A 144,179-nucleotide genomic window follows, 5' to 3' on the forward strand; every position below is an offset into this window, starting at 1 on the left:
ATCCTTGCCTCAATAACTGCTGCCCATGTAAATTCTTGCCACTTGATTTTTGCCTCTTTCATTTTATCAAAAAAATGCTTTGTAAGATCTAATTGCTGACTGAAAACTTGTGACATGAATTTTTCATCTCATTTTTAAGCAAAAAAAATGTATTTTGACAAATCGGTTTACTAAAGTTGCAAAACGGCAGAGTTACCAGTATCTTATGATTGCACTTATATTTTTGCACACATAGAGGTAGAATTAAGCAATTCTAGTGCACTGATTGTGCACTAGAATTTTCTCAAGTTGCTTCCATTAATACAAAAACACCAACAAAAGGACATTAGGCTACAGAAGTTGCTACAGTTGCAGCTGCTGCTACATTAGCAGCTTTCACGATAATCTTATGTCTTTAAGCCTTTATTGTGCATTTGATATGCAATACAACACTTATGAAAAGACAGATCCTCACATCATTAATGTAGAACAAAAAACTTAAGGATTTCTGAATTCATGGTAAACATTTTTCCCCTAACTGCTCAAAATGTACATATATGACCTACAGAAAAAAAATTATTCCAAGGGCATGAAGTCTGTTGCATCTATACTTGTGTGCTTCCAAATATTGTGAGTTTTCTTTGTATCCTTTAATTTACTACAAAAATTCAATAAAATTGGCAAAACATTTTTAAATAATATCAGTTAGGCTTAAATGAATCATGGCTTAGGAACTCACAAGGTAAGCTAAATAATATCTTGCAAATAGGGCACTAGCTTTTGGCCCTGAGCAAGCAAGAAATATGTCATCGCACATCTAACATTCACTAATATTTAATAAATTAATGTTTACAGCATGCGATTTTTCCACAGGCAGAGTACAAAAAGAAATATCATGGGATGGCATATGTTAGGTGTAATGTTCTGTGCACTGCTAAAGGTATTCAACAAATTTTAATGCAAACTGAAATTTTCTTTTATAAGCCTCTACAAAGCAAAGAAAGAAAGAAAGAAATGGTAGAAATATAATGCTTCAAGCATTGCAGGTGTCTAATGGCAAAAAAATATTTTTCCCTTTTTCTTGTGGGAATGAAATAACTATAATAGTTATAATTCTGTGGAACTAAGGAGATCTTATTCTTCATGGATTAAAAAAAAAAAAAAAAAAAAAAAAAAAAAAAAAAAAAAATTCAAGAAAGCATAAATCCAGAAAACATAATCCAAGGGAGTCAGAAAGGACATGTGGATTAATATGGAGAAAGATTAATTGGAGCATTAAATGTTAAAGAAACCATGAAATGGATAAACAAGAGGTCTCTAACTTGACATGTTTTTAGGGATTTATGTACAGCTCTGCTTAGCTACAGGCCAATTCATGGGCTCAGGCTCAGTTTGTCTTGAATTTAGGGTGAAGCTTATTTAAGTACCCCTACTAGGGGACAGAGATGGTGCAGTGACAGCCATTGCCATGATATTGTGCTGTATTTGAAACTGTCTCATGGAAACTGAACTGGCCATGACAACCTCATTTATACAGGTTTGTGACTGAGCTAATTAATAATCTGGGGTTATCACTAAAAATAACTGGGAAAAGAGTGAGAAAGAGTTGCTGTTAGTCTGTAAACTATATTCACACGCACAAATTGGAATCTTGGGAATGTGTTTACTAATAACCTAGTTAGTATAAACCCCCAACTATTGTTCCCTTGCATCTCAAGGAGGAATGTAGCCTCCTGTTCACAATCTCCTAGTACATAATATACTAAGCCTTCCTGCTTTTTGCATGAATTTGTGAGTGGATAGAGGACTGAGAGAAGCCATTTCTTCTAAATGAATTTAAAATGACTGGAGCTAACTTCATAGGGAAATGAAATGCAGAAAAGAATTTTGACACCAAAAAAAATGGTAAGTATGCCTAAACGGATTTTTCTTTAATGTCCAAACACAGCTGAACTATACCAGGGTGAGTGATTAACTATTATTAAGAGGTGATGTCACTAATTTTTAGCATGTAGGAAAAACTACATTTATTCAATGAGAAGGTATTCATAACTGGCTGTTACAGTCTTGCCTGTCCTTTGCTACACAAAAAGCATCAAAATAACTCCAAAAGAGTAAGAATAATGATTAAAGCTTCACCGTGAAAGAGATTTCACACCAGTTTCCCTTGACAAACTTATCCTTATAACAAAACTTGCCTCTCTTCCAGGAAAAACAATGAAAGTCATTAGTTTAATTCCCCTTCTGTGACATATTGAAGAAGCATGGCACTAACCCCAGAGGGCATGGGGGGGGCCAACCCTAGTGGCACAAGAAGAGACAGCCACACGACCTTATGGATCAGCTAAGGGTGGTTAAATCTGCTTCTTGTCCTAAGTATTGACATCTAGGTGATATTACACAGAGCTTTATGAAATAAAATCACCTCACTAGCTGTTCTCCATATTGTTTTTCTTAAATAATGTGTTCCAGTGACAGGAATTTGTCCAAATCTCTTCACAGAGTGGTGCCTAGTAGGTGGCTTTGCCACAAGCACTGACAAAGCAAGTAGCAATGTTTTCTTCATAGCAAATCCAGATACATATACATGGACATTTTCTGGTCCACAGCTACTCCTCTCCTCCTTCAGAGATGGTGTACCTAGCCCTGTCTGATGAGTGGTGAGGGCAGGTAGGGAATCCAGGGGATTCTTAGTGATAATAAGTGTCTCACATTTTTCAGTGGGCTCTGAACTTCTTCATAGCGCACACAACAAAGTCCCACTTCAGTCTTCAGTACATCAGTATTGTTTAATGTCACTTTAAGAAAAGCAAAAGTCATAGCAATGTATATTCTAATCCATGTCTATTTCTATTTATAGTTATTCTGCTCATCTCATTCCTTTTATAGTACTCCAAACAGCAGGATGTAGCCTGTTCTTTTTAAGTTAAAAGAGTCTCACAAGACTATCAAAGACATGAGCAAAGCCTGTCTGACTTTGCAATCATGGATCCAACATTTCTATCTTAGGCACAACTCCAATTTATTTGACTGGAGCTAGCAGTGAGGCATTCATGACTATGATATGACTGCTCAGGGCATCAAAATACAGTTGAATTTGAGAAATTTTCATAGAACCTTTCTTCTTTCCTGGGCACACATTTTCCTGAAGGTTTATAGAGGCCTGAGATTTTATTTCTACTCTTCCAACAAATAAAACTGCTATGTTTATTCTACAATATTTAGAGTAGAACTTTCTTTTTTAATTAATGCATACTACAAATTAACTTAGTCCACTGACTGACATAAAACATTTTATAAGAAATCCCTTATTTACAGTGCTTCATCTGCTAACAACAAACAGTGGTTTCATTGATTCATCCAGCTCTTTAGGACTGTTTTGTTACATAAGTACTCACCAAACTGAAAATTAATATGCAATGTTGCATCATGCTCATCTTTTCTAAATTAACATTCTTCAGTATGCCTCTTTGCTTAATGCAAAGTAGGCACTGATCTCAGTCTTTTCCATTGGGTATAACAAGGGGGATACTCTGTCATAAGATACCAGTTTGGAATATATTTGGCAGATTTATGGCAGTGACTTTGGAAAATGCTGGGTTAGAGAAGTAATTTCAAGCATTCTTTTCAATTCAAGCAGCTTGGCTGCTCTGGGGAATTTCCTCTTGTTGGTACCAATACTGACTGTATAAACTACAGGGAACTTGGAGTAAATACTTGGATGTAAAAAAAATGAGCTTTCACAAAGGCCATACAAAATAAGCCCCTGTCACTTTATAAGTAACAGCATCAGATCTGCTATTTATTAAATATGCTAGATCCAGGGGAACTCTACTTAAAACATCCTTGTCAAAGGATTAGAGCTGCAGCATGGCTCAGCTCTGTCACAACCCTGAGGCTGATTTACAGGCTCTGTCCCTGCCACAATTTATTCTAACTTGATGGCCAAGAAGAACAGTACTCACACAAAAACAATATAGCTATCATTACTAAATGCTTTTTCCCTTGGGCATTCCAGCCTGAATAGTTGAGGAAACTTGAAGTGAAAAGCTGAGTTCACAACTTTCCAATTTCTTTGATCCAGGTCATGAAGGGTATCAGAGTAGGAACAAGAAGAGTATATCAGACCGTGATCCTCTTAAACAGAAATAGCCATTTAAGCCCACCCTGAGGCTGGACTGCAGAACCAAAAGAAGCTAAACACGCTGGAATACTTAAGAAATGGACTCAGTTTTAAAATGTGTGATTGATACCTGAAATTGTTGCTGAATTATGCAAAGAAAACTATTTTATGGCCCTAACTCTACTGGAAACGAAAGCCTTCCTCTGTTGGGAATTATCTAAATTAACCTTGTTGTTTCTTTAAATACTTTTATATCATTTATACAGATTTGACTGTCATAATAGATCACTCTAAGTTTTGTAGACAATATACAGACGCTTACCACTGTAGTTCTGTCTGAGGTTAAGAGGACTCTGCATGGTTAAATATCACTCATTGCCTTGACAGTACATAATACCCTTAATTCTTTACACACAGATCAAATGTTAGTAGTGAAGAACATCTGTTTCTGCTCATATATTATAGAAAAACAAAACCCAAAGATTAAAAATTGGCAGCAGAGTTGCAAAATTTTCTCTCAGAACTTGAGTAATCAAAATGCTAGCAATCCCTTCTTTCCCGGGTTGCCTGGGCTTTATATTTTTTTAGTATTTCTTTACTGATTTATTACATAATTCTCACTTTAAAATAAGCAGCAACAGATATTCTTGTTAATACTGAATAAATATATTTTGCAGTTTGAAACTTGAACAGGAAAATAAGATATTTGAAAGTCCATCCATTCCGTTCGATTTAGGCGTGTCAGCTTATTTCATTGTCATGGGGCATTAAGAAAACAGCAGCAGCAGGAACAGAACCACATCACTCAGTGGCACAAAATCTCCAATCTGTCTACTAAGCAAAATGGCAATAGCAGGTATAGGGTGATTTCTGTTCTAAGACTCCTGTTCCACGACACACTCTGCAGACGCACAACTGCCAAGGGCTTGCACCACAACTCAAGGGAATACAGTGCTCCAACAACCAACACATCCACCTCCACCCAGACTTACTTTCAGCTCAAGAACATCCTAATCTGCATTGAAAGAAGATCACAAAACTGAGGACTGTTTTAGTACAGATGAATGCCTTAACAAAAAAAACATTTACTAGCAGAAGTGATGCTTTTTATTTCAGAGGAATTTTCCCATATTCATTCTGCTTAGAAAGTTCATGAAATTCACACTAGGATGTGGAAATCAGTAAACCCCCACCATATGATATCCTGATAACTGAGATGCAGCAGTGTATGGCAGCTCTCCTTCGTGAGAAGATAGGAGAAACATCATTTCTACGGGGTTGCAGTTGACACTTTCAGTGTTGAAAGCTGTGCCTCTATGAAGAAAACTGATTCTACATGGATATCAGAGCATGCTTAACCTTGGATGGTTACCCGGGAACAGGGCCCACAAAAGGAGCAGCTAAGTAACCCTACCTCCACTATTTCTCTAACACAAGATGATAAAAATGATTAAGCAAAGGTTTGTCATGCAAACAAGCTTTAAGCCAAGGATGGCTGTAGAAGATCTGAGCATGAGTCAAAAAGTGAAAGAGCAAACTTGTGTAATACGGAAAAAAGGACAAACGGCATCACTAGCTGTTGGCTGAAGGTTGGATTCAGTACCCACAATAATTAAGGCATGTTAACAAATAATTTATGGCACCCTATGTCTCTCAGATCCTATGATATTTTCATTCTAAATTTCTGAAATTTCATACTTAAACTATGTCAGATAATTTGGAGTGCTCTCCAGTGTACCTTGGCTCCTGAAAATAAAAACCTTTAGGAGACAAAAACTGGAACATGAAACTCACAAGAAAAGCACACATGAAAATATTACACATCTGGCATTTTTGGATTAATACCGTCACCAAAGAATGTTTTATTGTACACACAGCTAGAGTTGCACATGTTGTAAGGAGTACATTCTTGACTTGCTACGCATGGCTTATTTGCAATATAGAAATGAATGGCTGAAAACGAGAATTGAAACCTTGTTGTCTTTTCCCTTCTAGCAGAATTAGACGAACATTCAAAATTAACACCATTTACATGCAATTTTTCCTGTTAGAACTGAACCACAAACCAGAAACATTTTACAAAATTTTCTTGTTATTCATCACTGCTCACTGACACTTATCCAAAAAAATTATTGCCTATGGATTATCTGAAATGTAAGGCTATTATTTACACATAATTATATGTGATAGATCACTCAAGTCACATGTTATTTAGCTGTTAATTAGTTGATCTCTGTTCCATAAAAGTGAGCATACCTGAAAATCATTTACTTTTAGAATCCCTAAGCCATTAGACAAAGATCCAATTCCTGGTTTTGGGGGTTGGAGAATTTATTGTTATTGTTGTTATTATTATTGTTATTATTATTATTAATAATAATTTATTTACTTAGTGTGTGTGTGTGTGCTGAAGGTATGATCTGACTAACTAGAGACATCTTTCCTAGTAATATACGGAGACGTCAGATTTCACAGCTCATTCTGTTTTGAGTAAGCTGCCTAACAAATGTTTCATTTCCTTTTCCTTGACATACGGCTCTCAAGTAATAGGAGAGACGTGCCTGATGCCACTCATATACACTGTTCACAGATCCTGCTCTCACTTTTACCTGTATGTGCATGCTGGTCTCACTCTATCCCTCCTCAATGGCACACCATTTCAGGCACCTGTTTCCTGCTTGGCTTGAAACTTCTGCCCTTTGTATTACCTGGAAGAGTCATACCTAATATTGCTCTTACTTTGTTCATTTTAGTACTCATTACACCTGAGTAATTCAAAAACCAATATGTAGTGATTACCGGTCCAGTGGGTGTAGCCCAGTGCTTGTTCCTATACTGGTGGTTACCAGTTCCAAAGGCTATAGCCCAGAGTCCTGCTGGAACCCCAAACAACACCCCTACTCCTCTCCTCCTGCCAATGAAAACTTGGACAGAAGACAGAAAACCTAGACAAATGTTATCTTCATGATTGTCTCTGCAACAAAGATCCCCAAACAGAATTTTACTGAGTGGTTGCAACCTTTAGTACCTAATTTGTTTTCTTTTAAGAACTTAATTATTTCTTCTTTTCAGCAATTACCTTGAGGATGAGTTTTAGCTTCAGATTTACTGCATGGATCTGAAAGAGTTACACATAATTTGTACTTGCAGTTCCTCACAGTTGTTGGACGTTATATTTATGTAAAAGTTACTATAAGCAGTCTGTTTCATCTGGCATTTCATCCTGGTCTCTGACTTTCTATTCAGGCAAAACATTCTCTTCAGTCAATGATACTTTTGTGTAAGAACCAAAAGTGTGAGCCCAAGACTTCCTTCTACTATGTTACAATGGTGTATCTATATTTCAGGAACTAAACACAGTTTTCTTTCTTTTTGATATGAAGAAAATAGAAGAAATTTTGTAGATTCCTTAACATGAAATTATGCAGGAAAAATACTGGTAATAGTTTAAGAAAATAAGTGATTTATATCTTTTATGTGGAGGGTCAATACGATATTCAAAGTATTTCTAATATGATTTAAGTTAAAACTGTCCCAACATAAAGATTTCAATATATTTCCTTAAGTAAGGACTTTAAGGGTTTTTTTGGTTTTTTTTTCGTATTCTCTGTCTTCAATAGAGAATACTTCGACTCTTTGTCAAAGAAAAGATTCAGTAGCTACATGCTGTGGGCATTTTCTCTGACTTTCTGAGTAATTTCCAATGCTTTATAATTATTACATTTGTATGGGACAGTGATTATAGCATGAGGGATTACTGAAATACAATTATTTTTAGACATCAGGGAGTTGTACATTGTTCCTGACTGCATCTGTTAAGATCCTGTAAAAACCGAGCCAGATGCTGCGTGGTATGCAAACACTCCGAGTTGCAGAGATCATATGTGCAAAGACTATGAAAATACTCTCTAAAAAGTAACTGTGAATATGATCAACATGACAGGCAGCTAAGATTGAATTCTGTCCATTTAAATTGCATAATCCACTCCAGTTTATGGGAAAACTTCAGCTGTCACTGAAACTGGTCCTACTTGTGGCAAAATTGCTCTCAAATATTAATGTCAGCAAGGACTCCTAACAGAGGCAAGGGGAGGAAAATATTTTAAGAAAGATAAAAATAAATACCTACTGCTCAAGGAGTGATTGGAAATAATTCACCATACCAGATTCTCAGCAGGTGTAAAGCAGTTTAACTCCAGTGACCTCTCATCCCCAACCCTCTCTCGGGCACACACCATTTAGCTTTGAGACATGGAATAAAAGCCTGCAGTCTGCCTAACAAACTGTACTGCTGCGTGTTACAGTTTTTAATATATGATCTGTATGATTTACTGTGACGCATTTCTCTACAAGTCACGGCTCACTGTAAGCTCAGCTGGCTGTTACAGCCTTAGATGGCAAACACTTACTCCTACACACGCATCTATTGGAGTCAGACCCTGTGCTCAACTGATTGGATCCAGAGCTGCAATTCTGATCTAAATACCAGAACTATACATGACACTTCCTTGTGCTTATGAATCTGCTACAGATATCACCCCAAACTTAAACAAACATTTCCCAACTTGTAAGCAGCATGGGGCTAGTTGCATTCTCCCTTGATGAAATACGGTTTGCCATGTTTAAAATGTAATCTTAAACGATGCATAGGCACCAGTTTTAAGCCTTTTAAAAGAGAGTTATTTTCCCTTTCATGGGTGTATGTGTGTGTATACAACTGTATCTATAGCTACATCTGCATCTACGTTCTATGTCTTCCTGTATTTAAAGTGCAGCCCCCTAAGGATGAATATTGAGGATATTATTCTTTAATATTTTCATAAATTATCTGGATGATGTGATCAAGTGTACCAAACTGATGAAAATTTCTGATGATACCAAACTGATGTGGGAACTGGACATTTCAGAAGGGAGAGTCACACTGCAGGAAGACCAGAACAGGCTGGAAGAGCAGGCTAACAGGAACCATAAAGGCCTTGCACCTGGGAAAACATAATGGGAAGCAGAGCACAGGCTGGGATCTCCCTGGGGAGCAGCTCTGTGAAAGGGACCTGAGGATCCTGGTGGACAAGCAGCTCAGTGTGAGAGAACAGCAAAGAAAGGCAGCAGGAAGGACACTGGGCTGCACCAAGGACATCACCAGCACAGAGACAGAAGTCATTATCCCACTCAGTATCCCACCATTATCTTTCACCTGGAAGGTGCCACGTCCTGGTCACACCTGGAATATTGTGCTCAGTTTTGGTCCCTGATACAAAAAAAAAAAAAAAAAAATTCCATAAACAGTCTGAAGAGGATCCAGAGAAAGACCACAAAGATGATCCAAGGACCGGGAAGCCTGCCATATGAGGAAATGCTGTGAGAACTGGGTTTGTTCAGCCTTGGAGAAAGGCTTAGGGGAGACCTTATCACCATGTTAATAAGAAAATTCCCCTTTCACAAGGACTCATATGGAAAAGACAAGTGGTAATGGTTACAAGTCGATCCTGGAGAGATTCCAGTTGGACACAAGGAAAGTTTTTCACAATGAGAACAATCAGCCATTGGAGCAGTCTCGCCAGTGAAGTGATGGATTCCCCAAACTGCACAGTTTTAAGATTCAGCTGCACAGGGTGCTGAGCCATCTTGTCTAGACTGTGCTTTTGCCAAGAAAGGTTGGACCAGATGATCCTTGAAGTCCCTTCAAATCTGGTATTCTAAGATTCTATGATTCTTTGACTCATTACAGTATTAGACTCCAAACAATTCATGATTGTAAGTGAAACATTTTTGTTTCTTTTTTCTCTGAAATGTTAATGCCAATACTTCTTTTTGGTTTATCTTTTCTATAAATTAATATGCAAAGGAAGGAAATGTAAAATCCCTCATGAAAAAATTACCTATTGCTTATACTTAACAGCACACATGAACTGTGATTAATGGAAGAAAATTACAATAAAACAAACTTCAGGGAACACTAACATCTGCACAGAGATTTCCATCAGTCAATTTGTTCCATTTAAATATGAAGACATTTGAAAAACTACAATTCTCTTCTCTTGTGGAAAGTAGGCCCCTACTACCATTAAATTTTGGGGTTGCTCTACCCTTCTCTGAAGAATAAACATGAAATCCAACAGTCATTGCAGCCTCTTATAATTTAAGAAGCACTTTAATGCCCTTTTAATAGAAGCTTTAAAAAATATTTAACATTTTATGGCTACATCAAACTGAGTGACTGTGAACACTGGACCTTAGTATCTGGTTTGGGGCAGAATTGTATTACTGGACTGACACATGTGACCAAACAGAGCTATTTGATTTCACAGTCTTCACAAACTGTGTCTAATAGCATTTTCAAGAGCTAAACCATGAAAGGAGAAGAAACAGCCAACACAAGATGAATATTCAAAAAGCATCTGAAAACTGAGATGACACAAATCTAAGTCTAATTTCAAAAAAAGTAGACATTTCTGGCCTTGAAAACCAGAGATAAATAAAAGAATGGATCTTTTCCATTCTAGATAAGAAGAAAGATAGAAAAGTAATGCAGGTATTATGCACATTACTCAGTTGGGTTCAGAAGGCTTTTACTGTATCCATAAAGAGATATACCCAACCCAAGCTTTCTAATATATGAAAGTCTGGTTGATTTTCAGGTTTGCTCGTGTCTTATTTACCGTCTCAGACACGCAATAACTTTGAAAATGACGAAGTGGTCAAAATTATCTGGAATAGATTTCTTTTTTAAACGGATGGCGGCCTTTTTAACTCTATTTTTATAAATGTTATGTTTGTGAAGACCTTTAAACTCAACTTTGAAAGATTTACAATCACTGGGACATGAGGAAGGCTGTTTACTGACTTGTCCCTCATAGTTACTGCAACAGATTTATAGCAGAAACAAAATTTGTTCAGGAAGAGATGTACAATACTACACTTTTCACAATACTAGAATACTAGCCACCTTCTCACAAAACAGGTTAATAACACTGATACCATGTAGTAAAGACATTATAACACACTGTATCATTTCAAAATAGAAATATCTTGGGAAAACTCCTCTTACTAGAGAACCTATTTTTCATGCACTTTGCCAAGTATTTATGTAATCATATTTTAAATAAATATGTCAGAATTTTTGTGAGGGTTTTAATTAGAAGATCAATTTTCATTAGCCAGAAAACCTAAAAACCAACAAGAACAAAAAAATCACACTGCAAAGCACATTAATCTGATTTCATCTCATGATCATGATGAGATCTCACACAGTCCCAGACGAATACACAGATTGTGGCCTGGTTGAAAACAATGGGAAAACTCCATCAGCTATTAAAAGAGCTAGGATTTCAAACCCAGTCTAAGCCTGAATAGTGAATAATATGGGCAAATCTCTGCTTCATTAAGTGAAATGCCAAACAGCTGCAATGGCTACTGAAGGTCACAGAGACATGGCCCATTGCTGAAGATGTTCAGCCTGTGGTAGCTCTAGATCTGAGTTTGTTTCGCTGTGAAACACACAATGCTGTCTTAGCTACACAAAATCCATATTTAACATCTTATTTTTATCCATCTGTGATGACTTAAATTCTGGTTTACTTTTCTCCAAACTCCCTTCTGTGATCTCAGTAAGCAGATTTCTTTTTTTTTAGATCAGTAACACTCATTTCTCAAAACAGATATTATGTCTTACTACCCCACAGGCAAGTCTGTGGTGCAAACTGTATGCTCATTTATGGTCAGTTTTGTACATGAAATAATCCTGACTGCGAGAATAAAGAGAGAACTGTGATTCAGATATGTCACAAAAAAGAAGAAAGCTAAGTTATTTTTGCTGTTTTCTTGTGTGGTAGGTTAAAACCAACATAATTTTTCCTATAAAATGAAAAGTGCTATCACATAGGATTTATAATGATGTTTAAATATAGGCATGAGGTTTTTATTAGTAATCTTTTCACTTGCTCTAAAATCACAACCATAAAAAGTTAACTGTACTCTGTTTAAAAGAAGAAAATATTTTGTTCTTAAAATGATGATCCATTTTCATATCTCTAAGCATTATGTCATAAATACTATGCTGTAGATTCTCCACTCACCTTATCTCAAACTGATAAAATTTACATATAGTGGACAAGATCCTCAATTGTTTTTAAATTCTGCAACCCTCTGTGCAGCCCCAGGAGGGATTGTGATGGGGAACACATAGCTGGGAAGCGCTACCAGAGGTGAGATAACAAGATACAATACCAGCTGTAAACCCCAGTGAGATATTTGTACAACCAAGAGCTGGAACCTTTGCTTATACATCATCTGAGAAATTTAATATCACTTTAAAGTCTGTAAAAATCAAAAATGTGTGGTTTCTTACTGTTTAGTTATGAAGAATTAGCTTGATTCTTCTGCAGGTACTAGATCTTGATTAAGCCTTCATTTATCATGATTCTCATGGAACACTGCACAAAAAACCTTTTTAAAAAAAAAAAAAAAAAATTAGCTATGTTTTAAGTAAGAGAGTTAAATAGTGAACAGTTGTGAAATAAGTTAATTTACATATACCTTGAAAATTGTCCTGAATATTGGTTATCCCTCAAATTTTATAGCCCTAGTCTATTTACACTGAAAGCAGTATTGTGGAATTGGAACAGACCTGTAACTTCATGTTGGGTTGACTTTGGCTGCCAGAGAGCCACTTAACTTCCCTCTCACTGTCTCACCCAAAGAGGATAAGGGTGAGAAAGTATGATGAAAAAGCTTTTGGGTCAAGGTAAAGCCAGGGAAATCACTTACAAGTCACTGGCATCAGGAAAAGATTGATCAAGCTGTGGGAAAATAATTTCATGCCAGTTAAAATAGATTTTGAGGCAAATTAAAACACCACCTTCCCCAATACCAACACTTTTGTCCCCCACTCAATTTCACTCTTTCATTTTCAGGTCCCCTATATCCCCCAGCCATGTCAAAGAGGTGCAGAGGGGATGGGGAGCGTGAGGTTACTATGAGTTCATGACAGCCCATTCCTCCCTCTCCCTCCTTCTCACATTTCTCCTCAGCTCCAGTGTGGGTCCTGTCCATGGGCTGCAGGTTACTGTCCATGGGCTGAATTTCCTCTCCAAGAGTCTCAGTCCTTGTCAGAAGAAACTGCTCCAGTGTAGCATCCTCAGGGCCACAGTGGCCATCACAAGAACCTGCTCCAGCATGGATGCAATTCCTGTCACTTGCTACAATGTGTGCTCTACGGGGCCATGGTTCTTGTCAGCGGAACCTGCTCCAGCATGGGCCGTCCATGGCCACGGTTCTTGTCAGGAAAGCTCTGCACCAGTGTGAGCTCTCCAGGGACAAAGCTGCTTTCAGGAAAGCTTGCTACAGAATGGGCTCTCCACAGTCAGTAGCTCCTCCAGGCCATATCCACTGGTTTCAGGTCAGCGGGGGTACTGAAGAAAAATGGCGTTTTTTCTTCCCAAGCCACAGGCGAGTCTCTGCTCTGGCACCTGAGGCGCCTTTCCCACTCCTGCCCTGCCCCTGGTGCTCACAGCGTTGTCCCTCACTCTTTTCCTGTCACACCTCACCAGCTGAGCAGCACCCTGCCCTCTGTCAGGACTGTCAGAGGTGTCCTCAGCATGGCTGCCTGGCACAGCCCTCAGGAGCTACCAAGGGAGCTGGCTGCAACTGGCTGTAACCGGCTGTAACCGGCTGTAACTGGCTGTAACTGGCTGTAACTGGCTGTAACCGGCTGCAGCTGGCTGTAACCGGCTGTAACTGGCTGTAACCGGCTGTAACCGGCTGTAACCGGCTGTAACTGGCTGTAACCGGCTGTAACCGGCTGTAACCGGCTGTAACTGGCTGTAACCGGCTGCAGCTGGCTGTAACCGGCTGTAACTGGCTGTAACTGGCTGTAACCGGCTGTAACCGGCTGTAACTGGCTGTAACCGGCTGTAACCGGCTGTAACCGGCTGTAACCGGCTGCGTGCAGCGCAGGGTGGCCATCGGCCTCTCCCTCAGGGCAGCTGCAGCCTTCCCAGTGCCTGTGCCCTGCCAGGGACACCCTAAACAACCTGCTGGCCGTCCCTCAAGGCTCAAGGCACAACACCTTCCCTGCCAGGCGCCATGGATTCAGCCAAGCCTCTTTGGCCTCAGGACAAGACGGGGGAGAACACAGGGAACATGCGGAGGACATGGCCAAGCCCTGAGCACCCCGGCACAGCAGCTGGGGGAAAACAAATACGGCTGGGGAGCAAATTCAGTCAGGGTCCCTAACGAGGAACTCAAGTATGAGCTGAACTTTCAGTTCACTAAAATTCAGAGCCGTGCATGGTCCTCCAGGACGTGAGCGATTTTCTCACTGGAGTCATTAAACAGTCAGTTTCACTGTGCTTTCCACTCCTTTACAAACGTATATGCAGAAAGTAACTGCTCTACATGTCTGTACAGATCTCCCCACAAAGACACAGAGCAGCAAACATAGTTGGACGCAAGCTACTACTTATGTAGTAGCCTTTGGAAGCCTTTCCTTGACCTTTGGAATTACTGCTTCATTAAAAGGAAAGAAAATGATAGATCTTTTTCCTTCCTAAGGAAATCACTGGCATCTTTGAATTATATATAATACATCAGTTTTATGGAAAGACTCCTTTGCCAAAGTTTGTTAAGGCATCGTATTTATTGTGTTGCTGTAACACAAAATTGTTTTGGGAGTGATGTATTTTGGCCAAAGAAGCTGAATATCAATATTCATTGAAGAAACAATGCACTCAGGGTATTCTTTTCTCAGAACAGATATACTGTGGTGCACCTGCTCAAGTATAATAAGCACTCACTGAAAAGGGGGAATAACATTTTTCCGACCTGATCCCAATGTATCTAGAATGTGTAAATTTTTTAGAATAAGTAAATAGAAAACCATGAGTATGCTATGAATGCTCAGGTCCATTTTGCAGCAGAAGACATAATCTGTAGAATATGAGATTAAAATACATATGTACATAGTTTATACATGCATATTGGTCAATAAGTCTATAGATTTTACAAGTGCACAAAAGGCCACATATGTTTCAAATACATCCAGGTCTTGTTCCTGCAAGTTAACAAGAATTCTTAATGTTTAAATTGTTGGGGTCTAAACTTTTATGGGACCTAATAACTATGAAATCACAGGTATACAGCTGACAAATAACTACTTACAAATGTAACTACTAAGGGCATTTTAAGTTGACATTTTAACAATTAGAACTCCAATAGCTTGCCAGAAATTTTTTGTTTTCCCTATTTTTTTTTTTTTTTTTTTAAGAGGTTAATAAATCCAAGAAAGACACATTATGGGGAATGGATGGGGTTTGAATCATACTAAGAGTATCCATGAAAGGAGTACTAGAAAAATATTAATATACACACATAAGAAACACAGCAATCTAGAAAAATATTTTATTTTCATCTCTTTTGAAGAATTTGAGAAGTGCCACTGTTTATATGGCTATACAAAGTCATCCAATTTTCACTCCCTTCTACCATAATTCCTTCTTATCGTATTGTTGTTCTGGATTTAGCTTGTTTTAGACTTTTCTCTGCAACTCTCTTGAACTCTCAAGGCTGGCTCCTGTTTTGAGATGCCTGCTCCCATCCTCACATAGACTAGGAGTTTGTGCAGCAATCATTTTGTGCAAATCTAGGATTTCATGCTAGCATCAAAGAAATGACCAATTGATGAGAAATATTTTTAATATACTCTCTCAGGAAGCAGAATCAGACATAATGATTACCATCCTTCACAAAGGTGACCTGGAGTCCATATTCAGAGGTATGATCTCATTGTGATGTTGTCTGATGAAACACAGTATCACATCTTGGAAAATGTATGTTATGGTATACTGAAGACAAGACTGAAATTGGAATGGTATTTCCTCCAGATGTTTCCTTTCAACAGTTCTCTTCCAACAACTGTTTCAGTTTGAGTTTTTGGTGGATTGTTTTACAAGGAATAAGGGGGTCTTGTGAGGTATTTTTCCTATCTGAAATATAGCTGTTGTCACTGCTGAAAGAACATGTTCCAAATACATCCCCCCTTTCTAATTTGGGGGCAGTTCTCATAGTGATTATTTTTCTGTGGAGCCAAAGGATTTAAGCCTCAGCGTCATTTGACTCAGTCTCTAAATTATTAATTGTCCAACTTGCACCAATCATTGACCATGAATATTTTTCTGTTAGAAATTAAAAAAAACAAACAAAAAAAAAACCGCCAAAAAAAACAAAACACAAAACAAAACAAAACAAAACAAAAACCACCAAAAAAACCCCAAAACAAAACCCACCAAAACTTAAAAAGAAATGAGAGAGACAACAAAGAACCTTACATTCCTCTCAAAATATTCAGTCATTTAAGTGTTCTTGTATGGAAACCTTTGGAAAATAACAATTCAGGCAGTCCTGTAAAGCATAACACTGTCATTGTACTGACATATGCACATACTCAAACACTGATACAAATTGAAACTAACATTGATGGTAAGTGCTACATAAATTCATACCTGAGTACAAAACGGATCCTTCTTTTCAGCAAAACCAATATCTACTTGTTTAAATAACCAAAGCTTGTGTTTTTACCTTGTCCTTTAGTTTATCTTGCTTAGTAGATGCAACAGACCAATGTCTAACTTAAAATTGCTTTGCAGCTAAGAAATAATTCTAGGCAAAGTTTTTTCAGATTCTGTTCCATTCCTATTGCATCCAATCTCATCAGCAGACATAGAACCTATAGAAGAATAGAAGTATGAAAAAAATAGAATCACAATATCAAGAAATGGCCAGATTTTTTTTCTGTGTAGACATGAATATATTGAAACATGAATTAATTATGGGAAAGTGTTGATTTAAATAAATTAGTAATTTGAAAAAAGAAAACTACGTTTTTATGTTGAAATTCTCTGAGCATACATATTTCCTTTTTATCTCAAAGAAACTATATCTAACTTAAATATTTGTTTTAAAAAGTGATAATAATGAAAAAATGCTACAACTGTGCTGAGCCAGATTTTTACAAGGGAAGACACAGAAATGGTGCATGAAAACACGCTTTGTTTGAATTTCAGATGGGAAAGTTTCAAAAGCTCAGCAATTCCTTTGGGAGGGGAAAAGAGGTTACTGCCCAAATCTGCTCAGAACCAGTTATTTAGTTGTGTCTGATCTTGCAACTCAAGAATCTTAGACAAAATTTTAAGAAACAAAAAAAGATATCCAATACATCAATCACACACATATATATAATGATTAATTTCCAGCCCTACCTATCTGTAAATCAAAATGCAGTTATTAGTTAAGCTGTTGTTAACTATAATTATCTTTTGTTTGCTTCGTCTAGTCAGGTTGCCATAGTCATTTTCTGTATGACACTGATATATGTTTAAATACTGGAAAACTCTTTTGGCAGATCAGCCTTTACTTCAGCAGCCCAATTGTTCAAGGAAAGAAAAAACTTCTTTAACGTATTTCCTAAAAGGGCATCATATGAGTGTAAATATATTATAAGCTGATTAAATTAAAAGATTGTTTTCCTTTAACTGATCCTAAATTAATTCAGATCTCTAAAGAGAATATAAGCAAAATGATAAAATTAGGATCCTTGCTAACATTCGCTTCTTTTTGGTGCCTCAGACATCTGTGCTCAATTATACTTGTCAGCAGACAATACAACCTCTTCATGCCAGCTCACATGTATCTTACAGCAGAGGGAAGATGAAGTTTCTTGAAGAGAGTCTTAGAGGTAAGTGTAAGAGTGTATTTTGCCTTCTACAATTTCTCAGATGAAAGCATATGAATAATAGACTTTGTGGCCCACTGCCATTGTTGGGGGGTGGCAGAGGAGAAACACGAAAACAAGACAATGGTCTTACGGTCTGACAAAAAACCCTAGATTTTCCATGTTTCAGTAAATCAGAAAGGTTTAGAAATTTCAAATTTGAAAGAGCACTACTTAGGTATTTAAACAATTTAAAAATTACACTTTCAAGTATTTCTAATTAGGAACAGGAACTCAGCCACTGATTGTTTTTATTTCTAATTCAGAGTAGATTTGGAGAAACTCTTCCATAAGCAGTGGTAAGATTCCACGATGCACAGGAGACCAGGGACAGACACAGCTCAAAGCAGCCATATCCACAAGGACTTTTAGCAACATGTGCTTTCATGTATTTGCAACACAGCAAAAGCAGTCATGTGATCAGTTACCCAACACCAGCCCACACACAGGACTTAATTTAATACAAATGCCTTCCAACTCAGGAAATCAAAAGGTATATGATCCAAAGAAGAAAGCTGACAGACACTCAGAATCAGTATGTTCTTCCTTCAGTAATTTTCTTTCTGTTCTTCTCACCAGCACTGGGATGTATTAGAGGTAAACAATGTTGACAGAGTGAATAAAGACTCAAACCACTGTTTTTCCTAAATTGAACAGCTCTGGGTGGGGAAGGCAAACCTTTTGTGTGTTTGTTCATTTTCCAGTGACTTTCTTTCATACTGCTCCCAAATGCAAAAACTAACAAATGAAAATCTCAGCAGTAGCTACTACTTCATAATTGTATTTGAAATATTACATTACATTTGAAGGACCATAAATGAACTTTTATAAACTTGCTCGCATGATGTTGTTTGACATTTACCACCAGTAATTCTGGTTTACTCTAATACAGCTCTTTTTTAGCTGGACCCATGCAGAAGAGTATTTGGACCAATATTCTTGAGCTCCAGCAGGAGATCAATACTGGGGGAGTGGATTTCTGCCTCATTTTAAGTTAGATGTGTAGGCTTCAACTTTGTAGACTTGCTACTTCTGGAAAGTTAAGGCCGTTGCCTGAGAAAGTTCCTAAAGCTGCAGCATCAGTTTAAACCATCCAATAAATACATCCAATACAATTGCCAATACAACCAGCCACACAATATACAAACTACAAATCTGATCTTGGTTTGGGGGTTTTTGCTGAGTTATTTTTTGAACTCAGATCACTTCTCTGATGTGTTTCACTGCTCAGACGCTGAACAGTATCAGTGCAACAGGGGCAGCAGTATGATTCAAGAATAAACAGCAAGAAATGAGGACAGTCGGATGAAATGCACACATCTGCTGTAAAAAATGCTGCCAAACTGTGGACTAATATAATTAACAAATCATCCCACTGGCTCCTCTGAAATTGCCTTAGATGGTGAACCAAATTCAAGCACAGGAGCAAGTCACTGTGATGTTTTGCTTCTAGCGTTATTAACCCACAGAGGGTCGTGGGAGATGTGCTGTTATGATTGTATAGCAGCAAGATGTTTTGGGGAGAATTTTTTTTTATTATTATTTCAGGATAACTTATATATAAACTGATACATAACTGATATTTGATATGTAAATACAGGTACTTGGCTTCCAGTGTTGGTTCCATCTCTTCTGCAAATTCCCTTAATCCCTAATAAAACTCGAGTTCTCTCTTCATTACTTCGTATTGTCAGTTGCATTTATTATGCTCTCTGGTCCTACACCTAAATGCTACTGAAACCTGCAAATATTTCTCAAAATACGGATTTCTGTCTCTCCGGTAATTTATATTCCTCTGATTTCATTGATGCCTGGTGGATCATGATCACTTCCACTCTAGCAGAGTCTAGAAGACAATACACAAATCTCCTGATAGGTGAGGTACAGGTCTCAATTTCATATCATAGCTGATAAGCGGCTATTTATGTGCCAATAATTGAATCCCACCACTTTACAATCTACCTTTTCCTGTCAGCCAGAAACCTTGCCACCATCTCAACATGGTTCCTGCATCATGGTGGTGCTATCCTGTTACAATTTTTCACCAACTAAACCACAATTTAGCATTTTGGTTTTGAATCATGCTTGTTTTGCTGCTTTGAAAATGAGGGTGAAAACTTCTTGAGTAGTAGAAATGCAGATTCACAGCTGCTGTTGATTGTTTTAACTCTTTTGATGTCAGTAATTGGAAGGAAGATGAATAGCAACTGAGGAGATGTTTGACTCCTTTACACGAAACAGCCACTGCTCCACATCAGTGTCATCTGGAGAAGCCCTCTGATGGCTCTGGAGATGAGGACTTAAAAAAAGATACACTGCTGACTGGCTGACTGTCAGATCTTCCACTGTGCTGATCTCATTCCAGAAATTACACATCTGCATGTGGTCAGGGTGACAAGATGTTTCACTCTGCGTTGCCTCAGTGCCCTGCTCTGGAAGTTGCTCGGCATTTCGCAGAAGTGTAAAACTTTCCACATTTCCACTAACTTAATGGAAATGAAAGGGGGGTATCTTCCCAAGAAGCTTAAATGCCATGTTCTGAATTTCCATTAGGGGATGACAGTCTGCCATCTCACTGTTATTTCTAATATGTATAATATTAGATAGTTGCAGTAATACTGGATTTCATTCCAGATACAGTAAGTAATCTTTGTAACTAAAATTTTCATTTAGAAGTTCTTTTGTTCTTGTTCTTCAGATTCAAAATACCGTTATACATAGGTTATCCATATACAGGGGTTATTATAGCAACAGGGAAGCCCTGGTATTCAGAGGACATCAATGAGGCAAGGTTTGCAGACAGAAGCAAAAGCCTTGCTTTCAGGATGAACACAACTCAGTACGAGCTAAATCAAGACTCAGCGACTGATTGCTGAAAACATGCACAGAAAAGTTCCTCACTAAGATCAAGGGAGCCCTTTCAAGGTCTGCCAAAACCCAGATCTCTTGCACAAGGCTCATTCTGCTTTGTTCCTTCGCTGTCTGGAGGCACGGCTGCTAACTTTGTCAGCAACACAAGAACGGAAAAGCACCGTGAAAAAGTTACTCTAAAATGTAAGAGGAGCGATGGGGGGTTGTTTTGACTACATCACACGTGAAAGGAAGGAGCCATCATCAGTGAGCCGTGTTGCGCAACATGGGTAGGCCAGGCTCGCTGCGCTCTGCTTCTGCGGCACTGGTTTCAGGAATCAAATACCCCCCACGGGGGGACAACAGGAAAGACCCCCTCAGCACAGCGACGGTGGGGAAGGCTTTCAACACCGGGGTACTGAGATTTCTTCCTAAATCTAAAAGGAAAGCTCAATCTTCTCCACACTTCCTTTCTCAGAACACGGCGCTGCGCTCGGGTGGAGCTGCCCGCCCGCTGCTCGGCGGGAGGTTTTAGGACAAGTTTGCAGTATCTCTTTCCCCCCCTTGCCGGCCCGGCCGGGCAAGTGTGTCAAGGTGAAGCGAGGGGCCGCGGCCCTCTCTGCTCCGCCGGCGTCGGGATGGCCGCGTCCCAGTGCACTGCCCGAGGACACGGGGGCCTGTGGAGACCGCGTCCCTTCCGCAGCGGACGGGGCGGAGAGAAACCCGACCCCTGCCGCCCGGGAAGGGAGAGGGGCTGCGGCCGGCCGGGAGGAAGTGGCGGCGTGCCCGTGCGACTGCCCAGCTCGCGGTGACACCCCCGGCCCGGGCCGCGGGAGGGCGACCCAGGGCGGGGCAGGGCGGGGCGGGGCGGGGCGCTGCCCTCTCGCCGAGCGGAGAGGCGGGAAGCCGGCGTGGGTGCGCTGCCGGTCGGCCGGAGCCATGCGGAGCTGCGGGAGGGCGCGGGGCGCTGCGGGCTGGGCCGCCCCGCTGCTCCTGCTGTGGCAGTGCCTGCCGACGGCGCGGCCCTACAACCTGGACGCGCAGCACGCGCTGCTCTTCCGCGGGAGCAACGGGACCCTCTTCGGGTACTCGGTTCTGCTGCACCGCCACGGCGAGGAGCGATGGTGAGTCCCCGGCCCGGCCGCCCCCGCGGGTCCCGTCGCGCCTCGTCTCGGCCGCGGCTCCTCACGCTGCCGTCTCTGCCCCACAGGCTGGTGGTGGGCGCGCCCCGGGCCAGCTGGCCCGCCAACGAGTCGGTGGTCAACCCCGGGGCCATATTCCGGTGCCGGATCGGGGGGAACTCCAGCGGAGGGTGCGAGCAGCTCCAGCTGGGTGAGTCCAGCGGGGCGTGGGCGGGGGGACCCCGGCGCGGCTCTGCCTCGCTGCCCTGCGGGCTGTGCCGGGCCCTTCCGGCTCAAACGGCGGAGCGCTGCGCCCCTTGCTAGAGGGCGAGGTTAGCGCTACTGCCCGGGCACTGTAGCGGCGGCGCCGGGAGAGAAAATAAGCAGCAAAACTTAATTTGGGGAAGTTAGGTGTGACAGATGTTCCCACAGCCGTTTCGCACCTTTCAGTCTCCGGGTCATAAGCCCCATGAGAGTTTCGGTCTGACACTGCTCTGGGGGAGCCTGGGGCAGCTTTCAGGGCAGTGGGTGAAATGCAGGAAGCTCAGGGATGAGAGGATGGAAGTATGTGCCTAAATCATGTTTTCTTTTGCAAAGCCTTCTCTTCGTAGAAGCCACCCTAAAGTAACTCTGAACCACAGTTGTCTTGATGTGTTCTCCCTGCTTGCAGATTTATTGGAGTTTCAGGCGAACAAAGCTATTTTTGACTGAATCAGGTTTTTTGGCTCCTGTATTTAACTTGTCCCTATCTCCACAGTCTCCATACTTAGGAGATGTAACTGGCTGAACTTACTTAGCTTTCAAGTTTTCAACTTTTTAACAAGTTTGATACTTGTTAAAAAGCGGAAGGCTTTGCAGTGGGCTGCCCTTGAGCATGTGTGAATTGCTTTGGGCTCTCTTCCTGTCCCACTTGCATACAGTGCTGTTCGTGCTACTCATATGCTCTGGAGAGAATCTTCCTCAACCCTCTGACCAAGAGTATCCCATCCGTTAGGAGCTCACCGCCCAGTAAGGAGAAGCGCGGGAAGGGGCTATCAAAATATTTGAAAGCGATAGCGCGCCATGAGCTGGTGGCTGTCACGGCAGAGCTCAGCATTCTGTGACCAAAAAAAAAATGGTGAAACAATTACTTCTCTACATGTCTGTGCATAAAACTTAGAACTGGTGGGTTCTGTCCATTTTTTTTTTTTCCTACCAATGGATATAAGAGTTATATTTTGTAACTGGGCTTCAAAAAACTAAGGTACTTCAGTGGTGTTTTACGTGTAGCTGCATGAGAAAAAGACAACCAGTTGCTACTAGAAAGAATGGAAATTAATTTTTTACCAGCCCAAGTAGTTTTTTCTGATTTTGTTGAGTAATTTTATTCCAATACTATATATATTAAAAAGTTACGCATAACTAAGATATTTTCTTTTTCTGACTGCCTGTTTATACAAGGAGGTTTGCAAAAAGTCAGGTCAACTAAAGCGGTGAAATAGCATCTGCTTAGAGGCAATAAACCCCTGTTCCTGGACTGGTGGTAAAAATAGTCCTTTACTATGTAGGGGAAGAAAAGGAAGGGTTGAAAGTTTCAGGTTCTTTGAAAACTACATACATCTGCAGGGCCTCTCAGTTTACTCATTTAGCCAACGGAGAAATAAAATCTCTGAAGAAATAATATGACGGGTTTTTCTTCAGGAGCTATGGGGATTCTAAGTGAAATGAGGTAACAGGTATATATGAAAATGTTTATGTGGTTCCAAAGGCTTAGGTTAACATGGCCTCTTTTCCCAGGTCTAGAGGTTGCATGACATACTTTTTAAAAAAATAGTTATACCACATGAGATTTTTGTAAACTGTGCGTTTCCATTACTACTAGGTGACATCTTTTCATCACTAAGGTTCATCTGTAGTATTTCTGAAAAGCGGTACTGTATTGTAAAAGAGGTCATTGAGGTCAATAAAGAAGCCAAAGGCAGCTGTGGTGCATGGGATGCGAATGAAGTGGGGTAGTATCTGAGGTCAGAGAAATATGCAGAGGAACTTGCAATTACAGAGCTGAACTTAATTATCACTCATCTAACACATTCAAGTTTGGGTTCTGATCTCATAGAATAGGGAATTTCCTTAGAAAAATGTGTGTTGATATATTACACTGCTGAACAGGCACAAAGAGAAATAAGTGATTCTATCTTGCTCTTAAATAGCTGAATTTGCATTTTGTTCTGGTAAAAACATCTTTGAGGTGGTAAGTTTCTAATTATAAGTCACAAAAAAAGTAGAGGTGATAACAGGCAATAGATGTGGCTTTCTAAATGTTGAGCTTCTGTAATAAATATATGTGAGTTACTTAGTGACATAAATACGTTAAAATGCTTTGTTGCTCCTTTTCTCTAAAGTAGCCTTGAAACTGCCATAACTATTGAACAGTTAGGAAGCCTCTGATCACACAAAACTGCTGTTGTATTTTTATATGTCACACGTTCCTATCTGCTTCCTCAGTAGCAAAAAAGCTGCTGAGAATAATCTTATGCTACAGTCATCACAGTATCTGGGATAACTCATCCAGACATACTTTAAAGAATTTTAATGTTCTTCAAGATGTTGCAGGCCCTGGGCTGGTTTAAGAACTGAAAAGAGCCATGAGATACACTAGCAAGTCTTTGTGTTCCTAGCCACTCATTGGCGATTAAAAATGAATAGAAGAGATTTCAGTCTCTTTCTGAGTTCTAGTACTTCTGTTTGTGGTGCAAGTATTCTAGACTGCAGATTTATTTATATTTGCAGTACTTTTAAATAATGGCTTATGTTGGATGCAGAGGCGTGTAATCAAACTTTAGGCTAAAGTACAAAATACAGTGCTTCAGGTTGAAGCACTAAGTGTCCATCTTCTAGTCTTCAGTTTCAAATCCTGGCCCACATTGGTTTGGGGTAGTCACGGATTACTTCAGAGGAACTTACGCAAAGTTCTTTAGATGTTTTCACCTGTTGAATTTCAGACTTACAAAATGTTGCAGAAATTCCTCAATAGCACTGCTCTCAGATTTGAAACAGTGATTGACTGGCTAAAGTGTATGGGAAATAATTTGTGCAATTTGCCATCCAGTCTAAAGAAAAAATTAGTTTTCACTACAAATGAGTGCGGTAAATTCAATGCATACTGTTTAACAGGAGGCCAGAAAGCTCTGCCTGCAGTTTCAGTCTTGCTGCCTTCCTTTAAGTTTCTGCTACAATTAACCTGTGAACAAATTGCCCTCTAGCTCCCCCAGCTGAATCATTACAATGGAAAAGTGAACAGTTAATAGTTTTCCCCAAAAGGCAGAGCTGTGTTTATTCAACTTTGATTTCAGTAGGTTTGGGTTTGGTAGTGTGGCTTTTTTATGTCGCTTGCGCTGCTCATACCTTGCAAGTCACCTCTTTCAAATAGCCGTACCATTCCAAGGAACATGGGATCTTCTGGAACCTAGGCTGTTACAGCAGGTGTCATTTAAAAAGTTTTGGGTAGAAGTCATTTGAGGAATGTAAGAGGAATAACACCTATCAGATCTATGAAAACAGAAAATACTGCCTGGGTGAGTAAAAATAGACTCTGAGGCCCTGACATCTAGGAGCAGGATACCAGAAGGCTTATTGCCTTTGTAGTCAACTTCATAGTTTTCATCAGTTAGCAATAGGACATGGGGAGCTATGGGAGGATAGAATGGGTCGTGAGAGGCTGTTGGGCATGGAAAACACTGGAGCAAGTTGTATAAAACTGGTTTATCAGATGACATTGCAAACATCTGTATTATGATCCTTGAGGCCAAATCCAGAAGTGGCTTTATAAGTTATGACCTTACTTATCTGCAGCTGCATTGTTTCTGTGGATGTGTTCAGGGGAGATTACAGCAGAAGTGTATCTTCCAGCTGTGTAATGTACACAGGCATGGGCAATTACTTATTTCTCAGTGACTTTATGACAGCACGTGCTCCTTTTCCCTGAGGCAACCAAGCTGCCATGTCCTCTTGAGCTTATGCAGTGCTGCTCTGTTGCTTGTGCAGAATACTGCATTTTCTCATCTGATAGAGCTTTTATAATGTCATAGCCTGAGCAGGGACTCATCAGGGTGTCTGGGATGTCAGGTTCTCTCACTTCTGTCTCCCACAAAGGTCTGTAATTTCCAGGTGGCTGACTACTTGCGAGCCAGAGAAAGAGAGGAAACATAAGGCAGCAAGTCAGCAAAGGGCCAAAATAGTGCTGAATCATCATATACTGGAGCAGAGGAAAAGGGGAATGCAATCCAATGAGTGTTGAGGAATGGTGGTGCTTTTTCTTGTTACAAACCTCTGAAACAGGCATGGGAATGAAGCACTGAGGCTGAATTTACTCATCTCTCACATCATCATTGTCTGGTTTTATTTGATTTACTGATAAAAAGTCTCAGTCTCTTGGGTCTAAATTTATTGCCCTGGTCTTCTCTACTTCTTCCATTTCCTGCAAATCCACATAAAAGCAAGTCCCAGGTAAGTCATTGTTATAAGAGGATGGAACACATTGCTAGAAGGGAGTTACCAGAAGTAAATTGTCTGCTGCAGTTTAAAGGAGGACTAGTTCTTACACATGGGAGTGTAATGGAGTTTTCTTTTCTGAGGAGATTTCAATCAGATTAAAGTGCTCTATCATTCATGCAAACGATGGAAATGTCTTCCTTAGGAAGTGAGAAGTTTTCCATTATATAGCTCTAAAAATCCAAAACTAAATTCCACACTTGTTTCTGAAAAGCAGTATATATTCAGTACACGTAAGTTCACATCTTTCACGTTAGCCAATAGGATAATCTGTGTATTCATTAAACCTCTCTAATACATTGGACAGTAATAAATGCCAGTTCTGCTCTCAGCACAGGTGTTTGGTTTGTTGGTTTAATTTTTGCAGGTTTTTTGGTGGAGCGAGGGATGAAAAGGTGTGGGGTGTGATTTATGGGGCTTTTTTCCATGCAAATATCAGCATTAGTACTCTGTGGTCTGTACTGACATCCTGTTCAGGGTAACTAAACTGAACCTTAAACCTCAAACGGTTTGGGTTCACCTGTAGCTGTGTTCAATCGGAGACAGTCTTAAAAATTATGCAGAAGAGTTTTTTTAAATGGACATAATGTGTTTCCATTTTTTTTTTTTCCTAAACTATTGTGCTGATGCATAGAAAATACTATTTCAATAATTTTGTTGATGCTTATTCATACAAACATCTTAAAAATTAAAAGCTTGCTTTATGTAACTTAGAATAAATGTGTAGCTTCTCCTTACCCTGGGGACCGCTACTGCTTTTAAGAAAGTAAATGTTTGCTAACTTGGCAATACTGTAGCCTTTTGGGCTGTGGGGGCGGAATTAGAAGACATTTCAATGTGTTCTCTCAAGGTTTTAAAAAATAACTGTACTTTAGAACAAACACTAAGAGCTGCTGGTGAATAATTGCAACAGTGAAAGAAGCATTCAGGACATGCACAGGTAATGATCTGCCATCCCCAGTAGAGATGGCTGTCATACAACCTTTATTTGATAGCCATTTGCAGTAGAGATTGCTTTAAGGTCTGCCACCAACAGACACGTAGTTGGAGAGATGTTTGCTTTAGGCTAGAGTTTAGGTGGCACTCAGAGATATTGCTTATATTTCTTATGAACTTTTAGTCTGAAGACAACTTACTCACCGAAACTGAGTGTAATGTCACTTCCCATCTGAGTAATGATGGAGAAGCCCGTCCTCACAGCCAGCCTATCACATTCAGAGCCAGGATGTTCCCTTTGGCTACCCACAACCATACCTTTGCTCAAGAAGAAAGTAGAAAGTCTACATGACCTGTGTAAGACAGAGACAGAGCTCAGATCCACCAAACCCGGAGTTCTTGGGTGCTCCTCTTACCCACTGCATTGTTCTTCACCTTGTCCCTCTGTTCCGAGCGTTGGTGTTTGTCTCCTAGGCCATCCCAGTGGAGAGCGCTGCGGGAAGACTTGTGTGGAGGAGCGGGATCATCAGTGGCTGGGTGTCAGCTTGTCGAGGCAGCCAAAGGAGAGCGGATCTATCGTTGTATGTGTTAACCGCTGGCTCTGCGTGTCAGTTTGTCAGACTGCAGTCAGCTTTTGTAGGCTTCCACGTCAAATGCTGTATTTGTTTTATATCCATAGGCTTGTGGACATAGATGGAAAAACGTGTTTTATGTGAAAAATGAGCACAAACTGCCACATGGTATTTGTTTTGCCATTCCTCCTGATTTTCGCACTGAGCTGAGCAGAAGAATATGCCCATGCTATATAGGTAAGCAGAGTGCTCGAGCCCTTTTGTAGAGAAGGGTGAGACACGACTGAGTGGTGCTGAGTTTGTGAAAAGCCTTTGTTGCTCTGAGCAGGTGTTCTGCAGCCAAAGGTTTGGAGGCTGAGTGCTGATGATATAAGCCCAGTTTATGATGTAAAGATGTTTTTCACTTCAAGGAAAAACTTTCAAAAGGCAAAACCTAATTGAAACAGCACATCAGAATAGGTTTTTTTTTCCTGGACTGCATAGCTGAAGGATGTGTGCTTCTCAAAAACAGGCCAGTAGAGGACATCCTTCCTTCCTTTACTCTTGTCATTGCTCTGGAAAGTCTCACAGCAGAGCAGCAGAAATACCTGCAAGAGATTGTTGCCATCTGCTCCTTAGCCTTTGATGCAAAGGTGCTGCAGTGACTGTCACAGCGTGCGTCCTTGTCCCTTACTTGCCTTCTGCCAAGGCTGCTGCTGTGGCATGAGACTTTCGTGGGTTTTTCCTCAGGGAACTTCAGCAGCAGAATAAGAGTCAAGACCTGAATCTGTCAAATGATTCCATCCATGCTTTCCCATTCTTACCTACCACTCACCCAGGAGAACCATCTTGTGCCCCTGTGCCTTGCCAATGCAAGGATCAGCTGACAGTCTGACCTTTCTGTGCCTCAAATGTCCCACTGCTGGCTTTGGAGACTGTTACGAGGGCTGCTGAAATCATGATTTCTCTTTGGAGACTTTAAGTGTACAAATCCATGTATGGACTGAAGGGAACCCTGATGGCAGGCAGTCAGCCAAGAATTGCTGGAAAACAGAGCGGGACAGTGTTGGATTGCCAGGATGAAAGCGTGTCTAAAGACTGCCATAACACAAACCCTTCACGGCAGCAGTGGAGCACTGGGCGAGTTCTATCAAGATAACATGAGCCTGTCACAGTGTGCCTGAAGTACAGAGTGGAAGAGTTTCCAGATGTGGTGCTCAAACTGTTCGGCTGTTTTGTTCATGGAACAATTTTGAAAGACAAGTGTAGCCTTTAAAGTGACAATATTTCAAAAGCAGGTGTGATCGAAGACATAGTGTTTTGAGTTCATTACAATACTATATTGCTCCTAAAGGCTATATAGTGGAAACCAATGGTTTTAGTTGTATTACAGAACTGAAAGCCAACTTTTGGGGGAGGTGTTGTTTGGGTTTTTTTCCCTAAATTGTCTCAACTTCAGTTGAAGTAACAAAACTCTGGAACTATATGGTTCTCATTCTTTTTAATATTTCTCACCCATTCCCAGATCATGCACGAAAGTTTGGCGAAAACCATGGGTCATGTCAGGCTGGAATGTCTAGTTTTTACATTGAGGTGTGTATTAAAGATACCAAATGTCTCTCTGTTTATATACTTACTTTTATGTGTAATAAATATAAAAGTGGATATGTAAACTCAAACACCAGTTTTGTATTTTATTGTGGAAGGGAAAAAAATCACTTTTCTAATTTCTTTTTAATTGAATCTTAATATGACTTGCAGAATAATTCCCAAGTAAGACTTTAATTTTTAGTCCCAAGAATACTTTTACACCTTACGAAATCCAGTTATTTTTCATCTGGAAAAAGGGCATGGTTGTAGCAGAGGATGAAATTTTATTATTCTCTTTAATCTGTTTGATGTAACATTTATAATGCTTACCGTCTTGCTTTACAGTGTAATATTCTATATTATTTCATTTCCATTCCACCCTAAGATTGTAATTTCTAAAAATCTCTTTTGAGAAGAGAATATCCTGATTGTTGCTCTATTTTGTTGTTACAGTTCAAAGGTTTTAATAATGGTATTTTTATGAAATCTGGAAAATATTATCTGTAATTTAGTAGCAAACCCCAGTGCTGAGCCAGAGGCATCTCCAGTAGCTTTTCATAGAATTCACAGGAGATCTAAAGAAGAGCATTTTACTTGTTTGGTGTATTTTCGTGAATAACATGGCTTTGTTTTACTTTTCTTTTAGGACCTAATTATCATGGGAGCCCCTGGATCATTTTATTGGACTGGTTCTGTTTTTGTATACAACACAACTGCCAATACAATCCACGCTTACACAGATTCAAATAACCAAGTGAAATTTGGCAGTTATCTAGGTACTTAAAATATTTAATACTTTACTAAAATATAAGCTAAATAGCTGGTCTTGGGGTGAGTGCACAGCGTTTTTCAGTGTTTTCACTATTAATCCCAGAAGCAACAGTTCTAAAGATGTGTTCTGATTTTGTTAAACATTATTTAATTTTAAGACTTCCTCTCTGTTTTTTTTGAGGAAACATCTCAAACAGTGGATTTCTATTCTTATCATCTCACCACTGACTTTTAACTATTTTTTGATTTACAAGGTAGGGATGCTTCTGATTAGCAATGGTTTTCCTTTCACTCAAGTATGAAATGCTGCCAAGAGCTTTCATGGAAAAAGACAGTGGCTTCACATATAACAGAAATATGAAAAGATTTTTACAGTGAAAGCTGCAGGCTTTCACTGTCAGTAAGGCAAAGTATGCTATGAATTTTAGAGACAAACTTTTCTCCAATGGTTGTTTTATTTCTTTTTTATTCCAAACATATCTTAGTCTGGATATGTGAGAAGGCAAATCTCATTTATGAATGTCTGTAACCAAGGCCGTGAAGCTCTACTCCTGTACCTGTATCCAAGTAACTAGTTGAATTTAGTGCTACAGGTTGGAAATGTTTATGCCAAAAAAAAACCCAACAGCAGCTTCAGTCCTCACTACACACTGAGAAAAGCTCATCTGTACTTCCTGAACTCCTGAGCAAGAATATTTTTGCTTGTGACCATTGGTTTTTGCATTTTCCCATTCAAAGTTCCGGTTCGTGTGGATAAACATTTCCTGTTTCTGATTCCAGTCCTCTGACAATAGGAAGTTGGCATATGTTATGAAATAGCTATTGTGAAACACAGTGAACTAAGACTTCAAAATTCTGTTCTGAGCCTGCAAAGGCCACCGTGACTTGGTGGGAAAGTCCAGCAGAAGAGAGACTGGGTGGTAAAAGGGCATCAGGCACGCCGATCCCTAGGGTTAGCCAGTAGAACTTCTAACCTTTCACAGGACAGAAGAAAAGCTTCAGAGAATGAAAAAGCTCAAGCTTTCCAGTAATAATCAGCAGGAAAAATACTGCACCTGTCTAAGGAAAAAAAGTTCATTCCAGATTTCTGCTTCTACAAGTATAAGAATGAGAATTACTGTAATGAATGAGTCCAGTCATTGACAGCCAGAAGCCAGATACAGGCAAATGGGTAAAAACGTGCATAAGGACTGTTGGGGAGAGGTTAGGGAAGGCCTATCCATGCATATGTGGTCTTTCTTTAGTTACCTTGGCCATCCAGGACCTGAATTCAGCTGGAGTTTGTTTCACCTAGTGATCTGGTGCAAGTTGGCTGAGCAGAGCCATGTCTTCTAAACTTGCCTTTCTATAGGAAAGCGAAGATGGGCACCATTAACTCATCTGTGTGTCTTTGCAGTAACAGCTGTGATAAAACGGGAATTTTGCAGTTTATTATTGTGGATAATAACCCATAGTGTGGTTGAAGGAATTTAAAGGTTCCTACTTTCCCCTCCCTCAGCTTCTGTCCCGTGTTTGTAATTATTGAAGACAAAAATCTGTTCAGGGTTAATTCTGTTACCAAATCATTATTTTTAGAAGTCTGAGCTTGTTGTTCCCTTAAGTAATAAATAAAATTATCCCTTCAAAGTGGTGGAAGTATATTGTGAGCAGAGTGTAATTCAGGCATGTGAGTAGATACAATTATCTACTTACTCTGTCCTTCCTCTGGTAGGGACCAAGACCTTGGCATCTTTTTTTATGTTTTTCATTAAACTGTTAAAGAATTATAATTAAGAAACTAGAGACTACAGGAAGGGCAGTAGTATTGTGGCATTTTCCATAAGCCGGCAGAAACAAAGCTGTTCATGTACCAGACAGCTGAAACAAAGAAGGAAATTAGAAAGACATTTATAATACAGGATACTAGGTAATATTTTCTTGACTACTTCAGAGTCTCTTGGGGAGTAGTAGCCAACTTCTATAAAAGGAATTTTCAGTTATTCAGTGTGTCGAATCAGCTGGCCCTGATGAAAAAGTAACCTTAGGCACTTAACAAACTGCCTCACAGAAATCATAAAGTAGAACACAGTTCCTGCTAGGAATCTGAGAAGGGCAAATAACATTTCAGAAAACTGAAAAACTCTAGGGATGGTAAAAAGGAGAAAACTATGGAGTTGCAAATAAATTTCTCTATGCCTTTAAGTTTAAAGGGTCAGTTACACGATTTCCGCTTCCCCTGCCAAACATTTTAATACTATTAAAGAAAAATGAGGATTATGTGATTATTCTAATTTTTGTGTGTGATTGGCTTTTTTTAAAAAAAGCTCTTTAGAATTAGTAATGTTTACACTTTAGCAAAACAAAAATAACCAGAAAATAAATGTCAGAGGACATAAATTAAGGTTCATCCTTAATTCTTTGTTGAGTAAATAAATACAAGGTGTTGACCTTCAAGTGATAAATTGCTCATCTCTTTTAGCTTAAAATATGAAAAGAAAAAGGTGGCTTAATGAGAGCTTGAATTCTAGGCAGTTATCTTCACAGATGGAAGATTCAGGGCTTGTTCCCATCTATCCAAGATGATTTTTCCATTTTCTCTGAATGCTGTGAACATCGGCAGCCATTCAGGAAATGCAAGAATAGCAGAATATGTTGTCTTCCCTGTTTCAACTGAGCCAGTGTATTCTGGAAAGAGTAAGGATGACTTGTACAGCTACAGGTTAAGGTGTTAGCCTTTGTTTTGCAGTTCTGTGTCTGGATGTCTGCAGCAAAATATGGTCCTGTTTATGGTCTCTCCATATACAGAAGTGCTTTGTAATGTAGATTTATTTACAAAAGCTGATGTAATATTTTCTTATTGCATAATCAGGCTTTTTCATTTTGTTCCTGTCATTTTCATGTGTGTGTCCATGGTGCTCTGTGTGTGTATGTGCACATGGAGGTAGCACTACATTTACTTTTTCTTCAATCCATTTATAATAGTCAGAGTAACAATTGAATCAAGTATTTCCACATTGCAGTGCATGTACTTTTGATCATTTTTATTTGTATTAATAGTATGGACTCACTGTACAATTGCAGAATATGCTTTAACAAGTGTTTGCAATTTATTTTATTGCCTTTTGAAGTATGGCAGATAATTGAGTCCTTGGGAAAAAGTGAGTGTTTCTGACACTTCTTCCTACTTGATGGAACTTACTGTCTGTAGTGACCTTTTACTTCAAAAACTTTCTATTCTACTTTCATTGCTGTCTTGCATGAGGTCTTAATGTCAGACTCACAATAATTTATGGTGTTGACAGCTTTTATAAGGAGTGCTCCCATTCTTTCTTTGTTATATAGAATTCCAGTACTGAATAGTGCATTTCTGATTGCAGGATATTCTGTTGGAGCTGGACATTTTCTGACGCCATCCAGTACAGAAGTAATTGGAGGGGCTCCCCAACAGGAGCAGACTGGTAAAGTAAGGGATTGTCTATAACATTGGCTTGAAGAGTATAACCTCGTGAAAACACCCATGATCTTCCAATTTAGATTAATTTATTGAACACACACACAAGTATCAGATATGACTTCTCATGGGGGGAAAACTTGAAGGAATTAGGGTGGTCAGTCTGGATAACATTGATGTGAACTATGGTGTTAAAGAAAGCTGCAGATAGGAAATAGGAGAGAGCAGTACTTTGTGATATTATGCATTGTTTTGCTAATTCTCTAGCACATGCTGTAGAGAGAGCACTGGAAAGGATTTCAGATTACAGTTTGCTGAATTCCACTTGTATTTTCTTTTCATTTTAGGCATATATTTTTAGCAATGAGAAGCAACTAAATATTCTATTTGAACTAAAGGGTAAAAAGGTAAATCTTTCATATTACTTTTCTGCACCTTCTAGTGCATCTTCATCAAAATTCAAAAATAATAACCATTTCTTGTCTGCACACAGCTTGGTTCTTACTTTGGAGCTGCAGTTTGTGCTGTGGACCTGAATTCAGATGGCTTCTCAGACTTACTAGTTGGTGCTCCAATGCACAGTGCCATCCGAGAAGAGGGAAGAGTTTATGTCTATATTAATTCAGGTTCTGTAAGTATTTTCTCTTGAAAACACACGGCAACACAACCATTCTGGTTTAACAGGCTAAGAGGAGGAGTTTTCCTCTATTCTCATCCCATACTTCCAGATCTGGAAAAAGCAGCAGTAGAGCTGTGATGACCACCCCAGCAGGAGTGCTTAGCGCACCCCCAGAGGCTGCGGTGTCAGCTGTAGCACAGTTACTGGCACTAGTGCTGGAACTGAAGACAGACTGGGTTCGTTTCCTAGGAGCTGTGGGTGGTGACAGCCTGCCACTGCAGCCCCTTTCCGAGCCCTCCTACACTACTGTGCTTCCCACTGAACTGCTATCTGAAGATCAACTTATTAAGCACTCCAGAGGCAAGCAAGGAATGAAACGTTTGCATGCAGTTACTGGTACCAGTCAGGAAAGAGACTCGCACTCCTGAGTTTTGCAAATAACCTGACTGGATTCATGCATTAGAATAGGCTTCTTTTTATTCTTTCTAAGGTTCAGAAGGGGAAGTGTAATCACTTCACTATTTTTACACTAAATACCATAAAATAATGTTTGAAAATGCTTGCTTCTGCACCAAGGAGTTTGGTAGGGTTATACACTGGTATCCAAGGCAGTTTTAACATTTTGAGTAATAAGCCAGGTCACCTGGGAGGGGCTGTGTTAATGTGCCATTGACTCTGTTTTCCTTCAGAAAGCAAAGATGGTAGAACTGAACTTAGAGCTCACTGGGAGTGACTCATATGCAGCGAGGTTTGGAGAGTCCATAGCCAATCTAGGAGACATAGATAATGATGGCTTTGAAGGTAAGAATGCAAAGAAAACCTGTTGGGTTTTCTGTATGAACCTGGGAGGGTTAGAGAATTCTTTTGGTTTGGGACTTGGCTTTTCTGTCTTGAAATACAGCTGCTTCACAGATGTTGATGTGTAAGGGACTAGGTTCTGTCTAATAAAGAGCATGAGCATAAAGTGATAACATAATCTGCAACTTTTGGTGCTGTACCTCAGATGGAATCACTAATCCTGTGCTAAATAGCCGAGATAAAGGTTGGGGAACAATTTGGCAATTTTGTAATAATCACGAACAAAAAATTGAATCAAAATCTGCTTCTGTGTCACCAGTAAGTACCAAATACATGGGGATATTGCAAACAGCCTTCATGCTGGGAGACTGCTGTGGAAATATTGAAATAAAAAGCATGTGTAATATGGAGAGTGGCAGTAGGAAAAAAAATTGTAATAAAAAGGCTGGAAGCAAAATATAAAGAGAAATTGGGTAATATAAAGCATTTTTCTGTAGTAATTGAAAAGCAGAGCAAAGCCAACTTCTTCAATGATCTCAACCATCAGTATCAGCACTGTAAAGACAATGGTGCGCGTGTGTTGGTGTAGAATCTGACCTCAAGAATGTGTGTGTAATTTTAGCAGGCACAACTTGACTGTCCCATTTCCATCTCACCAGTAGAGAAATGTATAATGTGCTTTATGTGGTTTAGTCACCACAGTGTGGGTTCAGTCAGAGAATTGCTCTATAAAACCAAACAGTCTGAGGCTTTGCATTTCTTGTGATTCAGGTTTGGTGCAGCATAAAGTATTTCTGATTCGCAGATAGTTCAGTTTTTGTTTATTTGTAAATGTAAGTTCACAGTTATTAAAAGTGACTTTCAAGATGGTGTCAATATCTCCCCGTCCCTCCCTCCACTGTTTAGTTAACAGCCTCTCTCTGTTTGAACCATGGGAGTTTTTGGTAAGGGCTGTTGAGGGTGGGTTGGTGAGTAGGTTCGTTCATTCAATCTGAGTTGCTGCACCCCTCTGGGATTAGGTCATCTAGGCATAAAACATATCCCTTTGTACCAAACAGCTACCTTAATTTCCTTGTTAAATGCCTTTTCAAGCTTATTATTGACCATTACAGACATTTCATAGAAAAATAAATGGTTCATTTTGGGCATTGTAGTAAGAGTACTTGTGTTTCAGTGACTTAATCCATGCGGGAAGAACAGGGAAATCATCACTGTTCTGTAAATATAAGGCTTTTTTATTCCTCCTGTTTTAAAGATCATGATTGTTTTGCCTTCTTTCATGGCAACCTCCTAACCTCTTAAGGGTCGAAATTAGTATTGCTAGGAATAGACTTCATCTTGAATAAAATGACAGTATTTGATTGCTGCTTTTCACACATAGTAATTAAAGTAGTATCAGATTACTGAGCTGGTCTGTATTGTTTCTGTTTGCTTTATATCTCTGTTCAACACTGCCTTTGAATTCAGGCAAGTAAATCTGGTCTGGCATTGCATGCATCGTGAATCATGATTTGCATTTCTTCAACTGCTCCATGGTCGTATTTCCTAGTCAACAGATCATTGCTCAATTGTTTTTACACAGATGTGGCAATTGGGGCTCCACAAGAAGATAATCTAAGAGGAGCTATTTATATATACAATGGCAGGAAAGATGGAATAACACCATCATTTTCACAGGTACGCTTTTTCAATGCAAAATGCCCAATCCAGAAAAACCCCAAGTTCAAATCTGTGAGGGTTTTCCCTTCATTTGACAGTCTGACCATCTGACGTACATTAAAAGACTTCAGAAAATGTTTACGTGGTCTGTGATTTCCAGTCATTATTTAACCTGTAAGAGAGAAAAAAAATTGTTTTGGGGGCTTTAGAAAAGGTTTATGATCAAAAGCAGGATTGTTCTGCTAACATTTTTCTTTGGAAATTGTAACTCAGACATTAGCTTTTCAAGAATAATTTTCTCTTACATGTTTTTCTCCTCAGAGAATACAAGGACAAGAAGTTGGTAATTCTTTAAGCATGTTTGGACAATCCATATCAAGTGGCATTGATGTAGATAACAATGGTTATCAAGGTAAATTAAACAATTTTGTTTCTTTTTCATTTTTAAAAGAATAGAAATTCATAGGGAACAACCCTACTGTGCTACTTGATACTTTTAACGGAAGCAGAATCTGTTATTGAGATGACATGTCACATCTCATATTTTGGGAAGAAAAAAGAAGAGGTAAACCTGAGGCCAGGCAGTCAGTTTTCACGGTCATCTAACTATTATTTAAGGACTGAGAACAATGTAATAGTGAGATCATAGTGCACAAGGGGAAGAGAAATGTGAATGTTTTTAAAGCAAACATCTCATCTACAATGAGCTGGTTTGGGCACTGGAAGCATGTTTGCTGTCCAGACTAGAGTGCCTACCCAAATATATTGCTGGCCTTCCCAGAGTGGGTTTTGACAGAGCGGTAGGCTCCTTGACTCTCAGTCTGAATGAACAATACTTTAACCTCACTTAGGGCTCGTGGCATTGAGCTGAGACCATTGTGGAGTTCTTGTGGCCATGACAAAGTAGTACTAATTTGGTGTAAAGCAGCTTAGCTGCCAAGGATATGTTAATTGCTTTATACATAGCATCAGAACATTGACATTTTGCAGATTAGTCTTAGGTCAGGTCAGGTATGTCTGTCCTGCTCTTGGGGATGTAAAAGCACAAAGTTACCTTGAACTGCGTGTTGTATGTTCTGGCTCTGTCCATAGAAATGTTATCCAGGTTAATTTGTAGTGCTGGCCTAAAAGGGAGGTTACAAATAGTCTGCTCTCAGGTCAGCTGTTGGTCACATCCTCAGGCCCTTATACCATTTAGTCATCTAACAATTCTCTTTTGCTACCTCATTTGAGAGTGGTATATATACTGTCTATATTTCTTTCCTTCTTGCATGGATAGGTTTCAGTTAGTTTAGAATAAAGTAAATACTTCTCTCTCTCTCTCTCTCTCTCTGTATAATTTCATACATATAATAGACTTAAGCAAATCAATAATATATTTATAAATATATTGTTCATATTATATATGTATATTATATATATATATGTAAAACAATGTGTACATGCTTGTATAGCAATAGTAAATATCTGGATGGAGAAGAAGGCAATATGTCCTGTTTAGCTGAGTTGTCCTTCAGTATCAACCACTCGAATGTGGAATAGAAATCCCATCATCACATTATCAGTATCTGTAACTCCAGCAAATTAGCATGCAGCATTTATGGACAGTGGACAAGGAACTGTCTTTGAATGCTAGCATATCCCTTGTAATATTTGGTCTAAATGCTGGCCAAAAGGTGAATATCCTATAAAATGCTTGTACCTAAGAAGTTAATTCCTGTTGACAATTTATGCTTATTGATACATTCTTTTTTGCAGATGTAGCAGTTGGTGCATTTTTCTCTGATTCTGCTGTGGTGCTGAGGTGAGCTTGCTACGTTTCAGTACTTTTGAAGACCATACAATTTAACTCTGGTTTTTTAGTGGAATTTATTAAAACTCAGTAGTTCAATTTAACCTCATTATATTCTTGAAGTCTTGAGCTTCAGTCATTAGGCTCTATAAGGCTCTGCAAGTGAAACATTTAAGTAAACATGTTGGAAAAAAGAAAATATCATTCTGTAACTTTTTGAAGTAACAAATAACGTGCATACTATCTGAAAAATGCAGACAACTTGAAGATTATAATTCTAAAATATAAAAAGGGATTGTCAGGTATGGTTATTTTTTGCAGGGATTCTGTAAGCTCTATCTGAACGTTATGTGTGAATACTTACTCTTTTCTATTCTTAGAACAAAACCAGTGATAATTGTTGAAGCTTCTTTAAAACATTCTAATTCAGTAAATCGGACTAATTTAGACTGCATGGAAAATGAGCAGCCTGCCACCTGTATGAATTTGAAGCTGTGCTTTACCTACAGAGGACGAGAGGTACCTGGATATATTGGTAAGCTACTGGAAAAGTAATCCACTATATGTATTCATTTTAAATGCACCTGTTTACAGAACAATGCTACTGGTATTTAATAGACCATTAATCTGACTTCTGCATAAAATGAAAAGCTGAAAACATGGATACCTTTTTTATATCATGGTTACCCCATAGCATCAAGCTGTTACACTTCTGTTCAATTTGGAATGACAGCACCTCCCTGCTAGGACTGCCGGAGTTACGTGGCCTTGGAGACACAGCAGCATTGGAAGGGTGATGTTTAGATGTCCTCTAACAGCAATCCTCTCAGGCATGCACCAAACCAGATGGGACTGCTAGAGGATGCTGCCTTCCACTTAGCAACAGAGAGAAAACATTCCTTCACAAACCAGCTTGAGCAGCTGATCACACCATTGTGGGGCATTATGTGAAAGAGAGGGAGTCCCACCGAAATTACTGAAAAATAACTCTTGTGTTATATTTTATATAAAGCATATTTTGCTTTAGGCAAAAAAAACTGGTATTGCTAGAAGCGGTATCTATCAGGGGGAATATTCATGGTGAATTAATTTAAAATAATTTACTGTCTAAATTTGACTCTACTGCCCGAGTGCTTTTAACCTACTTGTCATGTGCTATTTGTAAACTGCAAACAGCCCTGCAAGTACATGGTATATAAAATTAAATTGCTCAACTCTGCTGTGAAAACAGACAATAACCTTTGAGAGCATGTTAGAGAGAACACACGCAGTGATGAACTGTAAAGTTACATGTCTTCTTTATCTTTATCAGATCTCTTGAAACTCATAATTATTTTGAAAGATGAGCAGTCAGACTGGGTCACCCTTGCTGGACTTGTACATAAGACTTTTTAACTTAAAAAAAGGACTGGTACAAATTGTAGATAGCCTAACTTGGGGAAAATTTAGAAGTAATAGATCTCCAATGCTCTGAAACTTGCTTGCAACTTGTTATCATAGCAATTCGTGCTAACTTATATAGGAAAAAACTGTGAAACGGTATTTGTCAGTGTTTGTTGACCTAACTGCTTGTTGTCATTTACTGTCAGCCCTGTAACTAACTGAAGTGGGTTTTCTATAAATAGATGTTGATAGAAAACTATAAATACAACCTGATAAACTATCCCTGATATAAAAGCATGTATCAGGGAACAGCCATGAAGCAATCAATTTTCAGGGTACTAGAAGTTTTTATTAGGTATGGATTTATGTCAGAGTGTTTTTAAGCAGAGCATTTGAAAATGGATGTTACAGAACATACTTACGGAAGTGAGTCAGACATTGTAATTTCTACCATAAATTCATTATGATTGCAACACCTAAAGATTTTATAACTTTTCTTTTCCCCGGGTTTTATTTTGCAGTATTGCTTTATAATCTGAGTGTTGACGTGAACCGAAAAGAGGATATGCAAGCAAGATTTTATTTTTCCTCCAATGGTACTTATGATACAATCTCAGGAAAAGTAAAGATTTACAGCAATATTACTGCCTGCAAAGATCATCCGGCATTTATGAGGGTAATGTAGTTTTCAGTATGTATTGTGTTGTAAATCCTTTGTCCTCCTTTGAAAAGCAGACCTGCTGCAAAAGAACCTATTCTGTTTACAATTGCATCACACTTTGGAACTAAAATATTTGTATTCAGAACTTCCACAGTTAATATTTTTTAATTCTGATGCTTTCTCTGGGGAAGTCAGTGTATCTACCATCTCTTATATTGCTGAGAAGATGCGTAATAATAATAATAGTAACCACAGTGATTAAGTTGGACCATGATTATTCTTGAATTTTTTTCATCATTTTTATGGATGACAGATCATACATGATTGAGGTTGATTTGGAGCAACCATGAAGATATAATATTTATATTCTGCTGAACATTTCTGATGGAACTTTATTATGTACTCCTTAATGCAAAATCCTAAAACTTGTCATTTTTATGGTTTGTCATTTGTAACTATTACAAAGAACACGTGTATGGTCTTGCTCTTGTTTTTATTGTGAGTAGATAAGGTAGACTCTGCTAAAAAGGAAAGAACCCATTCCTGATCCATAGGAAGTGAAATGAAGACAATTGCTAGAAAAGCCTGTAGCTCAAGGTTTATAGTGTGGTGTGCTTTGTGAATTTGCTGCAAGGAGCCAAAGGCTAGTGGAATGGGAGGAAGAGCGTTGCTTGGGCTTGCTGATTTTTTCCTTCAATGAATGCAACTTTCACCCATAATCTGAAGGTTGAAATGGGGCAGGAAGAGCACTCATCAGAGTTCCACAAATTAATTTAGAGCTGAGAATGTGCACTGTCCTGGAAAAGGGATCTCTCTGCTTGTAAACGTCTTTCTCCTGGACCAGATTAGTAGTGAATGTGGTTCTCCCTCTGTGATGGTGTAGAGGCAACTTTGCTGCAGAAAAATCTGCTGACAGAAGTGCTTCAGAGGAGAAGGCACTGAGACAGAGGTTCTGCCAGAGCAATGGGTGCAGCAGGAGGCTGTTGGAGACCTGCAGGGAGGCCTGAACCGACACTAGGAATAGATGGCACCAGCTGCTGGTTGGCTGCTGGTTTCTGCACAAACAGGGTTTGATCTAACAAACCTTTGAAACTGAGCATGGTACTGACCCAGAAGTAAGTTAGGAAGAATTCATCAGTAAGATCTTAACTACAAAAGTAGTCTCAAAGTGGCTGTTGCCCTGGAGGGAATGATTTGTTGTGTTCATGCTTGATATATCCCTCTGAAAGATGAATGAGTGACTTGTCTCTAAAGTGGAAATAACCTGTAATCAGGGCACGGATATAATATTTTTTAAGGCCCTTCAATTAAAAAGAAAAAAAAATTAATCACTTCTATTCTAGCAAACATCTTAGAAGCTTGTCTTCCAATACAAAAAATTTGGAAAAACTTGGAAGTCCTAAACCAGAACAAACAATAAAAATCAGTGAACACAAAGGAACCATATTTTATTAAAATCAGAAAAAATAGACTTCTCTCCTGTCAGACCTAGGGGGTAAGGGAGGGAGTATTTAGATGTAAAGGGAAATAAGGGCAAAAAAAAAATAATGGACTAGTTTGCCAAGCCTTTTCTTTAAAATCCTCAAGGTAGCAATTCTGTGGCCTTTTGAAACAAACATCTATCAAGGTGACTGATGCAGTTGATCCTGCACAAAGGCTGAAAAATATTTTTTTTCTACAGCTACAAAAAAAACCTGCAGGGAAATATTCTTCCATGTATTTTTCTTCTTCCTAGGTTTCCCTTACTTTTTGTTTGTGACATGATCAGAAGCCAATTCTTCATGGTAAAGCTTCAGGGTAGAAAGGAAAGCTTATGTTTCCTACTGGAAAATTGCCCAGGTGCATCTCAACTGATAGTTACACCTAAGTGAATGTCATTTGCAGGAGCAATGGCAAATTGCCACTTACTTTATAAGAGTTTTGTAAACTAACAGAGATATGATTGACAGCTGACCTTGTACGGATTGCTGCCCCAGCATTAGCAGGGGTTTGTGTAGGAGGAAGGAATTGATTTGCCTCATCACTTCCTATAGTCCATCATTAGGGTTTTTTTCCCTCCATAGAGTTCAGTTTTCTTTTCAATTCTTAATTAATAGCATTATAAGCATCTCCTCCCACCCAGAAGGTTTCTGTACTTGTATGAAGCTCCTAAAGTTAAGTAAGTGTGAATGTCTGTCAAGTACAGTCCTTGCAAGAGACAATATAAGTTTTATGTTTTTTGAGTAAAGGCTAATTAATAGCTAATTAGTATAATGGAAGTAGTATAAAGCAGATGCAGAGAAGACCTTGTGGAAAATTGTTATGAATTAGACAATACGTGATTTGGCCAACACAGGCTTGCAGATAAGAATTTAAATAGTGGCCATGTGGAAGGACAATCAGTGTCTGTCTATCCCCTACACTTAGGGAATAATTTAATCAGGTTTGTTACTGTTGGTGCTTCAAGCTGTTCAGTTTTCACAAGTGGGTAGTTTGGGCTCTGATCTGAACATTCCTACACAGGCAAGGCTTCGTGTACAAAACAGTCATTTATTCAGGAGTTCAATCTTCATAGTACAGAATGAAGGGGCAGAAAAATAAAATGCAGTCACGACTTGATTTAGTTGTACCGTGGGAGACCTCCTTTTGATTTTGCACATAAATACCCATTGGGTTTGTCTGGCCTCATTCCACAGGTTAACTTTCTCCAAAGACAACTTTGCCTGTTTTTCTACTTGGGCACTGCAGCCTTTCATAGGTGTGTGAGGCAGGGTTATTGACAGAAGTAGGCTTGCTGTTCAGTAAGATTTCTCCTCGTAGGAGAATCATCCGTTCTGAAATGGCTGACGCTGTCATTGAACATATTATGCTTTTACACATTTCTGGTTGCCTCCTTCAGCAACAAAGATGTCTGGAAGAGTATATTAGCCATATGGAATTATTCTACTTGTGAAAAATAAGTTTTGCTGTTGTAGTGAGTTCTGGGCAACCCTGTAACTTTAAAACATAAGCATACATATTTTGTCTTATATGATTAACTCATTAGGTTTCCAATTTTCATAGAAAGATGTAAGGGATATCTTGACTCCTGTACATGTTGAAGCAAGTTATCATCTGGGGCATCATATTATACAGAAAAGAAACGTTCAAGAATTCTCTCCACTTCAACCTGTTCTCCAACGCAGGAAAGAAAAAGATGTCATAAAAAGCAAGGTTAGTGTATGACTACTCTTGTTTCCAATGCAGTGAGTAAATGTTCATGTTTGAATCTCCAGTTAAAAAAGCTTCACTGAGTGACAGCATGCGAAGGAATGCCTTTTCTAGACCAGCATCTAGGGATAGTGTCTTGATATTAATTAATTAACCAGAATGCTAAAAAAATGCCTACCTTTTTGCTTAAAAAGAATTCTTTGCAGAAATTGTATGCAATCTGTATTATGATTTTAAAATAAAAAAGGTATGTGCAGAGACCTTGCCAGCATATATAGTACTATATACCTCAATATACATGTATGAAATTCACTCTTTGAGGTATCCATTCTTTTTCAACTACACAGCATGGGTCACTCTCCAATATAAAATTGTACTTTAAAATTATTTCTGTGTTAAATATGCAATATCGTGTTGGTATTAATCTTGAAGTGTTGATGTTGCTGAAATATTAGTTCTGTAAAGGTACTGCAGGTTTTCAAATTCAAAGTCTGAGGGAAAAGAAAGAGTATATTCTTTATCCTTTAGTAACTGTGAAATTAACCTTCTCTCCCAAAAAATCCCAGCTTATTAAGAGACTTGAACTTTAGTGAAATGCACTGAATTTTTAACTTTTCACAACAGTAAGCTCCCCAGAAAAGCGGTGAGAACACCAAGCCTGTCTGTGTTCCAGAAGTGTTTGGACAAAGCTGTCAGGCACAGGCTGTGACTCTTGGGGATGTCCTGTGCACGGCCGGGAGCTGGACTCAGTGATCCTGGTGGGTCCCTTCCAGCTCGGCTTTCCCTGGGATTCGTGTAACTGAGATTAACTAAAGATTCCTTTAAATGGCATGCTTTGACTTGTCATTTTCATTCCAAATTTTGTTTTAGAAACCTCAGAGTTAGAAAGAAAGAAAGAGGATGATGTTGAATACAATGACATAAATGTGCTCTATAACGTATTGATAACCAAGGCACAGACACCTGCAACTTGTGATGTCTCTGCTCTTATCAAACCTTACGTAACAGTAGGATAAGTAAGGGTTGTGTAATTAAACTCCTGCAAAAATTAACGTGCTGTATTATAGGAGAGACCGCACAGACATTACTTCTGGATCTTGTAAAACATTCTGCCCTCCTTATGTACTGCTGTACAGATTGTCTGAACAGACACCCACAGGTTTAACTGTGACAGCCTGAGTCTGGAAAGCCTCTTCAGTGTTACTCTGGATGCACAGAATGTGTTTGAGAAATGGAAAAGCACAGCCTGATTGAGTTGTATGTTAGCAGTAAGAGCTATTAGACACTTCCTGATGCGTAGTTACTAGGTGATGGGTTTCTTTCTCTGGAAATACTGTTACTCACTGTAGGAAGATAAGACACTGAAGTGCCTTTTTTTTTAATTTGGCTTTTACAGTTTACTTTTGCAAGATTTTGCTCCCAAGAAAATTGTTCAGCTGACTTGAGAGTTTCTGGAAAAGTTGTTTTTCCAAAGTAAGTAAAATGTAGCTTTCTCTTTTTTTGGACAAGATTTACTAAGGCTTTATTTAAATTATTCCTTAATCTTTTGTATATAAAGAACAGTAATTTGCAAATTCTCAAGACTCCCTGAGAAAAAACAAGAAGTAAATCTGTGCTTAATTGAAGACCATTTTTAAATCATAAATCTTCCAGGAAATGTAACAGAAATCTATATGACTGAAGAACTGTTATTACATAATTAGAAGATTTTATAGCTCATAAAATACATCTTCACAAAAACATAAATTTGTGTTCTACACTTCATATATAACTTGGCTAAGATAACACTGCACAATGCATATTCAATATGCACACACCATAACAACTGTAAAATTCACAAGCTGTTGGTTATTTCTGCTGCTCTTTCTGGATATACTGTACTTACAGTGTATAAGTCCCCATCAGCAGTACAAAACTGAAGATATATTCTTAAATAAAAAGTCACTTAATTGTTTTAAGTTGTATTTTATCACCACAACCTTTTTCATTATTGACTGTTACATTTCAAAGTAAGAAATGCAGGTGGTCGGTGAGCAAAAAGAGAAATTGTACCTGTTGTGAGTCTCAGCTGTTTAGATATTTCACATGTAACTTGGATTTTCTTGTGTCATACACCACTTCTGAAGTTGATTCTACTTAAATCAAAATGCTAGGTTGAACAACCTAAAATGACATCAGAAGATGCTGACAGTCCCATAATGCAGATTAATCACACCTGTGTGATCCTGAGCACAAACTTTGTCATCTTCATACATCGTAGAGGAATATCTTTCTGCCCACTTTAACATGTGGCCTGTAGCATGAGCCTTAAGCCCTTATATTTTCTTAGGCTGGATGGTTATTTTATTTAAACACTCCTAAACTTTTCAGAAAGAGTGGTTGTGCAGCATTTTCATTTGTGACAGAAATGCGGTTTTGAAAGTACTTCCAAGCTCTAAGAAAGGAGAACAGATTACAACATATCTGTTTGCCATGAGGTACCAGTAGCAGATTTGCAGTGTAAATAAACAGTCTAAATATCTTCATAAGTGTGAAGCATCGACCTAAATTACCTTGTGCCCCTAGAATCTCGATTAAGAGCTAGTTAGCTGTGAAGTGATAATTTATTTTGTCTTGACAAAAAGCATTCATTATCCTTGAAGAGCAAAGTAAACACCTTTGGTATTAAAAGAATGAAATCAAATAGGGATGGCAATGTAATGCTTTATTTCCTGAGTAACAAGTCTTCATGTACACACTATCGTGTTTTGTTTAAATTGCTTAGATTTTGGCCTGCTCTGTACATTTCTAGTCTGCATTGTGCATTTTTTAATGAAGAATGAAATATGATTACCCGGGAAAAGCTTTAGTCCAGCTTTGTTGTCGCCCCAGATGTGCACCTGGTGCTTTTGTGTACTTGTGTGTTAAGCTGGGAGGCATCTTTGTGACAGCATATTGTTAATGAGCTTGGCTTTAACGTGGGTAAGAGGAGTCAGTGGTGGGTATAAAAGTACTAAAGCAACGTTCGAATTTAACCTAAATTTGACAAGCTACCGAAATGTTAACACTGTGTTTTTCTTTAATTTGCTTTTGTCTTGGAACCTATCTGCTTATGCAGTGCTTTTGCCTTCTGTTGCTTTTATAAGTGCCAGCTTCTTTCCCAGAGGTGTTCAGTGACTAATTCTTTGGTTTCAAGCCAGAATATCTGATAAATGTCTATTTCTAGGCACCCTCTCCACAAGTCTTAATTAAACTTTAATGTCAAGCTGAAGTTTACTTTTAGCCCCCACTAGGGTGTTTGTACTTGTAACATGATTATAGAACATCACATGGATCATAAGGGAGGCATGTTCACTGTGCCCCTCTTGATATTAACTCAACCCCAGATCTTGAGTGCGAAGAGTGAATGTTGAAATGATGTCTGAAAATACTGTGGCAGTGATACATTGCTATCTGGACTGCTCTTGTAAAGGCCAGAAGCACAGCTGCACAGTTTCCTCGCTCTCTCATTAACCACTTAAGGGGTGACCATCATATAACTGGTCTCATACCTTAGTTACGGAATTGAGTAAAACCTTCCCTTACTTCTCCAGCTGAGCTTTGTCAGAACCAACTGAAATCGCCTAAAGGAGCAGCTTTGCCTATAGCCTTTCTAGAATTCCTTTCCATTTACATTATGATGATTATTTTTATAGGCCTTATGATAAGAAAACGTACCTTGGTGTTGGAAGCATGAAGACATTGTTGTTGAACATTTCTCTCCTTAATGTTGGAGATGATGCATATGAAACCCTCCTCCATGTTCAGATCCCTAAAGGTCTTTTTTACATTCGAGTTTTAGAATTGGTAAGAAAAAAAAAAATCTCTCAACCAGTAATCCTTTGACATTTTTCTTTTTCAGCCTGGTGTTTTGCAAATTACGTTTATGATTTGTTGAGTTTCTTTAGCTACTGAACCTCTGTCCCTTCATCAAAAGCTGCCAAAATATCAATTTTTAAATTCTTAGACTTCTAGCTACCTAAATCAAATGCAATTTAGTCAATACAGATGACTGACTTAATTTTGGTAACAACTAAAATAAAAAGTTAAAAAAAAAAGTTTAAAACTATTTCAGGATGTTACAGGATGTTACTGTTTTTTGGCTGATGATCATGTTGTCAGTGATAACAAAGATCTCATTGAATCTGCATTTTCCCAAATACACAGGCTCATAAAAAGTCATAAATCTAATTGTGCTCTCGTTCTGCCTTTTAAAAATGACTGTTCTCCAGGCAGAATCCCCCAGATCCACCTTTGGGAGTTGGCCTTTAACGTGGGTGGGTCTGGGTCTGGTGCATGTGCCTTAGCTTCAGTAAAAGCAAGAAGCAGATGAAGTAACTGATGTAATAATCAATATAGTCTGTGTTGAAGTGCTCCTGGGTGTCCTGGATATTGACACCAGTGTAATAACAAACACCTGATCCAGGAAAATATAAAGCACCCAGTTTTAGTGTGTGCATGTAATTTGAAGTGTCTGGGGAAAAAAAAACACCACTTTTTAATTTTATTCATTAGTAATTTGTTCTTTATTTTAGGAGGAAAAACAGATACATTGTGCAGTATTAGATAAAGAAATGAATGCAGTGACACTTGAGTGCAGTGTTGGCTATTTCTATGTGGATCACAACTCAAAGGTAAGCTGTAAATGAAGTTCCTGGCTTTAAAACACCTGTTATAAGGATTTTCATGGGGGGGGTGGAAAAAGGAATTTCTGAATCTTTTCCTCATTCCCAACTAACATCTCTTGTCATGTTGATATCTGTATCTCTCCTGCTACTTTTAAATGAATTGCTTAAACACTTCCTGGAACAATTCATTAAGAGACAACAGTGTTTGTCTTCTTCATCGACTGATAGTGCTTGGCTTCTAGACAAGTGAGCTGACTAATGCCATGGGCATATGTGCTAGGTCAGTAGAAAAGGAGTAGAAGATACAAAAAGCAAGCATTTCGTTAGCTCTGAATTTTTTAGGGCAGGAAATTCTAAATGAGCTTAATAAAATATTTGCATTGAAACTGTGTCAAGATACACCATCATTTAATATAAGGAAAATTTTATTTTTTCTACAGCTGGATTATAGTTTCCTCTTGGATGCAAGCTCATTAACCAGAGCAGAAGAGGACCTCAACATCATCATTAATGCTACCTGGTAAAGCCTAATAAAAATTGCTCAATGGAAAATACTGCTAGGTTTGGAAAACAGATAACTGAAAAGGCTTAGCAAAGCAGGATTGCAAGGAAGTAAATTGGTTGCAAATCAAATAGAGAAACTACCAAAAAATAGGTGATAGATATTTAAATAATGAGTAGGTTTCTGCCTGTAAAAAATGTGGGGGGCATTATGTTACCAATTAAATATTTTTATTTTAATAAGCTGAAAGTCTGTCTAGTATTTTTTTTAATAAGTCTGTCTAGTATTTTTTTTTTTTTTTCAGAAATAGTGTACAGCTTATGATGCCTTCAATACAGATTTTTCTCTCTTTGTATTTTTGTAGCAAAAATGAAGATGGGAACATGTTGCTGGATAACATACTAACTTTACCTATACCTCTAAAATATGAGATCGAGTTAAATACCCATGGGTAAGTCACCTATTGGTATTACCTGCACATCCACAGAACACTCTTGTTACCGTTCTAAATTGGCAAAGTTTTTAAGCAGAAGTGTGCCGTAGGTAAAAAGTCCTGGGACTGAGTTGGCACAGCTATCCTGGGCTCTAAGTAGGAGTTTTTTTCCACTTTTGTGAGATGAGACCAGTGGTGTCTGTAGTGCTTCAAACTTGTCTCTGAACGGACTGACATGTTTTAAAAAGTGGAATATTTTTTACAGAAAGGTGTGTTTAATAAGAGCATAGCAGATCCTCAGACTCTTTGCTTAACATGAACCATACTCTGGGTTTGTTGTGGGGCATTCATGGGGTGTTGCTTTGGGTGAGGAGTTATGACTTCTTATGATTCATATGCCTTTTTCAGAGAAAAGAGTACAAATGGGTTTCTATTCCAAAAGCAGATGATTTGTCTCTGTGTTCCTAGACTTATTTAAAAGCAAATGTGGGTGTTTTCTTACAACCAGTCTGACTGGAGATAGCATGGGGCAGAAAGTTATGCTAATGTTATATAGAAATTCTGTTTATTAACAATTTCTAAACCATTGAAGGTTTGTGTCACCAACCTCATTTGTTTATGGAGCAGAAGAGAACTCACCAGTGACATGTATGAAGGAAAATATCAACTTCACTTTCCATGTAAGAGTTTTCCTTTGTAAACCCTGTCATCCTTGTTTTGAAGGTTAATATTTAGTGCATCTAGTGGCAGTTTAGACTATCAGTAAGGAAACTTCCAAGAGTACAAAGGCACCATGAGTAATTTTTGTGCATTAGTGATGGGAAGTTGCTGTTAATTCCTCTTAGAACACTATTTTTGGCCTGGCAAATCTTCCACTGAATGATCAGAAAAAAATTCCCTAACACAAGCAGGATTGGAAGTGGTAGAGCAGTTCTGACGTGCCACTTTTTCCTTTCAGAAACACTTTAAAGGGCATTATGGTAAGAAAAAGGAATTAGGAGCTTACTATAAGAGTATCTATAGCATCAAATTTGTCTGCAGTGGATTAAAAGCAGAGGTTTGGACCTAAATCTCTCCTAGTTCCTTTTGCATACCCTCCTGGCAGGCAGTGTGCATGACCTCAGGTACTCACCACAGATTAGCACTACTTACTCATCGGCTTTGGAGGAGGGAAGGGTTCCGTAAGCCCACAGAATGAATGAACAAAATGTTAACGCTCCTAGCACAATCCCCTTCCCTGACAGCGTAACAGAGCAGCTGCTAGCCCATGCTGTGCACTTCTGTGTATTTATATATGTGTGGGTTTGTTCCTTGGATAGCTGCCCTTGGGGCTTTAACTGTTGAACTCTTCACCTTCCCCACAAGGTTATCAGTGCAGGACCGAGCATGTCTCCAAACACCAGCCTAGAGATAATGATACCGAATGCCTTTCCACCCAGGGACTCCAAATTATTCAACCTACTGGATGTCAAGGTAAGCAAAGGTTACTTAATATATTAGTAGCTGTATGAATTCTGTGAAAAAGAGAAGCAGAACAAAGTCAGCTAGGTACTGGGTCTGTGTTTGATTTGCTAGCCATGGTGAAACAGAGTGAACTAGAATAGGATCATCTTCAGCCCCACGTGTTTCAGAATTCTGGAAATCAAATTCACATTTTCAATAATGGTGTTATATTCATTTTCAGACAACAGCTGGACACTGCTCCTATAATAAATATCCCAGAAACTGTACTGCAGCAGAAAAAAATGAAAACATATTAAAGGATGTCATCACTTTCTTTTCAAAGCCTACTAAGAGGCACATGGTAAGGTCTGTCTTTTGGCATCAGTGGGAAATGGCTGTATGAATAAGCCTTAAGAAAAGAGTGTATCTTTTATAATGGAACCACAGAGCCATCTTCCAAGGATGTGTGGTGGGACCTGTGATAAGTTCAGGATAATTATAAGTGACTTTAGTGAAAAGGGTGAGAACTGAGCAGAGAGCGTTGACTAATGACACATTGCTGAAGTCAGGGTGGATGGCAGGCACCTACAAAAAACTGCCCAAGGAGTTTGGAACTGAATGAGTGAGCAAGCAGAATGGCTGAGGAAATTCAGTCACAAACAGAAAATGATGCATCAGGGAAAAACAGTTTTATTTTAATTGCATGAAGTATGCAGATCAAATATTCATTGTCTTTTCCTCATCAAAACAGTGCCATCAAACATAACTAACAGGATCTAGGTAAAAAAACCCCCAAATGTTAAAAATAAATTAATTCCAAGGAAGACTAATACAAGTTAATGGGACTGAAAGTCAATAAGAATTACAGAATATATGGAAATCATCTTTTGGCTGGGAAGCTATTAAAAATACTTGGGTGGCTAGGAGAGTGCCATGCATGTGTGGCCTGTTCCAGCTTTTCCCTCTGTTCCTGCTCACATACCCTGCAGGAGATCAGACACTCCACTCCACAGTCCAAACCTGAACTGCTATTTCAGCATTGCTGAGGCTTTGTCCTCATAGAAATCTCTTTTCCTGCACCTTGTCTTTGATAAAGTACAACAGTGTTTAACCTGTCACCTTAAAATAACAAAAACAACAAAAAACCCCTACCCATTTTTGAGAAATGTTAATTTGGGACTTTTAAGTAAGCACATTACAGGAAATATCAGGCAATGATTGAGATACTGGGCCTGCACTAGAATATCCAATCAGTATTCAGCATGGTGGTCTTGGATAAAGAATAATATTAAAGATATAATAATCACGTACAGCCTTGTGTTTTTGTCTTCTCCAAAGCTGTGTGAAGTGGTGCTAGTTATCAGTGTACAAATGTGAGGATCTACCAATTACACTGTTTGCACTGAATAGCATAGAGTTATTGTCATTTATGATTATTGATAAAAGGTAATCTGAAACAACAGTGTAAAAATAAACCCTAAACATATAAACAAATCATGACATTTGTTCTCTTTAAGTGTTAAAAAAATTTAATTTTTATTAAAAATGACACGTGCTTTGCATAACACTTAGGTTGGTCTCTTGCTACTGTACCTTTAACACCTCTGGAGTTACAATGATGGACAACAACCTCAAGTTACAACCTGAGTTTTCAAGAATAAACATGAATCCTTTTGTTTTAGTCAGTTCCTGTTGTCTTTAATGCTAAGATTATATAGTTGATCAAGTTTTAATCTTTCCCTCCCTTGTACAGTACTGCATGAAAAATGACAGCCTTTGCTTACAAATACATTGCAAGCTGGGGAACATGGAAAGTGGAAAAGAAGCAACTGTTCACTTGCAGCTGGAGGCCACTCCTTTACTTCTACAAATGGTAACAAGTGAACTTCTCATTCTTGAGGGGAACATTTCAAGGCATATTTGCAGCATTCCCTGCATATAAATTCTAGGTGTTAGTATTTGTTTTTTAACAGTGAAACATGGTTCAAACGTGATTAAATCTAAATCTTTTAACTTGTTTTATGTTGCCAGTGCTAAGGCTCAAGGTGATGTATGAAAAACAAAAATATTTATTTTAATTTGTTGCTTTATATTTATGGCATGTATTGCTTTGCCCATTCTGGCTGGGTTATGTAGGATGGGGATTTAATTTCAACTCATAATAGTAGTTTTCTGAGAAAAGCAGTGTCGATGTGGACTTAAGTAAAATCCAACTTGGCTTCATTCCAGCTTCTGGTACTAATTTGTTTTGTGCTCAGAAAAAGGCACCATTGTGGGTTTGTGTGAGATTCTCGTTATGTCAGCAGTGCTGTTATCATTTTTGCTGGGCAGGAATCAATGTTTTAAAGTTATTTTTTATAAGATAGATTTTTTTTTTTTTTTTTAAATCAGGATGATGCATCATTATTGAAGTTTGAAGTAAGAGCAATGGCCTGGCCAGAAAAAAGTGCAAAAGTTATTGAACTACATAAGGACAAGCAAGTTGCATATGTAAGAATTCTCTTATGAGTTTGTGATGAACGTGTTAAAGTAGAAAAGCTAACAGCAATTAATATTGTAGAATTCTATACATACCTATACACCATCAATGAATATAGTGTTAATTACTTTAAAAATTAATTAAATTTCCTAGGGGTTTTTTTAGTATCTGTTAGGGAAAAAAACCCCAACATTTAAGCACTAAGCTTCTTTTCTCTTTTTCAGGTCTATTTGGAAGGAATGCACCACCAAAAGCCAAAGCACCATGTTACCGTGCTAATTATTTCCCTAGGCTTGATAGTTGGTGTTGCCTTGCTATTGGGCCTTTCGTTTATATTATGGAAGGTAGGTTTTTAGTATTCCTTAGTTGCTTCAAGTCAGGAATTCATACTGTTGAAGGATTTTTGGATCTGGGTTAAAGAATAAATAACATGTTATTATGATCTGTCCTTTCTAAAGAAAGATAATTCCTCCTGTAACTTGGGGTTCTTCAAAAGTATTTTTTTATTTCATTTAATCTTCTGCCTGTTCTACATTCTCTGTGACCCAACACCACAAATCCCTGTAAAATGTTTTATATGGCACCTCATGTTTGCAAGTGATTTATGTATTTTAATGATATCAAATGGATCATTTTTGTGGGATGGTGCTCCACATTTAGTATCACTTGCACACGATGACCGATAGCTTAAAACACGGTTTCATATCAGTGTAAAATGTTTAAGATTTCAAACTGCAACATAAATACTAAAAAAAAATCTGTGCCTAAGAGTAAACTAATAAGGATGTCAATCTTCTGACAAGTAATTAAGAGATTGTTAACTTCTTTGAGACTTTCTCCATCCATCATTTTAACATGGACATATAGAAATGAAACAAATTTAATGGGAACATTTTATAACCATATTTTTAAAAATACTGGATTCTGTGGACTGTTAGAGTTCACAAGCCCAAGTCCTTACTCTGTACAGGAGAGCATTAGCCTCCCAAAAAGTAAAAGAAGAAAAATCAAACTTACTTTTTTGATTCATGAGTAACACTTGATTACTTGGTATGATGAAGCACTGGCAAATCCCATACTTCATAAATGCCATACATATGCATTTTTATTTTAATTAATCTTTTAGAGGTTAGATTTGGTGACAAAGATTTGCTGACAACAGATTCCAATTTATGTATTTCAGATTGGCTTTTTCAAAAGGAAATACAAACCGGTCCCTCAAGACATGAACAGAAGAGACAGCTGGAGTTTTAAAAGTGGGAACAAAAATGACTAAGAAGGCAAATAAACATTTGATTTTAAAATGAAGAAATTAAAATTCAGATCAATTCACAGGAGAAACATCAGCAACAAGAAACCTAGGCCTTGAGCTAACTTGCTCTTACAAAACATGCTTTATTTCCTTGAACTGTATGGAGGATACACCTTACAGTACTGTTATAATATGAAAATGATAAACCAGTTTGTTCTGAACTCTCCCAGAAATATTTGAAATGCCATATATATATATATATATATATATGGTTTCAAACAGACAGAAGAGCACTAAAGATAGAGAGAAGAATTACTTACCAAAAGGAAGTAAAAAGTAATAATTTGTAAAAAGTAATAATTTTTGGCCAATCTTGGAAAGTAAGATCTCAAAAACATTAGCTTGAGTTATTCTATTATTTTTTAAGTTTAAATGATATTTTGATTAGGCATTCAAGAAGAAATCCTCTCATCTTGTTCTGACCTTTTACCAAGGGTAAATTAGCTCAATCCCCTGGGACTGTAAGTAGAACACACAGACACAGAAATGGCTCTCAGAAGCTCTGGGCTTCTGCAGGTAACCTCGTAAGCTTTGGCTTCACAGGCACAGCCACGTCACTGAAGGTACTTAGACACCCAGGCAAGCCAGAACCAGGAAGGCCAAAGGTGAATTCAGAGCAGGGAATGGTGTGGGGTAGCCTGGAGATGCAGCTGTAGAAAGATTGAAGTACTGGAGATCATAATTTGTAGCCATCTGTAACATGGTACTTGCAAGCAGGATAGAATTACTTGTTTCATCCTTTCCTCAGACAGTGCTGCCATAAGGTTTTGGACTTCTCCAATGAATTATTTCTATGTGGGTTGTTTTTGTTTTTTTTTAAAGCAAGTATTTATTTTTATTTATTTGAAGATTTTTCTATATTCTAATAGGATTTAGTGCTAGCATTCTTCCAGAACCTGAAAAAAAAGACAGGCTTCAGCTGACAAAAGAGAGACACATACCCAACGCCTCCAACTGCCAACCGTAATGGGCCAAATTTTATCTTTAAATCAAGTACTTTAGAAAGTACTTAATAAGGAAGTCACTTGGAGAGCCAGCATGGGTTCTTGGAAGGGGTCAGACAAGTCCATCCAAATGGGCACCCTCAGCAGCCACTCGGCGGAAAGGCAAACGACTGAACAGAAACAGGGGTCAAGCCACTGCTCTGCTACTCCAGGAGGTTCCTTCAGCTAGCTAAGTTTGCACTGCCACCTAGCTTTGGTGAATCAGCACAAGCCACAAGGGAAAAAACCCTTCCTTTGCTCCCCAGAACAGCTGGAGAATGTCCAACTTCTTCAGTAACTGAGTTTATCGCACCAGAAGGCCAGAGTGTGGCCTTGGATGTCTTTTTGGACTGTACCGAGAAAGGAATGTCATCTGTGCAAATGCCTTGAAGCTGCACCCTCATATGGGAATTAGCCTGAAAATCAAACCCACGGCAAGTGCCTTCAGCGAGCACTTTGCTACCAGAGTGCTTGGTGCCATAAGAGCCATGTTGCCCACAGATTCCAAAGGTATTTGGGACCATTTTGTAACTTCCTTCCACTCCATTTGATGCCAAAGATGTGGATCGCTCCAAAGTATGTTTTCCTCTAATGTCTACAGTGCAAGGACAAATGAATGTGCGCGTATTTTTTTAAAAAGTCAAAATGAAGTATGTCAAGAATGAAATACTTTCTTGCAAATCTGTGTGAAAGCTGTACCAAAAAAATGCTTACCTTCCACATGGCTTTAGTGAATTTTTGCACTTTAACCAAAAAATCCTTTGAACAGAAATTAGTTTGACATTGCAGCATACTGTGAAAAATATACCTCAAATACTGGAAGAAGCATTCATGTTCTTATGAGTACAAACAATGCAAGGAAGTAAAACCAAAGCATTTTATTTATCTTTGAAATAGTTTACATAAGTCAGTACATGTGATAATAATGCCTTGGAAATTGGACACTTTCTATTCAGAGTTATTTGTTAACATGTAAATGTTAGCTGCCTTTTCTTAGGATATGAAGCAAAATTATGAAGTTTTTATTACCAGGTTGACAAAAAATGAATGTACAAGGTCCTGATGGTAGCAAGATTATAAAGTATTACTCAATTGCATTTTATTAAAAAAAAAAAAAAAAAAAAAAAAACAAAAAACAAAAAACCAAACAAGTTAAACACATGAATGCTGTTTGTTCTGCAAGTTCAATTCTTTTGTTAAATTTCATTTAATAAATAACAGTTAAATCTACTAAATGTTGCTGGAATGCCTTTTTGGACAACTTAAAGATGCTTAGTTTGAATTGCCTTACCATATTAAAAATATTTGATGGGATAGAGTATGAATTTTAAGTGGAGACTGCTCCCTGACTTGGACATCAGGTAACAGTTTAGGAGCCAGATCCTCATCTGCAGTACTTAGTCCTCTGTATTTAGCACAGGTAAGAATTTCTACAACTATTGGAAATAATAGTAGCTATAGATCCCTTGTAAAGGCTTAAGCCCTTTAGCCACATCGTACAAGGACTGGATTTCACGTTGCACTGGATGCTTCCTGAAGAAAGCACCTAAAACTTACTGACAACTGACACAGTGAAGCTCTCGCACCACTATTTGTGCACTGCTTCTGAACCGCTCCTAGAGGAGTGACCAGGAAAACATTTGTTATGCATGGTCTGCTACTTTTCATCTCAAAGGAAGGCAGTTACCAGAAAAAATACAGTCCTAATTCCCTGTCCTGTGAAATAATTTTCTTCAATATTAAGTAAATTACCAAAAATTATATTTATGCCCTACAAGGAAATTATAAAAAATTAACTCTTAAGTGATTTATCACAACTTTAGTCTCAGCAACAACAAAACAATGCCGAATAATATTTCAGTTCTAAGACAGAGAAAATACTAATTTTATACAAAGAGTGTTTTTAAAATACGTTTTAACAAAGTAATGCCACATAGGACATAAGCATATTCTTTTATATTATTTGACTAGAACCATTTTGAGAGTAAATATATTAAGGCAACATTAAAAATCATAACAAAAATAGAAGTACTTGATTGAAAAATAAATGCATCCATTTTTATTTTGCCACCACTCTTCAGATAGAGCTGGTGAATAGAGGTATTGTTCTTCCCTGTGCTGAACTGAGTTACTGACAACATGGATAGCAGCAGCAGACTAAGAAGTATCTCATCCTAAAAAATCTAGACTAATGAAAAAAAAAAAATTCTTCTATTCTGATGGACACTTCTCAAACCCCAGATTTTTAAGAGACCAATATAATCAATTTTCACATTTTCTCATTAAAGCCTAACAGCTTTGATACCGTTAGATAGAACCTGATAAAAATATATAATTTAGTAAGAATTTAAACCCAGAAATAGAATGAACACCCCAGTTAAGCTTCTGCTACAGCTGACACCAGTACAAGTCCAGACCTTGGAAAATTGTGCATAGGGGTGAGAACAGGATTCTTTATTACAGAATTTCCAGTGTGTACCTTCTATATGCAGTTGCACGTCGCTGGGGAACTCTCCAAGTCATCAGTGTTCACTCCATAGAGATCAATAAGTTGAGGATGCACCCTGTGAAGCAAGGAAGTGAAACTTTATCAGTCAAATGTCATCAACTCTCACAATGGGTGTGCTGCTTTTTGAGGTTGGCAAGAATGAATATGTACAAGCTCTCATGGAAATAAATCAGGGTAAATTACATTTTGACAATTCCTATAGGATCATCTTTAACATATATATATCCTACAATGTGATCTGCCTTTTATTTTACATACCAGACTTACTCTGAGCTGTGCGCCTTCAACTAATCCTGTTGAAGTGGCAGAAAAATGAGCCACTGCCCACTTAATTCCATTGATAATCCTCCCATTTCCTATGTATTTGTAGAATCATTCTTAGATGCTGGATATGGAGACTATTCTCAAGCAGCATTAAGTTTTCCACAATTGAAGAACTACATGTTTTTCTTAACCTTACATGTGCTGCTTTTCAAGTAGGAATCCTTGCCCCAAAAGGAGCTCCTCATGGAGACACATTATATACCTCTGTTCTCCAAGAAATGGAAGGGTAAAGTAACAGGAAAAAAGAAACAAGAAGTAGTGAAGTAACAAGAAAGTGCTGGAGTGGAAGCTGATGAAGCACCAGGATGGAAAGGCCATGTGAGTTACAACAAACCTTTCCAAAGAGGAACGCAAGGCACCCAAGGCAGAGGCCCATGCGATGGTGGAGGGGCCAGACCCTCCCGTGCACAGCAGTTGTACTGCAGGAGCACTTAGAACACCTGACTCTGTACCGTCTGTGCTCTACAGAGATGTGACACATCTCAGACTGCAGCACTAATCTCCTATGGGTACGTGGTCCCTAAATGGGATGTTTAACCTTACCGAACGTGCACTTCTGATGCTCCCTTCATTAAGTCTCCATCTATATTCCAAGGGTGGTTTCCTTCTGCATTCAGACACACGTTTTCCCTGGCATCAGGTCCACTTTTAAGCCTTGGCTGTACTTTTACTTCTCGAACCGTGTAGGTCTCAACAAAGGGAAAATTGAACTAAACCAAGCACAGATAGCAAATGAAAGATACAGGTGGCAGCTTAGAACAAAATGGGTTACTTGAAATTAAAAAGCTGGCTTTTTTTTTTGCCCTGAGTGGGGACATTTAACTCAAGCTTTGACCACATGGGCCATTATATAATCCAGCTAGCATTTATATATTACTGTGGTGTTTTTATCCTAAATAATGCTTCAGGAAAAATGTTAGTGTTCCATTTGTATTCCCATATTGGACTCAACCAACCTGCAGGTAAGGGGGTATATTTTGTGCATGAAAAATACTTCCAGAACATGTGAAAGTCCAAGCAGATTGTCTCCTGTGCTCTGTTCATCACTACCAGTAATCTTGTCCTAAACCAGGCTAGCTAGAATTCTAGTAAATGGCTGTCTTAATCTTAAAGGAGGGCCCACATCTCCTTGTCCGATTTATAGCTACAAAGACAGAGAGAAAAGCAAGGCCTTCCTCCAAAAGCATAACTGGAAATCTTAAGCTATTTCTTCAATTCAGCCATTAGTGCTGTCCCCTGGAATTGTCACGCATCTCTCCCCCAGACTCCCCGGCTGTAGATGAATTCAAACCCAAACCTTCCTGTTAAAGTGATTTCACATAATCCCAGAACATCCGAATTAGTACCAGTGTGCTTGGGCCATGCAGTGAGGCTTTAGACAGCAGAGAGATCTGTGTTTGAATGCTTTGTTTTTCTCTTACAAGACAGAATTATGACTACAATTTCAAAACACAGTTCTGCAAGCATCATAACTAGATGGGATGCACACCCGCTAAAAATCAATGCTCACAACCCACTGCTACCAGCACAGCATGCTGTGACCTGCTGAAATTACCAGCTTTACCAATTTTTGACAGAGTTGCGTGATGCCCCCACGGTTCTGCATTCTTCATCTCTGTACTAAACAAAATTCAGACACAGCATGCATTTCCTTATTGTGGTGAAAGGGCTTTACACCCATAAAACTATGGTACAACACAAACACAATTTAAACCACAACAGATGGACTGAAATAGGCTAATCTGTATTAGTCTAGTGATTTAAAAAAAGAAGAAAAAATCAGATAAAAAGGGGCTAATGTATTCTGACAGGAAGCTAAGTCTCCTTATGAGGATGCTAACATTAATTCTTGCAGCTTGTCTACTTTCACGATTAACTGTTCTTTTTATAATCACCAGAAACAAATTTAACGGTACCTGGTTTTTTGCACTGGTGTATCTTTTCAGATGCTTTATAAACTCTGTTCGAGAAGTATTTTGTACAACAATAAGAGCCATGCTTCCATTATTCAACCTGAAAAGCAGACCAAAAAGATATTTCATTCATTTGGAAGCATAGCAGGCTCTTCAATAGCCTAGATAAAAAAGAAAAATTTTAAAAGCCTATAAAAGTAAATTAATAGGATAGTCTCAAAGATTTTTCAAATCCTTTTGCTGATCCCCACCCCAAAGATCAATATAAATTCTGCACTGAAGCTATTCAGCATTGATCTATTTATAAAATACATTGTAATAATAACTCATAGACCTTTATCAATAGCCATAATTTCTTGTACACAATACATATTACCTAAGAAAAGCTTGCTTTTCTACTTAACAGATGGTTTTTAAACATCTCTTTTTCCTTTTTAAAACTTCTCTTTTTACTTTTCTCTCCAGCAACATCCAACAGTTACCCTAAGTGCTGTGAGGCAGAGCTGTACCCAGAAAATAGCGCCATGGTGCATGGAAGCCCCCCAGCACAGACCCAGTGCAGATGGGTGCCCCCACCCCCTCCACCAACATCCATGCTGCCCTAACAAAGGCTGCCATCTCCAACTCACTCTCCTAGCGGTTCTTAGTACAGTTCTATTTATACGTTTCACAAAAGAAAATAAAAGTTAAGGACTAAGAATTTTGTACGAGATAAAACAGTTGTGTACTACAGATTAAACAAGAAGAGCCCGACGGTGCAGATGCTCAGTGGCTCTCAGTTTCCGGTCACCATGGGTGTTTTAGCATCTTGGAGAACTGGGGTCAGACATGAGCCAGTGTCAGTTCCCCCATTCCTTAATGGAACATACCTGGACACAGAAGGTAACAACTGGAATATGCACATACCCGTGCCTAAGTCCCATCTGAGTTACAGAGACAGATCAGTGTTCAACAAGAGTATCTGATAAACATGGCAACCGCTGATGAGACTGCCTTCTGGAGAGAGATGGTTTATTTCCTATCTCCTGCACATCATACATGCACACATCGATTTATTTATACAGCATCTATGTTTGGAAAATACCTTAAGAGTGTTTAAAAAAATTACTTTTAGTCTACCAGCACTGAGAGTGATAGTTCAGATAGTTACTGAACAGCTGCATCAGGAATGTTCTCAGACTATGGTAACAGCACTATTTGGGAGGGTAATTGTTATATAAATATTAAGCAAGTCACCTGGCACAGCAGTACTTTGCTGATTTAGGGAGGAGTGATGATGGCATTTAAAAAGTTGCCTCCTTATCATATTTGTTTCAATAAAAGGGCACAGCACGCTACTGGGCATTCAGCAAGAGGGTCTTTCATCTTTAGAAATTACTAAGAATTCTCATTAATGCTCTAGAAAGCCCATCTGCAGTGAAGCACAACACCTATGCTGTGAAAAGCACATCCCACAGGGCTCACATGCAGAGACACCTAAATGTATCGGACATATTTCTGCAAATTTAGACCAGCGTAACTGGTGTTACAGGCAGCAGCCAAAGCTTGCATCCCACTTCAAATGTCTTCACATGGCAGAAACCTCTTGGGAAAAAAGAAGAGAGAGAAGAAATCTAGACGTGCTCCTTCCATAGTGGGTCTCGAGTCTTTAACAATCAGTGCCACGTTTTTGTTCCCCATATTGAAAAGACTTACAGTCAACACTATAACAAAGGAAGCTCCTGTTTGAGTTTACCCTTCCTACTCTACTAGCTGACTACACTTTAAGATTATTTTTAAGAAGAGATGAAAGAACAAGGGGTATTCTTACATACAAAAAAATAGGGAGCTCCACTGAGCAGCTATATTGGGAGAGAAACTGGCTTATTCAAGCCTGCAATAATTGCATGGAGTTGTCACAAAATTCCCTGTCACTGAGAAATGGGGAAGAACAGATAGAGAAGCAAAGCTAAAATTCTCATTAGAATTCTCCAACTGACTGGAATATAAAAACACTTAATGCAGAACAAAGTTCCTAAGATGAGACAGCATCAGAGCACTATCTGGAGGACTATGAAATTAGCAGGACCCTAGTAGCAAAGACAACTTCTCACTAAGAGTTTAATAATAAATAATTTGGTTGTACATTGTTTCCAAGAAGTCAAATTCTACTAGATAAGCCAGTAATTTTGAAGAAAAACACCTCATCAATTCTTCTCTAATTTCACCCAGTGACAATCTAATGAAACAAAAGAGATTCATTCCATAAACTTCCCTGAGTGTTGGGGTTTTTTGGTACACATTCATGCACACGTACGAGTCCCTGCATTCTTTTTTGAGGGAGCATTTTGTACTTTGCACACAACTATGAGGTTTTTACTTGCCATTCTGCTCAATTGCCGACTGGATACAACAGGTACAAATATTTACCACCTAAGAACTGCTTTGGTCACCACAAAGCAGGCTCTCAACAAGGAGCTAAAGGCAAAATGAGTCAGCATCAACAACCAGGTTACATACTCCTTTCTTTCCTCAAACCCTGCATGCTTCATTTCTCAAATTCTGAAGGAAACCAAACAAAAAATGTTAAGAAGAACAAGACAAGTGTGAACTTTAGTCCTTAATAACATGAGAAAGATGCATATTTTGGTTTTGCTGGCTGTAGAGCAGAAGACAAGGGCCACTTTTATATTTGAAAAAATAAAATAAAATCTAAGGGTGAAGTTTCCCCATAAAGCCAAATCCTATGACAGATGACTGCTCGATGACTACTACTTAAGTCAGACTTGCCAACTAATTTAATCACAGCAATTATCCACTCATAATTCTAGTTAGACTGCTTGACCTTATTTGCCTGATCCAAAAACTGATTACAATTCCTGGGATTATCGAGTCTGCTGCAGTCTATGCTCCCTCCCCCAGTCCAGAGGGACTAGACTACCTAAACATAGGCTCATATTCTCGGAAAAGCCAAGGTCTTAAGGTAAGATGTCAGAATTTATAGACATGACTAATTCTCTAAACCCATACTGACCTCGTATTAGGTGCCAAGCCTCTTGGTGCCATTGAACACAGACAAGGGATTGCCATAATGCTCACATTCAGGAAGTGACCCTGAATTCTCTGCCATTGATCCTTGCTACCTAAATATAACAGAGTAATTCTATATTACTCCATTTAATTGGCCATGGGTCACTTTTAAAAAATCCTAAAGGCAGAAACTCACCTTTTTTCGTTCTCTCTTTTTTCTTTCTAAAAGGGTGGAAACGCGTAGGTAAAAAAAAAAAAAAATTCAAGTCATTTACACATTTAAGCAACACATACTTTATAAAAAAAGTAACATAGTAGTAGAACTGAACAAATAAATAATACTGAGTGGAAGACTGCCTTGTAACAAAATCTATAACAGTCTACAGGAAACACTTCACAATATGTACAAGTCTGCAGTTGTCAAAAAAAAGTATTTTTTTAAGATTATATCACCTGTTGTTAAAATTCGAACATAGTAAAGAATCTCTACAATTTCATTCTTCAAAGACACATTTTTGTAGCTTTGGAATTTCTTGAGTCAGTTTTGCTTACCTGTCCTTCTCATGAGAGTCTTCCTGCAGAATTTGTAGAGGGAGAAATGATAATTCACATTCCTCTGGCCTAGAAAATATTGGAATTTATTATGAATGTAAACAGAAAATCTGACTGTTAGAAAGACTTTTATCGAAGTTAAGATGATTTTAAGGAGATTCTAAATGTACAGAATTTATCTCCTCTTGAACTTGTAAGAGGGATATACATCACATCTAAGTTAAATCTCTCTGCAATTAAGACAAATTACTGCTCTCTCTATCAGATTTATTATTTCACTTTCCTCAAGAAAATGAGAAACACTAGAAACACATAACATCTCTTGGCCTACTTGAGATCTGCCAGTGTTTTGATGAAAGCAAAATCCTTCCTCTGACTGGAGGGCATCCAGCGGTGCTTCTCGGCCAAAGCCAAAGTCCTCGCCCCAAACCCAAACATGGCCGAGAACCCAAAGCGCAGCAGCTTGCTTGGAGTGCTGAAAGTGCACACATCCACTGCTTGAATGTGTCCTAAAGTTTCATAGATACAGAACAGAAAAAAAAAATAACATCTATATTTCAAAATGACACAGAAATTACCATTTCTTTTTCGTCTACTTTAGCTGAGGGAAAAAACCCCCTCCAGACCCCTCTCTCTCTAGGAAATGAAGTTTTACTGACCGAAACCAGAATCAGTCTAGATAAAATTGACTCTATCGAAGTAGTCATTTCAGATGCTTGAAAATGTGAAAGTAATGGTAAAACATTTGGCTACTTCATGAGGCTGCAAAGGGTCTGACTCTTCATTCTGTGCACATTTTCAACAACTAGAATCAAGGAAAATGTAACATCGCTATTATCTGCATAAATCTCTGCAACCATTTCACCAAATACATGTAATGACTGCACATTTTACTGGAGGATATATGGGAACTCTTAGACAGAGGTTTTAAATATAATCATGTTTACAGTTATAAAATATAAACATATAATTCTGTTCAAGGTAGGGTATATACACTTCTTCCTTAGTAAGACCCTGGGCATTTTCCATTGGATTCAGTGCCTCTGATTTTTAAAGAAAGACAAGTTTAGATTCTGCCTGTAAAGGGTTTTGTATCACGACTTGAGAAACAGAGCAAAGGCTCTTCCACTGCAGACTGCAAGATCATGAGAAGAGATACTCAAGAGGGACCTTACTCTTTTTTCCCTTTTTTTAATTTTAAAAAAGTTCTAAAGAAAGACTGCTTTGAGAATAAAACTAACATTGCCTGATAAAGTATTTGCTATTTCCTAAGACCCAAAAATAAGGTTTTCACTAGCAATCTACTTTTCCCTTTTAGCATAATTATGTTTTCACATTCAAAACGCATTTATTGTGCAGACCCAGTGGCAAATGATACAGTTTTTTCTACGAATATAGCTTTCTTATAGAAACTGTTAGTAATTAAAAGAAATGCACCTGGAGCTAAAACCAGGATAGGATCATTTGGGTTTAGAAGCCTTACAATACAAGTTACAGTGACACAGCAAAATTCTATGTCTTTACTGAGCAACTGGTTATGACAATCTTCTACAAGCTGCTTTATTATTTAAAATCTCTACTGAATATAAAAATATTTACCCATTACAATGTGCAATGTTGCTGTCACTGCATGTTTAATACCATAGAGTGTATGAGCCAAAACATTTGTAGTACCTGTAAAAGTGAACAAAACCTGCTGTAAAAAACATAAGAGATACAGAATAACAAGAACAGCATTTTTAATTACTGCAATTTCAAAAAAAAAAAAAAAACTTCCCCATAAATCGTCTTGTTAACAGCAGAAATACTGAAAAGTATTAAATTACAACCTTTAAAACTTCCAGAGGTCTATAAAATCTTCTCTGCAAATTCATTCATAAGTGCCATAAACAACAATGCCGGGGGGGGGGGGGCAGGGTGCGGGCAGGGGGAGAGGAACAAGCTTTTCAAAATATTTCCTGCTTGGGTTTTTTAAACCATCTCCTTAATAATCACCTCTCATATACCCAAGTGCTGTACTAAGGAATGAGAAGGCAGATTATCTAATAAGATGTATTTGGGGAATATTTTTAGGTTGATAAAATAATACCCAGACAGTGTAAAACTGTAAATTTCCAAAGCCAAATGACACTTAATCTCGTCAAAGATAGCTGCTGTGCTTCTTGCAGGCTAGATTTTAGATTCTTAGAAGGAATAGTGAATAAAATTAATTATTGCACATCGGCTTCACAAATAAGAACTCAACGACTGAAAAGCAGTGAAGGCAGAATGTGACATCTGACAAAGCAGTGACTTGCATTCAGTGCACCAAAACTGATCCATCTCACTTCTATTTGTCACTGCCTGGACACCAGCAGCCAGGCGTTCTACCAGCCACCAGAGAGCAGATTTTGAAACAAGGGAGTGAGTAAATCAGGTGGCAAATAGAAGAACAAGTCGAAACCCAGCAATGTCAGCACAGAGTTGAAAGGAAGACTAGAAAATCATCTGTCAGTATGTAAAAGAAAGAAGCAGATTTCTGAAGGCCCATGAGTGGTGGTGATTGATATGTCAAGGCACTTTACCTGGGTAAAAAACATGGAGAGTTATATGTAAATTTTGCCCTTCTGCTTTAATGCCTAGGACATAAAATATTGTGCATCAGCTGACTTTTTAATGGAAATTTATTTTTAAAATCATGAAGAAGGAGTAGTTGCGTCTTTCCTAAATGGGTATGGTTTAAAAAAACAAAGAAATCAAATTGATTTTTCTCATTTCTGGCATTACTTAGCCAAGCAGCAGAGCAAAAGAATTCATCTCTGGAAAAATAAAGGCCTGCCACCAAACAGGCAGAATATTGACTTCTTCATATGACACTGATTAAGGGATGAATAATTCAATAACAGTTTAATTAAAATAACAAAAATTACAAAAGAACAGTTTAGAACCTAACATTCCCATATAAAAATGAGCTCACATATATTTTCAAATTATTTTCTTGTTTGAGTTATTTAATAAGCTACAGCAGCAACAGACAGTTCTGGATGTTAAATTTGCCCTAAGTTTTATGGAAGAATTACGTGTCTTTCTAAATTAGGGGAAAGAAGAGAGGAAAGGCAAAGACTATCACATGTCAAACAACAGGCACTCAATATTTAAATAAGCACTTTTAAAGCATCATGCACCAGATTGAAAAATTTTCTTTATCCCCAAATCCTGCTTTGATGTCATGCTAAGTGTAAAAAAAAATACAGAATTTGCAAAGACTGATGTACACAATTACAAAGCTCTAAAGGCATCATGCCATTCTTATTCAGGAATATATCTTTGATTTTTTTCAATAATTTCTCTAAATAAAAAATAGTAGCATAACTGCGAATCTCACAGATCACTTGTTAAGTCCTCAGAGCACCTTAGCCTCTGAAAGTAATTCAGAACTTCATGGAAAGCTGCCATAACACCAGAGAGAGGAGCTCTGCGTTCCCACTATATCACAGAAGTGAGGTACATCTTCTAAAGTAACAGATACCCAAAATTACAAAACCCCCTACATTTGACCTAAAAAGCAATTCTTCACAGAATACTACAGGTATATGCCCAACATCATTTCACGTTTGCGTGACTTCAGGGATTTAACTTCTGGATCCAACTAGTTCTGCTTTGCCAGTGAAGGTAGCTAAAGATGTTAAAGAAATTTATTAAAAAAGCTCAAATATTTCCTTCCATCGGCATTATACAGGTCTTATCACTGTTATGGGTATGTCTCCAAAACAAAGGAAATCACACATACAAGCAGCAGACCGTCACGAGTCAGGCAAATCATGTTTACTTCCTGTATGTCAAAATAGGGCAGTTGTTATTCTAAAAAAATATTTCACTTCTCACTGAAGATCAAGCTAATAAAAGAGCACAAGGTTGAATGTAGTTTGGAAGACCAAGCTTGGTATGAGTTTAAGCTGCGATCCTGATTTAAGAGTAATTTATCAATGCAGATGGCAGCAAGATACCTAACGACCACAGCTGAAGTCGGTACCAATCCTCAAACCGTCTTTAATGAGACTTAAATCTCATTCCTACTAAACAGGATAGGCACAAGTAATTGCATCCTTCTCTTAAATCTTTGGAGCTCATTAACATTTGCAGAAGTAAACAAAGCAAAATCCCACCCTTTCAGGACTCCCAGGAAGATAAAACAAGTTCTGTGTAAAAAAACCCCGAAGTACCACATCCTTCCTTTCACAAGTTGAAGAACGAGACCAAGCATAGTTTTGTGGGAGCAAGCAACATCGTACTTAGTACATGCCTACCAGCAGTTTTGATCCCAATAATGACTACATACCTCATTAACTAAGTCCTGTACAAGCAGGATGCCAGACAAAATAACCCAAATCAACACAAAGAAGCAAACCCAAAGCATGCAGCCTATAAACAAAGCAGCAACGATAAAAATTACACAAAAATAATGATACAAGCCTTCCTGATTTAAATGGTGATTCAATAATGGTTTTAATGGCATTATTTGTACTCCCAAGTAATCTCTTTCCCCTGTGCAAGCTCAAGATATTGTTTACCAATAACAACTGTTCCCCTGAACACTACCATATTACTTCAGAGACTGAAAACCTTTGATGCCCATGACTTGCACTGCTCATATTAGTAAGTCACTAAGACTTACTAATTAAGTCATTTTTAGTTCCCATTTCAGCTACTCAATTTAACGTGAAAAGGTTTCATCCATACAGTTCCAGCATCTCTATCATCAGCATTTTTTTTACCGAAACAAAGATTTTATTACTTCAACAATGTAATTCTGTTCAAAACATTGACTGACTTTCCTTGCACTACGAAAAACGCCCTACCACCTCCTTCCCACCAAAAGTGCAAAAGCATCTCAGTAAGAACAGAGTATCTGCAGGTCATGTAAAGCATGACTGATGAAGGTACCAAACAGAAATTGTAGAGAAAAAAATTGTCCTTGGAAGTGCAAGCACTTCTGCAGTACAATTAACTTAATTAACCAGACGACATGAATATTCATAAGGCTGTTAATGTCTCCCCCATCCAAACAGATAAATGTGATGTAATGACTTCCTAGTCAAGCATAGCTAAAATTCTGATGAAAACTGCACCAACATTTTGGTTCTTTGCCTGAAATATCACAGAAATTAACAGTCCCTCAGTAATATTTTATTTTCTGAATTAATTGGGAATCGTGAATTTATTTAAATAAACCACTTTGGACCAAGAGGTTCACAGGCATCAGATATAGATTGTCTCTTGTTTTGTAACAACTGGATAGCTTTTTTAATGTCCTTCCACTGTTCCCCCTCCCCTTTCTGTTTCCCCCTCCGTACAGTTTCTTAGCAGTAGTTCCCATAGCAACAAACACTCTTGCTAATGGCCAGCAGTACAACTGCAGGCTTCCCCACATTTCATCCATTTGATTTGGACCATAATAAGGCAGCTCAGTAGAGTATTTCAGTAAAAACATACTCCCCTCTGGACCTCTCTCTTCAGGAGGTAAATTGTTTCAAGAGCATCTCCTTCCCATCAAGATGACTGAAAGTTCAAAATGCTGTCTTAAGTACTTATTATAGAAGCTAAAAACAGATTTTAAGCCACCCACATAATACTATCCTGTAATTCAGTTGCTGTTTCTACTTGGCTGGAAAATGCTAATAATTTTGTTCAGTGGATTTCTGGTGGGGAAAAAAATAGTTAACTGACCAGAGTTATATCCTCATGAGAACAAGTATCATACTTACCTGTTTCCCAACTAACTACCTCATGGAATATCAGGAATATGGAAATTAAACAAACAACATATTACTCTTAAGAACCTACTAGAAGTTTCTCACAATATCATTTTATAAACTGCTCTGATCATCTTTCACAAAATCTATGCCGTTCTATGTAAGAAACCGTACAGAATTCTTTTGGGTTTACGAGACCTTTCTGATCATATTTGTCTTAAACTGAGGAGAGGAAGCACCAAAGAGGAGGCACAGTGACCTACACACAACATGGAGTCTGGTGCTGAGAGATTCTGTCTCAGCACCATGGAGATATTCAGAGTAACTGAGCTGCTAAGTGATGGCTCAACTTCTGTGCTCAAATTCATTACCTTCATGTCTTTGAGACTGCTGTCTCTTTTACCAAGGGTTTTTAACCTGAGAAAAAGCTAATGCAACCCTGCTCCTTTACAAGCCACTAATGCTCCTTTTGTAAGTGCAAACCAAACCAAAGCATTTCAAAATTTGCTTGCTCAGTTCAAAGTGACATGCTCCTTTTTTTTGTAGAAAACTAAAAACAGTGATTTGCTGTTGGCTGTTCCTACTGGCTAGAGGAATTTTTTCCTTTCCAGATAAAAACATCTGAGAAACTATGTCAAGTAGTCTTAGCAGACATCCACACCAGAGAGTAGTGTTCATGCAAAAATACCTCTCTTCTTCTCAAGAGAAATTATTTATATTCCAGTCCAGAATCAACCCCGACTGTACTGATTTGTGTTGGTTTTGACTAGGGTTGTTAACTGTCCTCCCAGTGGCTACTAGGGGGCTGTGTTTTGGATTTGTGCTGAACACAGGATTGATAACATAGAGATGTTTTTATTGCTGAGTGGAGCTTACACAGAGCCAAGGCCACTTCTTTTTGTACTGCCACACTGGCGAGGAAGTTGGGGGTGCATGGGAGGGTGGGAGGAGACACAGCCAGGACAGGTGAGCCCAAATGACCAAAGGGATATTCCAGACCTTATGACACCATGCTCAGTATATAAAATGGGTGGAACATTTGAAGTGATGGCATTTGTCGTCCCAAGCCACTGTTAGATGTGATGGGGGCCCTGCTCTCCTGGAGATGGCTGAACACCTGTCCGCCCGTGGGAAAGCAGGGAATGAATTCCTTGTTGTTTTGCGGGCGCACACAGCTTTTGCGCTTTTTTAATGAAACTGTCCTTATCTCAACCCAAGATTTTTCCAGCTTTAACCTTTCTGATTCTCTCCCTGATCCCACTGGTGGGGCAATGAGCAAACAGCTGCGTGGGCTGGGTTGGGCGGCTGGCTGGAGTTAAACCACAACAGCTCCTGCTAAAGCCTTCCTGCTGGGCAGAGCTACACTCCAAGGAGAGCAAATACAAAAACTGAGGAGAAGGGACACACAAGCCCCCTAACACAAACAAAACCACACCACAAGATACAAGTTAATAAAAGAGCAAGATGACTTTTTAAGAGAGACAGATTTTCACATCTGTAAAACTAAAGAAGAGAGAAAGTAGTTTTTTGTGCACATTTTTTTCTTTAATATAATGCTCACAACGTGTTTTTGGGACACCATTTTAAAATAGACCTTAAGCATGAATCAAGCTGAGAATTCTGCCAAGAAAACTGGTGACGTAAGAAAGGAAAATCTAGAAAACAAAATTTTCATTTGGTATGATTTCTGTCCGGAAATAAGGGTGAAACTTGTTCTGGAATGGATCAGCTGAAAATTATTTTAGTTTTATTCTTTCTCAGCTTCTTCCTTCAGGCAAAGAGCTCATCTGTGCCATTACTATAAATTATCATTACAATTTAAAATCAAGTCAGTTGTAATCAATATAAATCACTATTTTAGGACAATTTATTCAATAGCTCCCTTACATAACTGAAGCATCGAGAACTGCCTTTAGTAGCCAAAACTGTGAAACATGGCCGAGGGACTTAAAACAAGTGACTAACAAAATGTAACCATTGCTTTCATTCTCACCTGCTGGTATTACTCCAAGAGGAACCGGTGCTCTGACAGGCTTTGATACATAGTCTGCATCTTTCCCAGCATCTATCTGGGCTCTGAGTAGTAGCCCATGAGCAACTTCACTGACAGATCCATCTCCACCAACACAAACTACCCTATTGCAAAAAAAACGCCGAACAGTTTAAAACAAACTCTTTCACAGCTGAAAAAACAAATGGAAGGCAGCAACCCCACACCATATTCATAATGATATTTCAAAAATATAAACAACATTCTTTCTTTAACAACAAGCTTGGGCTTTACTGTCAGATCAGTAAAGGTTACCTGAATGCTCCTTAAATATCCTTATTTCTGCTTACTGTCTGAGTAGGAGTAAATATACTTAAAAACTTACCAAGTTTTGTTCTTACCTTATCTCACATCATGCACATAAACTGATCAGGTGGAAGGACCAAGCACACGTTTAAGTGCCTCAGTGGAAAAGCTCTTTACATCTTTCATTGCTGACCCATACAAACATTCCAATGCCTTTTAATTGCCCTTATACTAACAACGCACCAAATATTACAATAAAATAAAAAAACACACTTGAAAACAGCTATTTTCATACACTATGCAGGCAGTTGAGGGATTTAGCAAGGTATAAAATCCTAGTGCCAGCAATCCTTTGCACAAAGGTACTTAATCACTGCCTCTGGAGCACGTAATTAAACTCCCACCTGCTGTGGCTATAGAGAGGAAGGCATTTGTCTGTAAAAGCTCTGTTACAGCAAATCTTCTTTTTTCCCTTGTTTTTGTTTATTTAAGTATATATTACAGTGATTCTCCAAATCAGTAAATATATTTTAACGATAAGAATAGTAATGATACATTCCAAGCATTTATGACTGAAGAGTTGTTGTTACTTTGGGAGGAATTCACCTAAATTATATTATTTTCATATATATGTATGAATGCATAGTTGTGAAAGTGTGTCCACCCATTCAACCAGGTGAAACTGGTCAGATCTCTATAAGAAAAAACTCATTATGTTATTAATGTTATCAAATGTTTAAATTCTCACCTCCTTTAACATTTTTCTTCAGTTTCTATTGTTATTTCCAAGCTGATTTTTAATCTAGCTAAACACTGCCACACTAAATTAAAAAATACACTATATAGTTTGATGAATAGAATATACAAGTTTGAAGCACATTTTCTTCCAGCTTGCAATCAGGAGTCTTCGCCTTTCTTTTGATTCATTTTTTGTTTATTCCCAGGCTTAAAATTCTCTGTCACAGTAGCAAAACCAGTTAATCTTTGAAGTCTGCAAAACTGTATACCCAGAAGGACTTGTGTGGATTGTCTTCTGGTTATTAGAACTTTTGAAAACAGATATATTTTCCCCTGATTTTGGAGTGCTGTGTAGATAGAGTCCAAGGAATTACATGAAAATGCTGCTAATTTTGATTTTTATTATTTTAGTATTAATCATCAAGAGTTGCCTTTTTGGCTGGAAATAGAGATACCCTCAGGCACCTGGGATTCCAATGCTAATCAGTGAGAACCTGCTTTGCATGAGGAGCAGAAAGCCTTGAGCAAACGCATTTTACTTGGACCTTGAAGAAGGTCTATTTAACCATCAGATGCAACTTTCTTAATCAACTATTCACTAAGGACTGACTAACCCAGGCTACCCTAAATATCCTTGATTCTTTAGGCTCCCAGCTAGGGAAGAAATATATGCATGGGCATATGTTCTTCACATATGATGTGAAGCAATATATGTTCATGTATTCTTCTTCTGTCTCTGTACAAATAGGAAAACCTAGCTGAGATACCCGCATCACAAATGCAGTCTCTCTATTTGTCACCAAAGCTAAGCAACAAGTCAGGGGGAAAAACATAAATTGACAAAGAGCCTCAATTTTCAGTGTCCCTAAAAAAAAGTGGATAGCAAGAAAGGTAGAGTACAAAAGACACATGCCTATGGTCTTTCAGAATGATTACATTCCTCCAGCTTAGATCTGGCTACTGGAGAAAGCCTTACAGCAGTTCTCAGTGTCTACCCAGACAGCAAAGATGAAACAATTTCAATATGACTCACTGTAGAAGATTTTGTGAAAGCAGATAAAATCCAGGCTTTTTTTTCTTCATTTTTGTATTCTCAAAATGTAGAGACTGAAACCCTTATGAAGCAAATTTCAGAAAGCTTTATGTTTATTTACCATTATTTATGAATCCAAGGTACATTTCTATTGTCAGTAATTAATAAATACCAAAGTATTTAATGAGAACTGAATTTCCCAGGTTTCATATATATGAGAAGCAGTGTAACTCATGAAATACCTACTAGCATAATTTTGATTGGAATACAGATAAAAAAATAACATTATGAGATTCACTAACATTCATAGACACTAACCAACTTACCCATCAAATGCCTGCAGTTCAAATTCTTTAAGTACTGAGAGAGCATGTCCTTCATATTCAGTTACTGTGGAAAGCATCAATTATCAGCAGATTAGATGATTTAAAATTATTTTGTCCATCCAACATAAAGAATACAGAGTAATTCAATTCAGATTATTCAAGTCATTAATGCATTAAAAGTATGAGAAGTTATATTTTACAGTTATGCTAGCTAAAAGGCCGAACATGAAATTTCAGCTGCTATCAGATACATGGCTGTTTCATGCATTCAAATTCAGATAATTCAAGAAGATGTTTGTTGCATCAAAATGCAAGTTTTAGCACTGACACAGCTGGTAAACTTCAGGAAAATAAGCATATCCTCAGTTAAGACTGAATTACTTCAGGATCAATCAAATTTAATTGCCTTTGTGTTAGGATATGCAAATTGCTAAATCAAAAATAAGAGGAGTTAAACACAGAAGTATGAAATCAAGCCAAATACCAGTGACAACAGCATATAACACACAGAGGAAGGTGGCACAAGTATACACCAGAGTTCATAGCCTCTGGAGGAAATGAATCTGTCACTCCACATTGATGTCTCTGTGTTTGCTGATACCCTATATGGTACTGTAAATGCCAGTGAAGACAGGATAAACTGGCATACTACAGATGGCACGAAGCATCATAACTACATTTAGCATTTTCTGGGGCAGCTTTGCCAGAAGAGACAGCCCAGCTGCAGCCACCCATCAAAGATTTTTGCTGACTGACATGACACTTGCAGATGGATTTTTTGTGTAAGAATGTGCATCATTATATGCAAAATTACATTAATCTTTCATGCTTGTCTGTCCCTGGTGCTCACATAGTTCAAGGCTTTTCTCCAGTGTTCCTAAACATTGCTAAAATTATTAGTCTTGGTGTCTAAAACAATCATTCCATAGCTGTACCTGTTCCAACAGTATTTCTATAGACTATTCAAAGGCTGCTTAAAATAACTGAAAATGCCCCTGTCTCTTCCTGTACACACACACAAGCATGGGTGTGGATATAGTGAGTGTATATCTTTTCTCCTAAAAATAATAATAATAAAAAATCCAAACGAAAGTAATATAATTTTTACACCTCACACTAAAAAATTGTTTATAATGACTATAATTTCAAAAACCCCCAATCAGTACCAGCAAAATTCTAGTGCTTGGTGTTTTGAAAATTCCTAATTAAAAATCTAGAGATGTTTTGATTATACAGAAGGAAGAGATTTATCATTTTGCTGCAGAAACGCCTATCACTATAATAACTTTTGGGAATTATTTACAGAATTTACTTCCATGCAGGGCCTCTCTGGAATATCAAAGCACATTATTTAAGTTACCGTATTCAGCTTTGCATTACCAATGGGAACAATGCTTTTATCAATATCTGTAGGCTGCGTGAAAGGTGATCAATAAAAGTGTGCATCATGCAAAAATGCAGAAAGGTTCAAATATCTTACCATTCCTTAGCTGTGAAAGAAACTCTTCCCAAGAAAACATAGAGTTGGTTACCAGGTTACATGCCTTTTTAAATGAACACGATGACATTTAGAAAGTTATGAGTACAGTCTAATTAAAATGGAACAGTAAATAAGATTTATTTTGCAACAGGAAACATGCTCAGTGCTTTCCCAGTTTAAGTTATGCTTACTGTTACTGAATTAATTCACCCAAAGAACAAGGACATGAAAATAAAGAGGGCTCATGTCTACAGAGAACTCAATAAAGGCAGTAAAAATGACTAATGTCAGCCAGATTGAGAGCAAATCCATCCTCTTTGCATCTAATGGCTTAAGTTTGGAAATTATGCAGAAGAACTGCTCAAAGCTTAAGACTGGGGAATTCCAAGAAATTTAAAATTTGATGAGAGAATGACAGAGGATCTATTTTGAAACATCATGACAAAAGGCAGTGAAAAAATGAAGTTTCCAGGAGAAACTTAGTGAGAACATATAGAGAATCATTCAAGTAGGAAAAAAACCTAGAAAAATCCAACACAGACATAAAAAGACCATGTCTAAAAAGTTTTCTGCAGGCTTGACAACCTCCAGAGGGGCATGTATAAATCATTTTGATAGCTGGAAAAAAAGCTAAGTGTCTGAATATTTGGCACTGTTCCAATTCAGGGGAAATACAAACAAAAACCCCTCCTATTCAATGTAATTTTTAATAGGAAGAAAGCTTCTTTCATTGTTTGAGAAGGTTCCAGATCTCACATTTGTCAAAATTATTATCACAAAAATATTATTTAATTATTTTTTGACCATTTCTAATGCATAAATTAGAAATATTTTCTTTTTCAAGAATGCTTTGTTCTTTCTTCAGTGTCAGATAACAGCATTCTGAACGAAGGACACCAAAGGTGCACCTCATTTGAACAGAGTCACACGAACTCCAAAAGCACTTTAACATCCTCTTCACATAGCAAACAAAAAGGGCTTGGCCTCTACACATAGAAAAAACAATATATAATTAGTTCAGCACTTCAAACCAGGGGATGTTTTCATGTGACACCTAAACATACTGGCACTCCTGTCACAGGCTAAAATGAATGGGACTGTAACAGTTAATGATAACAGCTTTTGTCATCCACCATCAACACCAGTTATCTGTTGGTATTAACCATATGTTAAACCATATCAACCATAAGTTTAAACCAATGCTATTTGTCCAACTCTCAGACATTCCTTTCTTTTGTGGTTCTGCCCTAAAAACAGGAGTTTGGGAAGGCTGTCATTTTTGCCTAAATGTCCAGTTTGTAAGTGTGCATAAGTGGAAGCAAAAGAGTCAAAACTAGGAAGAGAAATGAGGCAAGCTAGGATTTCCTTTATTTATTTTTCTTTAAATATGAGTAAGATTTTGCAAGACATTAATGTACTTCTACAATACTAGCTCCAATTACCACAAATGCCAGTACTTGCACGTATCTCAACAGTGGAGTGAGCTTTTGTAGAACTCAATTTTTGGAAGAGTCACTGTCCTTATCCTAGCAGCTATATCCCAGCTGCAGCACAAACACTTGCCCAGCTCTTAAAAGAGGCCAGATTTTAACTATTGTTTCACCTTAGTTACAGTTCAAAGTAGTGCTTCAGTTTAAATTTGCTAATTCACACTTTCTAGTGCTCTAAGCACTTCAGAGATTTGCTTACTGCATGTAACAAAAATAACCCAAAAACCCAGAAAAACACAATCCACTCCATAATACCTTTGGTTATTTTTACTGAAATTATTAAAATGTAGCACATAAAGCCATCTGGGTGATAAAAAAAAAAAAAAATCTACAAAATTTTAAAATAATTAGAAAGAAAAAGTAAACGTTACTTTAGCACTCACTTCTTTACATATATGTCCTTAGATTGCTATGTCTTCGGGTAGGAGAGAGTATTTCCTCTCCAAAGTTCTAAACACATAAGTTTATTCCAAGAGAAGCCACACTGAAGAATAAGATCTGGAAAGCCTGATCAGAGAGGAAGTAACAGCTACCAATGTACAAGAAAGGCTGAAGAGAGCTCTGTCTTTCAGCACTCCGTGCTCTTTGATGTTCTGAAGTGGTTTTAGTAACCTGAAAAATTTTTATTTTATATGCACTAGAAACCACTTCAGAGGTTCAAATTTTGCAATAAAATTTTTGTGCTCAAGGTATTTTAGCCTTGCGGTCAATGAATTTTATATACATGCATGTGGAAAAGTCGAAATGTAAACTACCTTCAGTGCAAATATTGTACAAAAGCCTTGATAATTTCAGTACCTAATACACCTTTGTATGCCACCAGCTATGTAAATATTGGCCATGTTCCAAATCAGCAGGAACAGCAAGATGCACACTCCAACTTCACAAAATCCAAAACAATTATGGGAGGAAAAAAACCAATTCAATTTATTCGAAATAAAGCGTTTACTTTTATTAGAATAGGGTACCAGTGGACAGGACTTTTACCCAGCATTCACCACCACCCTGTTTTGGTATTTTTAAAACATAATTCTCAATTATTTAGTTCTCTACTAGCATTGAAAACTGCAATGTAGTTTTCTCATTTTGCCTGTAGGAGGAGTGTTAGGCAGCTAATAACAGCATTGCCAAAGTAACCTTAATTAAAGGATAGGCCATTAAACATTTTTCTGGCTCAACTCAGAAATTTCCTATTAAAATTTAAAAATAAAATTCATTTTAAAAATCACCTTAAAACTGTTTTTCTTCCACTAGTAAGATTTTTTTTTGAAACCTCTACAAATTTTATTCACAACTTATATTAAAACTTGTTTTTAAAATTGTGACCAAAAAAGACCAAGTTCAATTTCTAATATGACAGCATTATTAGTCTGTTCACTCTATGATCTATGCCTTCGAGGTGGAAAAATATGTCTGTGAGAATTAAAATTAATATAAAGCTGCTGGCATTCCCTCTCAGTTCATGGTAGTTAAAAAAATATTGCTACAGAATTCTAATACAGACAATCTTTTTCACATTTCTCCTAATGTGTCTTTAATCGTCAATTGATTTTACTTTAAATTGTTGGCTAAATATTTTTAAAAATATATGGATACAGGGAATAAAATTAGCAAGATAATTTTCATCTAGCATTATTGCATTAGTATATTCTCATGGCTAAATCAGATTTTATCAGAATAATTTTTGGCCTGTAACTAGAACTAGTCATCATTTCATTAGAAATTTAGGGAACAACTGCAAGATGAGGCCTCTTATAATTTGTTTAAGCTCAGACTGATAATTTTTCAATTCAATTACAACAGACATAGGAAAAAGACTAGATTACTAGTATTGATTGCTATAGGTGAATAATACTGAATCAATAACAGAATTACTAAAGAACTCTTTGAAAAAGTAAAAATATATTGTATTGCATTAACTAGAGTTCCAAATGCAGTACTTGCAGTCAAAGGCAACAAGGATCAGCAGTAAATTAAAATTGTCTCGCATGCTTAACTATTAATTTCACAAAGGATTAAGCTTTACTTCTGAAGCAACTTACCTGTGACATCAGTTTTTATGTCAGCAAGTTTAAAAAGAGGTGCAACTTTTTCATAATAAATGTGAGTGGCTTCTCTTTTGTGGCTGCTTGGATTAACAAACACTTTCAAGGATTTAGGCCTGTTTTGAAAGCCTAAAAAGAAAACAAAACATTAATGATTACACACAACCTGACTATTTTTGCAGCTTAAATGTTTTTTTTAATATCAGAACCATTACAATACTTTGACAGGATGAGTAAATTACAATCTAAAAAAGTCTCAATTTCTACTTGCATGTGCAGTACTTCTCTTTAAATTACAGTATTGATTAATTTTGTGTGTACAGCTAATAAACAGTGGTAGGAACCAGAAAAAAAAGTGCATATGTCATTGCCTAGTTAAACCCTGACTCAGAAGCAGGGTGAGTGTGAAGTTTGAGCACCAAAAAAGAAAAGAAACTCAAATGTAAAAACGTATCCTTGCTGGAATTTAATATGACTCACTCCCAGCAGGCATGAAAGTAACATCCAGCAAAACTGACACCACAACCCAACACTTTTCTCTTCTGAGAGTGCAAATCAAACAGCCCAAAGGAAACTTCCTCATTGTGAAAGAGGTCCAAAATTATAAAGAAATAGAAATTTAGTGGTATCAATTGGAAAACAGAGAATCATCGTTCATTTAGGTCTTTGGAGTAACGAACTCCAAGGAAATAACACTGAAAAATACAGCTATGCAAAGCTGAACCTTGTCTTGCACATTGATCCCATGAAGTAATTTCAACATTTGAAAGACAGCATATTGTTGAAGAGTAAATAACTCATACTAAACCAATAACATTACTTTTCAAATTCCCTTTTCTAGAATTCCTACAATTGCCATGGTCCAGTGAGGCTGCTTTGCCACAAGAAGCAGGCAGTAGTGTGTAATCCTGCTCTTCTTTTGGTGTTTATTTAAAGTACTTGATTTGAACAATTCTGAATTTTGTTTTACTATTAGGGTAGACTACCACTTTCTTAGTCAAATGAAAGCTAGAATATTTGGCAAGTGAACTGCTTTCAATATTCAAGAACAAAATTAGTAGTAGCCCACAACTCCAAAAGGAGCCAAGAATGAAAGCACATTTTCCTGCATTATGAAGAATGTTACTTCAATTTTTACAGCAACATGTATCTTCAGAGTGTCAGCAGCGACTTCTGCGGCTCATTCCACTTACTCTACCTCAACAACTGAACAGGAACTATTACTCAAAGAAGGTATAGCTAAATACTACTTCAGCATTCAAGAGGAAAGTATTCCTTAAGATCAAAAGATAATTATAAAAATCACAGAGATTATTTTTTTCCATGTATTTAAACACATCAAAGAATCTTGAGAAGAAAACTAGCTCTTTATTCAGTTTGTGTCAGAAAAATTAGTAGATTTCTTAAAGATACTGAAGGAAATTATTGGATCAGTTTGCTGCTAGAACCTCAAAATCACATACAAAAAAATGTATAACCATGTTTATGTCAAAATGTTACACAGAGTGCCAAGTCGTTGCACAGCAAATTAATCCTGGAGAATCCTGCATGTCTTTGTAACAAGCATTCAAAATACCTGTATTCAAAAGCATGTCCCAAAAAGGAGAAAAAAGAAAACAGGGGACTTGGTGAGGACCGCAGATGAGCTATAGGGAAGGGTCTGTACAAACAAACTGCGCACTCCTTCTCTCCCCCTTCGCTCTCGGAACCAGCCTTAGAGGTGCAGAACTCAATATCCAGCATAAACAACCGACAACTGCGGACACAAGCATCCTAAAGTCACCCCAGGACACTGCTCACGAGGACCCTGCTCAGCCAGAGGAAGGGCGTGAGAAGCGCCTGGTGCTGTTTAGGAGACAAACCCAAGGCCAGCGGCTGAGGCAGCAGAGCCCCGCGCTGGGCCCGGGCCCGCGGGCAGCGCCCTCAGAGCCCCGGCGGGCACGAGGGAGCGGAGCCGGCACAGCCAGCAAGGGCAGGAACAGGACAGCCAGCAGCCCAAAGGATGCCACCGCAGCCTTGTTCTCCACATCTCCTGAGCCTGAAGCTAAAAGGCTGCCCCAGCTTTCAGGCCTCCCAGCACAAGAGACGAAGCGCAGCAAGTCCGACACGGAGCTGGCGCCAGGCCGCAGCCGGAGCGATGGCAGCCGGCCTGGACAGCCTAAGGACAAAACCCACCTCAAAGCTCTCCGTGAGCATCTCTGTGGGAGCCACAGCCACCAAGCCAGGCTTCCCGCAGCTGCAGGGACAAAGGCGACGGACACAAGTGGCACCAGGAATATCCCAGTGTGAAATAAAGAAAAACACCCTTCACAATGACGGCAGGTAAGCCATGGGTGACATCGTCCATCCTTAGAGATTTTCAAAACTTATCTGGACGTGGCTCTTAGCAACTTGATCTTTATTAGAAGCTCACCTGCCCTGAGCAGGAAGCTAGAACGGATAATCTCCAGAGGTCCATTCCAACCTAAACTCTTCTTGATTCTTTGGAAACAGGAAGAAGCACTGCAGGTATGTATTGCAGTGGAATTTCTTATTACAGGAATTACAACACAAATAAGGAAGACTTAACAAAAGTTCCCAAAGACTATTAATATGCATAATCATCATAAATACATTATAATAATGTCTTAATTGAAATCTACTAATCGGTATTATTGTAGTCTTTTAGAAGTGATTAAAAATATTAAGCCCAAGAAAAAGAATTTCTATTACTTTATCATTTGCCTAAAGCATCGGTAAAAATTAAATGGAAAACTTACAAGAATAAAGACTCCTTCTTCAAAAGAGAAAAAATTTAACTAAATTCATAAATGTGCTGTTGTGTTTCTTATTTACAAGAAACTGTAATCAGCTGGTCCTCCTAATACTAAACCCCCCACCAACATCCAGAGCTAAAAAACTGTAAAAACTTACTTCAGTCATGTATATCTGAGTATACCTTGGAAGTTTTAAAAAAACCGAACCAAAAACACCCCCCAAAACATACAAATATAAGACTACAATACACAAAGCAGGGGGAAAAAATAGGAAAGTACAGTTTGTAGAAGTAGGGGAAGCAGATGAAGTGTCAAAAAAATTCTGTTACCCAGACAGTGCAAGTTACAGTTCTGTGAAACAGACATCAGGAGAAAACTGAAGGGATAAAAGCAAACTATCACTATCTCACTTCAATGTTTTTGCATATGAGATGTAAAAATTTAACCCTAGGTGGCAATATAAAGTTTCAAAATAAATTCTTTTGAAAAGAAAAGAAAATAAGACTTTTCAGTTGGTGGGGGGAAAAATCCTAGATTTTTGAGGAAATGGTGGAATTAATTTTTTTTTAAAGAAAAAATAATTCATTTAACCATTCTAAACCAGAAACAGTATTTATGATTATGTATATTGGGCTACTGCTGAAAAGTAATCAGAGTTAACACATAAATCCTAGCAAGATTTTCAAGAACCAAATGAATTCACAGGTTAAAAGTACTAAAATTCTCTCTTTGTGACTATTTGAATATCAATTTACTTTTTTTGAGAGATAAAACATTCCATTGACAGAAATATTTTTCACAAACAAGGCATTTGAGGAGAGATGATACACTACCGAAGTGACTTTGTTTGTGCCAAATAATTGCCAACCGGCACGACAGAATTTATTATTTTATCATTCCTGGTGTGCACTGGACACATTAGAGCACACCAAACTGAGTTTGATGAAAGCATACCCTGTAACAGCCAAAGATTAAACTTTCACACAATATTAATGTGAAGCTTCTGTAACGTGTTTTTTAAATAATAATCTTTTAATTGTCTTTAAACAACATCTATATGAATGAATCAATGTCATTGACTACTGTGTGCAACTGATCCCAGTCTGCCAGCCTTTTGGGGCTCTCCTAACTGGTATTCTGTCATTGTTTTCTGTGGCTGCTCCATTTGAAACCAGCCAGCAGCCTAAAGCAGGAAGGCCAACTGTTCCCCTAGTACTAACAAATGTGCTAATATGCACTAGTTTAAACTTGATCTATCAAGTGAATCAGTGAACCATGAAGGGTGGTGGGTCAATCAGGGTGTTCAGAAAACAAAGGCTCCTAGGGCAGCAGAGACGCTGTGCTCAGACATACATCTGTGCTGCTTTCAGGCCCCGGCCCTAGGAAAATGGGTTTATGTTACAAAAGTTAAGAGCCTGGAATCATGTCATTACCACCTACATTTATAAATACTTTATGCAGCATTAGGAATATTATACATGAGAAAAACTAACAATATGAGACGGAGTTGTCAATGTAACTATGGAGACACCACTGTTAATATTAACTAACCTAAGTTAATGTTTAACATTAATGGTTTAATTAAAACTTCATGCATGAAATTTCAGGCTTTCATATCAATTCCCTGTGTGATAGATACTACGGAAGAGTAGATAAAAATAAAATGCACTTTGTGCTTTTTTTGCTACTTTATCATTTATTCTTAACAACATTTACTGTCTGTTGTTAGTTCGCAGAGTTTTTAAGTAAAGCTTTTTCAAATCAACTGTTAGTAAATCTTATCTTGTTAAAAAAGAATGGATGAGCATTGACAACTGTACATTTTCTCTCATTTCTGAGCCTGCCTCAACCCTTTAAGAACCGCTGTGTATTTGCATGGGCAGAGGATTTTAGATGAAACTGGTTTCTACTGACACAGTGTGTCCCCACATGCCACGCCCGCAAACCCTGTACAAGAAGATGTGATATATAAATGGAAATCACCCAGAGTGGGGTGTGCGCCAGGGCTGACACGAGATAACAGCACACTAGACCCTGTCCAAGCTGCCCTTTGAGGCCTGCCAGGAGCCAGCCCAGAGCCAAGGCTCTGGAGGAGCATGAAGATGGCAGTGGTTATCTTAGAGTTTAACAAACACACGATGTACAGATCAAATTTCAGGAACACTCCATCAGTGAGCAAGCTCTTCAGATCTAGCTGGCATGCACTGGAACAGCAGCAACAGCAGGCAGAAAAGAACTTACTTAAATATGGGAAAATGGTGGTACATATATTTTGTTACCCTGCCACACACCCAGAGAAAGGAGCATAATAGCAGTCACTATAACTAAATTCAAAACACTTATATCTGTGTGTGCTCACTTACATGATAGCAGGCTTCATAAAAAATTATACCCAGTTAAAGTTTAAATTGAAGTACTCTGAACACAAAGTCAAAGCAACAGAGGACGCTCACTGTGAAGATAATAAAAATGAACAGGAGAAAAAACACATACAAAATATTCATACCTGACACAGATCACACTGTGAAAAGGAAACTGTGTACATGAAACTCCAGAAAAAATAAAACCTTCAGTAGAAACCATCCAGATAAACTTTGGCTCATATTATCATCAACAACCTTGCTATCGTTATTCCTTAATTAATGTATATCCATAAAAACCTAAAAAACTTGTCATAGAGTAAGGCAAACAAGTAGAAATTGCATTTATCTGCAGAGGAAACACACCTGTCAGCAACATGTACTCCCATTTGTCAGAATGTCTAAATATTATTGACCCTATATATATATATAATGTTCTACTTTGATAAATCCACTGCTTTTAATTTGATCCAGCCCAGAAACAATTAAAAAATCCCTCAAGTATATAATGCAGCAGTTAATGAAAAATTACTTTGTGATCAGACAGACTGGGGAAGAGGGAGGGCAGGGAAGTAATTTTTACTATTTCAGAAGGATAAAACCAGAAGCTGCCAATTTGAGTTCATTAACAACAACGACTCCAGCACTATTAGAAAAAAAAGAAAAAAGCTGCAACAAAACCTGTGAAAATCCATTGCTGTTTCACACAGAAATATCAGCCACCGAAAAATTAACAGAACTCAACTGCATTGTAAACCATTAGTTCAGACTTAGAAGAATATGCACATTAGCAACTGGCATGATGAGGTTTTCACTCGGTTATTTTTATCTCTCTGAGTCTTGTTTATTCCTGAAGTAGAAGACAAGGAGAAAAAATGTACTGATCAGAGATCCAAAAAAAATCTGTACAAGGTCTGAGCTTCTGGAGAAAGACTGAAGCAAGAACTTGAAACAGCACTGCACAGAACACTTTTTTTTTTACAGGTTCAGGTGGCATCCAATTACAAAGCTATAAAACAGAGGCTGCACCTCGAGGTCAAGGCAACCTGAGCTGGAGATACTGCAGCTTTTTTTTCTGTGAACATATGGTATCACTGCTCCTGATAGATGGAGAGTAATCTAGGAACAAAACAGACATTTGCTCCTTATGCAAATGTCCTTGCCTTTATGGGTAGCTGGAGATCCACAGGAATCCTGGCACTTCTGCAAACTGAGATATTTCATGATAAAGTCTCTCAAAAGGGGAAAAGGGAAGGCACTTTTTAATACACATCTTCATTGGGAAAATCTAAAACATACTTAAACAAACAATGCAAGAATGCATCATTAATAACTCATGTTGTTTCTTTAATACCTGCTTGTGAAACTTAGTAGAAGTGCTCTATAAATCCTTATTCAAAGTGTTACAAACACTACAGATGTACAAGATTTGAATTCTGTTATCTGGCTCAGTCTTGAGAATTCAGCTGGAGTTCTAATAGCATATCACAAGATAGACTGCTTTTCTTCTGTAATAATCAAATTCATTTGCTATAATCTGTAAACAGAGGCACCTCTTTGGAGTTAAATCAGAGTTTGGTATCAGAGAAGGCATGTCATTTTGGCTATTTAATTCAAAAGTGTGCTACATTCTGTGCCTTCCGAATATAAACTACAGTGAAAGGCTTGGATTTCTTGTGGGGCTTTTTTCCCTATATGGTGAATATTTTTTTTTCCTAATTTTGATAGACCTTCCATTAAAAAAAAAAAAAACAAACCAAAAAATCCCCACACACAACCCAACAAAAACACACAAACACACACACACACACACACACACAAAAAAAAAAAAAAAAAAAAAAAAAAATCAACCCTACAATTGGTTAAACAAAGCATCCTGAAACTAGCATTAGCCCGGGCAAACACATGAAGATATGTTTAAAGTAAAGAATTGCATTCCATCACTACTGTCAATAAATTTTGTATCAGATTATCCAACAAGAGCCCTACAGAAGCTTAACAGCATTGCCAGCTGTGAATTTATGAATATGAGGAAAGCCTCTCCCATTAGTCCCCTAAAGAATATGGAGGTCTCAAGTGGGATTTCATAAACCATCACCAGAAAGTTCCTGAAGAGTTCCCAGAAGTGAAAGTACTGTAGCACCATCAGGTGGGATGCAATTTCAAGTGAAAATATCAACATGTTATTTCTTTTAGAAACATATTTCCCAGAATATTTTTCAGTCAAAATAAAGAAAACCACTTATTTTCAGTAACTTCCAGAGCTCTTCCAAAAATAACATCAATTTATTTCATTTTTACAGATGCATTAGTCAATTATTGTCACTTTTCTAGATTTTACAATTGACCATGTAAAACTTCAGTAGATATTTTCCAGAAATAAGATTCATATCTGTGTCTTAATTTCCATGGACAAGATGTTTCTAAGCTTCACTCAGCCTCATGTATTGCCAATGGAAATAAATATGACGTGAACCTCAATTAAATGCTTACCATTCAAAATTTCCTTCAGATGTCTAAACCATGACTGACAATGATCTTCACTTAAGTTATTTAAATGGACAGCACAGTCTGTAAGCTTATTCTCTTCTTTATTCAAGCATTTAAAAATTGTGATACCCAACAGGGTACCACCCTTTTTCTGCCCTGCAAAACGACGACGTTTCAGTTTAACTGAAAATACATCTTTCATTTCAATAATCTCCTCTTGAGCTTGTAGAGCAACACTGGAATCACCTGTCAGGGGAAAAAAATAAAAAGAAAAGCATTACTAATGTGATTGGGAGTAACAACTACAAGTATTGTCAGGGCTTCATCTCTAGGTTCACTTCTTGCATCTGTTCATGCTTGCATTGACACTCATGGCATATAATTTCCCTCAGTCACTGGTCTTTTACCAACTTTGTCATGTATCCAGCTGTACAAACAAAACTATTTCAAAGCGGTTATTTACTCACCTTTCTGGTGTTCAAAAAAATTAATAACATTTCACACTCTAAGAAACACATTTTGGAATTCGCATTCAAAAAGCAAATTCTTTATTCTAGTCGCCTAAATCATAACAATCATAGCAGTGATCCTTGCAAATCATAGATCAGAAAGTGTGCTATGACCCAAGCTGACTAGATGCTCACTACATTTTTTCATTTGATACAACCATTGCCTTTTGTGTTTACATCAGAAACATATCAAAAAACAATTAAGCAAAAATAAACCAAAAATATGTTACCCATCTTCTTTTTCATTTTTGATTTATGAATTCAGTTTAGAAGACATGAAAAACAGCTTCAAAAAAGTCTTGTGACAGTTTGAGATCCTCATCTCAGGGGAGATTTGTGTTAGGCTAAGGGAAGGTTTTGTTATCTTGGGGCTGTTATTTACATGGATGCTGAGGCTGCAGATGCTACCACTTCATTTCCAAGTGCCTTTTGGAGATGTATCAACTGAGGCACTATGGTACAGGCTTCTCCTTTTTCTGCTCTCTTGAGCTGCGTTCCAATTCCTCAAAAACAAAATCAAATACACAAACTGAAGGAAAAATGTCATCATTCCTGTAGCTAGCACATTCTTTGGACAGAGAGAGAATATTTTCCCTGCTTTCTTCATAATTACAGCAGATCTGATACAGCACACCGATAAAGGTCCCTTTGCAGCCCAAGGCAAGAAATGCTAGAATCAAGAAAACTTCCCCAAATCTAGCAACAAATCTGTCAGCTGGTTTCTCAATAGCAAAAACTAGCAGATTCTGTTTGATGAATAGTTGATACGTGCTCTACTGGAGTGTTGAGAAAACCTATTTTAATTGTCATCCAGGGAAAGATGGACAGCACCCCCTACTTCATTACACCACATGAAGCTGAGGGTTTCAGAAAGTCATGTACTTTTTCTGGGCAGGAAAAAGATGACTTTGTCAATTCTTGTAACAGTTTGATACTGGCATTCTCAACATCATTTCTGGAAGGAGACTATGCAGTGATCATCTCTCTATCCAGGAATCCTGGATGATTTCTCCTCAGCCACGCTAATACAGCTAAAGCTCAAGTCAATATGACTTCTTCTGACAATTCTCAACCAATTCATTTTTCCCTGTTCTGTACCAAATAACCTGCAACAAATAGAAGCATGACCTTGTTATACTTCCCACATATTTTTCCCAACTTGTTTTACTTTATCATCCTAATATCTCCATAAATCAGTTACTAAGGTGTAAAACTGGACTGAAATCATTCCAACCCTAGCAGGAATACTGTGACAAGTAAATGTTGGTGTGCATTGAGATAGTACAGGAAATTATCTGTAGTGCATATTTTCAGAAGTACACAGCAAATAAGCAGGAGAAAACTCACCTAAATAATTTTTTAAACCCCAACATAAATTCTGAAGTGCTGTAACAACTGCTGTAAAAGTATTTTTATGTGTATCCTTTAAAAATGAGGGAACGGAGGGGGAAAAAAATACTGTATAATTCCATTTGAACTCTGATTTTACACAAACTCAAATTGTGGATATTGTACAAACACACTTGGTACTAACATTACCAAACCCAAGATCCTCATTTTTGTCAAACTTTGTACTGCTCTTCTAAAACATTTAAGGGTAAATCATCTTTGTAGGCCTGAAATAAAAAACTGAGTGGTGGTGTCCCAAATTACCCAGAACTACGTAGTTTAATACCTACATTAAAGACTGGTTTTAATTTTTAAAATAGAATTTTTGAGGGGTCTGCTTATGTTTTTTCACAATGTCTCACTGTCAGACCATACAGTACACTGAAAATGCCTGCACACAAGCTCAGTGTTTTAGGAAAAGAAGTGAACAAAGACACAAATATAAGCACAACCATTCTGCAGCAGTAACTGAGCTGCAACAAACACAGACCAATACTAAGTTGGCTTGTTTTTTAAATATTTTAAAATAAATCATACTTTAGAATAAATCATATTTTGGGTTTAACTCTTAGTCTTGCTGAGGATATCATGAACTCTATTATGCCAATGTTATGGATGTGCACCAGATATAAGTTACAAACATTACCCTATTTATCCTGCACAAGTCAAGGAAAACGAAGGCCTGATAAAACACTTTTTATTCCCCACTAGCTTTTGTAAAATGACATTTAGTCTAAAGCCAGGTAAACTCTGCATTTTCTAATTTTCTATTTCAGCAAGTTACTTACTTGCTTGTGGATCTTCCTCTTACTCTGTATTTATCAAATTCTTACATTGCTCAGATGCACACCAAAACTTTTGATATTTAAAATAAAACATTCTTACTAGGCAGCACTAGACTTTGAAAACCACTATCTGACTTTGTTTTACAGGAATCCATTTCCAGATGCATCCTGGAAAAGGATATAAACTCTAGGAATGGTGAATTGTAAAAAAAGTTATCCTTGAGTTTTATTTTCTAGAGGAAATGTTGAACTAGCTAGTAGGATTAGAACAGCCTATTTTTACTAAAGTTGTAAATAAATCTGAATAAAATCCCAGGCATATTCTACAATTTTCTTTTTCTTTGCTTACTGAAAATAAGACCATTGCAAATGCAGTAAAATTTTATAAAACAACTCAGATAAAGAAAATTTAAGTCATGAGCCATATTTATAAAATATTTCTAGAATGAGATAACAACCAAGCTTACTTTTGCAATTAAGTATATATTGGAGAAAACACTTTTTTAAACTTTGAAAAGTATTGGCTCGTTAGGATCATGTTGGTGATTGCGAGCAGTTTCAGGACATTAACTGTCCTCTCACATTACTTAGGAAGATATTGGGTACCATCTGTTCTTGCAAGAGATTTAAGTATACATCTATTAGATATCATGCTATTTATTTAATTCAGTACCCACTTCCCATTGTTGTATCTTCTGAAAAAAAAGTCAATTTAATTACAAGGAATAAAGATAATCTCTTCTACCAGGCTGCCCTGCCATCATGAAAGCGGAGAAGGAACCTGTATAAAGTAGGTTACAGGCGCTAGGAAAGAGCAAAACTAACAGCACTTAACATTTAACAAAGATCTAACAAAACCAGAATATATGGCACTAAAAAAAAAAGTTACTATAAGCCAAGGGCTTGTCTAAATCAATCTCAGCACATCTGTCTGATGTAGAGCGTAAACAGGATTAGAGTTGGATTTATCTGCTTGACGCTAATTGTACTCAGTTTCTGCACATGTCCACTTTTTTTTCCAAATACAGCATGAAAAAAAAAGGAAAATCTGGCTGGATAGATGAATCTCTAAGAAGTTTTATGTCCCTATTTATCATCTCACTAATTTCAAGCAATGAGAACTATCCTACATTTTTCCTATTTATGGTAGTTGATTCTCTTATTTACCAAAAAACTGTCGAAATCAACCATACTGAGCTGAATCAAAAGATGAGGAACTAATATACTCAATAGTGTTTAATTGTAAATAGTAACCCAAATTTTAATTAGTAAAGACTGTTAAACTTGGCTTTAAACAAAAAGACTACCTCATATTTACAGCAAAATTGATAAAAATACACAAAAAGAAAAAAAGCAGTACTACTGAAAAATAGAACAGTTTTAAAGAAAATGTGGCATTTTAATATGAACACCAGCACTTCAAGAAGGAACCAATTTTTTGACTGTTGGACACACAAAATGCGACTACAATTTAAGTACAAGAATTGGGTACAAAGCAAAGAGTGTTATAGTCCCTTGGTCATAAATGCTTCCTATGACCCTTTGGCAAGATACATAGCCCTCCTTATTATAATGAATAAATAAATATTTTACACATTTTAGGCTCTCTGCCCTACGACGTTCTCAAAGTTTACTTCCTCAACAGTTGACTGGTATAGCTGAGTGCAGTGTAACTTAACAGAAATAAATAGAAATTTTAAAAAATCATCAAGACCACACCAAAGAAAATACAGTGATCAGTACTTATTAAAGAAGTGTCTTATTATAAAACACTTATTTATTATAAAATTGATCACAGACCATACTACACTGTATGAACACTACTTTCAAAATAACCATTCAGGACATACAATAAAACACAACAATAGTAATATAAACCCCCCTCAAAAATAAATAGAATTAAAAATTAAATTAGCTTTGACAGTATGTCTATAAATCTGTGTTTAGGAATATTCATTATAATGTCTAATGCATATGAACCAGCACCTATTAGCCCACCAGTTACTAAGTCCATTTTTCCCACACTGTAAATCAGCAAAGCACAATAAGCAGCATGCAGCTGATTCATAAAACCTCTACAGTTTTCAGCTACTTATTGATTAAGAAGGGCTGGCAGTGAGAAAAGCAGATATGATCATTCCTGCCAGAAAAGCCAAGAAAAACTGTAAAGCTTTTCTGGCTATTTAGCACTTGTTTAAATACTCTAAACATGAGACAGAAAAGCTATTTCAAAACACATGAATTCTGAATGATTTCTTATTTCAAAAAGATAGGTCATGCAACACTTCTGGCAAAATTTGATGCTATGCCTTTCATTCTTCAATATAGCAAGCAGAGAAAGCAAAATTCCAGTTTCTGCTTGACAAAAGTATTGAACAGTAAACTGAGGAGAAAGTGGTATAGGGCCAAGGGAGGGGCCTTTTGTTTAAAGATTAGTTTTCCATTACTCTACTCCTTTTAAAAGGTCTTACAGGAGAAGTTTAACACAAGCAAGGCCTTAATCTAGAAACACATTTCTCAGACTGTGTGCAACGACCTGCTTGGGAGCAGCAAGGAGCTCAGAAAGTGCTACAAGGGACTGAAGAGATGCATCTCAGTTTCTGCAGAGCTGGAGAGAAAAAGCAGGGTGCAACTACTCACTTCAGCTTTTAATGGCAGCTCTTCACTTGCAGCAGCAGCTGTATTCCTTCAGGGCAGAAAACAGAGCTTAAAAACATCTGACAGGAATACAGCCCATTTTCATTCTCGTTCTCTAGAGAATCTTAGGGAGAAGTGATGTATTTTGCCAAGCAAATGCAATACCTTGCTGCTAATCCCTCTCTCCATACAGACACCTACCCTCGACTCAGCTGCCGTGACTGTGCAGTCCAGCCCTTTTGCTGAAGTCTGGATCTGGGCAAAACCCAGCTGAGTCAAATCAACTCCCTAAAGTAACAGAGATTGCCCACTTTTCTTTTCCCCTGGATTAGCCCTCTGACAAGATGTTTAATATAACCAGTTCAACACAAGTCCTATAAAACTAGAGATGCTACAAAGTGCTAAGAAAATTCACAGCAGGGAAGAAGGAAGGACTGGGACTGTCTCCTGTCATCAGCAGGAAGTCAACATGGCTTGAGCCAATCTGCTGTGCATTTTCACTTCCAATTGCTAACTCCCCAAAGATCACACAGATCAACAAGAGTCAGCAAGAACTGGAAAAGATGCACAATGACTTATCTTAACTCTTTAGCACTCTAGTGATGTCTTTTACATTAAAAAAAATAAAATTAAGTCTCAATAAAACTCCACTTTACAAAACAAAAATTACACATTCTGTTATGTTTCACTGGACAAGGAGTTACTCACTATTCTAGCTTAAAGAAGTAATCTCATTTTAAACTACTGTCACAGATAGTTACCTCTAAGAAGACTATTTTTATGAAGAATTACGGACATATTAAAAAAAAATAAAATTCAAAAAAAATTTATACTTCAGGTTTCAAATTTTCAACACAATACTAGCCAAAAACCCAACAAACTCAGTAATTTTCCAATGCAAATCTCAGTCATGGGATAAAGGCTTACATTACGTAACAGAATAATTTCACCTATTACGAAACCATTTTACTATATTCACAGCACAGGTAAATCCACCTAAAACTAAAACCTCCTACCTTTCATCTTCCCCTCTTGTCTCTCACCACTTTTCAAACGATTCTTTCTCCTAGACATCGCAACCAGCTGATTCCAGCCCCTGTTCTCCACCATATCAGTTAAAAACTAATCCTCAATATTCTGAACATCCCCACCAGTCCAAGAGGGCTGTTGCACACACAGCCCCTGTGCACCGCATCGTATCACAACACCTGAAGGAAGGGCAGCTTTAGGGAACATTTGGTGTAGTCCTTGACGTCTTGAGTTGGACCAGCCTCAAGCCCTTAAAATGTGGTTAAGTTCCACTACAGCTTTAAAAGACTGCAGTAGGCAAACTTCCGAAAAGAACAATCATCACCAAACTAGTTAGTCCTGGCTGGACCAAAAGAAAAGAGGATCCCATACTGTAAGAGCAAAGTTTAGTACAGCTCTGAGGCTGTTTTTGCTGGAGCTGATGCCATGTGGAGAAAGGCCAGGCTCCGGGACTTCCCCTCTGAGCATGACCAGATCTCAGAGTGACGCTCATACACAGCATCCTGGGTCTGCTTGATGCCCAGCAGGCCATGGAAAAGTCCTTTCCTCTTGCAATGAGGCTCATCAGACATCTATTCATCAAGTTTTCATTAGGGTCTTGATTCAGCTCTCATTACCTTGCTTATTAACTACAGGCTGATGTCAGAATTTCATTAGAAAAATACAGAAACTGGCATTTTGAAAATAAGTCAAATAGCTTTATTCAGTAAGATCTCTGCAAAAAAGTGTGTGGTTGAAGCTTTAGCAGAAGGCCTAATGCTGTTCCAGAGAAAAAGCTTCACCTTAAGGAAGAGTTTCCCCTTCATTCTACAAGAAAGAATTTGAGGGAGATAATGAATTTAAAAATAACATAAAGATCTATTGGGAATAATGCTAAAACAACAAGGTAAGCTGAAAGAAAGCAAGGCAGGGAATGACTAATTCCCATCCTGAAGCATTTGAGAAGATGCATGAAGCAAAGCCTTTGCTTTCAATAATTACATTTTCTTATTAACACCACAGAAAGAAAGAGGTCACTGGAAATATAGAAAGCTCTACAATTTATATTAAGAATATGGCCCACATGCTGCCTAATTTCATAATATTATTTGAAAAGCAACTGCAACCCTTTTATTTAGTGGCTGAAACTTTGAGGCTTTGCATTTAGTAAGTAAGAGGACTTATGTAAGGAACTTCAGAGTAACAACAGGGTAAAAAGTGTCACTGATTTCCACCAATTCCCACAATCTCTGCAAACATATGTGTCAGATTAAATGACTGGTCTTACACAGACCAACCATACACCCATCATAAAAGGGAATTTATTTGGAGAAAGATTTCTGAAATAAACAGAAGACTGGTATCTAGTAGCCTACATGATTTAATAGAATGGGCTAGCAGACCTGAAATATACTAAAGAATCCCCAAAGAGGAAACATGAGCCTAATTTTACATTTCCTCAAAAACATCTCATACATACAGAGTGTTTTGTACCTACTAATTTGTGTTACAATCACAGCAATTACTTCTGTCATTTCAGAAAATAAAGGGAAGCGGGGAAACAAATAACCTCTTATGGTCACTTGACATTACTGAGTTTGATTAAATACAAGTTGATAATTACTTTTACTTAAGAGTCTTATTTGTACCAGATCTGCCTCAGCCTCAAATACAGATTTAGAAATCATCCATACTGCTAAATAGCAGTGTTTCAGGGAATTTATTATGTCTCAAATATCTGAATTTTAGTCTCTTCTGGAAAAGGTTTTCAAGAAACATTTTGTTCAGGAAAAAAGAACAAGCAGCCCATTCTAAGCACAAGTGAATTTCCTTCTGTAAACTATTGACAATTCATGTACCCTAGCAAGTCATGCTTTTAGTTATCAAAGCATAGCTATCAGCTGCTAGATGAGCTCATCCATGAACTTCTACATGTTTGGCTTTATCCTCATTGATCTCTGGTCTACTTTTTTTTTTTTTTCCTCCTTCAGAGATTTATGAAGGAAACTCTGCGATCCTTTGTATCATTGTATCTGCATCTCCTGCTAGCCTAAGGGCAAGAGATGGCAATAGCACCACCAGAACGCTCTGACAAGCATAAAACCTTCCCTCACCCCAACGCTCAGTTGCCACTTAAGAACAGGAAAAATGCAGGCTACACCACTTTGCCTGCAGGGGTGAATAAATCCTATTTTGTTCATGTACACCACACTTGGAAAAAACGTAAAAGCAACAAAAAAAACCCTAGAATTTTTTTAGGTGATCTTTATAATCTAGATTTTTTCCCCCTTTCTCCTTATGGACACTGTTCATATTTCTCTAACTTTGTAAAATATTTTGTCATATTAAAAATATAATTTATATTACATGATAGATGTGCAATACAAAAATTACTCAGAACACAACACCAAATTTAAGGTATTTTTAGTCAATTGTGTACTATACAAATTAGTACTTAATATAAAAAGAAAACTTACAAAATGCAACACTCCAGAAGATTTCCGGTATTACAATTATTTTTATTATATAGAAATGACTCCATTTGCAATAATGCGTAATTCTGCGACCGAGGAAATTACATTCTCAGATTGTCATCAGTTTTAATTTTTTTCTTTTTTTGTAGCTTAACACTATGACAAAGCTCTCACAAAAGATTTGATACCAATATGATGTGACACAACTGAACCAAACCTTAATTTCACTCACAGTGAGAAATCACAGGATTGAGTAACACTGTGCAGTCTTTTAGAAAAGTTTATTGCTTCCAGATGGATGCAAGTTTCCTTTCAGCTCTGATTGTATCTTCTGTACACAGGGTGCCAATGTTACTATAAATATAGTCAAAAGCAGTTATAAAGATAAATTATTAAAATATTGACATAAACAAGCTCAGACAATAGCTCCTCTCTGCACAAAGTAAGGACAACTACGTTAGAGTGCTGTTCATCTCACAAATGTTCAATATAACACGCACACCCTTTTTAGAAATTACAACCCCGTACATGAACAAGCACAAATTTCCACAGGATAAAATGATTTCTAATTCCAACTGCGTGCTCTTTGCCCCATGTTGTGTAGTGCCATGTGTTTCCCTGCATGGTGCACACCACCAGGACGCCCACCTGTGCCCATGTATCCGCACCGAGCTCAGGGCACGCTCACTTCATTTAGCAGCAGAACTGCTGCACATGCCCTGCAACACCCGTGTCAAACAAAAACTGTAAATAATAAATATCTTTCAGCTAACTTAAGTTTTGGTCCATGTGCATCAGACACTTACAAAGTCTATCAACAGGTCTACAAAATGTTTAGCAGAAAAAAATTATTCCAGGGAATATCTGATTAGTCTATAAAAAATTATATATAATGGTTTTTTGAAAATTAAAATGCACTCAAAATTATCAGGTGAAGCCCTTTGAGTTGTTTTAATATTTTATGTTGTTATACTGTTCACAAATTACATTAATAAATGGCAATGAGTCATTTACAATATTGTTTGAAATTTTCATGGGAGTCTCAAAAATCTGGAGATCTCCATTTTGAATTCTGACATAACCAGTGCATAAAGTAGAAGTTAATGTATTTCAGAGAACATGCAGAATTCACAAAATGGTTTATGCATAAAATGTCAGTGTTGAGTACCATGAAATTCAAAATAAAGTATAGCGATAACTTTCACTTTTATATCAAATTGCATTAGTATGCTAAGTTATATACAGAAACCTACCTATTTTCTAACTCCTTTAAAACAGAGACACTCATCAAAAAAGCCCTCCAAAAAAACCCACCCCAAAATGCTTCACAATGTCTGCTCTGCATCCTGGCATGCACCAACAACTTCAAACAAACCTCTCCAATGCAGTTTAAGCAAGTTCTTTGGTGTCTACCACCAACTCTTCTTACCTCCAGTATGGTGATTGCACATACACATCATATTTACATATCCATTCCTAATCCTAGTACTAGGCACTACAATCAAACAGAAAGATGACTGATTGACGTATTAAAAAAACCAAACAAATAAGCCAGTTTCTGATCGTCATTTGCTGTTGAATAAACACGTCAGATGACAAAGATACACTTCAAATCTCCCATAATACAAACAAATTTTTACTCCCCCAAACTTTTAAATGCTAGCATTACACCAGTATGCACAGAGATTACCACTATGAGGCTGAAGTATCTTCCTTGCAAATCTTATGAATTTTACTCACAGCATCACGATCCTCCATATGGTTACAGAGTCAGGGAGCAATTCCCATTCAAAGTACCCACAAAGCAACAGAGATGCATCTTCAAACTCTCCAGCATGCACTTGCACGGTGTGTTGTTGTTACTATTCCATGCAAATTTTCCTCTATCACAACACTAAGCCTATTTTGCTCATGTAAAAGTTAATTTAACAAATACTGCTTTCTACACGTATCTAGCCACACATTACAAATCATCCAATAATCTTTCACTTAGCCATAAAGTGAATTAGTGCAAGAAAATTATCACCACCTGTGTTCAAGAAATAATCAGTATTGATACCTTGGCACACATCTTTAAGCTGCTGACATAAAAAAGGGAAATGGATGCTTTATATTACAGGTTGTCTTCTGTGAACACCAGAAACCTTCTCAAATATATTTATGGGAAAATACCAGCAAAGCATATTGAAGTTACACTTCTTCCTTATTTTAAAGTTGATCAAACTAAACCATTTGCAATTGTTTCAAATTCTTATCCTATAGAAATCTAACTATGTCTTTGGAATTTACCTTCATTCCTCCACAACACAAATAAACATATTTTAAAACCCCAGGACTATAATAATTATAAGCATTTATATGAAGAAGATTTTCAAGGGAATTATAACTAAGAAATTCAGGTTTCCTATACAGTCTGCTACTGCATTGTAATTCTTAACCAACATTTAATAAAATTAACCCCTTGGTATTTTGTCAGGCAAAGAACACACCTTGAATACCTTGAATGGTATTGTTCCATCACTAAAAATAAGTACCTTGCAAACGGAAGGCTAGGCAAACTGAAGTTCAAATTTTATCATCAAATCTTGCTTGGCACTGCAGACACTGGTGGAATTGCAGGCTAGTGATGTGTGTGCTTTTACTCAAAATATCATTTAAATATAATTTAACTCGTTTCTGGTATGTAAGACCGGCAATACCGGGACAGAGCAAATGTCCATCTGTCCCAGTATCTTATATCAGACCATAGCTATAAGCAGATGCTAAGAGAAGAGAAGGAATAAAGGAAGCACTTACTCTGTTTCCCCACCTGTTTTCATCTGGGACACCGTGAACTGACTGGGGTTTCTACACATTTAACAGCACCCAAATGAGGCCTTCCATCTCCATCTGAATCCACAAAATCTTTTAGCATCAACAATCCTTTGGCAGTAAGTTTTACATTTCTCTTAGCTATTCATTTGGTTTGCAGCCTGGTTCTTCTCAGCCTTATTAGATGCACCATATTTCTTATGTTGTACATCTGTCACCTACTTGGTCCAGGCCCCATCTCAAGCGCCTTCCTTTCAGACCAAAAAAGTGCCAGTCCAGTCAGCCACTCTCATCCAGAAGCCATTAGGCACCTTTAACCATTGACACCCCTTGAACCTTCTGAGAACACCAGAACTGCACACAGTATTCAAGATATGGTTAAATAACTGCTGGTTTATAGAGCATACAAACATCTGCTTTAGTCTCTATTTATGTTCTAATTATCCTTAACATAATAATCCTGACAACTGTTTAAGTGACAGATGACATTTTCCACATGATAAACCTATAATCATACACATTAGGAATGGTATAGCTACAGCTCCTGATCTTTATTCCAAGCTGATGGCATTCAAGTAAGAGATCGATACACTACACTACATGTGATTATTCCCACTCTTGGACTCACTGTCCCGTTACCCAGTCAAATCTGCGAAACTGCCAAGGCTTTGAATTTGTGCTGTAGGAAAGTACTGACTTTATTACTCTGCTCCCACATGAAATCAATATTGCTAAATGCTAATGAAAAAACAGTATCTGCTTTAAGCAAGACAAACATCTGTATACATAAAAATCATTATAAGTTCAGTACTGAATTTCTGTGTGTACCTTCCCCAAATGGTTTCCATAAAACAAGTGAGACCTAGGGACAAAAATTCAAAATCACCACCTGCTCGTTTCCATCATGTTTTAAATAATTAACTATTCAACAAATGTAAATCCTAAAGAAAAAAAACCCTCTTACTTAATTTTAATTTGTACTGCACTTAAAAACGGAAACAAACCAAAAAAAGGAAACAAATATTGATCAGGTACTCTTTTTTTCTGCTAAGCATTGTTTTCAAACCAGCTTGCTACTACTGGCCTTGTTTAATGAGTGTGCTGCAGTCAAGTGACCAAGAAACATTACATTTGACATTAAATATCAGAGTATTCTTTTTCCTTATATAAAAACGTTAAAAAATTAAAAACAGACAACTATATACAATCTTTTCCCAATCATGGTAACATACAATACACTTAGGTTTACAGAGAATGTGTCAGCTGCAGAATCCACTGAATGAAATCACAAATCTGCTCAAAGTTTGATGTTGACACAAGTTACCACGATCTATAGCCATCTAACTGTTAGTGTATTACTCACTGGCACTACGATCATTTTGATCCCTAGCTAATCACCTCACTCCAAGTTAAATTACATAGATGTGACAGAGCAGGCCTTTGGGAAACCCAAAACCATCCAAGTGTGAAATCTTTCAGTACCTTTCTTGACAGAGCATTTTGACAAGTCTCCAAAAGGCCATGCAACTAACAGGAGAGCAGGGAGAGGACTTGGACAGGAGCAAGCTCATTTTGAGCCATCTTCAGAATAGTCAACAGATCAGCCAGGCAAAGATGTGCTATTTTCACACAGAAACCCAGCAAGTCATCTTAATTTTTTTTCTATTTATTGTTAGCAAAAAATTTCACTCAGAATTACATACACTTCTTTCAAAAGACGTTTTCATATTTTAAGTGAGAATATTTATTCTATTTCTACTGTGCTGTACTAAATCAATGCAGAAAAATGTAGCTAGAAGATAATTTTTAAACTTTTGTGAAATGACAGACAGGAGGGTGATCTAACAGTGAGCGCTAAATTACCCAAACTCAGATCAGTATGTGCAAAACAGTATTATATTTAGTTATAAGGATTTATTGCTGTGTGTCAAATTTTGTTTTTCCAAGACTGTCTGCACTGTGTAAAGATCTGTTTCCAGGATACCTATAATTGTGCAGTACATAACATCTGTTGCTTTGCATTTTCAGAGCCTCACAAAGAACACTTTCCTATATTCACTGGAGTGTATGGACTGGCAGAACAGATATATTGTCACAGTTCAAATAAACTGACAACTACAGCAACTACTCAGTACTGAAAAGCATCCAGCTAACTACCAACTGACACTGCTCAAACAGGCAGAAATTCAGAGTTCAGCACTGAATTCTGTTAATGAACGGACCATTTGTTTAAACTTGCAACACACAGGTAAGAAATAGCCACATGCTAGACTAGAGAAGTGTGAGTCAAACCAAGTCATTGAAAAAATTGTTGTCAGTGATTTAATATATTCCTATGACAACTAAGAGAGAAACTGGGGAAGAAGGAGGTTCCACCAGATCTTAAACATAAGTGAACTGTGGTTCATCAAATCCTTTACAGATAGTCTACCAGACATCAAGTCTCACACATAAATTCAGGCTCACTATTTCAATTTCTTTTTTTACAACACCTGGTTTTACTGTTCAAATCTGCTCTTCAACTAAAGGGGGAAGGTTTCCTAAATTGCAAGACAAGAGCTCCAAGACTACATCCCTAGTGAAATAGTTTGAGATGTACCATCCACATCTTTAGTCCACAGACACCAGTATTTTTGAAAGAACCTGAACAATTAAAGGAAGATGTTCTACTCACTTATTTCAAGTCAGCAGTTTAAAAAAAAAAAAAAAAAAAAGTAAAAAACACAACCCAAAAAATTGACTGTTAATGTCTATGAGACAGGAATCAATTGAAAAGGATCCTGGTAAAACACAATTCTATAGCAGTCACAGCATTAAATGACAAAAAGGTCAAATTTTGAAAGGAAACAGCAGATACCACCACAAAACTAGCAGATGTTCCTAAAGGATCATCTGTACAAAAACATAAGCATATGTGAGAGAAATCCAACACTATCACAAAATCAGTTGGTGTCTAACATAATAGCAGTTCCTTATGGCAATATGGTAATACATGTATCAGATACTCAACACATTATGGTTTTTTGTCTGCACATACTGTTACAACATAAGTCATAAAAACCAGGACCACTGATATCCTTGAATGGAAAACATGGGTTCCACAACCCACTAATGTTAAGGTACACAGACAACTCAGTTCTTCAGGTTATGTTCTTGGATTTTCAGCCACTTAAGCTTTCCACAAATTGTCTTAGTAGGATAAAAATATCTTTGGAGTACTGCATGTGTTGAATAAAAACTTCCTTCTAAAGGCAGTGCATACTATAGCCAGATATACCTAAATGAAACTTCAAACAAAAAGGTATTTCTTCTATCCAATATCTCTTTGTTTGGGGTTTACATAATTGCAACAGTATCTATTATTTACCTGCTGCTTCTGTGACATACTTAGTTAACAAGATATTCACAAGAAGAGGAAAATTGTTTTTCTAAGTTTAGTTTTATTGATTCCAACAAGAGCAGATGACAGACTTTCCTGCTTTTATTTCTATTTTGCAACTGCAAAAAAAAAAAAAAAAAATCATCATGCATTTTCCAATTAACTACGCTTAAAAGTCAAGATAAGCAGGCAACATTTGATGCAATAGAAAAAGACAAAGGTGCATAATAAAGGAGTACAGATTCAGGGATGATATGAAAAAATGACAATCAAAGACAGAATACAACAGCATCTAGGATCTAAAAGAAGGGCTAAAAAAATAGTGTTTCTGAAGGGCCAAAACCCAGGATAATTAAGAAACTGAATTAAGAGACTTCTACTTAGATAAGGGATTTGAATGTATATTCTTTAATGATTTTAAAAGAACAATCATTTACGCTGAGAAAGGGACTCAGTGTTAGAGCACTATTGTGGATATGAAAGTATCACTAGCATGGACATCAAAGATTAGTTAGCATATCAACTTCTTTTTTAGTGAACACCTTTGGATTCTCTCCATCATTCTATATAAGCAGGACCATCAGCTGACTCATGCACACCTTTGCCCAAAAGGCACAGTAAATTATGGAACCTTGATAACTTTTTTTTAAAATAAATTCACATTCTACACCTCACCACCTTATTATGTCTCTTCTAACTCTCCAGTGATTCCCTCCTCCTGTATCACACACCCCCCTCACACCTCAGCATCACCCTGCATGTCTCCCTGTCTGCCCAGCAACAGCTCCAGTGTCCCCTCCATTCACTCACATCCCTCTCCACAGTAGCCACAAATCCCTCCCACACCCACAGGGCACTGCACCAAAACCCCTGCACTCCCATAATACATCAGCTCAGCCCCACCACGGCGCTCCTGATTGCCCCCTGATTCCCACCTATCTTTCTTCAATCTGCCCGCTCAAAAAAACCGGCCAAAAACTCGCACCAGCTACGCCTGGCTTGTTCCTGGTGTGCCAAGTGCCCAGTGATGCACAACGCGCCAAGCACCCAGCCAGGCACCATCCTCACTCCCCAGGCACGAAGAGGAGGGGAGTAAAGAAAAACGTGGCCTTTTCTGTAATAACAGAATATGGCAAAGACCTAATTATTACACAGTGCTACAGGAGAAACTAAGAAAAAAACCCAACCAAAAAGCAAAACCCATCACCTTTATCCAAGTCTAAAACTTGCTGAGCTTATGGCCTACAAGAGCTTTAAGATAACACAGACTACAAATTCATCAATAGAATTCTTGTTCCTGGAACAAAGATTTAAATATCAGATCTCTCCCCTAGGAGGTAGAGAATTAAAGTGCATATAAAGGACCCTATTGGATATCCAGAGTATGTTAGCCTCTTTCAATGCAAGCCAAGAGGTGCATAAATGTGTGAAAGACAAGAGAGAACAGAAAGAATGAAACAACTTAAGTTGTGCCACAAACACATGAACTGATCTTCTGATAAAGGAAAAAAAACCACAAGGACAGTCAAGGTATTATGTTCAAAGTTCCCTGAAAAAAAGAACAAATTTTAAGACTCCTTTAAATAGTGTATCTTATTTCCATAAATATTTTTAAATTTCCACAATAAATTGTAGATTAGTAAATTATTTTGCAGCTTCATTTTTCTAAAATACATTATTTTTATGGAGTTCCTGGACAAAGATTTGAGTGTCTTATAAGTTCAGACACCATGGGATTGTTTAAAACTTTCTTGCTTTCTTCCTTCAATATACATCTTAAAGCCATATATTAATGTGGCACATGAATACCTCACTTTCAGTTACACTTCATATTTTTTTAATGTCTCTTCCTTCAAAATAGGTTTTCTGTTTGGACAATAGAGAAGCCACTTAGAGAAAATATGTTCTCTACATGTCAGAAGTAGAATCAAAAGCTTTGAATTTGGTCCTCTTGGAACTTCAGTAATTCACATTTTGTAACAGCCAGTTTCCATTTCCATTATTCCTGACTGACCGATAGACTGACAGATGTCTTACTTTAGAGATCCCAAACAGACTATTGGTATCTATTTCAGCCACATCTGTTCCTAAATAGCCTTGGCAACAGGCCACTATGCACTCGGAATTAATTTTAAGTCCTTTATTGCTGACTCTTTCACTGTTGAAACACATCAGTGATTCTTTTTCCTTATTGCTGCACTTACATAGGATACCTATAAATCTATATTTTAAGATGACTATCAACAAGAACTGTAACATACCATAGATAAGAATAGCATACTTAAACAATATATTGATTAGTTTTAATTCATTATATATGTTTTATTATTATTATTATTCATTATTAAATGTGCATTCAATAGCACATTAACCTCTGGATTGCTCCAAGATCTTATTTTCTTGCTCATTAATTAATTTAGAAATTATGTTCAATTACCTACACTTAAAAAGCAAGTTTTATCCAAACTATTAGTATTATTATCCAAATAGTCAGCCCAGCCTGCAAGCTGTATTCTCAGTCAGAAAATAACTTCATATACCGTTCAGTTTAGCACCCTACACAGACAAGAAATTACACTTATAAAGTTTTTCATCATAATCAAATCCTCCAGACTTCACATACTGGTAAAGCACTGGACAAGTGCCAGTTTTGTTACACTTCCTACCTGACAGAAATTGTCTTTATTTAAAAACAACAACAAAAAAAAGCTGTATACATAAAGAGGATACAAATGATCTTCTGGGAACTTATAAAAATCACACGTAATATTCAAATCTGTACATAAGACCGCTTTCTCTGCTACAGTTTCAAAGCAGCATCCAAAACGAGAACCTCCTCAGTTCAGGGCTTGATTATGAATAGAGAAACCTTGCCTTTTTCTTAATTTCCATTCTATTTATAGCACAGAAATGCTGCATAGAAAGAAGCTAGAGAAAAACATCAACTACTGCCTGTGAGCTCTGCTTCTCCTTGGGCACCCTGTGCACTGCATAAAGCAGGCAAGCCGCTATGGGCCAGAGGGGTCCTGCCTCCAGCGAGGAGAAAAGGCTCGGCTGAGCTGCACAGCCAGGCTGTAGCTGCAGCCTTTCCAAGGGGGCAGCTGAGCCGTGCCTCACACTTGTCCACATTCCCACCTGACACATTCACTCCCCCAGGCTCCATGCCCAGCCGCCTGCCCAAGACTCACTTCTGCCATAAGCTTTGTTATAATAAATAACACACAAAACTCATAATGGGTCAGGCTTATTTGTGAGGTAGGAACTTTGCTGTAGAGGGAACAACAAAGGAAGCCATCAAAACTCATCAGCAAGCATGGGTAACCAAAAACCTCTTGGAGACGGAAGCTGCAGAAACCTAGGACAAAGTAAAGAAGGAAGTCCTCCTGATAATCAGGCTGCCTAGAGCCCCACAGGAACAGTGTAATGGAGCACAATTACACATACATCACTGTGACACCATTGGGCCCAGGTGTGGCACACATCCCCTCCTTGGGAACTTTGAGCTGCAGCTTTGAGCTCTAGTAGAATCTGGAGGAGCCAAGGCTGCACAAACTACCACATGTGAAAACTAACAATCGGAACGGTAGAGCTGTAGATGACAAGCAACTTCAGCAAGACAGGAATTCATCTGGAGAACTATGGGGGATGGGAGGTTAGGAAAAAGGGAAGAAAGCAACCACCTTAGAGTTCTCTTATTTTGACAGAGTGTAAGATTTGTGGTAGAAAAAAGACCTTTGCCTAAAATAGGAAGAATTGCTACATACAAGTCCAAGTAAGAGACATTTAGCAGCACCTGCAAAGCGTGAAGACCTGGCTTGACCTCTTAGAGCCTAAGGCAAAGTACATTATGAAGCTTTTGGGTTGGAAAGAGCGTGCATAAGCCAAATCCCAGTGGAAAGACTTGTCCAGAGAGCCGTTAGCAATCCCTGAACACTCCAGTGCTGTACTTATCTATGAATGAGACCCTACCACAGATGGCTCCTCCCAGCACCAGTACAGAACACCCCAGGGTAAATGCTACTGAGAGCCAAGAATGAGGGAGACAAAAAACATTCAAGCTCCATAATCTGTTTGACTGCTACAACTGCAGCCTCTCAAAAACAAAACTACTCAGCAGTTCAATGCCACATAGTATAAAACCAAATTGTCAGAGAAAGAAGTTTCAGTGTATATTTAATACATGGGTAGTAAAAGCCCAAATCCTGATAAAATTGGCAGCAGCTTGTCAGCACTGCTTTCCATAGGACTCCTGAAATCCTGCCATCTGCTATAGGTCTGACTATAGGCACTGCATACTTCACTGCCTTTCAGGTGCTATAAAAAGTTTCTGACGCCTGTACAGAAGTAGCAACTGAGAGGGATGAATTTTTCCTAGGAAAATATGCAAACCAAACCAGCGAAACAAAAAAGGCCAAAACTACATCAATCCCAAACCACAGAACATACTCCCCATCTCTGGAAGCATGGAGCAATATACACCAAAATTCATTTTTCCTGTCTATTCTTCTTAATATCCTTCACTGATGACAGTTACAAGACAATTACAGACCCTAGTTCCTGATATATGCCAATTCAACCTACATCAAAAGAGGCAGAACATAAAGTGACACTTCTATTAGAGCTCTACACACAGTACTAAATAATTAATAAATCACATTACAGATCACATACACAGAGACCTGTAGTTAGTCCCAAATGGGAAGGAAGAGAACCTTCAGCACTAAGTAACAGCATTACTTAAGCTGGCTCCCCAAGAGGAAGGACTGTGCGGCCACAGCGGCTGCAGGGTGATCAGAACTCAGTGGTATTTGAGTGTGAGTGCAGCACTGCATTACACTGTGCAGAGGAGTCAACAGCAGGGCATGAATGTGTATTTGTTCAGTTTCGGTAGCTCCGGCATCCCAACATGGCTACATTAATTGAACCATATTGACTTTATCTGTGAGCACCTGACTACTTCTTTCCTTCTCCAAATGCCGGCTCCATGGCTATGAGATCTTACCTATAGGAACTTTTAAGTTATGTCCAACACACTTCTAAAATAAACGTGGTATTTTAAGCCTGGACAAGCTAACCATTCCATCCCTGAAGGCAAACATGCTGCCTGGAAACAGCATTCTTGAATACAAGTTTGATTTCTCTTTCATGTAAACACCGGGAGGTCACTGAAATAAACAAGCACCCTTAGGAGTGTGTATGCAGTTTTAAAACTACATATATGTTTAGAGTTTCTAGGAGAAAAATATCTATTTAGATACGTTCCAGCAGCATTCCTCTGGTTCTCAAACTTTTGTGTATAATTTGTTTCACTTGATTTGTTTCACCTTTAACCACACTTTCTCAGCGTGTTGCCGTGTGAACACCACAGAGCAACAGAAGCCTCGTCACAGAACTCAGGCACGTCTCGCAAAACTATACTCTCCTCTCTGCGCTCTAGTTTATGTACCTGCCAAAGAGTATAAGCCGGGAAAAGTTGATGCCGTAAAAACAAAATCAAATCCTCTTACTGCTCTGCCTGTGGCTAAGAGGCCATAAAAACATCCTCTCTACCTTCTGTCCCTTTCGTATGACCCACCAAGAAGACAAGACACTTGCCAGAGACAGCCGGTTCAGGTACAAGACACTCAAAGCGCTACGAACAATTTCTTTTCAGTCGGCAAAGTAACCTTGAAGGGCACAGAAGCGCCCGACAGCAGCGCCTTTAAGCACTTTCCTGCAATCCCGGTTTAGGGTGACTGCCCCGCGCTGCCCGGACAGCCCCGGCCGCCTCTCCCCGCTCGCCCCTGGCCGCGCCGCACGCTCCCGGCCGGGCGGACACCCCTGCCCCGCCCTGCCCCGTCCCACCTGTGGGGCTCTCGGGCAGGATGGGGCTCCAGCGGAGCCGCCGGGCGCTCAGAACCACATCGCAGCTCCTCTTGCCGATCTCGAAGATGCCCCTGAGGAGCGGCTCGTCCCCGGCTCGGGCCGGCGGGGCCGCGTCCAGCGGGGCCACCCTCCGCCGCCGCTCCTGGGGCGCGGCCCGGGCGCGGCCCTGCGGGCGGGGGAGCTGGGCGGCGGCGCCCGGCATGGCGGCGGTACCCGCTCCGCTCCGCTCCGGCCCCGCCGCACCGCCCGCGGCCCGCCGGGCCGAGCGCCGCCCGCCCCGCCCCGCAGGCGGGGCCCCACCGCCCGGGGGCCGGCGGGAGGGCGCCCGGCCCGGCCCGGGGCCGCCGCCGAGGGACCGCCCGTGCCTCGCCGGCAGCGGGACAGAGGGGCCCGGCTGCCGGGGCCGCGCGTCCCTCCCGGCGCCTCGCGGAGCGCAGAGCGGCACCGGCCGGACCGCGACAGGGGCGCTGCCCGCGGGCAACAGCGGCCCCGGCGCACTCGGGCGTCTCAGCGCTCCGCTCTCCTCAGTTACTTCTCCAAGGAAGGAACGCTCCCGCTACAGAAGTTAACTTTCCTTGTCAGAGTCCCACGTCTCCCGCTTTTCTGTTATCATTAACAATATAGGTGCTACTTAGCTTTAGGAAACTACGACGTGAAGTTCTAATAGCCCCTCCCATACTAAAAAGTCTGGGTCTTTCACAAGTTGTGACTCTGACAAAACCTTAATGTAAATACCATGTTGTCATTCCTGGCGCAAAATAGATTATTCCCATAAACCCGGGTGGAGGCAACACCCAGTTATACCCTTCATTCATAACGAACCGAGCAAAACAGTGACTCGGAGTCTGATGCTGATTCGTACTAGAGCAGATCCGCTGTCAGGTGAGCCAGTGCAGAAAGAATATCCAGAAGGATTGCGCAGTCATCCCTCATCCTCAAAGCTTAAATGCAGGGGAGAAAGACCACTTTACTCTTGCTCTGTAAATGGTTGGCTTTACTGCTTGGAGGTATGACAGCTTTACTCGCAGGTGCTGTAAAGATTCACCAAAGACAATCACGTTAGGGTGCAGGGCTAACTGCCATTTATAAGGTGCTTCTGAGCCTCTAAGGGCTAAACTTGTACATTTACAAAGTTTTATACTGTCACGGTGGCTTACTAGGATGTGAAAAGGATATTCTTAAACAAGAAGTTCACTAATTTTATCTTTACTGTTTGTAACAAGACAAATGTAAATGTCCTTCTGAGAAATGAGCAATAAATTGAAAATATTGCCTTTTGCTGATGGATACAAGGTACAGTTTAAGCCACATATTAGAGTATCCAAGGCTTTTCCTGTGATGTTTAACACTGTAAAAGAGAAATGTTATTACGTGTAAGAAAACCAGATTTGCAGTCAAACCAGCCAAGAGCTCAGCCATCCATGAGATAATGCATGTTCTCAAGACATGTTGCTTTCCTTCATAACTCCATAAAAACCAGAACCAAGCTACTAATTATATAGCTGAGATGACAAGTTTAAGACACATTTTAAAAGCCACCATGGTACAGCTTTTTGATACTTATTTCCACCTATTACTTTGCCATCTTTAAAGTATATTCCAAATGTTTGTTAAATATGCAACCTGTTTTCAATTTGCATCGAGCCATTAATACAGCTTTTACTAAAATGTAGCCCTCACCAATTTGCCTTTCTGAATCACAACATGACCAGGTAAGGTTTATGTTTGCTTAAAAGTTTTAGTAATTGTCTCCATTTTTGTTTTGTCCCTTAGGTCTTCTTTGTTGGGATATAAATATCTCAACTGCAAAGTAATCAGATAGAATAAGGTATAAATAATTGAAATTATGAGTAGAGTGTAGAAGTTTTGTTAAAAAAAAAAAAAAAAAAAAAAGAGTGATGAGGCAGGAAAAACTGTAAGCCAAAAAAGCTTGCCTTAACATTTATCATTCTGATACAGCAATAGGTGAACCAATTCAACATGTGCCTGTTACTTGGTGTCAGTGATCTTTAATGTGTTTGCACTGATGTCATTCAAAAGGAAAGCTAAATCATTAACTACAAGATAAAGCATAATGTGAGCTAGATATAGTCAAATCTCTTTGGAGGCCATATGCCCTGTATAATCCCCTGCAGTAGTTTGTATTTGTTTCTGGGACAATATATTAACCTATACCACCTAGTGCATATTACATATTATGACCAGATCATTTCTCCTAAGGGAGAGGAAAGGGTAAACTGATAACTGGCTTAGAACCCTAAAATAATAGTGTTTTCAGTGCCACCAGTGGAAAACTGCTGCAATTCCTAAAAGACATGTAATATCCTTCAACTGATGTAATTAAAATTTCTAACACCTTCTTATAGGCATTACTTGGGAAGTCTATTAAATCAGTAACAGTTAAGGTACTAAATGTATTAGATAAAAACATAAAATAGTAAGAGAACTGTATATAGTAAAAAACCATACAAGTCTGTTCATTGTATTTTGCTACTGTTCACAAATCCTCAATCCCCACAATTGTTTTTGAATCTGAGACACTTTTTTTCCTGGGGGAAGAAGTTCTAAACAAGTCTATTCTAACAGACTTATTCTTTTAGTTATCACAAATTTCAGATTGGCACATTGAGTTTGGAAATGCACAGATTAGTCCAGCAATGTAATTTTATCAATTTTTCTAGATCATGTGTGGAACTCTCACACATAAAACTTCCTTGTTTCTTGTAAGAAATGGTTCTGTGTATCGGTGATCTAATGTAGTATCTTCTGTGATGTTCTCATATCAGAGAAAAAAAAAAGAAGATGCAAGACAATCAAGTAGGAATTGGATAGCAGGCATTCAAGCAGAGTGGAGCACTGAGCCTACACGCAACAGTCTTGATTTCTTTGACATCTTTGATTGCAGCCAATTTTGGAAGTGGAACATTTCAGTACCTGTGCCAACAGAATGATCAAGGGACTTCTAGAAATAGTGTGCTACAGGAGAAAATGGGATGATGCAGGAGACACTGCAACTCAGCCAAAGCAGGTAAATTGTGTTTTACTTTCTTTTTCTCTCACATGCATTTCGATTCCAGTACCTGAAAGGAGGTTACAAGAAAGATGGAGAGAGACTTTTTAAGAGGGCATGTTGCAACAGACAAGAGGGACTGGCTTCCAACTGAGGGTATGTTCAGCTTAGGTAGTAGGAAAAAGTTCTTTACTGTAAGGGTGGTGAGGCTGCTCAGAAAAGTTGTGGATGCCCCATCCCTGGAGGTGTTGAAGGCCTGGTTTAGTGAAATGTGACTATGGGCATAACACAGGTGTTGGTAGATAATCTTTAAGGTCATTTCCAACCCAGTCCATCCTATGATACCATACCAACAGATACAAGAAAATATAGAAGTTCACCTATTAATAAAGAGTAAATCAAAGAACATTTTTTATAATAAGCCTTAAATTAAATTTTGCAACTTTTCAACTAGTTTCCAGAGAGGTTGTGGAGCTGCCTTAGAAATGGTCTTAACATTTTTATTTGGCTGGGGTTTTTAGACAATTATCTCAAGTAGAGTCAGAGCCAAAAAAAAAAAAGAGGGTGGGAGGAAGAAGACACACTAGAAAGGGAAGCAAAGCCATTGTCAGGAACAGCAAGGGCCAGCTGCTCCCTAAGAAACAGGGAGCCAGGGAAGATGCTAGGGCTAGCAAGGCAGGGACTTTTTTGGCCAGGACCCACCTGAAGTACTTGAACAAGGAAGTCTGGGGAGGATGCTAGAATCCATCAAAACCCCAAATCATCAGCCAAGTTTATAATGATGAGGCAGGTCTAGATCAGCAGGGTTCAGAGCCAGATCAGGGTTGTGGCTGAGCTGAAGACCAGCACCCCACAGCACCTGTAATTGAAAAAGTTATAGTCCCAGACTGAACTTGAATAGAGCTCCAGGCTCATGTGTAGGGTGGTTGAGAGGGTTGCAGGTGAGGATGCTCAAGGTTTTTAAGGCTTAGTAGTGGCCTCATGGGCCTTGCAGAAGAACAAGAGGAGGAATTCTAAGGAGCAGTAGGAGCATGTGGCTTCATAAAGGAAGTGGGGTTTAGAGTGATTACGAGTCAAGGAGGATACCATATGCCTGACCAAGGTAAACACAACTGTGTGTAGCTAAGTTCAACAAGAGCCCAGATAGCCAGACAAACCCTTGTATCAAGGTAGGTCCAGTATCAAGTTGAAAAGCAGAGACAGTAGAACAGGTGAGGTGACAGTAGCCAGTGTCAGCGCTAGCCCAGCAGCCACCAGGGAAGCTTGTGTTATCAAGGCAGCTCCAAAGTCAGGCAAGAATATCAAGTTTGTGGATATGGCACAGACATGGCTGCAATAAGATGAAGGCAGACACCACGCCTGAGAGCCTCTTCTAAATCAGAGTTCTTGAGTGAGGGATGGGAAATTTCCCTTGTGGTTTCTTAGAGTTTGTTCTCAGCAGTCTGGACCCAGGGGAGATTTTTGCCCCAGGTCAGGGTGCTGGCCTTGAGCACAGCCAGACGACCTAGGAGAGGGAAGCATCCTCTGGACCAAGAGAAGAGGTAGTAGGAAACAAGGAGAGGAGCTAAGCTTTCCTTAACTAACTGTATTTCTTTCTGGAAATCATCCCTTGCTCTCTAGATGCTAGGTAGTTGTGAAAGCGGCAGAACTCTCTCCCAGAAGAGCGTTGTGAAGTGAAGAAAGAGCTAGGACAACCTGTGGCAGAAATAGGGAGTGAGGGAAGTGTTAACTGAAGTTAGTTAACACAGCTAGTGTTAACTGAAGGACAGAAAGCAGGTAAAACTTGCTCTTGGAAAACACGTCCTCCCACCTCAAGAAAAATGTCTGTAAAAATGCAATGAGGTAAGTAGGCCAGTTTTGGATTGGTAAGAAATGTGATGTTCGAGTTAAGGAACATGAATTTAGACAAGAAGAGATGAGGGAACACTCTGGGGAAAATACCTTATCCCCATTTCAGAGCTTTTGAGTGAACATTTCTGGTAGCTGACTTGTTTTCTGTAGCTAATGGAGATTTCCTTTTGGAGAAAGCTGAATTTTGAAGTTGGCAGCATACCCTTGGCTTGTATGTTTTTCTGGCTACAGTTTGTGTTTATACAGTGAGGGTTTAGTGTATAGTCAGCTATACTTCAGCTGTTCATTCACAGATATTAGCTCTCCTAAGTATGCTCCCTTCCAACATTTCTACTTTAGAAAATAATCTTTTGTAACTCTCGATATTAATTCAGCTCTGTTGAGTTGGTTTACCATGAAGAAGTGACATTGGGCAGAACACCGATTTTTTTGCACAATAAGCAAAGCCGTAAATTATTCGGAAGGGAAATGGTATAAATGGTCTGTAGAAGAGAGCATTACTATTGCTATACATCTCAATTTTCAAAGAAAAGAAAGCATTAAAGAACAAAAAAAGAAAAGTAGGTAAGGAAATGGACAAACCTGTGCAAAGAGAACAACAAGTGAAATTATTATGCAGGTATAAGGAGCTGCAGAAATGCAGTCTGAATTTGCAGCCGTTCCTGATACTCCCTTGAATTGAAGTTAATCAGAACAATAGAGAAAAATGTGGTAATAGAAGAATATAAAATGTGAATGTATTGATCAGAGTATATTGTCATTTCTTTGCATTAAGGTTAGTATGCTATCTTTTTAAGGTAATTTTTTCCCCTCTGGATCTTATTTTCTATTGCTCTGTAACAGTATTGGTAAATATGTAAATATTAGTTGCTTCTATTTTATTTCATGCAAAATGCAGTTAACTCTATGCTGCAAACTACTACAAGCTAGGGAACTGAAAAGTAGGGCTGATATTCTATGTTTTACATACCCTGTAGGCAACCTAAATACTTAAGAGAATGCTTTGAGAGCATTGTCAGTTTTAATTTTGTATTGCATAGCTTCTGACAGTTTTTTAAATGCATATATGAATTATTTAAAAAACACTTACGTACATATCTAAATAACAGCGTACTTGTAGATCTTCAGCTCACTGATTTAATATGTATTTATGTACTATATTTTTCAAGGGTTTTTTGTAATATGGGATTTTCAGCTAAGGAAAGAGTGTAGACCATTTATAATTTCTGAAATAATTACCATACAACCCATCTTGGTCAATAAAAACAAAGACCAATTTCTGCATATTTTCCCTGATACAGCACCAGGCAGAACTCCAAGTTTCATTTCTGTTCTTCCTCTACAGAAATGAGTGAGAAATGAGTGGGGTTTGTTTGATTTTTTTTTTTTTTTTAATCTTAAGATAACTTTTATATATAAAAAAGAGAATTAAATTTAACTGTAATTTCTAAAACTATTTGACTCTGAACAGAAGTATTGTATATATTTTTTTTTAAAAAAAAAGTGACTCATGTTTTTAATATGTCAAAGCAATTGATAAGGTCACGGTGGACCTAGCTTTAATCAGTTACAATATGGAAATAATTGCAAGATTTCTTTACCGTTACAGAAGATAGAAAAGAATTGTTTTACTTGCTCTCAGTACTTAGTTTAGAATTATTTCTATTAATCCTTATTACCTCTGGAATTGCATGCTGCTTTTCCATGTTAGTTTATTAATATTCTGTAACAGTATATTTTGGAGAAAGAGGCTCTGTTTTCTTCCGGTGAATTCAGGAATCTTGGTTCTCCCTGAATCTACTTCCCCTCACCTGGAGACTCCTTCTGAGTGCACTGGGCCAAGGTCTGATGCTTTTCAGGCACATTGTTCATTTGGGCTAGGTAAAACCAGAGGCTTCATTCTCTCAGACATCTTGTGGATGTAACCTGGGATTCCACCATTTCAGATTCCTCTGCCGTAGCTGGGGCCTCAGCTGTGTCTGTCACAGCCAACAATGGGTCCACAACCTCCACAGATCCTCTTCTGTTGTTCCAGAACACCGAGAAGGGAAAAGCTGCAAGTCATGACTACCTGCAGATTTAGCCTCAAGCATGCACTGGCAGCAGAGCAATTTCTGCTGTCAGAAGTCTGCCACGAAGAAGAAGGGAAAGGCCATTGGTCACAACCGGCCCTAAAAATAGAGTCTGATGCCTGTGCTGGCTGACCCAGTACGTGTGTGGGTAAAAATCAACCCCAGAGTTTTCTCTGCATGCGGAAGTTAGATAATCCCTCTACAGCCTTAGTTAATTAGCGGTATGTTCATAGGAGAGGAACAGTGTGAGTAATTCTTTCCATTAAAAGAGACCTTGATAGACCTTCCTGTGGGAGTCATGAGCAGAAATTTCAACATTTGGCTTGATGTTAATAGTATGAGAGAAATATCATGGAGACATCAGAAGCATCAGGAAAGCGGGGGAGGGGGGCAGGTCTCCAATATTTTATAGGGGTGGTAATAGGGAAAAAAAACCCACCCAAAACTAATTGAAATAAGAAAACTCACAAGTGATTTGTAAAATAGAGCCTCTGGTTACCAAAATGCCTAATGAATTTTCCTTATTAGATTGCTCATAACATTAAAACATTACTTTCTCCGAAGTATCACAGTAGCAAATATTGAGATAGCCTAGGTAGATCTTTTGAGTAGGTTGCTTTGGCTGGAGGAGTTGAATTTTGTTGTCAACAGTGGAAAAAGAAAAGGTAATTGAAAAGGTTTCTTGCGCTTTGGAAATGCCTTCCAAATATTCATTAAACATTTAAGCGACTAAATTTGCAGAATATGTTCCTGACATTGGCACTGGTTCTGTGGTATTTCTCTCATCAGATGGAAGTACTGTGTGTTATGCAGAGTGCATTCATGCATAAACAATATCATTTTCATAAATTAAAACCTCCCCTGCAGAAGGAACATCTGTGCCTGCCTTTGAATAAAAGATGGTGGCATGTGAGTTGCCCCTTGACTGACTAGAAGAATCCCTGTATTTAGGAAGAAAGCGCATAACCAAAGGCAAGCAAGCCTGGGTCAGCTCTTTCAATTTTATCTGAAAAATCATCATTCATTTATCCCCCTCGGAGTATCTAGGGCACATTTACCTGCAATGCCACTGACTGGGAAAGGTTAATGGGTGGTTGAAAAGTTGCCTTTCACTTTCTTTCTTTTCAGATTCAGCAACAGTTTTCGAGCGTAGAGCTGCAGGCTCTGGCAAAATGCATCAGTTGGCATCGCAATTAAATTTTAGCATGTTTTTAACGGGGAAGCTTGGCAGTAGGGACTGCTGAACTGCTAGGACAGGTTTGCCATGCTTACACGTTGGATTTCCATAGCTGTAAACACCTCTAAAATAGATGCCAGAAGCTTGATTTCTCCTGGGAGGGGGAAAAAAACTTCCCTCATCCATAAAAAAGCTGGATTTACTTTCTGCTGGATTTAGCTGAAATGTTTATAAAATACCTCCGCTTTGTGACAGGTTTCATATAAAGTATTTCAGGTAATGTTTTAGATCTCTGATGATGGGAGGCAAAGACCTGTTGATAATTGTTCCTGGTCATTAGGGGAATTGCTCTCCCGCAGATTGTGTCTCCGGGTTTCTTAAGCCCCAGAATAATCAGTGAAGATTAAAGGAGTACGTTTCCCGTCTGGAAAGAGGAAGGGACGATGATGAATTGTGGGTCTAGGTCTGCCTTACCGGGGCAAGCCGCACCTGCTGCCGCCACGCCGAGGCGGGTCCGCCCGGGGAGAGCCCAGGGCCGGGGCTGGGTGCGGACACCCGCGGGCCGGCCGGGGAGAGCCCAGGGCCGGGGCTGGGTGCGGACACCCGCGGGTCCGGCCGGGGAGAGCCCAGGGCGGCAGGGCCGGGCTGAGCCGCCCGGGCGGCAGGCGCAGTTCCTAGGCGAAGCGCGCTTCTGCCCCGTTCCCCCCATACAACAAATCAGCATTGCAAATAGCCGGCTTCGCTGTAAACAAACGAACACCCCCGCTCCCCCCGCTCCTCAAGGTAAGGAAAGAATCCGGGTCCTTTTTTTAGTCCAATTTTATTCTACAAATAATAAGTGTTGCACCTTTCATGAGCTATCCGAATAAAACAATAATCCCATAGGAATTACTTACACTAAGAAAAAAAAAAAAAACAAAAAACCCACATTTAAGGAAAAATGCAACATTCGACCAAATGTTCAATACTATGTTGTTGCCAAAGGATGGATGTTTGTTTTTTTTTTTGGTTTTTTTTTGGTTTTTTTTCCTAAAATCCCAGTGTGCATTACACCATAATATACAGGATTACAAACAAAATTACAGTACAGATTGATTCCAGTTGAACCAGCGTTACATTTCAAACAGCACTTATTCTGGACTGCATTGTACATGCAATAGCTATTGTTCTAATTACGGATTAAATGGTTTGAATTTGTTTCAAGCTACCGTACTAATCGACTACAATAGGTATATAGCCCGACTTTAACAACCTGATTAGATTTCGGTTCAGATTTATAAGATGAGCATATGACAACCACGGATTGTGTGAACATGTATAAAATCATGCATTTATAGCGCCTGGAAACATTAACATCTTCAAGTTATCTTAAAAAAAAAAAAAAAAAATCCAACAAACCAAAAACACGGAATGCCAAGGGGTTCAAAGACTAAAAAGAAACAGTGCAAATTGAATATGATAGTCAAGCAGCTTTCGATTTAAAAAGGGTGTTGGCATTTGCTTATAATCTTTATATACAAGTTTGTGCAAGTAATGTGTTGAAATGATATGTTTTAATAGAAAATAAGTCTATCGTTCTTATATCTTCTCAAGACCTAGGGGAACTGGTTGTTATTGTACGGGGGGGAAAGGAAAAAGAAATAAAGAAAAAAGAAAAAAAAAAAAAAAGAAAAAAGAGACTTGCATGGGAAAGAAATCGCCCGGATTGTGCATTTTTTTTTTCTTCTTCATCTATTTGAAAAGGAAAGAAGTGCTAAGGCAACATAACTTCTCTAAGCACTTTTCTGCTGGTTTAAATTAGTTAAATCATTTTGTATAAATTAGATATAATTCTACCTTTCCGATATGTATAAAAATTGATGAAGCTGCATGGTTTAAAATAGGAAATTCACGTTATAAAAAGTCATTAAAAATTCTGTACAAAATCACAACAAAATAATTCAGCATGGGAAAGGTAACAAGTAGTAAAACGTTGGTTGAAAAATATAGATTTCATATATATTTTGTAATTGGCCCATCGCTAGTTTAAAAATTGCATAGATCCTAATTATTGCTTGTGATTTTGTTATCCCGATCAGGTAATTGACGCGATCCCAACGCCCCTACCCCAATTTAGGGCGTCGCTCGGAGGAGCGGAAGCAAAGACAGCGGGTGAGCGGGGGTGGGGGGACGCGGCGGCCCCGAGGCGGCGGCGGCGGGACCCGCCGGGCCGCCCCCTGTAAACAAGGCGGTGGCGGGCGGCGGGGCGCGAATCCCCCGGCCCTCGCCGCGGCTGGGGAGGCTCAGTCGTGGAAGATGGCGTTGAGCTGGGCGCTGAGGACGCGCTCGTGGTGCGGGTGGCCCTCGTAGGGCGCCAGCCCGTCCACCGGGATCTCGCAGCGGGAGGCGGCGGGCGGGAAGATGGCGGCGTGGGCGGGCGCGGCGGCCAGCGCGGCGGCGGCGGCGGGGTAGTGCATGGAGAAGGCGTAGCTCTTGTCGAAGTCGGCGGCCGGCTCGTGCTTGAAGGAGAAGTTGCCGTTCACGCTGAGGGGCGGGCTGAGCGGCCCGTCGAAGGCGGGGCTGGCGCCCTCCGCCAGCCCGCTCTCGAAGAAGGGCTCCAGCGCGGCGCCGTAGGCGTGCGGCGGCTTGAGGTGGAAGAGGTGGGAGCTGTCCATGGTGCCGTAGGGAGGGCTGGGCAGGCCCGGAGACTGGTAGGGGTAGGGATGCGCCGGGAAGGGCGCGCCCGCCGCCGCCGCCACGTGCGGAGGCACCTCCTGGCTCTGCTCGGGGAGGAAAGTCCGCGGGTTGAGCTGCAGGCAGCCGGCCACCAAGTTGGTGGTGGGCTGCGACAGGCCCTTGCAGAGGGTCTGCACGAAGGACACCAGGTCCGGGCTCTTGCCCGAGCGGAGGATCTCGGAGAGCGCCCAGATGTAGTTCTTGGCCAGGCGCAGGGTCTCGATCTTGGAGAGCTTCTGCGTCTTGGAGTAGCAGGGCACCACCTTGCGCAGGTTGTCCAGGGCCGCGTTCAGCCCGTGCATGCGGTTGCGCTCCCGGGCGTTGGCCTTCATGCGCCGCAGCTTGAACCGCTCCATGCGCGCCTTGGTCATCTTCTTCTTCTTGGGGCCCCGCCTCTTGGGCTTCTGGTCGTCGTCTTCCTCCTCCTCTTCCTCCTCCTCCTCCTCGTCCAAGTCGTCCTCCTCGTCCTCTTCCTCTCCGTTCCGCAGCGAGTCCTCCTCGGCCTCGGCGTGCAGACCCTCCAGGTCCTCCTCCTTCTTGTCCACCTCGTGCTCCTCGTCCTGGGAGCTGAGGCACTCGTCCGTCCAGCTCGGGGGGCCCTGCGGCTGGGGCTCACCCATCAGCCCGCTCTCGCTGTACGACTTGGTCATGGTGTGAGCCTCTGCATCGAGAAGGAGACAGAAAAGAGACGTGTCAGCACCCAGAGCGGTGGCCGTGGCCCCGCGGGGAGGAGTTGCCCTCGCTTCGCTCCCCGGTCCCGCCGCCCCCCCCGCCCCGAGGGAAGCCCTGGATTCCCCACCGCGCCAGGGCAAACTTTTAATTGTCTCCGCGTTTCTGCCTTGTAATTAAGTTGACATATGTTCAAATACCATTATGTAACTCGCCGATATTAGCGGGGAATATAAGCAGATTATGCGTGCGGGAGGCAGCCCGGCCGGCACGACGCAAGTGGACCGAGCGTGGATTGTTTTGTTTTGTTTTGCTTCGAAAAAAATCCTCAAGCATTTTTACCGAATAGGGGAAGGGGGAAGGCGGACAGACTCGCGCACAGGGCACCTGCAGGGACGGATGGCGCCTGTGACGCCTGTCCCCACAGCTCTCCACGGCTCCCCCGTGCCGCCTCCTTGCGTGGGGCTTGTGCCGCCCCAGCGCCCGCTCCCCCGTCCCGCCTTCGTCGGCGGGACTGTCACCGGGTGCCCGCGGCGGGGCTGCGCGGCCTCTGCCCGTGGTAACAGGTGCGGGATCGGCCTCGGCTCCCCATCTCCGTCGTCCCCTGGGCTGCAAACGGGCATCGGTTCCCCCGCTTCCCGCGGGGACCTTTCGTGTGGGGTAGCGCCGGGCACACCGGGAAGAGACAATGCCGCACGCCCGGCCAGGCGCAGCCCGCGCTGGGACCGTGGCGATCGCGCTCCGCGGAGGAAAGAGGGCCGAAAGTTCGCAGGTGCGTCGGTGGAAGCGCATTAACATATATAAAGGGACGCATATAAACGTATCTATATGTGTGTATGGACGCATATACAGATTTACATATATATATGTAAACACATATGCATGCGCGCGTATATGGATGGATACAGGTGCGCCCGCACGCACCAGCAGGAACGACCGCAAGCGACAATAAAACCTGAAGCCGGTCCGGCAGAGGCAGATCCCGTCCAGCCCCGACCTCGCAGGGTCCTCTCCCTCCCCGGCGGCCCCCGCGAACCCTTTTCCCGCGGGGGTTAAAACGCGGTTTCCCGTTACCTCCGTCGCTCAGCCTCTCCTGCGCGGTGACGGTCTCATAACCCCGGCGCAGCTCTCCGTGCGAGGGCGCCGCGCGTGTGCGTGCCGGTGTGGGGTTTTTTTTTTTTCCCGAGGTTGCCCGGCGCCGGGCTCCCCCCCGTTATATAGCGGGACGGAGGATGCGCGCCGGGGGGCCGGCTCCGGGACCCGGGCGGCGCGCGACCGCCGCGCCCCGCGCGCCTGCGCCCCGCCCCGCGCCCCGCCCCGCCCGGTGGCACGCGCCATATGGCCGCCCACGTCAGGCGCGCGGCGCCCCCCCACGTGACGCCCCTTATTTGTATGCGGCCGCGCGCCCGCCCGCGGAGGCGCCACGCCCGCGCTGACCCGCGGGCCGCGCCATCTGTCACCGCGGCCGCCGCTCCGCGCCGCGCCGCCGCTCCGCGCCGGGCAGCATTGTCCCCATTGTTCTGGGGCGCGGACACCGAGGGCCCCCGCCGCCCCCCGCTACATCTCCCAACGCGCGCCTCTGACCCCCGGAGAGGCCCCGTCCCAGTCCTCGTCTCCCTCTCGCCGCCACGCATCCTCTCCTCTTTCCCCGCTTTTCTCCGGTGCTGGGGAAAACGGACGTCCGGGGGCTGTTGTGACACACGCGCGCACACGCGCCTCCCGGTCTGTCCCAACGGCCGGAGTAAACGCGGTTCGCTTTTCCCGGCTTTTCGGTGGGGATACCGCCGGTTAACGGGAAGTTTGGGAGAAAGACACCGAGTGGGGTGGCTTTAGCGTCTTTAAACGCCTCGGCGGAGTTTGCAAACGTCGCCAAACCTTAGGGATGCGTTTTAAGGAGGGAGATAGCCCTCTCGCATGATAGCTGTGCCACAAACACGCATTATCCGGATATTGATACAATAAAAATAAAATTATTTTCGCCTTTTGGGGCTTTAAATGAGAAACAAATCTTTCCGCCCTGAGGAGATGGATTTGGAAGATATTTTTCCAGGTCGGGTTATTTCTAAAATGTTTCTCTGCTGTTGGTGACCTACATAGCCCGGGGCCGGCGGGGCGGCGGGAGGGGACTCCGGGGCTGTTCGCCTTCTCGGTGATCAAATACAGAGTGCAACCGGCTACTTTTTGTTATTTCAAAGCTGGCCGGTCCTCTGCGGGAAGCAGGGCGGTGTGTGCCACCGGGTCCGGCGAGTGGGGCTGGAGCGGGGCACCCTCGAGCTGCCGGCGGCTGCGGGGCCGGGTCTCCCGCCGGGCCGGCAGCCCTGGAGAGCGCGACCCCGTTAACCGGAGCTGCCGGGGCAGCCGCGCTGCTGGGACCGGGAGCGTTTTGGAGGCGCTCACGTTCGAACGGGTTTGGAGAGTGCTGGAGAGAGACGAGTCTGTTCCAGCCCTGTCTCGGTTGCTGGGAAATGTCCCTTTGAATGGGACTGTCTGGAATACGCCCGGGAATGTGAGGCGCTGAGGAAGCACTAGGGAAAAATATTCGAAGGAGGGCACTGGCAGAAAACTGGTTCTCGGGGAGCAGTGAAAACTTTGGGGGGGTTCGTGTGCTTCTGAGTGTGGTCAACACGGTCACGTTCCCCGGGAGCAAAATACAATCAACACGTTGTCGATTGGCAGGTAACTAGAGAGACAAACAACGAAGCAGGCAGTCGAACAGAGGGGCTTAAACCCGCCGGGGCCGGCTCGTTCCGTCCCGGTGGGTGGTTGGCGAGGACACCCACCCCCGTGGCCGTGGAGGAGCCGGGCTGACAGGTACGAGGCACTGCTCCGTGCCTCCCGTCGGGGCCAGAGCCGCGCGCTGCGCTGCGCTGCGGGGCCGCCGGGGCTCTCCGCCGCTCCGCCTTCATCCTTCCTGCTCTTCCCGCTGCTGCGGCACTGCTTCATCTCCCCATCTCCCAGGCAGCCGGCTCTGCCTCCCCTACTCGGGCCGGCCCCTGGCTCAACGGCTCCAGTTTCCCACCTTCCCTGTTTCTCCTCTTTCCGCGGCCGCTTGATTTTATCGCCCCAAGAGTGTCTTTTTTTTTTTTTTTTTTTTTCTCTCCCTGACCTACAGACTCCTCCTTCTCCATCTGGCTTCTAATTCGGCTTCTGTTTATTTTTCCTCCGAATCCTTCGATTTTTTTTTGCCTCACTCTCTATTTTTTTTGTCTTTTATTTTTTTAAAATTTTTCCTTTTGTCTTTCCTTTTTGCTTTCTCTCTCTCTCTCTCTCTCTTTCATTCTTTTCCTTTCCTTTTCCTTTTCTTTTTTCCTTTCTGCCCTCCCTCCCTAGCTCCCTTCCCGCCCCCCCTCCCCTCCTCCCGCGGCGCGGCACGCGAACCGCACGCGTCCCAACAAAGCTCCGTCCGGCCCGCCGCCCCCGCTCCCTCCTCAGCTGTTGCCCCCGGCCCCGGCGGGAGGCGGTCCCGCCTGGGGCCCCTCGGCGGGTCGCGGCTGGGGCTGAGCCCTGTCCCAGCCGGGCGGGAGGGGGGGCTTGCTGAGGGGGAAGCAGCGCTCTGGAAACGCCTTACGGTTGTCCGGAGCGCGAAATCCGCTCCCGATGAAATCTCTTGGGTTTGCGGCATTATCTTAATTAAGATAATTGATTCATATTGCACCTGCGAGAGTGCGGGGAAAAGATGCCTCCCCAAATAGCTTGGAGCTATTGGAGAGAGGAAGCCGCGCTCATAATTGAGCGAGTGATTTACTGCCCGGGCTGCTCGGGCTCTCTCCTTTCGCTGCCAGGTTTCCCGTTCTCTCCCTCTTCAGAGAGGCACCCGCACAAAACACGAAGGTTATCCTGAATAAAAAAAGAGAAGGGAACATCTCGCTCTCCCCGCTGTCGCGGTCCCTCCGTCCCACCTCCCCGCATGGCACCGCGGGGCCGCAGCCACGGCCGATGCCGGGCCGCAGCCACGGCCGGTGCGGGGCCGGAGCCACCGCGGGTGCGCGGCTCGGGCTCGGGCAGGGCCGGCTTGGGTTTGCCCGCGGTGTTTCCCCGCTCGCCCATTTCCGAACGCTGCGGCGAGAGGAGGGCACGGGGGGAGAGGGCAGCCCCAGAGCCCGGATCACTCCGAGCCGGGAGCAGCCTGCTCCGCCTGCCGCGGCTCGGGAACCACCGCGGGGGAACAGCGCTGCGAAGCGCCGCTCCGGTATGGGCTCGGCGCGGGCTGAGACTGCTTCGCACCTCGTAGCGTCTCACTAGGATACAATGTACATCTGGGCTCGGAAATTGGTACGGCCGATTAAGGTGCTTTTTCTGCTCTTTTCCCCCTTAAAACTCGGTGTATTAATTTTATTGAGTATTTCCCCGCTAGATAAATGCTGTTGTTGTTTTAATTCTATAAATGTAAACTTCTATTTAGTTAATGGAAAATGCATCACCACCGAGATTTAATTATCAGCTTTTTAAATTACTCTTTTAGTCAAGTGCACACAATTATGACATCACAATAGATTTAAAATATAATTCAAATTGATTAAAAAAAAAAAATCAGAGAAGTACGTACCATTAAAGCAAATGTCTAAATTGTATTGGTGGGCCGGCTACCGCCTGAGCTACAGTTTAAATAGCGTCAGCAGTCTGCTATCGGTGTCAAACCACCTCTGTTATTAGGAAAAAGGTTTCTTATCAGAAGGGATTTAGATGCTGTTGTAACTGCAAAATCTAATTATTTTTGATCCAGGCATTTACCCCCAGAGTCCCACCTTGTTTAAATAAAGTGTTTTCTTTCCTCTTGAACAAATGCATTTCCATTTGAATTAAATATTGATAATTTGACCTTTTAGTTCCTTTAACTAATCAAAAGGAAAAAAAAAAATCCTAATGTAGATCCTAGTGCCTTGCCCTAGTGGGTCTTTCCACTTGAATAGGCACTGAGATTAAATGAGTCAAACTTCCTCTTTCATTGCACTCTCTTTGCACTAATTGCTTATGCAAAAATGCAGATTTGTATTAATTAGTAACTCCACTGATTAGTTCGGTGGTATTTTCACGTAATAAATCATGCTGCAGACACGATTTTTGGCACATCCCCAGTAGTGGCTCAGGATGCAATAAGTTTTCCATATTAAATAAAATCTTAGCCTAAATCTACCTTTTCGTTGCAGGTACACTGTGTACCACCTGCTGTACGCACCTGCTACGGGAAATTACCTTCTGTCCCTGGCAAGCCTCTTTCCTTGATAATGCACTCCTCTTCACAGGGTGTAGACTTTAAAATGGGACGCATGAATCACAGAACCAAAGAAGGAGAGAAATCTGATGTTATTTTTAACCCTTTCGAATGAATAACCCTCGTTTTTAAAGGGATGAAAGATGCATGTATCTATGTAAGATACACCAATGTAGACTTTTTTTCTTTTCTTTCCTATGCCCAGCCACGTTGCCTCCTTTTATAGCACCGTTCACTGTGCACCCAAATTATTAAATCCAAGCCAATTTTTATTTTGTTCATTTCTTTCTCTTTCCTTGAGCTGCAGAGACTGAACTTCGACAAACATCACACTTGTTAACCGGAGCTCACATCTCAGTTGGATACAGAGGCCTCAGCAGCCATAAGGCTCCACAGCATCTCTAATGCTATCAAGCTCAGCCCTGCTCGTTTGTATCATGAGATGTCTATAAAAATCTCTTTAGATCACACACACGGGCTGATGCACAGCCTCCAGCAGCTGAGGTCTGCATGTGAAAAACCTTTCCCAATTCTTTCTAAAATCATCCTAGATATTACCTTTCTCCTGGTTGCCTCAGGCTGAGTGGTCTATCCTTCACACCGTGTCCTCCAGCAAGGCAGTGCAAGGCATTGGGGTGATATTTACCACAGCAAATAATGTCAATTGGTGCAATGCTTGTTAAAAAGAGTATGAGGCTCCAAAGGAATACAAAAGATGATGATGACACTGGTGTCATTTCCAAGCAGGTGATACTTTCAAGGGGAGATCCTGACCAGTCTTTGCCTGTTTTCTGCTAGAACACTCCCTCACATAAGCAGGACTGTTGCCACAAACACACTTGCAGGATCTGGCCTTTGGCCTCTGTCTAAGCAGTGCAATGGGGTGGAAGAGCATCAAACACAGGTGCTAGCAGATTATCCAAAGCTTTGCTGAGATTAAAATCTTGTCTCAATATGAGTTATTGCATATTCTCTAAATAGAAATCTCCTTAGTGGTGGCTTTAAAAGGTCTGCTTTTGTTTTCCCCTGAGAGAAAATAGCCGTTGAACCCCAGGCAGTGCATATAAAAGCTTATGTGTTTGTTCCCTATGGCCATACAATCTGAACATTTTGCCAACAATTTGCACTTCCTAGCAAAGCTATTGCTTCTGTTAGTGTTCCTTTATCGAAGAAAGTTAAAGCCAAAATGCTCTTAAAGGGCTATACACAAAAATGGTCCCAATTAATCTCAGAATACGGTTACTTGTTTAAGAAATATCCTGAGAACAAAACAAGAAAGGTTAAATCAATGATCCACAGGGATGGAAAAAGAGATTCAAATAATCATTAAATCTTATTATGCAATGCGGCTTTGTTTTTACCTCTTGGAGTGAGTTCACACCTGGATGTGTGCTTTAAGTGCTCCACAGTGAGCAGGACATGATGGAGGATCATTTCCCATCACAGTACAGCGTGTCCTCTACAGCTGTAGAACAGAAGTAGCCAACTGGAACTCTTGCTAAGCATTTTAAGTGTGTGTGAGGATATTCTTAGTTATACATGTCACCACATTTTAAGAGCTTGCCTCCCTCTGCCATTCCTGTCACCGCTCCCTTTTTACCCCCATGATTATCACTGTTAGCTCACAGCATTGTGTCCAAAGCCTAAGAGTGTGTGTCATATCAGAGATGCTCCTGGGACAGTAACTATCCCAGCTGCCAGTGTGATTATCCCTAAACTACACTGGCCTGATGCGATCCTTCTCTGTTTCTTGAGGAGGTATCCCAACCTCTAATCCACAAAGGACAGGATAAGCATTAGATAGCACACTTCGCCCTCTTTCACTGAAAATATTCACACATCTTGTCATCCAAAAAAAAGCATTTTTTGTTCTTATATCACTTTGTCCTAGGTTACAATGTAAAATGTGCCCAAAGTATGTATTCTATCATCATCTACATGAAACGTTGAAACTAAGTTGTGCACCACTGTTTCCCTTGCTCCCTCCCTCCAGACTATCTTCTGTTAATGGCCCATCAATGCCGTCCTGCATGACTCACAGATAACTCCCTCCAGGAGCTATCTCTGTTTAATGGGCAATCAAGGACCCATTACAAAACTGATAAAATGATATCAGCCCATTGTGAGATGCTCCGCCCAGGGGGAGGAGCCAAGCATTCCCACCTGGATGTAACCTGGGATTTGGGACAGCACAGGCAGCCTTACCCACGGGATTCCCAGAGGACAAGAGCTACCAGACCTTTCTGCAGGAGCACTGCTTCAACAAGACCACTTCATCTGGACTGCTACCACCACGGTTTCAGGTTGTATTCTGACTCTGTCAGTGATCTTTTGTACCATTGCATGTGTTTTATTTTATTTTACTTTTTTTTTCTCTCCTATTAAATTGTTTTTTCTGACTTGGAGTCTCTCGCTGGTTTTGCCCTCAAGCCAGCACACACTTTTTACCTACAGGGGGTATGGATACATCAAGGGCCTAGGGCTGAAACCTAGCACAACTTAGACATAAATAAACTGCAATCATGCTCCAAGGACTTTCAAAGGGAAATGTCCATGAGGATCACAAATATGCCCAAATCCCAAAATATTTTATTGTAAGTCCTTGTGCAAAATTAATTTTCTGTGATTTTTCAGTGGGGATGATGCAAGCCTCGTTGAGGTGCTCAGTGTCAGAGAACTGATGGCTGTGACTCTAAGTGATTGTGGGTGCAGCTTGGACAAGCTTGAAAAAGAGCAGTGGACGAGGAATGATCTCCACAGGTGCCCTTTGGAGAAAGACTGGCTGTAGTGGAGCTGTGGCATGAGCAGCCAGTGATACAACAGCTAAGAATGTTCTGGCTGGAACAATCTTGCAGAGAGACATCCTTAATGCCGAACTTTAGTCCAAAGCTCTAGGTGGCAGTATTTCTGAGGTGCTGGCGCTGAGGTTCAGTGCCACAATGCACACTCACTGCTCTCGTGTACCAGGTAGATCTTTCCAATTAATTTGTGATGACTCCTGCCCAGCAAAACATTTCTCTTTGCTAGTTATTATCTGAGCCCAGAGAAAGGTACATCCTGAAAAACTGTAGCTCTCTCATCTGGCTTCGTCCTTCCGTCGGGGTTTTTGTCTCAGTGCTGAACCTTTGCTTGGTTTCTGTGGATTCCCAAGAGAGGAGGGACATGCTTGTAAATCCCTGCTTTCTCTACAACTGAGCTCCAGTTACATGCCACTGTGATAATATCAATATTTACTCATTTTGTCCCTCTTCACCCTTGCAAGTGGATAAGAGCATCTGGCCCTTTGTTGGTAGCCTATTGTCAGTTTGCTGGGGCATCCAGTTGTTTATGTTCACTCGAACAAGAGCACATAAATAACCCTGCTCTCCACTGCTTTGCACAGCGGGGTCACTGTTGAAAGGGGGGTGTTAAACCTCTCCTTCCAAGAGGAGTGGGGAATTCTCACCTGGCCACTCTTCAGGTGGCTTGCAGATCTGCAGCTGACAATTTCACATGTGAAGCAGTGGAGAAGAAATCTATGATTTTTTTTCATTTCTGTATATTTATCCTCACACTTCATGCCGTGGTATTTACAGAATGTTTTTGGCAACACAAAAGGCCTCAAAACTCAAAACTCAAAAAAAAAAAAAAAAAGACAATGTGGAATGAGATCTAGCATTTTTAAAACTGACTTTTAAAAAGCGCTGGTGGAAGCAGAAATGCAGAGTATAACACTAAGATGTATTTTTTTTAAGATCTATTTCAATCTATCATCTGTAGTTGTTCTGTATCTGTGTCATCTATAGGTAGACTGATGCTCTGTAAAACTATCAGTAAAGAGAATGGCTACATATTCTTTCCAAAATTAATTTAAAGGTTACAGTTGTCCAGGATTGAAAAGCAACTGTCATCAGGTTGTTTGTTTTTGGTGTCAGGCATGTACTCTATCTCAAGGGTAATTTATAGTCTGTTTCTTTCTGCTATAGATCCACAAGTAGTTCTAAGTTTCTTGGATCACCTTGATTTCAAATTTTCTGTTGAAAGTTTGGAGCAGCTCATTCAGTAGCTGCTGTGAACAAACGTGGGAGCTGTGAACAGGGAGGAGTCAGCCTGGCTGACGGTTGGCAGCACTGTGGTATTCCCACCCTTGGATTAAGGACTGAGAAAATGATCCCGAGTGTGACATTGTAGGTGCAGGTAGCACTGGAGGGCTCAGTAAAAGCCATGTGATTCCTGCAGGACATCATGTCACCATGTGCAGTTGGAGAAATGTAACAACTTGATGCTGTTCAGGGTGGGAAGGCTTACTCCCTCTGCCCACTTTTCTGTTTTCCTCTTCCCTTTGCCCTTGTTGGTGTGATCTGCTCCATCCTCTCATGCAGATCAGGTGTCTGTGGGACTCAGTTTAGAAAACTCTTTTGTCACTGAACTGGCTACATTTGCTCATAGAAGACCTGACAAACACCTTCACACACACAGGATAAGAAGCAGAAGCACACAGCCAGGAGCAGAAAAAGGACAGGGAGAGAGGAGGGAAAGGAATAGACAGAGACCCTCGCTTTTTCTGCTACAATTGAATGGTTCTGCATTGAGCCATCATGACTGCTGGCACTGCAGCATTTTCTGCTCCTTGTTAAACTATCTGGGATGGACCTGCTAAAAACATCCTTACCAGATAAACCTTTGATCTGGTCCAGTATGGGATCACTGTGCTATTACACTTACAGTATTTTGTCCTTTTCCTCATTTTTAGATTTGTAGGAACAGCAGAAGGGAAGTCCAGGCTATCCTAGTTTGGATCTCTGAAAAAATGATCCCTGAGATGTCTTCAGTGAAGCTGAAGTCTCTCTGGATGGCTTAAGCCCATGTCATCCCATCCATTGCACTGTTCATCTGCAACGAGTTTCCTTCTCCCTCCAAGTTAACCCCAGTGTGTCACCTGTGCTCGTTCACTCTGAAGAGCAGACACACAGATCTACACTTCCAGTTTGAAGAGATGACAGCTCCTGTTTATCTGGCTAATAGAATTGCTTTAGCCAGCAACCAAACCAGCAAGAAAATATCCAGCCAGACACTGATGCTCTTTAAGACCAGCTTGGAGGGAAATCTGTAAAAGGATTCACAGCAATATTTGGGAAGAAACAGACAAGAGTCCGTATCAGACTCAGAGAAGGAGGCATTCAGCCCATCGCTAGTGGCTCAGGACTTCATGCATCAACCCTCAGAAGCTTGCTTCCAGTAATCTTAATGCTAACATTTATTTGATAAAGAGATTTAGTATTTTCTATGAATACTTTTAAACAAGGGATTGAAATTGTTAAATAGTCTTTATGCTAAAGGCAACTTATGGTTTTAAGTTTTAACACGGCTTTTCTTTGATTTGTTTCCAGTTAAGTGCAAGAGAACGCGTCTTCATTTCTTCGCATTGAGATGCAAATCAGAGATAATGTTCTTGACCATGATGGTGAGGTAGTTTACAAGAGACTGAAAACAAGCCTTTAGCGGCATACAGATATTAGAATATTAGAGGAAGAACAAAAATAATTGCTCAGATATTTTGCTCCATACAGGCAAGAGAGGAGAAGTGGAGCACCTGCAGGAAGTTCATTTGTGTGCATTGCAGCCCCGGTGGAGAGATGGATGGCGATGGGGGCGGCGCCGTGCAGATGAGTGGGAGGAGTGGGGGAGGACGGGAAACAAGGTAACTTCGAGCCATTTCTGTGCTCATTTGCCTCCTGCATTCCCAATCAACTTCCAAAATAAATTAGAGAAGATGAAGAATGTCTCCACCTCATGCCAGCTGCCTTGCACGATTAAAATGTGCAGAGAGGTAGTGCTGTGCTCCACGATCTGCAGGGGCCGTGGAAGCTCACAGCAGTTACTGGGGTATCCTCAACAGGCCCCTCTGCTTCTCATCCAGGACCATGCCATGGTCACACAGCGGCAGGATTCTGTCCGTGGGTGCTCCGTCCTGCTCGGGAATTGCAGTAATGTCTGAGCATAAATTTCTTTTTCTCCGTCTCTGTTCTCAGTCCAGCTCAGCACTCACATAATTGAAGATGGCACAGAGTGGTTGCTGTAAAGTCAGCAATAAAGTGATGATAATGACAGTGACCCTCTTCTCCTTTGCAAAAATTGCCTGGTATTTTGTGGCAGAGAAGATGGGGATGACCTTCTATTGTGTACTCAACAGAGCAAATATTTATTGGATTATGAAAATAAGAAAGCTAACTCCCATTAAAAAAACACAAACAAACAAAAAACCCCAAACAATCAAAACCCACAAAAAAACTATCTTCACATTTGCATTTATTAAAAAAAAAAATCTTTCTCACATATTCTAGTCATGAAGCAGTAATGCTCTATGTGCTCCATTTATTTCCATATCAGTAATTTCATATATATGTATGTATATGTACGTACTGAAGGATTACAAAACATGGTACAAATTATACAATTCATATGCAGAAAAAAAAAATTATCTGCCGCCAGATTGTGTCATTCTGTTTAATAAGTCGGCAGAAATAAATATCTACATTGACATTTCATCTTCTCATCCCTGTGCCTGGCGATGGTGCCCACCAGGAGGTGGCACTGAAGAACCTGTCCCCAGACAGACCCAGCAAGGCAGGAAACCCAGATTCTGATTCAGAAGGTATCTCTCCTCGGTAGCATTTGTTTTAGGAAGGGCTTAAGGCTTTGTGGATTTTTTTCACGTTGTTCTCAAACATGATGAAGAAGAGGCTAAAAGGCAACCAACCGCAGTACCTGGTGAAAGCCATCTGCGTTCACCTAGTGAAGCACATTGTTGTTTTCTCAAGTCCTCTTATCAAGCTACAACGCTGATAAGCTTTCAAATACAAGATCTTGTGAGCAAAAAGGGGTTTTCTTGTATAATTATTATTTATAACACCTGTTCATTGAATGAACAATAAAGTTGCTTTGAATAGAATTATAATTCTGACTGGGAAAAAAGGCACTGAAGCAACTTTGTGTGGAAACTTTTTTTTTTTTTTTTCCCAAAATTTAATTAAAAAACGCTAAGGATTTTATAGTGACATGAACATTTCCACCCGTTAAATGCTTATCTGGTATATAATAAATATTTCATTGGCTTCTTGAAGAATTTCAATAAATTCATACTTCTGCCTTAAAATGCAAAGCAGCACCTTCAGATAGGTTCCTACTGTTGAATGACAGCTGAAGGAATGTAAATCTTTCAGATTTAGCTGCAGAGCCATCAGAGGAAATTAGCCATATATAATAATATTTTTAGGGAAAAGTCTAGTTGCTTCAGAAAATGTAGAGATTACAAGATGGAAACTTGCTCACATTTCTTTCTCTCCAATAGCTGTTACTTCTCGTGAAGATTGATGAAAATGTCTTCAGCATGATCTAAATGGCACTTATGCCTCAGGGTTCACTTCGTGTCTTTTGATGCGTCCCTGATCAGGCTTTGTTTTGGGAGGTGTGATGGTATAGGACCATTAACCGTTACCAGTAAGTGCTAATGTTAATTACATTAAGCACAATCCTCCAGTTGGTCCATCTGTTACTCATTTTTTATGTGCTACCTATTGTTGTTTGGGGTTTTCTCTGGGCTCTAGGAAGATATCTTCTAGCTTTCTTCCTGGCTTTATTTAAAACGTGTTAATTTATGTATGCCTCGATGAAATACTTCAACACATTTCAAATTTAGCTTTAATTTTCGAGTGATTTTTTAAAAATATTATTTTTGCATGTGGTTTTAGTATTTAGTTATGATGTTGCTCCTGAACGTTTAGCTTAGTAAACCAGCTCGGCATCTTGTATTTTATATAGTGTGCATCTTGGAAATCATCAATGTCGTATTTTTGGATGAATTTGGGCTGTTTTCCTCACATTTCAATATCAGTTTGCTTCCTTGCTATCGTGTGCAAATTGCATAGGTTTGTGTTTCCCTCGCTGTGTTTCCCCTTATTTTTCGGGTAATTCTAAACCGAACTTTGTATTTTCGGTATTATTCACCTGCTGCTTTACTTCTGGTGGCTCCCAGCGGTGCCACTGGCTGAAAACGCAGGGACAGGCACAGGCACAGGGACGGGCACAGGGACAGGGACAGGCTGTGATCTGTGGCTCTCGGCCCGCAGCGCTTCGTGCACCGCAGCTAATTACTGCGAAGTCATAAACCGACATAAAGAGGTCAGATTAGGATTTAGATAATTGCAGTGTGCTTAAACTGGGGCTCGTGGCGAGTGCAGCCGCTTCCCGGGAGAGATGCGGGGACGGCGGTGCGGAGCCGGGAGAGGGAAGGGAGAGGAATGGGAGAGGAGCGGGAGAGGAACCGGGAGAGGAACGGGGAGAGGAACGGGAGAGGAATGGGAGAGGAATGGGAGAGGAGCGGGAGAGGAAAGGGAGAGGACCGGGAGTGGGACGGGAGAGGAAAGGGAGAGGACCGGGAGAAGGACGGGAGGGGGACGGGAGAGGAGCGGGAGAGGAACGGGAGAGTGCCGGGTGAGGAGCCGGGGCAGGGACGGGAGAAAAGCCGGGCGAGGAGCCGGGGCAGGGACGGGAGAAAAGCCGGGCGAGGAGCCGGGGCAGGGCCGGGAGAAGAGCCGGGCGAGGAGCCGGGGCAGGGACGGGAGAAGCGATGAGGAGCCGGGGCAGGGACGGGAGAAGCGCCGGGCGAGGAGCCGGGGCAGGAACGGGAGAAGAGCCGGGAGAGGAGCCGGGGCAGGGACGGGAGAAGAGCCGGGCGAGGAGCCGGGGCAGGAACGGGAGAAGAGCCGGGAGAGGAGCCGGGAGAAGCGCCGGGCGAGGAGCCGCAGCGGGCGCGCAGCTCCCCCTCCCGGGCAGGGGCCGGGGCCGGGGCCGGGGCAGGGGCAGGCACCGCCCCGGGGAAGGCTCCTCCGGCCGTCCCCTCCACCTTCGCGTCTGTCAGCCCTGCCCTGACAGCCAGCTCACTGCCTCCCGGCTGGGCAGAGCCACAGAACATCCCATAAACTGAGTTTGGGACGGTTTTAACCTGGAAATCCGAGCACGGAATTGGAAAACTCAAGTTTGGGCAGAGGATTCTTTTCCTGCCTATGCTCTTTCTCGGAGTTAAGCAGGAAACTGGCCCTGAGAACCGCTTTATTCATAAACTTTGAGGTTTCAAAAAACAAAAGGGGGGTTTGAGGTTAAGATTCAGTTTAGGATCTGGGAAAACAAGTGTTGGAGCAGCAGGATTTCTGCTGGATTTGCAAAACCATGGGATTGACATGGCCCTGTGTGAATGTCACATCAAACTCGAAGCAGCCATAGCTGTTTGGGTACCTGCAGGCTGTAGGCTGACAGTTAACACTCACTTTAGGTTTTGGAAAATGTATTTTGGAGACATCTTACCGGTTATATGTAAGGTAAGGCTGCCTGAGGTAAGGGGAAAGTAGGTCTAGAAACATGTAGTTGTCTCATTCAAACTACCTGAGCAACAGGCAGGTCAGGAAACGTTCTGGAAAATCAGCTCTCAGCAGCAGTTTCCTGTGGTGACTTGAGATGTCCTCCCAAACAGTCACACAGGAAAATAATTAAATATCTTTATTCTTAGTTTCCACCTAAGTCTTGTGTGCTCCTTCTTACGGGCTTACAGTTACAGAGAGTATTAAGGGGACATGAAGTACTGACAAGCACATTTCTCTCTCCAGCCTGGAGGATACTCTGAGGAAAGTTCAAGGCTGGGTTTGAATGTTCTATTTCTATTTTGCAGGAATTGTAGGAGATCTTGAGCTTTGTAGAAGTCCAAGAGTAAGCATAGAACAAGGAGTTAGGACAGTACGGTTCACAGATGGATCTCTCCTGCAATGTTTGGCAAAGTTGCATGAGATCATTGAGGACTGGCCTCATGAATCTGGCCTCATTATTATTTTTCAGGTAGGAGTAATGTTACTCTGCTCTTGTGAAGGCTTCAGGGGAGTATGAGACAACTAGGACTGCAGATCAGTTTCATGTATTCTTGCAAGGTCTCTTCGGAGAGGAGAAAGAGCTGGTACAAAATGAAGGTTTCACCTGAAGATTTGGATAGCTCTCCTGGAAGTTAGGGTCAAGGTTTGGGTTTGGGTAGCCATACTAATAAATACCAAGCTGAGGTTAGGAGAAGATAATGTGATATTTTTAATTTTGGAGTCACTTTAGAAACAGTTTTTCTTACCTATTTAAGGACTCTAGTTAGAGAGTGGAGAGCAGTACTATGCATTTCAAAGTGCACACAGGGCTGGTACTGATAGATGTGATATACTTCAAAGTAGCCATGAGTCTCTGGGGTTTGGCGAGGGCTGGCGTTAAGGTTTGCAGAAGCAAGCTAAGATTTGCAGGTTACTTCAGACTTTCAGCAGGTTATTAGATGATGCTTGGAATCCGTAATTATGGATTTAAAGAGCTTAATTTTTCGGGCAGCAGGTGGTGCTTGGTGTACACGATCCTCGCAGTAGCCGTTGGCCGTTGGGCTCTGTGTGAGTGTGTGACATCGCCTTCCGTGGTGGCGGCTGCACGCTGCCCGCTTCTCACTGAGGCCTCTCGGCAGGACAGCTGATGTGATTACAGCTGTTTGTATTTGTGCAAATCACCGAGAAAACTGGCATTTATTGGAGGAGGGAACGCGTATGTGCTTGCATTTGAGGCAAGTCGTGATCAGGATGATTATGATAAGGAATATCAGAAGTTAAAGGAGAGCGCTTTCCCCTGCCTCGTGCAGCCGGGAAGCTGTTGACACATCCATACCTGAGCCTGACTCTGAAAAATAGGATGGGGGATCCACATCCAGAAAGCACACACACACACACACAGAGATCAGCAGGTGCTGGTGATTTTCAGGCTCCTATGGACACCCATGGGTTGGACACCCCAAGAAAAGTGCTGAGTACAATGGAGTATTTTGAGACGGAAATTTGCCCTCAATGCTCTCCTTTCCATGGCCATGAGCTACGATGTTTTCAGAGTTGCACAAGAGACTTGGGAGACTATGTCCCACTTCAGAGGGTGACATAATTGATCAGAAGGACAAGGATGTCCTCCTGTGGCAGCCAGAACAATCCCAGGCTAGCCCAGCCGTGGTAACAGGATGCTCTGCCTTCTCCCACTCTGCCAAGTAAGAGATGCTCAGCAGGGGAGTGTGCAGCACTGGCACTGGCACTGGCATGAACAGCAGCATGAAGCGGCAGCCAGGCAAGACAAATTAGGAGATGAAAGTAATGAAAAAATAGACAGTGCTTTACTGTCAAAATGTGCCATGGAAATAGATGGGTTGTGAGAGTTTCTTTGCTTTAGCTGCAGGTCTCTTCATTCCTGCTGAAGATTTTAATTTTGGATCAGAAAAGCTAGCTCAAAGGAGTGGAAGGATACTCCTTTGGTTTGTGTGGGAAGTCTGTAAAGGCACCTTAGAGAAATGCTAGCAGCAAGGGACTGAGAGTCTAACAATGCCTGGAAACAAAAAAAGGCATCAGTCATATCTTTGGCTTACTATGTCCTGAAAAATAAGGGCAGTGGTGTCACAGATACGCAGTCCCTGCCAGTGGTGGACAAGGCAGAGGCAGGCACCTCTCCGTTGGAGCCCCTGGCCATGCTCCAGCTCCTGTGCTCCAGAGCCGTGAGGGAACGCCCTGACATGGCAGCGTGGGGTCAGCGGATGTGACGCTGGACAAGCAGGTGCATTCGGGTTCTCTCCCACGAGCAAGCAGTTACGTCTCCAAGCTGTATCTCTGAGGCACATACAAGAACACAACACTCTCAGAAAAGAGGAAGATTTTCTCTGAAGTGGCCTCCACCGGCAATGCCATGTGCTGTGTCTGTCCCTGTAACTCGAAGCAGATCCCACCCGTGCTGGAAGCAGTGACTCCTGCACACTTTGCAGCACATGGCAGCAGCTGAGTACCTGGGTTCATGCTTGTGTGTGTGTAGTTAACAAGCATGAACCCACTTAAATTGTTGAGAAGTTTTAAACTTAAATTTCTATTTAAATTATTTCCTTGTTAATTGGAAATATATTTTATTTTCTGAAAATATTAATGTTGCCTCGGCAGAGAATAATGGATCTGGGCACTTGGAAGAAGCCTTACAGGTTTCTTTGACACTGACCATCTTCAAAACTGATTTGCAGAAATCTTCAAAATTGAACTGTTTTCATTTAGATGCCAACAAGCTGTTTTTAAAAAACGTTTGCAATTCCTGCAATTCCTGTAGAAATTGGCTATTTTCTCGGTGTGGTGTTTTCCATGCTGACACTTGGTGGTGCTGCAGTTAATAGGTTCATTTTTTTCCGCTGCTGTTTCTCAGCTGCGACTGGTTTACTCCTCTCCCCCATTTACTGATACGCTTGGGCTCTCGTCAAGGTCCCACAGAAGAAAATTTAGTTCACAATTCCGAGGAACCAGTACTCATTTTTCAGCAGTTCTTAATAAGAAGAACTGGGTTAACAACACCACCACCACAACTGTCTTTGTGGTGCAGTTTCCTTTCAAAATGCGTAAGCATCATCCAAGTGAAGAAGTGCGAACACAGGCAAGGTCCAGTAGTTACGAGGATCAGTAATTACAAGCATCGGTACAGAGGGGCAGCTCCTAAAAGCCCCTGGAGGGATCCTGGGGTCCATCCTCTTGGTGAAGGAGCGAGGCTTGCTGGAGGTGTGCCCAGCTTTCTGTGGAATACCAGTGTAGGCTTTATGGGAATGCCTCAGATGCTTTGCTGTGCTTTATGTGCACGTCTCCCACGCGGGAGCCTTGCCTAAGTAAAGACGGAGGCGAGGCGCGTGGCATTTGGCTGCTTCAATCAGTGCAACTGAGATTTTGGCTTGTTCCAGCGTTTCTCTGGGGGTCATCTGTAAGTCCAGAGGAACTGCAGGAGGCAACAGGAGCTGCGCTCATGTCCTGCCCTGTTCCTTTTGCTCCGAGACTCTTCAGGTTTTCCTCCTGACACCCCAGAAGCTTGGCATGCCCACTGCTTTTCACCCCTGAGGGTCCTCGCCCGTGCTCATGGCATTAAGGAAGACACTGCAGGTGCAGATCCTGGCACGATCCCAGCAAGGGTTTTCTGTTGGGAAGGAGGTACATCGCTGCATGGCTGCGATGAAAAGCTGTCTCTCTGCTCCCACCCCCACAGCCTCAGGCCCCCACCTTTGCACAGCTCCAGACTCTGTTTCAGGCAGGAAATCACCCGTAGGGACAAATGACCTTAATTATTGGGACAAAGATTACTTGTTTAAGTGCAGAATCTTAGTATTAATACAAGAAATAATCAAGATAGGTTGTTGTAATTAAATTGAATCTGCTCTTTCCTCCCCAATGATTTCCCTCTCAATCTAATTTATTATTTGGTTGGTTAATCAGTATTAAAGACCCAAAGAAATGGTGGTTCACACATGATAAGCGTGACCTAGAGCCTGACTGCTATTACGGGCTTCCTGGGAAGTGCTCAGGTTTCAGGCTCTAAAAACAGTGCTGCAGCTGACAAATTGCAGCGAACACACACGCGTGGAAGAAATAAGGTTCAGGAGCACAGTGAATGTGCTCCCGCTGAAACAACGGAGGCACTAAGCTGATGTGGAAAAATTGTCTCTTTAGGCAGGAAAATATGTCCTTACTTGGTGGTTCTGTGGGGTGAAAGCCTCAAAACATATGGCAGGATCAGTTTTGGACACATTTTAACGCTTTTTAGCATGCGAGCATCATACATCATTGGTCTTGATAGGTAAAAGGGAGCTGCTCGTCACAATCTGCTGCTTCACAAAGGCTCAGTTGATGAGTGGACTTTGGATTTGGGGCAGAAAGAGGGAATTAGGTGCCACAAGAGAAAAAAAAAAAAAAAAAAAGAGATGCCATTGTTGAATTTTGAATGGGAGAAATTGTAGCATATACTATATACCATATAATACCACCATATACCATATACTCAACCTCTCAAAAAGAAAACAAAAAAGGAAAGAAAAAAAGGCTGGAAGTTCCCTTCATTATTTGAGCAGAATTTTACTATTTTTTTTTTTCTCCAGAAGAAAAACATGTACTTTTATTTGTTTTCTTGGTTTATTTTTATTGTAGCTATCATTCCCTCTTTTACTTAATAATTAAGAGAAAAAACAAAGTTTAATCTTCATCTGGGGAATAAATTGTGTTTTCCTTTGCACTATGAGGCTTGTCCTTTTTGCCGAAAGGATTATATTACATGGGATTTTCCCCTGGAAATTATAGAGAAACCCTGACTCTTCTGGGAGCTGAGGGAGTAAAATGTAGTCTGTCTGACATATTGAAATGGCTTCGCTGAACTCTTCTTCACAACTGAGCTCCATTTTATTTTAAATCTGCTTTAAAACCAACATCAAACATTGCCTGAGCCCTTATTTCACTCCACATTGTACCTAGTAACTTGTAGGTCATTAATTTAGAGATGCACTCGTGTATCCTGTTACTCCTGCTGAAACTCCCTTACCATGTCATGGGAAAACTCTAGGAGGATTTGACCATTATTCTCTAAGAATACGTTTCCAGGATTAATTCCAATACTTTTCTCAGGAAGGGGTGTTTGGATTTATTTTTATTTTTTCCTACTTTTATTATGTTATTATTATTTATACATGCTGTTAGGCACAGGTATTTATTTCTTTTTTGTTTTCAGGATTGTCATATTTAGTCTTCCCAGTGGATTTGACATAGACACTCCCTGTTCTCAGGCTGGTGTTTCTCTCAAAGAGGGTTGGATGAAAGCTGGACCTTGCAAAGGAAAACAAAGCCACAAATATCACGAAGAAAAGCAAGCAGTAGTTATTTGTACGCCGTGTACCCTGTGCATACCTATCTTATCCCAAATCAAGCAACTCAGCAGACAATAAAAGCGGATGTTGCCAGGATCTTGCTCAGCAAGAGCCCTGAGATGGCCAAGGTTCTTCTGCATTTTCCTGGTGCTGTTACTCTCTGTCTTGGTTGGGGATGCTCTGGAGACAGCTTGCACCTCCACCTGGGTTTGGGTGCAGGCAGATTGTGCATTTATCTGGTTTTGTAGACACAGCTACCCATATCACTGAATTAGTTATTAAAAATATCGGGGAAGAAAGTAATCTTTGGGATACATTGCATGCTTTTAGATTTGAGAAAGTGAAAACCATATCAAAAATAGATCTTCTTTAGAGAACAAAGATTTGAGATAGCAAAACCAAAACAATTCAGCCCATTTTGAATGGGACCTGTAAGTCAAAAGGTATGATTCACCATGAATGAAGGAAAACTTGCCTTAAACTGCCATTTAGTAGTTACTGAATATAAAATATGTGCACTCAAATTTAAATAAAGATGAACAAGAAAGAGTCTGAGAAGGACCTCAGTGTGAATCTCACAGTAATATTCTACATACAAATTATTTTGCTATTATTGTGCAAGTCTTTCTGCAGAATTAAAAGAATACCGGGTATTAGCACCCAGCTAACTCACCAAGCAGAAAATGACAGTGAAGGACTAAATCTTCTTCCATGACGGACATTCTAATACATAGACTGTATGTAGGAGACAGTGGGAATTGGATAATCCCATTCTAAGCCAAAATGAACACTCCCTGAGGAAGCTTTTCTGGCTGGCAGATGATGGATACAGCGGCAGGATCCTCCCAGGAAGAACAGCTATATCCAAATCCTGCTTTCTAGACATTCTGCATACCTGGGCACTGCGGCCCCAAAACGCTTCTCTAGGTTGAGATCCCTCTGCCAAAGCACAACATTTAAGATTCCACTTCATTCCAAACGTTCCCTGAAAGATGTAAGAAAATGCCGTAGGAGTTCCTGTGTCTGGATGGACATGTAAGAGACACCTTCAGTTGTTGGAGCAAGTCTGGCAGCTGCTGCTGTCAGACCCTGGCTGTGATTACAGGTCTAGCCTCCTACTCCTGCAAAATTAATATCTGTGCGATATAAGGTCTTTTCTTTCATGTTGCTGGTTGTTATTGTTTTGTTTTTTTCCTTAAAGGTAATTCCTAGCCCCATGATTCATACCATGATTCATACCGTGGTCAACAACCTCAGCACATACCAATGACTGAACGGATTTTAGTGAACTACTCCACGTAAAGAGGAGAAATGTGGTGTTAAAAGGTCCTGGTCCTCAAGACTTCACTCCTATTGCTTCATACAGCGTACAATGCTCCTAACCAGAGCTGGAAGTAAAGCAGTTGACTAAAGTGTGTATGGCTCAGATTACAATGTTTGCCTCCTCCAGCCTGTGCCAAGGCAGATGGGGATCTCTACAGAGGATCAATTACTCTATTCACTGAGGCACCATTATTTTACCAATTTCATCTTTTTTAAAAAACCCTTCTTTTGTCTTATCTGTGTACCTATAACCTAAAACCTGACTTCCTGAGGTAGGTGATATTACAGCTTCAGTGTGGGAGCCTGTGAGGCACAGAGCACAATCTGAGTGCTGCTGATGAGCTGGCAGGAGTTTTTGACAGAAAACTTTCCTTTGAAAGCTGTTTTGATTATTTTTGCTTTATAAATACATATAAATGCTAGATTTCATTTGCAGGCTGCTAAAGAGCACAAAGGGATGATGGTCAGAAGCTTTCTTTGTGCTTTGTGCTCTGGATGAACCTTGTAAACAAGCTGTAACCCTCAAAGGAAATTTCGGGTTACACATCCTGCAGGAGGTGTGTGCCTGCTCTGCTTTAAAACCATACACCGTGAGAGTAGATGCTACCTTTGGTTTTCCTCCTCTAAACATTTAGTTTATTACAGCTTAAAAATAAAAGTTTCAGTCTTTCATATGTGCTGTGCTTGAAGCATATAGTATTTCTCCCAGCAAAACGAGATAACAGTGAGCCATGATGGAGGGAACAGCGCATGAGTAGAAAACACAATTTGATCCATCTGTCCTTACGTCCTGATGGCAGTGAATTACAGCTGCCAGTGGGATGTGCTCAAGAACAGCTGAGGCTGCCTTGCACCCTGTGAACACCCAAGGGGCACAGGGACACCCAGGCTCCTTCATGTAGGGCATAACTTGGGTCTCAGGAGCGTTTTGTGCGTCACCTCGGTGGTCACCTTCCAGATGATCTCTGTCAAGCCAACACCTGGGCCACCTCTCCTCCCCACAGCTGTCCCATTCTCTCCCAGAATCTGGGGCACGGTTTAGCTCCATCCTGCAGGAGCTGGGCTGACAAAGCTGCCAAGTCCCTGGTGCCAGCAGCGGGCTGCCCGGCACCAGTGCATGGCAGTGCCTTCCCCAGGCTGAATGGAAGGAAGAGGTGGTGTGTGGGGAACACCCAGTGCTGCCGGAGCAGGGGGCTGTGGCAGGGTGCACACCCTGTTTCACGCAGTGTGGCCATCGGGAGGCTGCTCTCAGAAACTCACCAGAGTGGATCGGCAGCCCTCGCTTCTGCTGCTCTCCTTTGTGCGCCGATGGTCGTGGTGTTGGATGAATCCCAGATCTGGGACTGCTTCGGGGACTTACACGATGTGTGTGCCTGACCTCAGCTCCTCTGGCTGTTCACCTGTGATTTTACAGCCTGCTGTTCCTCAAGTTGCTGTGCAAACCAGAAGCTTTCCCCCCTGAGGACTCTGGGTTTGTGTCATCCAGAAATACACATCTCACATCTTGCACATCACTTGGGCTGCTGCTGCTGACGCCCATCCTGGCCCTTCTAGGGAGGTTCTGGTTGTCCACTCTCTGCTTTTGCTTGATATTCTTAGCCAGAGAGACTTGCTGGCAAAGGCCAGTCCCATGAGCAGCTTCCTATGGGTTTACTTGTGCGTATTTGTGTCTGCTGAGCTGCAAGTTCTGTTTAAAGCAATTTTTCATGATCAGGGCATTCAGAACATCCCTCTCCAGAGTGTCCTCCTGAGTTTCTTGCAAGGGGTGAACTCTTACTCCACATCTCTTGTTGAGGTCATTAATAAGCCTCTCCCCTTTCCTGTGAAATGTAGGAACTTAATTTTATGTCTTCTTTTCTAAACGGGGCACAAATAAACCAGAGGCTCCAGAGCAGCTCAGGGAGGAGGGGAAAAAGGTGATGGTGAGCACAGATCCTGGTTTCCTTAGGAAAACAGCCCAGAAACAGGATGAAGGTATATACAGAAAGAGGCTGGCAGTTTTATCTCCTTTGTGATAAAGCAGTGCCATGGAAAGTAGCTGGGTACAGGGAAAGTGGCTTTTCGGGACGTTAAGTTTCCTGCAGTGTCCAAGCGGGGACAATGTGTTTTTTAGCTGGGTTAAAAGAGCTGTTTCAAAAAGCCTTTCCTCCCCTCCAAAGCCTCACAGCCCCTCCTGTGTTTCTGAGATTGCATCTGGAAGGAAACAAAAGATGCAAACACCAGACCCAGTGTGCTAACTGAAAAAGATATTTTTTCAGTCAAGCAGATGGTGAATAGAAACCTGCCACAGAAACCAGCTTACACAACCCTTCCCAGCCCATGTGTGCCTGGTAAATACAAAACTGCCAGATAGAACAGCGAGATAGAGCCAGGCACAGCAGCTCCTGCTATTAAAACTGTGACCCAAGGAGCACACAGAAATCCATAATCAACTTGTGAAGGAGACATAAAAGTGCAAACATGGTGATGTCATCCGAGGGCTGCTCCAAGACGCTACAGTTATGGCTTCTGTTCATTTGTAGGGCCCCCAAACCCTGTGAATCACCCCCAGTGATATGAACAGGCTCTCTGTGGGAGCACAGGTCAGCCAGAGGTAACAGTGGTGGCTGCTGGAAGCTGCACGGGCTGCAGCTCGGCTGGACACGCGGGAGGACAGAGCGAGGCAGCCACCACCTGGCTCTGCTTCTGGGAAAAGATGTGGAGGGAAAGGTGAGGAGGCAAAGCTGCAGGGAAAGAGGATGATGGTGAGGCTGCAGAGAGCGGGAGGCGAATAATCCCTGTGAGGATGGGATTGCCAGGGCCCACAGCGCTGTGCAGGGAACAAGCCACAAAAAGCACTTTTGGAGCACGCTGGTCCCAGGGGAACATCAGATGGCACTGAAAGCCAAGGCACAATACCTTTGGCCTGTCCTGACTCCTTCCAGCGGGATGGCCAGGAGATGTGTGAGGACCAGGGCAGCTGAAGGAGAAGAGGCAGCCCAGACATTTGTCCATCTGCTATGTTATGACATGTTAGAAATTAGTTTTGTGGATTAACTGTTTACCACGAGGACCTGAGTTGTAAGACAGGATTTAATGTCGGATGCCCGGCAACTTCGGCTGGGATCTTCAGTGCATTACGTTTGCCACTTTCTATTTTTTCGGGCCTCACCTAAAAATTGTGGGTGTTTCAGAGGATGAGTGCTGTTCAGCCTAGTTCAGCTCATCTGGATCTGTTGTGATGTGTAGGAAAATTACCTATAAAGTTTGAATTTTTCTGAGGTGTCAAAGGGTATTTTCTATTGATGGGATAACAGGATCCAGTTTGGCAAAGACTGGCATTTGAGTTTTAGACACTCTGAACAAACATATTGATTTTACTGCTAGTTTATTAACTCTCACTTCTTTTTTCCCTAGATTTAAAAACTTTTATTTAAAACAGTCACTTGAGCCTCTCACACGCGTTGCCTATACTGACAGCAACTCTCCCGTGTCCACGTCTTTCCGTATAGAATCGTATTTTTGATTGACTTTCACACAGCAGAAGCTCCCAGAGGATCTCGTTGAACCATATGGGTCCTATCTTTTGACATAACAATTATTGCCTGATAATAGCACAATAGCAATAGCAGCATGTTTGGGAATCAACAGTGAAATACTAATGAATGTTAATGCATTGTTTTAATTTACCGCATTTGTTTTGTTGATGTACTTATTAACCTTCAGGTCTGTGGTTAATAAGACATTCTATTTTAAGGTATTATTATCTAGGGGAAAAAAGAGAAAAACAACACTGATGAAGTTAGACCGTTTGTTCTTCATTTCATTCACACTTTGATTGGTAATCGACAGCAGATTTAACCGCTGACCCATAGACTGCAGGGACATTGATAAAATTTTAATAACACAGTGACAGAGGGACAGTTTGAAAAGAGGGAGCATAGCTATTTTAGCACTGCAAGAACCATTAAGGCCAGGAATGTCA

At 40.1% G+C, this 144,179-nt stretch overlaps 3 protein-coding genes across 6 annotated transcripts; 1 reads left to right on the forward strand and 2 right to left on the reverse strand.

Annotated features, from left to right (window-relative positions):
• Positions 1–21,656: 21,656 nt before the first annotated feature.
• ITGA4 (integrin subunit alpha 4) lies at positions 21,657–56,684 on the forward strand. The gene is made up of 28 exons (XM_040069351.2): positions 21,657–21,841; positions 21,928–22,049; positions 27,779–27,885; positions 27,984–28,113; positions 29,381–29,448; positions 30,092–30,221; positions 33,573–33,658; positions 33,994–34,053; positions 34,140–34,277; positions 34,955–35,066; positions 36,646–36,740; positions 37,044–37,134; positions 38,481–38,526; positions 38,895–39,049; positions 40,419–40,573; positions 43,601–43,750; positions 45,144–45,220; positions 47,422–47,572; positions 48,301–48,399; positions 48,834–48,913; positions 49,260–49,346; positions 49,921–50,008; positions 50,694–50,801; positions 51,013–51,132; positions 52,525–52,644; positions 53,163–53,261; positions 53,475–53,594; positions 54,434–56,684. Exons 1-28 carry the CDS (start codon positions 21,657–21,659, stop codon positions 54,524–54,526), a joined length of 3,072 nt encoding a protein of 1,023 aa, XP_039925285.1. The 3' UTR covers positions 54,527–56,684.
• Positions 56,685–56,750: 66 nt separating this feature from the next.
• On the reverse strand, positions 56,751–107,657 carry CERKL (ceramide kinase like). 4 transcript variants are annotated; one of them, XM_040069354.2, is made up of 14 exons: positions 107,435–107,657; positions 86,602–86,844; positions 78,990–79,121; positions 73,978–74,041; positions 71,578–71,720; positions 65,452–65,526; positions 64,184–64,361; positions 63,853–63,921; positions 63,497–63,522; positions 63,305–63,413; positions 60,295–60,391; positions 58,922–59,088; positions 58,025–58,109; positions 56,751–57,161 (listed from the first exon to the last, which is right to left on the reverse strand). In XM_040069354.2, exons 1-13 carry the CDS (start codon positions 107,655–107,657, stop codon positions 58,028–58,030), a joined length of 1,608 nt encoding a protein of 535 aa, XP_039925288.1. In that variant the 3' UTR covers positions 56,751–57,161; positions 58,025–58,027. The 4 variants fall into 4 exon arrangements, with proteins under 4 accessions (XP_039925288.1, XP_039925289.1, XP_058277307.1 ...); XM_040069355.2 differs by adding an exon at positions 66,417–66,470 and having other exon boundaries at positions 56,751–58,109; positions 107,435–107,560; XM_058421324.1 differs by adding an exon at positions 66,417–66,470 and having other exon boundaries at positions 56,751–58,109; positions 86,602–86,754; positions 107,435–107,442.
• Positions 107,658–117,847: 10,190 nt separating this feature from the next.
• NEUROD1 (neuronal differentiation 1) lies at positions 117,848–120,119 on the reverse strand. The gene is made up of 2 exons (XM_040069859.1): positions 120,024–120,119; positions 117,848–118,941 (listed from the first exon to the last, which is right to left on the reverse strand). The coding sequence occupies exon 2, from the start codon at positions 118,928–118,930 to the stop codon at positions 117,848–117,850; it is 1,083 nt and encodes a 360-aa protein (XP_039925793.1). The 5' UTR covers positions 118,931–118,941; positions 120,024–120,119.
• Between the last annotated feature and the right edge of the window lie 24,060 nt (positions 120,120–144,179).

The sequence above is a fragment of the Hirundo rustica genome, chromosome 7, assembly GCF_015227805.2.
Source record: "Hirundo rustica isolate bHirRus1 chromosome 7, bHirRus1.pri.v3, whole genome shotgun sequence".
Classification (NCBI taxonomy): Eukaryota; Metazoa; Chordata; class Aves; order Passeriformes; family Hirundinidae; genus Hirundo; species Hirundo rustica.

What these genes read in the sequence shown, in the direction of transcription:
- ITGA4 (XM_040069351.2), top strand. Translation starts at nt 21,657, where the DNA reads ATGCGGAGCTGCGGGAGGGCGCGGGGCGCTGCGGGCTGGGCCGCCCCG. An exon ending in TGTCTAGTTTTTACATTGAG is followed by an intron (nt 29,449 to 30,091) that starts GTGTGTATTAAA and finishes CTTTTCTTTTAG; the next exon opens with GACCTAATTATCATGGGAGC. An exon ending in ATCATCATTAATGCTACCTG is followed by an intron (nt 48,914 to 49,259) that starts GTAAAGCCTAAT and finishes GTATTTTTGTAG; the next exon opens with CAAAAATGAAGATGGGAACA.
- CERKL (XM_040069354.2), bottom strand. Translation starts at nt 107,657, where the DNA reads ATGCCGGGCGCCGCCGCCCAGCTCCCCCGCCCGCAGGGCCGCGCCCGG. An exon ending in TCTGAAGGAAATTTTGAATG is followed by an intron (nt 79,122 to 86,601) that starts GTAAGCATTTAA and finishes TTTTCTTTTTAG; the next exon opens with GCTTTCAAAACAGGCCTAAA. An exon ending in TCTTGGAGTAATACCAGCAG is followed by an intron (nt 65,527 to 71,577) that starts GTGAGAATGAAA and finishes TCACTTTTACAG; the next exon opens with GTACTACAAATGTTTTGGCT.
- NEUROD1 (XM_040069859.1), bottom strand. Translation starts at nt 118,930, where the DNA reads ATGACCAAGTCGTACAGCGAGAGCGGGCTGATGGGTGAGCCCCAGCCG.